The sequence below is a fragment of the Vicia villosa genome, linkage group LG2 (genome assembly GCF_029867415.1).
Source record: "Vicia villosa cultivar HV-30 ecotype Madison, WI linkage group LG2, Vvil1.0, whole genome shotgun sequence".
NCBI lineage: Eukaryota > Viridiplantae > Streptophyta > Magnoliopsida > Fabales > Fabaceae > Vicia > Vicia villosa.
Window position 1 is genome coordinate 183,685,567 of NC_081181.1, and position 144,179 is coordinate 183,829,745.

General features: G+C 33.9%; 7 protein-coding genes and 2 pseudogenes across 17 annotated transcripts; 4 read left to right on the forward strand and 5 right to left on the reverse strand.

The window, feature by feature from the left end:
- Positions 1 to 1,201: 1,201 nt before the first annotated feature.
- On the reverse strand, positions 1,202 to 1,946 carry LOC131650822 (mitochondrial metalloendopeptidase OMA1-like). Its single transcript, XM_058920534.1, has 2 exons — positions 1,359 to 1,946; positions 1,202 to 1,207 (listed from the first exon to the last, which is right to left on the reverse strand). Exons 1-2 carry the CDS (start codon positions 1,944 to 1,946, stop codon positions 1,202 to 1,204), a joined length of 594 nt encoding a protein of 197 aa, XP_058776517.1.
- Positions 1,947 to 14,035: 12,089 nt separating this feature from the next.
- Positions 14,036 to 18,812, forward strand: LOC131653215 (pentatricopeptide repeat-containing protein At1g62670, mitochondrial-like; annotated as a pseudogene).
- An 18,132-nt stretch (positions 18,813 to 36,944) lies between these two features.
- LOC131653213 (pentatricopeptide repeat-containing protein At1g62670, mitochondrial-like) lies at positions 36,945 to 43,121 on the forward strand. Of its 10 annotated transcripts, XR_009299041.1 has the most exons (8): positions 36,945 to 38,711; positions 39,173 to 39,326; positions 39,537 to 39,613; positions 39,749 to 39,916; positions 41,068 to 41,308; positions 41,439 to 41,518; positions 41,938 to 41,994; positions 42,078 to 43,118. XR_009299041.1 is itself a non-coding variant. In XM_058923300.1 (2 exons), exon 1 carries the CDS (start codon positions 37,056 to 37,058, stop codon positions 38,709 to 38,711), a length of 1,656 nt encoding a protein of 551 aa, XP_058779283.1. In that variant the 5' UTR covers positions 36,945 to 37,055; the 3' UTR covers positions 39,173 to 39,513. The 10 variants fall into 10 exon arrangements, 1 of the variants encoding a protein (XP_058779283.1); XR_009299040.1 differs by having other exon boundaries at positions 41,439 to 41,994; positions 42,078 to 43,121; XR_009299037.1 differs by having other exon boundaries at positions 41,068 to 41,752; positions 42,078 to 43,120.
- A 9,318-nt stretch (positions 43,122 to 52,439) lies between these two features.
- LOC131650823 (mitochondrial metalloendopeptidase OMA1-like) lies at positions 52,440 to 53,869 on the forward strand. The gene is made up of 4 exons (XM_058920535.1): positions 52,440 to 52,952; positions 53,024 to 53,172; positions 53,431 to 53,664; positions 53,818 to 53,869. The coding sequence occupies exons 1-4, from the start codon at positions 52,440 to 52,442 to the stop codon at positions 53,867 to 53,869; spliced, it is 948 nt and encodes a 315-aa protein (XP_058776518.1).
- A 4,526-nt stretch (positions 53,870 to 58,395) lies between these two features.
- On the reverse strand, positions 58,396 to 59,392 carry LOC131653216 (heparanase-like protein 3; annotated as a pseudogene).
- A 35-nt stretch (positions 59,393 to 59,427) lies between these two features.
- LOC131653211 (putative pentatricopeptide repeat-containing protein At1g12700, mitochondrial) lies at positions 59,428 to 71,694 on the reverse strand. Of its 2 annotated transcripts, XR_009299034.1 has the most exons (3): positions 69,824 to 71,694; positions 69,297 to 69,337; positions 59,429 to 59,566 (listed from the first exon to the last, which is right to left on the reverse strand). XR_009299034.1 is itself a non-coding variant. In XM_058923298.1 (2 exons), the coding sequence occupies exon 1, from the start codon at positions 71,564 to 71,566 to the stop codon at positions 69,836 to 69,838; it is 1,731 nt and encodes a 576-aa protein (XP_058779281.1). In that variant the 5' UTR covers positions 71,567 to 71,694; the 3' UTR covers positions 59,428 to 59,566; positions 69,824 to 69,835. The 2 variants fall into 2 exon arrangements, 1 of the variants encoding a protein (XP_058779281.1); XM_058923298.1 differs by lacking the exon at positions 69,297 to 69,337 and having other exon boundaries at positions 59,428 to 59,566.
- A 4,504-nt stretch (positions 71,695 to 76,198) lies between these two features.
- Positions 76,199 to 77,248, reverse strand: LOC131650824 (uncharacterized). Its single transcript, XM_058920536.1, has one exon. The coding sequence runs from the start codon at positions 77,246 to 77,248 to the stop codon at positions 76,199 to 76,201; it is 1,050 nt and encodes a 349-aa protein (XP_058776519.1).
- Positions 77,249 to 81,462: 4,214 nt separating this feature from the next.
- LOC131653212 (pentatricopeptide repeat-containing protein At1g62670, mitochondrial-like) lies at positions 81,463 to 106,181 on the reverse strand. Its single transcript, XM_058923299.1, has 2 exons — positions 84,145 to 106,181; positions 81,463 to 82,213 (listed from the first exon to the last, which is right to left on the reverse strand). Exon 1 carries the CDS (start codon positions 85,822 to 85,824, stop codon positions 84,145 to 84,147), a length of 1,680 nt encoding a protein of 559 aa, XP_058779282.1. The 5' UTR covers positions 85,825 to 106,181; the 3' UTR covers positions 81,463 to 82,213.
- Positions 106,182 to 130,390: 24,209 nt separating this feature from the next.
- Positions 130,391 to 134,593, forward strand: LOC131653217 (cysteine-rich receptor-like protein kinase 25). Its single transcript, XM_058923301.1, has 7 exons — positions 130,391 to 132,021; positions 132,543 to 132,668; positions 132,749 to 132,870; positions 133,055 to 133,265; positions 133,369 to 133,606; positions 133,711 to 133,873; positions 134,035 to 134,593. Exons 1-7 carry the CDS (start codon positions 130,500 to 130,502, stop codon positions 134,365 to 134,367), a joined length of 2,715 nt encoding a protein of 904 aa, XP_058779284.1. The 5' UTR covers positions 130,391 to 130,499; the 3' UTR covers positions 134,368 to 134,593.
- Positions 134,594 to 144,179: the final 9,586 nt, after the last annotated feature.

The following is a 144,179-nucleotide window of genomic DNA, read 5'->3' on the forward strand; positions in this document are numbered from 1 at the left end:
TTTTAGTATCCAGTGCTTTACTTTTTCTTTCATGCATTTTCCTTTAAGGTGCAGTAGTATTATATCATTCAAAATTAGTAGAAAGCAAGCAAATAAAACATTAAGTGTACTACTTAGAAGAAATTATAGCGTGTGTTTTACTCGCAATTTGAATAGGTTGTCTTGTTTAGCAAATAATGTTTTCTTTAACGAAATAGGTTAGGCCAGTTTTAATTAAATCACTACGAACTTTAGCAAGAGATGCAGTTGAGTATTTATGGTGGTACTAGGTTCTTTAACATGCTGAATTCAATAGAAACTGAAACAAACATAGAAGTTAATTGCAAATATAGATGAAATTAAACTAGAATTGAAAAACTAATATTTATGACAGGTTTCAACTACATGCATTTGTAGTTTGTGGACATGGTGAATGTGCAGTCCTATAGAGTGAAATCATTCAACCCCACACCTTGTTGTTACGTCATTATATAAAACAAGAGCTTCTTTCATTATCTTGGGCCGAGCCAATGCTTCGGCTCTTTTTCTATCTGGTGGATGCATAAAATCATTGTCACGTCGTTCTAACGTTCCTATCTTTTCGAATAATTTAGGTGCCACCCGAGGATCATAGCCAGCTGCTGCCATTAGTAGAAGCCCGGTGTAATCAGCTTCAAATTCAAACCTAAAAATTGTGAATAAATTGGAGTTGTGAACAAGCACATGCATATTTGATGAAGAAAACATTGACTTGTAGAAAGGGCTATTGAATCATTGCAGATTAGCAAATGCAACACAGCATTTTAATTCCACGCTCCAAGTGAAGTGCAATTCAAATGAACTAAAGAAGCCATGCCACTAAATCATGGTAAAAGAATGTTACAAAATTGGTATAGATGCATCAATAGAAAAGATAAGGTCACAAATCAATGAAATGAATATGAATGGATTACAAAAAGAAAGAAAACGAATTAATCATACCGTCGGTGGAAAGGTAGTCTTGAGAAAAGCAGCCACACTTGCTTACTATAATCAATGCTGATAAATTTCTCAAGCACCATACACACAATTAAAATCCACGCAGTCTTTGCGACTCTTTCAGCAGGGTGTCGAGCCACAATATGTGCAACCTATAATTAACATGAAAACCAACATAAGTTACTAAGTCTTTGTTATCATTAGTTAAAATTAGCAAGTTGCGAGGTATAAGATCTATGATCTCCTATACCTACATATTAAATTCTAGAACTAAATTGCATATATGGTCGCAAACACTATAAAAGATTCCCGCCTAAATATAAAGACTAACAACTGCAGCCGCAATTCAAAACCATCTTTATATAATAAAATGTATAAAACAAAAGAAAATAATGAAATACCTCGTGTGCAATAAGAGTTGCTATCTCAGCATCAGTTGAAAATTGGTGAATGACAGCCTTGGATAGAATCATCTTCCCACTAGGATAACATTGGCAAGTTAACTCAGAAGCATTGACAACCAAAATCTCCCAATTTAATCCATCCAAATGGGACATAGAAGGCGGTGACCTTCGAATTAGATGCAACCAAACAAGCTGCAAGAAGCTATAGTCAGAAGCAGACTTCATTTTGCTCCTCTCTGTCTGCAATGCATCAAGAATATTATTGAGAATCTTTGTAGCCAGAACAGTATGAGGATGTGAAGGAGGAAACAATGCTTTTCCTTGGAAACTTTGTTTGAATTCTTCAAACTGCGTCTCACCGATTTTTCTCTCTGAAGCCATGGATAGATAAAGAGAACGTGATCGTTTAGTGTAAGGAACAGTTTCGTAATTTCTGAATTTCCACTTTAAAAAATCCATGAAGCCTTTAGGCACTTTTTCAGATTCCACGCAGTAAAATCTTTTGGCCATAGTAACAAATGGATTATTAATGCCAACATTTCTTGAAGCTAATCTGTTAGAAACATGAAAAGTGAGATTTCTCATTGGGTTTTCTTGTTCCAAAAGAGAGAGTAATGTAACAAAATTTGAAGCTGCTCACTCAGAAATATTCAAAGCATGTGCAAAAAATGAGGAGGTACAACAACTTTCGAAGGATTAAGTGTTGTTTTTATTCTTAGAAAATGTCACACTTTCTAAGAGTACCTTTACAAACAAGTTGTCCAGTTTTAGTTTAATTTTTTTTATGTAAAAATTAAAAAAAAAAATTAAGATTGAATAAATATTTGTATGAAATAAACATTAAAAGTTACTATAATTTTATATTGACTAAAGATATTGTAAGTATACTAGTATAACTTTACCAACGAGGATCAATAAAGTATACTAGTCTCAATCGTATATTTGATAAATAATGAATGTCATTTTTCTTTAGTTTATCGGTTGTTTATATAGTATTCATGAAATCCTTAGCACTTAAGACTCGGTAAGAACTCTTAATTCTTAATGTGATTGTTCCTGATTAAATATCGCTTTATCAAAAAAAAATATCACTTTATATTGGCGAATGGAATCAAACTTTAATGTTAGATCTTGTGTCATATCCTCACCAATATAGCCATAAATGTGTTATTCATATAGTTTAAGTTTTCATGTTAGTTTTGGGTCGTTAGGGCCAGCCAGATCCATGAACTGACTCAAACCATACGTACTTTTATGGGCGAGCTATACTTCAGTCCTAGGATAAATAATCATTTTATGTCTATGGTATGTGAAGATTGACTTCCAATAAAGAGAAGTAGTATTCTCTATATCCCACTGAAGACTTTTGTAATACCGTGTAAAGGTTTTGAACAAAGTTAGGAGTGTCCAATCATTCATGTGTAGAAGAAATGCTCAAACAATAAACCGATAGGATTGAGTAATGGTCGTTGTGGAACAGAAGCTTGGAGCCAAATCTTTGAGTCTAGCAAGATATTTGGATCAAGATCAAGTGAAGATCTTGAAATATTGGTAGTTTTAGTATTTTGCTACAATAGAAGGGAAAATCAATTTTGACATGTGTTTGGCTAAAGAAATGTGTTGGCTTGTTGTGTTCAAATTTGTTGATACAAAAAATACTCTTGTATTAACTTTTCACAACAGGGGAAGGCCCTACGAATTTTTAATGGTGAACCAAAGAAGAGGAGATTAAGCGCTAGCGATGACGAATGAGTCTAACCATTATAAATCGTGCGTACACTTTCAATAACCTTACAACTTTTATTTTTGCTTAGATGTTGTATGCTTAGGCTTTCTTTCTTTTCTAGAAATTGCATACAGTTTCGAGCTACTGCTTTTGTAGTGATTTCTTGTGTAAAAGTAGGTATGTGTTAGACTAAGCCTTGAACAATCTCTTTGGTGATTAACTCTAAAAACGGTGGTTGTAGAATCTTTATCAACTAAATATGTTCGAAATACATTTCTCATGTACTGCCAAAATTAGATTAATTGCTACTTGATTGGTTTGTAATTTCATCATGAGTACATTCTTTTTTTATTATTGTATCGTTATTTATAATCGCTCTAATCACAAGAATTTTAATTTCTTTGCTGCTAAACATTTTATTACACTTTAATTTTGGAAAACATACATTTTTTAAAATTGATTTTTTGGGAACGGTCTATTCAACCACCTCTTCTAGACCATTAGGCTACCATATTATCCCCCAACAATTGGCCTCATATTTGGTCTTTTGACCAGGTCTTGCAAATTCAAAAGTTCAAAATATGGGTTACGATGATCCGAAGGGTGCGTAAAATAGAGCTTCTATTTTAAAAAGTGAAAACTATGCGTATAGAAAGGATAACATGTATGTACACTTGATGCCAATTGATAAAATTCTTTGAGTAGCAACAATTGATCCATATAGTTTATAACAGTTGGCCCTTATGTGTCCATATTTGTCACAGTGATAACATCTTCTATCAAAATTCTAATGATTCTTGTGTTGGGCGTGCACGTGTTGAGGACGATGCCAGAACATGTGGTCCCTATTGTTGATACGGCTGTAGTCAACTCCTATAATTGCATAATATTTTGAATTTTTCTCTTTTGTTTGGATTTCGTTTAGCTATTTAGCGCCAGTTTTTACACTTGACCTCTCCCCACCTTCCACAATTTTCTCTGATATGTCATAACCTTTCTTCACAGGTTTTTTCATATCCTCCAGCTTGGATGTTAACATAGAATTTTCTTCTACCAAACTAGTGACTGTAGTAGCAAGCTTTTAATTCTCTTGATGAAGTTTACTTATAATTTTCTTATGTTTCTCGATTTTCAAGCAAGCTTCTACCCAATTAGTGATCAATAGCCTATAAGTCTCATCTATCTCCTTATATAGCATAATAGTTATGGGCTTTTCTTTATGATATTTGATTTGATTTCATCCAAAAATAATGCAAACTATGTTGGATATTTGATTTATTCCTTGAATATCTCTAGTAAGATATGATTTGTTTCAATTTAAATTCAAATTTAAATCTCCATTTAAATATGAATTAATCTTCATCCATATGTCAAACAAATCACTTTATCATATTGTTAAATCAATAACAATAACAATAAAATCTTTCACAAATCTTCTGCGGAACACACTCCAAAACGCAATAATCTGGCTCCTATTGAGCAAGGTCCACATGTCGTACCACATGCTGAGACATTATATTCAACATGTGTCCCTTCTATAATTTTATACAGATTAATCAAGCTAGATCAATCTTGAACACTTTGAATACTTCTCCATGTTGTTGTTTTACAAAATGCAGCCAGTCCGAAGGATCATTTCACAAAGAACTTCAACAAGGCAATTAATACAAAAATGTCCAAAGGATGCAATTTAAGGTTTGACCAAAAGCCTCGTAGGGGTAAGAAACTAATAAAAAGCCACAAAGGACCAAAGAAACAAAGGATAGGAAAACCATTCATTGGCCATCCTTTAGGTTTTCCTCCCCCACTCTTACTTCATCCAAGTTGGGAGTTATCAACTCACCTCTTCCCATCACCACATCACCATCAGGACCATTTAATCATCAACTTCCTTGGGGGATCCTTCATGCTCTAGACGGGGTTTCTCCTCCTCATCCACCATCAGAACATATTGAACACTTTAAAGACCTAGATTCGTGATGTGTCCAAATATAGTGATTCTAAAGAATATCTTGTTCATATATGTCTTTATTCGACTCTAGATTGATGAGGTGTCAAAAGCTAGTGATTCTTAAGGGCTTGTATCTTTTAAGCCGATGCCAAAAGTTTTCAAGGCCTTCGATGATATTCTAAAGAATTTTAAGTTCTGATACATTTATATTTGACCCCAAATTGATGAGGCCCACAATGATGCTTATAGTTGTGTTCTTGTTGAGACCATTGAATGGACTATGTATGTAATAAGGGCATGTTAAGATGTGACCCTAGATGAAACTGAAAAACAGTGTGTGGCTCGAATATGGGGCTTTATCATTAGGTTTAAGAAATCAATCTTAGTGGACAAAAGACCAAAAAACCAAGACGAAGGACCGATGTATATACACTCGAAGCTTGGTCTCACTTCCAATCTTGATGAAGCAAATATTATGCTTAATTTTTTTGTAAGCTTGCACTTTGTTTTTGCTTCACCTCCTTTATTAACACTTACTTTGATGTGCAAAAGCAAATTACATAGAAAATGTATAATAAATATAAGGCTAAATACCCTTTTTGTCCCTTAAGTTTACCTCGTGGTCTATTATGCTCCTTTATCTTTAAAAAGTTCCAAAGTGGTCTTTAATTGTTCAAAAAGGTCTATGTTAGTCATTTCCGTCCAATTTTTTTAAACAGCGTTTTGCACTAGTGGCGTCTACGTGGCACCTGTTTGTACGTGTGGCATCTATTCATAATCAAAGGTCATCAAAATTCTCAAAAGAATTCCAAAAGTGTGCCTTGACCTAAGATTAAAACCAAGGACGTGTTGCACATCATCTTTACCATAGGGCCACCCAATTCCATGTGTATTTAAGTTTTCTGTAAATCAATTCAGTTTCATCTTCAATTTAGTAGCACAAACAAAATCATTATCACTCCTTCCAATAAAATCTTAGAAACATACCCAGAAGCTTATTTTCTGTAAATCAATTTAGTTTCATCTTTTAACCAAGTAAAACCATAGAAACATACCCAAAAGCTTATTTTGATAACCCATTTCCTGAATCAATAAAAGTTAAGATCTTTATGGTTTTTCATAAATGGGTCAATAGATACAAGAAAGAATTGAGGTTTCGTTACTACAGTAGCATCAGAGGAATGACAAAAATTTTGGAACAAGAAAGTTTGTTATGTCTATACAAAGGCCTGCTGAAAAAGACAGTAGATTTTGTTACTGTGTAGTTTCAAAGAGTTTGTAAATATTTCTCTATGTTATTGTCGTTTTTGCACTAAGTAATTACTATGTTGTTGCCCTTTTTGCACTGAGTAATTACTATGTTGTTGCCCTTTTTGCACTGAGTAATATGTTGTTGCCCTTTTCTTGAGTTTGTAAATATTCATCGCATAATTTAATTTCTAAACTCTAGGGTTTCTGAACAAAATTTAAAATTAAATAAGGTTAATGATGATTCTGGAAATTTGGTTTGGAGATTCGAGTTAAGGGCGAAAAAACGAGTTAAATCATATCTCTATTTTTTAATTTTTGGTTGAATTTTGAGGTTTTTAAAGGGGCCAGCGAAGAAGATGGCGAGAAGAGAGAGGGAAGGGCGGAAGGCTGAAGGAGTTACTCTCTCTCATATTTCACTATTTTTTTTATAAATTATATCATTTCTAAATTATATCAACAAGAGGTACATTGATTTGGTGGTAAGCTTGATGTCTAGCAATCAATATGTTCTTGATTCCAAACTTAGGTCAAAGCAAAATTTTGGAATTTTTTTTTTGTTGATATTTTTGATAATCTCTGATTATGAATAGATGCCACACGTACAAATAGGTGTCACGTCATATGCTACTAGTGCAAAAGTTAACGTCATTTCAAAAAATTGGACGGAAAGTAATAATGTAGACCTTTTTGAACAATTAAAGGAACACTTTAAAACTTTTTAAGGATAAGGGACCAGAATGAATCCTGAGATAAACTTAAGGGACAAAAAAGGGTATTTAGCGTAAATATAAATTAGGTAAATATTGATGTCCAAAAATATTCCAAATTTATTATGTTATTTAAAAAAAAATTGTTTGAATAACATATTTGTTTTGACAATTTTAATTGGATATTAAGGTAAACTCTTGCTTTTTAATTATTCACATATATGAACTCATTAAAATTTTAATTTTTTTATATGTTTATAATATTTAATTTTATATTTAACAAATATTAATTTTTTTTCTTTTCATATTATACATTATACATGTTTTCTCTTGCAAAAGTTATTCGACACACACCAGTACCCGTGCGGTTATCCCACTAGTTGGTTTAACAGCAGGACTAAAATTACGTGCATAATAATTTCGTAAGAATAAAAAAAAAATCTTTTATAATTAAGAATGAAAAACAAAATTTTATAATTTTATAGAGACCAAAAAAATATTTAACTCTTAAATTTTTTCAAAGAACAAATCCTTCCATTCAGCTCGATTTAATATTTATACAATTTTATTATTGAGATTGAATTATGAGACAAAATTATTTAATTTTATCCTAATTAATCATACTGCTCAACCAAAAACTCTTTACTTCGACTAGAGTCTTTTAACTCTTGCAAATTGATAATTGAGCAAATTTTTAAAATATTAAATTTAATTATTAAAATTAACATGTTATTAAAACCATTTATAATTGAAATGTGACATTTTTATTTGATAAACAATTGATATTGCTAGATTGTTCTTAATTGTGTTTTGCTCCAAAAGGAAACATTGTAGTATTTAAATATAAAATGGTTGCGATAAAAGTGCCGGTTTCACGAGTTGGTTGGTTGGTTGGTTGGCTGACATTAATCATGTCATTCCGACCTTACCCTTCTCGGATCGATTCCAGCAAGAGAGAGACAGAGAGAGTATTATACACAAAATGAGGTATTTCAAAATACCTCTCTCTTTTTTTTTAAATTATAAATAAATATCAATGAGGTATTTCAAAATGTTCTTAATGCTAAACCGTTAGATATAACATCAAAAAAATATTAATTTTTTTTTTATTTTTCCTTTAATAATTTTTGTTGTTAAATAAATATCAATGAGGTATTTCAAAATGTTCTTAATGCCAAACCATTAGATATAACATAAAAAAAATTAATATATTTTTTTTATTTTTCCTTTAACAATTTTTGTTGTTAGTATGTTTCATGAATATTACTCCGTCTTGTGAGACGGAGGAAATGATAAATTTAATTCAAGAATTGTTTGCTTTTTAAAAAATGACATTTTTACAAAACAAATAAAAAATGTTATACGTTGAAAAAACTCAATATTGTAAAAAACAAAGATTGTCATATGTTTTTTATATATTAATAAAAATGTTTATTATTTTTTTTGTATTTTATATGTATCAATGAAAAATATATCAATAAAAATGTTTATTTTTGTATTTTTATTTGTATCAATGATAAATATATTAATAGAAATGTTTGTTTTTGTATTTTTATATGTATCAATGATAAATTAATTTATAAAAACACTTTTAATATCCACATCAAGTGTATCAATAATCAAAGTTATATCTAAAAAGAGAAAATTAGAGGACCATGAAATTGGGGGAAACTGTTAACGTTAAGAGGGGGAAGGCTGACCTTTGAGGTGGGAGGAGAAAAGATTGAATTCATAAAGACAAATTTCCTAAAATCACCCCACTGTTCAAAGGTATGAACCACCCTATAGAAAGAAGAAAAAGAAAAGTAGCGGATTAGAGAAATGGTTAGATAGGTGTCCATGGATCTCGATGACCAGTAAACTTACAGTTAAAGGGTCGTCTTTGAAGGAACCACCACAAATGCTTGCTCTGATGGAGTATCAAGTTAAAACGAAGTTAAACAAAGTGATTCGTGGGAGACAACCCACACTTTTAAGTTTGGGGGTGTTTGCTAACTGATTATTAAAACATATTTTTATCTCATTTTATTGTGTGTTTTTATCGCTTATATTATATAGAACATGAATGCTTGAATCCTAGTGACTAAACAATTTAAAGACCATTTCAGTTCACAATTAGAAATATGCAGCAAAACAGATACTGCCGGGAACTTTTCTGACTGTAAATTCATTATACCCATCAGCCATGCCATATCAAGTTACTTCTTTTATCAATGTAATGGGAATATTAATAGTTATATATCTCAATTATTTATTTAAAAGCAGGAAAACATCATTCAACAACCTTCTAGAAAATTTGATAACGATTCTAATTCCTTTATGTACTAACCAATGTTCCCTTTATCGTGAAACTACTACAAATACATCATTCACAATGCCATGAATCCAACCAACCTGAATATGAGCCAACTCAAAATCCGGGCTTAGACATAAATGTTATCTGGTTACTAGAGGATTGTGTGTCAAATTCTTAAAAAAAGCTAAGAGGCAATTATATGTTGGATATATGAATTGAAAAAGTACAAACAAGATTGTATCCGTGAAATGGTTTATGGTGCTATCATACAATACATCCATAAATATGAAAGAAGTTTACTTTCGTATTACACAATTGCAAGAAACGGAGAGATATTCTCCCATGATGCTAAATATGTAAATCCAAAATCAAATTATTATCAGTTGTCAAGAATTTTATAGTATAGTTTGTCATAATGTGTATTGTATACAACTTCCTAAGTCTATAGCTTAAATTCCTGTGTCCTAATAGTAGTAGTTAGCAGTACCTTACGGCATTTTTGATGCATTTATTAGGATTTCAAATCGATTAAACAACCCAACTGCTACATCAACTCAATCCCTCAACCTTATCCCATTGTAATCATCAATGTTGTTCAAACCATCACATTAAATATTGAATATTAACAACCCATGTTAATGGAATTAAAATGAGACCTACTGTATGAATCATAAGGCAACTTTAATAAATGATATCAAAACCATAAACTCTAATCTGTTTTAACTTCTTTTTTAAAACAAGTTTATGCCAATGCATTAAAATTTGGGATTACTTGTTGACAATGGTCTAAGACTCTAAAGAAAAAGATTTAAAAAAGGATAACATATAAACATATATATATATATATATATATATATATATATATATATATATATATATATATATATATATATATATATATAAGTAGAAAATGTGTACAAGAGTCAATTAGAAAAAATAAGAAAAATGCAAAGCAACCATAAAGACAGAACCTGCATATAATTCTTGTTGTAGTCACCATGGCAGCAAAAACAGGAAATAAAATATCCATTGTTGGGTCCACAGATTCTCACAATCTTGAATATGCATCATGGAAAATCTGTCAGCACTATGAACAGGAAGTTCTAAATCAAAGTGATTAAATTAAGTGATTAATATATTAAAGTTGTAGGAGTGATCATCGACTTGATTTGCCTTACGGTATCCATGAACCTTAAAAGGACTATCACACTTTTCGATTTGATGTCATCTCGTTTCAACTTCTAAATAGGTTGTTGGCATGTGTGATTTCTTTTGCATCTCATTCTTACAGATGTATGTCTTTTATCAGAGCCATTATCAAACCCCCAATTACAACACCGAATCCAAGTTTGGTGCTCTGCGTGCAGATCCGTTAGAGCATATGTTCCCGCTTAACAAACTTCTATTTAGTTATAAATTATTCATGAACATCTACCGGAGCAACAACAGGTTTAACATCCACCTCGACATCAGCTAGTTTAACATCATCTTCGACTTCGCCTAGTTTAACATCATCTTCAACATAATTCGGTTTAACATCATCATACACACTAGATTTAAAAAAAGTATTAGGGTGCACCATATTTAAAACCAAGCATAACCTAAAAATAACATAATCCAAAGATACATCTCTAGACTTAACGCTCCTTTCAACAAGCAAAAATCAGATTAATTCAAGTAATGTAGAAGGAAAAACATGTTGTTTAACTGAAATTGTATCTTTTTTTTCTTCTCCTTTTGATGTTATAAAACACAAAAATGCTATTTGAAGTGCAAAAGTTGATTGAGAATGAATGGAGATTTTTAAGGATTTTGATAAAATAGTTGTCTTTAATCGTGAAGAAGAAGAATATGAAAGGGTGTTAATTTTATTTATTTCCCATATAATATTTTCATAGATGCATCTTTATTCCATTTCACTCAATTCTACTCCACTTCATTCCCCTCCCCTCCCCTCCCCTCCCCTCCGTCTATTTTACTTTAGGGCGTGTTTGGTTCGAGATAGAGCGAGAGAATGAAAGGGAATATTTATAATAAAATATGTTTGGTTCAACTTTTAGGAGGGGAAGGGAGCAAAATCCTTCCAAATGACACTTTTTGCGTACCCCGAATCGGGGGATTCGGATTGGGGGAGGGAAGTGAGTTTTAGTATTTAATAAATTAATATATTTACTAAAATATTTCTCAATTTTATTTTATTATTTTGAAATTATTATTTCTTTCATGTTTACGCTTTTCTTTTTTGTGATTTTTTCTCTAATGCTTCCATCAACTTATTATAATTTTTCTTTACCTTCAAATTATTTTTTAATTTTTTATTTAATAAAAATTATAATTACTGTAACTTTTTATATTTTATTATACTTTATTTTATATATTCAAAAAGTATTATCAACGTATAATTTATTTTGCGTCGAGAATTATAATATAAATCAAATGTACTTAATTTTTTTAATGTTATGTGCTAAGTTATAACTATTTAATCGGTCAATGATACAAATATTAATGAAATTTTCACCTTTGAATATCATATCATTTATATAAAATCACAAGGATAAAAATGTAAATTATTATTAAAATTTTTCTCCTCCCCTCGTGAACCAGACATGTTTTAAACCAAATCCCTCATCTCTCCTCTCCTCATTTGAACCAAACATATATATATATATATATATATATATATATATATATATATATATATATATATATATATATATATAATTAAACATACCCTTAACCAAACCAAAGATAACGTTAATTTTGTTTTATGATATTCCATCCTTCAAACACAACTTAAGGGTCTGTTTGGATTGATGGAAAGGGATGGAATAGGATGGAATGGAATGGAATGAAGTTATGCTCCCTTGTTTGGATTTATAAAATTTGAATGGAATGGAATGGAATCTGATGGAACTCATTCCATCCAATACCACTACTTTTGCCCATTTTTCATTCCCCCAAATTGGGGTGTATTGAATGGAATGGAATCAAATTTATAAGTCAATTACAATTTTGTCCTCTAAAAATTCACTTTTATTATCTATTCCTATTACTCATTTCAATTCACGTGAGATTTTTGTTTTCATTTACTGGAAACTCTTCTCCTTCCCCAACCTTCTTCTTGCTTCAACCCTAACAAGGTACGTCATTTTTCTTATCATTTTTTTCCTGTAATTATATGTGTGTTCTATTATATGAAATACATTGATTTATTTTCATGTTCATATATTTCTTTCAGTTTTGAAAAATTAGGTATAGTGTTTGAATGTTAAAATTTAGAAAATGGAAGAAATTAGGATTTACTTGCTTCTTTTTAAGAATAGAGTTCTATGTGATAAATTCCATTATTATTAAGAACAAAGTTTGTATTTTTCTACTGTATTGTTGCTTTTCCAATTTGCCATATAATTGCTTTTTTCAATTTTCCGTACAGAGAGAAATAAGGATTAGTAGTAATATAATTTTTTGATTTGCTATAAAGATTCTCAATTAATTTGGGTTTAAAATTGTGTATTTGATTTGTTATAGAAATTTTTAATTGAATTTTTTTAATTTGATATGATTTGTTTCATTTGTTATAAAAATTTCAATTTATTATGATTTGTTTCATTTGTTATAGAAATTTGATATGATTTTTTGATTCAATTTGCCGTACAGAGAGAAATAAGGATTAGTAGTAATATAATTTTTATGGCACAACCATTGAAGAAATAGACCACCTAGTTGAAACAAATGAAGTTATTTTAGAGGGATTTGATGATGATGATGAACATCATTCCAACAATTCTCCTAAAAGACCTTCAATTATTAATTCTCAAGATGTGTCATCGTCTCGGACTAAGAAGCGAGTAAAGAAGGTTATTGAAGAGGATACAAGCATGATTGAAATTTCCAAAACTTTCAAAAAAATGGTTGATGTGTTTGAAATGAATTCAATGGAGTTGGTCAAGCAAAGTAAGAATGCTAATGGTGGAGATATTTGGGCTGAATTGGTCGAGATTGGAGTTGAATCAAGTTCTTTGCCTCTTGTATACATGTACCTTGTTAAGAATGCTGATGCATTGAAGGCTTTTAATGGAATTCCAATCGATAAGCGCAAGGAAATGTTACATCTCATTGTTCCGGACTATCCTTTTTGCTAATGGTAACTTATTTATTATCACTTTCATGTATTTTTTTATCTTTAACAAATGAAATATTTGCGTAATTCATTTTTTTTCAGGTTTGAGGAATACTTCAAGAAGAGAGTCATTATCTATCATGGACTAATATTTGTCTATTTTACTTTTAGAAGACTTGCTATTATTATCTACCATAGACCTATATTTATCTTTTAATTTTAGCAAAATTTGAATTTTTTGAATTATTATGATTATTAAGTATGGTGTTTATCAAAACTTATGTATTTGGTCTTTGAAATTTCAATTTCAATTTATAATAATCATGTTCTATTTATGAATATTTAAATTTATTATAGTTTATTTTATTTTTTGTTAAGTTGATATTTTTCTATGATTATATATTGTTTTACTTGGATCTATCTATATTGTCTCAAAGGGTAAAATTGGAATAAAAATATTTAAATACTTTCCGCTCTGTCCTATTTCCAAACAGTGGAATGAGATATTAGTTCCGCTCCGTTGTAAAATATCCAAACAGTGGAATGAAATTTATGTTCTGTTCCATTCCATTCCACTCTGTTCCGCTCCGTTAGTTGTAAGCTATCCAAATATAGCATAAAACAAGTCGATAAAAAACAATTACCTAGAAACACAAGACAAGACATTCAAACCTAAATTCATATCCATTTCAGATCCATCAAGCATTTTATTCAAATCAATGTCGTTTTCCAATTTGAGATGTCTTGTTTTCTCTCTTTTTATTCCCAATTTTCGACGTCCAAACCCTAAGTTCATTACGAGGAGGTTGTACTCTCGATTACATGATGATGGAGAAGACGAAGACACTCTCGTTTCCTCATTCAATCGCTTGCTTCATCACAATCCTACTCCATCCATCTTCCATTTTGGTAAAATTTTAGGTTCCCTTGTCAAGGCCAACCATTACTCTACTGCCGCTTCGCTTCATCGACAAATGGAACTAATGGGACTCCCATCAAACTTAGTCACTTTGAACATCTTGCTAAATTGCTTTTGTCAATTGGGTCATAATTCTCTTTCATTTTCCGTGTTTGCCAACATTCTTAAGAAGGGTTTTCACCCGGGTGCCATAACTTTCAATACAATCATCAATGGTCTCTGTCTGAAAGGTCAAGTCCATCAAGCATTGCACTTTCATGACAAGCTCGTAGCCCTGGGATTTCAGCTGAACCAAGTTAGTTATGGGACACTTATCAACGGGTTATGTAAAGTTGGAGAAACACAAGCTGCCTTGCAATTATTGAGACAAGTTGATGGGAAATTGGTTCACTCTAATGTGGTAATGTATAACACTATTATTGATAGTATGTGCAAAGATAAACTTGTTAATTATGCTTTTCATTTATATTTTGAAATGCTTGCTAAGAGAATTTCTCCTGATGTTGTCACCTATACTGCTTTAATTAGTGGCTTTTGCATTGTTGGTAAATTGGAAGAGGCAATTGCTTTGTTTAATATGATGATATGGGAAAACATCAACCCGGATGTCTATACCTTTAGTATATTGGTTGATGCATTTTGTAAGGAAGGAAAAATAAAAGAGGCCAAAAATGTGTTTTCTTTGATGATGAAAAAAGATGTAATACCTAACATTGTTATTTATAACTCTTTGATGGATGGATATTGCCTAGTGAAAGAAGTGAATAAGGCCATGGATATATTCAACACTATGACTCTGAGAGGAGTGAGTGCGAATGTTCGGAGCTACAATATCATGATTAATGGGTTGTGTAAGATTCAAATGGTTGATGAAGCTATTAGTCTCTTCAAAGAAATGCGTTGTAGAAAAATTATTGCTAATACTATAACTTATAGTTCTCTTATTGATGGCTTATGCAAATCAGGGAGAATCTCATGTGCTCAGGAGCTTCTTCATGAGATGTGCTAAAGAGGTCTATATTGGGTGGTTTATGCAAAAACCATTATGTTGATAAGGCAATTGCATTATTAACAAAACTTAAGGAAATTGGTATTCAACCAGATATGTTCACATATACTATTCTTATTGAAGGATTGTGTAAAAGTGGAAGACTTAAGGATGCCCAAAAGGTTTTTGAAGATCTTTTAGTCAAAGGCCACAATCTAAATGTCTTTATATATACCGCTATGATTAAGGGCTTTTGTAAAAATGACTTGTTTGATGATGCTGTCAAAAATGAAAGACGGTGGTTGCATTCCGAATGCTAATACTTATGAAACAATTATTCTTTCTCTTTGAAAAAGATGAAAACGATAAAGCGGAGAAACTCCTTCGTGAAATGATTGGGAGAGGTCTACTTCAAGATGTCAACTAGGTAAAATGTATTTCTTTTCATACTCTTTTTTTTTTTTTGAATTTATGTTTCACATTATTTCATCATTTCATATATGCAGTTGCTTTACCTAATGAGAAAAAAGGATTTTGTCATTTTGTTTTTACACTTCTAGCCAATACCTTCAAAAAATAGAAAATATGAGTCGTGACCCATAGACCAATGGCAGCCCAAAACAATGAATCAGTTAGTCTTTTAGTAACCTATAGACCAATAGCAGCCCTAAAATATTGGAAGTCTAGTCTGGATAGAAAATACAAGTAGTGAGGTAATGAGTGGGTGAAATGGCAGCAATTAGGTATGGAGAATGATAACATAAATATATGGCAGAGTTAGAGAGAAGGAGCGGAAAAGTTTGAGTCATAGTTGGGTTTGTATATGTAGTCTATCTGTAAAAAAGCAGTCAACAACGTGTGCAATGTGTTTATAGTTTATGCACATTTTCAAAACTTTAAAGAAAAGTTGGGAATGGAGGATCTAAACATCTGTCTACTGTATAATTACAGGTCAACATCAAGAATGATCGTAATATCCCTCCAACCAAAATGGAGTTGTGACAACCCCTTTGATGAATCATGTCCAGTAGTAGCATGGGGCTGGCCCGCCGTTTTTGCAATGAGTGAGATATGCTGGCCTCTTTTTTGATGTATTCATTTTGTTGTGGGTAGACAAGATTGCCGAAGCCTAAAGTTAGATTATTTTAAAAGCTAATTTCTTTGTTGTATATTTCATTTTACCTTTGTTTTCGTATGTTCATTTTAAATCGAAGCAATGATTGAGGCCATGCCATTGCATTTTAATTGTTCTTGATAAAACATATATTTTGTGCCTCTTTTTTTAAAATATCTTTCTTAATTGATGGCCGTAGCTGCCCACTTAGACTCATAGACCGACAACTTCTGTGATTTGATTTGGGTTTTGGTGAGGTGTGCATTGTTTATCATGCCATGAAAAGTGATTATATGAGATTATTGAATCTTGCTTAGCCTTGCTTCTTATTAAGTAAAGTAATGCCGAGAATTCAAAAAACCTATGAGCATACAAAAGATGAATAGATTTAAACAATAGTGTGTACCTATTTGTTTGCAGGAATGGAAGTGCTTTGTATCCATGCTCCTTGATGAAAATCATCAATCTCAAACGACGGTGCGGCAAACTTGATATGTCTCCTGTGTGCATCGCTGAAAAAGGTTGTTGGAGAAAGGATTGTTCTTGCTACTGACAACAGAAAGCAGTACTACACAGCAGAGCCCAAAAAGTTTGCCTCACTTTGATTTTCTATATTTTTTTTTTTAATTTCTTTTTGGAAGAGAATGAGAAAATGTAGAAGTTATCAAAGTTGGTTTATCAGTTTTTTTCTATAATGCAAGGTTTTATCAGTTTTTATATTCTCTGTGATTTGGTTTCTGTTGGTTGTAGATAATTTTTTTGTGGTTCATTCAAAACAAAGATATGCTGCCCTATTTTGTTAGTAGCATATGAAGTAAATCACACTAAAAAATTAAATGCAACCAGATATTTCCTGATAATATAGGTTGTTGAACTAGAACAGAACAAGCTCCTCAAAAAAAAGAAAAAGATACAATGAACTATATATAAAAGAGTAGGACTGAGTTAGTTTCAAAATATAGAGAAAGATTCTACGATTTTTGACTCAGAAAAATCTATATCAGAAAACTATTTCACATTTCTGATTTTGCATGGATACAAGGTTGATATGGATAAAGTGGTATGCTAGCTAGTGGACTAAATAATATTTTTTAGAATTGTCAAAACATATTATAAGGTTTAGTAAGTGTATTGGCTCAAATTTGGGGTCTTTAGAGATGGATATCAAGATATAATAAATGTCACTATTCATTTCAAGATTCAAGAACCTTATTTAGGCATGAGAAGGGGTAATACACACTTAAGCTTTAGTATTCTTCTGTTATATCAGGAGAAACACACACAATAAAGGGAATTCAATGTTTTCCATATACTTGATTAGAGAATGTCAGCGTGTTCCATGTTAAAGAAAGATTATTTGTAGATTTTGAAACATTGAATTGCAAGTTGTCATACCCTAAATTTGCCCGTCCATGTTAATTTTTGGCCTTGTTAAAGCTTGTTAGATTATCACATTAAGTAAAAGGAAATCATAGAAGGACAAAAGAGGGGTGTATACCTATTAAACGATGTAGAAATTAATTTTAATTGGGTTGCTTATTCTAAAATAGGGGTGTGTTAGCTATTGGGCCCAATTATATTTCAAGACCCAAATCAATTGTTCTAGATTCTCAGTTATTTTGGTTGGGAATCTCAACGACATTCCGCAGAGAAGGACTAGACCACTTTCACCAATTTGAAGGTTTGATCGATAGCGGTAGAGAAGGACTAGACCACTTTCACCAATTTGAAGGTTTGATCGACAGCGGTAGACGTTTTTCTGAGAAAGTTAGGGTGATTTGGTTCGCTTGCATATGGTGCATATGGAGATCAAGAAATGAGAAGCTGTTCAAAAATAAGGAAATCAATATGCACAACATGGTCGAATTCGTGATTCGTTGGTCTTGGAATTGGCTGAAACTAAAATCAAGTAGCATCGACTACAATGTATCTTTGTGGTATTTGAATCCGAGAGCTGCTCTTGGAGGTGTGGATTATTTTTGAATCTCGGTCAGCAGGAGCGTTTTTCCGATTGCAGTTCAGCAGTTCGGAGATCCACTTTTTTTTCTCGGTTTATGCAGGATGTTTCTTCTGCCGAATAGTTTGTCTCCTGCAGTCAGAATCGAAAAATGCATCAGTGGGAGAACGGTATCAAATATTCTGGATGTTTATGGTGTCGCTTCTGGTGTGGAACACACTGCCATCATTTGTAGCTTTGGTGAATACCGTTGATGCAGGCTGTAATTGTTGTTAGGAGTTTTTTTTTTGCTGATGCAGGCTGTGTAATTGCATACTGTAATTGTTGTTGGGAGCATTATTGCTGATACAGGCTGTGTAATTGGTTCCTTACGTAATTGGTTACTACAGCATGAAAACTATGTATTTTTCTGGTTTGGCATTTCTTAGGCTGACCAGCTTCTATTTAATTTTAATTTTAATCTTGGTTTTTTCCAAAAAAAAAAAAACTATACTAACAAAAATTGTGTAGTGATACCAGTTTATTTCTAGCTATTATTATTGTTTATTTAGGGATGTTACTAAATATTGATAATGGTTATGAACGTCAATAAATTATCAAATTACTATTAACTTTCTATTAATTATTATCATTATTATTAGTTATTACTATCCTCCCATAATTAACTAAGGTAATTAATTAATGGTCCAAAATAATTACACTTTATATTATTATTACTATTAATAGTAATTAACAAATTATTTTATTTAATGAATATGTTATAGAAAAAGAGAATTTCTTTATCCACCTGTCTGTTGGGGTCACCCCCAGCAAAAACCTCAGTTTATCCCTTCAGAAATGCATTTCTTAAATATTTTTTTAAAATTTTTTTCCAAACTTCGGAAATGCATCTCCGAAAACACCAAAAGGGGGGTGTTTTCAGAGATGCACTTCCGAAAACCTCTTTTTTCAGATTTTAGTGTAATTCGAAAGTGCATTTCCGAATTATGCAAAAGTCTATTTTTTTTATGCTTTTTCTAATAGTCCCGTACGAAATATATACAAAACATATAATATATACAAAACGGAAAAGCCGAACAAAACAAACGACATATCAACGTAATATACTAATATAATAAATAAAATTCAAATAATATATACAGACCGAGTCATAGTGTGCGAAATATATAATCCGAATACAAAAAAAATAAACCCGGACCCCTACTGGGTATGCCTAACCCTCTCTCCCTGTGACCTCCTCTGTCGCCTGTATGCCGCCACACGACCCGCATCAGTGACAATCCTCTCCATCACGGCGACTGCCTCTGGACCGCCCTAATCAATGATACCTCGATCCAACGCGTCCCGCCCAAGCATCTCTATCCGCTGGCAGATCGGCAGGAGATCAATGGTGTGGTCATCCTCGGCCTGCTGGTTCTCCAGGATCTCCTCGTGTGCTGGCCTAGGAGCGCCGGGAGCGTCGGGTTTCATCAGAGGATGTGACACCCAATAGAACCATGTGACATACCCCTCCACACTGTGCCAGTCCTGGATGACCCGAATGCGACGATACTCCTCTGGGACCACATGACGCTCCCAATCCTCAAATATGCTAGTGGACTGCACTCGGGTCACTGTGTCGGGAGCAACCTCAAATGGTGACCTGGGTATCAACTGCACAAATCCAAACTGTCGCATGCACCGCTCAGGGAGATACTGCACCATGGTGTTGGTCCCGCATGCCAACCAGCCAGAATATAACGATAAGCTGTCAAAGGGGACAACATCAGTGTAGTCGCTGAATGGCCTCCAACAGACGCCATCGTGCATCGTGCGGTCGAGTTACCCACGGTATGGTACCACTGTATTGTTCCCCCTTTGGAGAACGTATCTGGCGGCCCTGGACATGGCGTCCTCGTACGCGGAATCAACGCGGAAACCGTGGATGCGGGGGAAGTAGGAGATGATCCAGCTCTGAAACACAAACACGATAATGTATTAAAAATAAAAACGAAACATAAATAAATGTGAAACAATTAAAATGAAACGTACCGTAAGTAGTGTGCAGGATCCGGTCAACTGTCTGGTCCTCCAGTTGGAGGCCTCATTCAGCTTCTGGTATAGGTATGCCAGAACAGCTGACCCCCAGTTCCACTGGTGAACGGTAGTTAAGTCCATGAAATAGCGGAGGTAGGTCACGTCGACGTACCTTGCACTCTTGTCCACAAAGAGTGCAGCGCCTACCACAAACATGTACCAGCACCGGAGAGCGCAGCCACGGTGATACTGTGTAAATAGGGCTTCATCCGCCTCCTCGGATTCGGCCGCCGCCACCAGGTGGTGCTCGAAATAAGCGCTCAGTGTGGAGAACCGGATATGAGGCCCATTTGTCGTCTGACACTCAAAGTCAACAACTTCGGGCTCCATACCCAAATAGAGCGCCATCCTCACTGGCTTCGATCCTCTGGATCCGGGAGTGGTCCAACAGCACCCCCCTGATCGGCAAGTGGAGAAGACACTGCACATCATGCAAGGTGATCGTCATCTCCCCAACCGGTAAGTGGAAAGAAGACGTCTCCCGGTGCCACCTCTCCACAAAGACACCCTGCATGCCGTGGCTGATGGTGATATACCCCGTCATGCACAACCCACTAAGCCCTGAAGCTCTCACCGCGTCGTTAAACCACTCAGCATTCGGTTTAAACAGACTGAAAACCTTCTGGGAGTGGTTCACCATTTTCAAAGTCTCTCTCTCCTATTACAACAAAAACAAATAAAAAAGTATGTTAATTAGACCGTTAAGAGAATAAACGGCTAAATTAAAAACGGTTAAATAATAAAATCGGGTAAATTATAAAAAATACCTCTCCCCACAGATACGCCGAGCGACGTGCTCGTGGTAGGTAATCAGCAAGGTAATGTCACTGGGCCCTCCCGGATACCCCTCCTCATGCGGTACCTCCTCCGCCTCGTGGTATGTCACTGCCTCCTCCTCCTCCTCCTCATCTCGCTGGCGGGAAGAAGATACTCGAGCCAGAAGACTCCTCGATCCAGATGCAGTTGTACCCTCGTCCATCTACACGGGAACTCGCACACGTCTCCGCCCCTGCCCACGTCCCTGCGTCGATGCCAGCTGCGCCGGCCGCTCGCGTCTAGCCGACACTGTCTGGGTCTCTCTACCCTGTCTGATGTGTGCTTGGTTGCCTGCCATGTTCCTGAAAACAATTGAAATCAATAAGAATGTGAGACAATAGAAAAACTAAAAAAAAAATATTTCTAGACCACTTCGAAAGTTCATTTCTGAAACTAGGAATGAAGGTGTTTTCGGAAATGAACTTCCGAAACACCCCCTGAGAAGAAGTTTTCTGCAACTTCCATCGCAGACCCCAAAAACAAACATTAAAACAACTTATAACGCTTCTAAACAACCTAAATACTACTAACAACCTACCCCTATATCATTTTTGCAATTTCTAACAACCCTAACATCCATTTGAATTATGGATCTAAGGATTATAAAACTTACAAATTGAAGTGATTGTAGGGCTTTTGAATGTAGTAGAGCAAGTAGATTGAGCCTTTGATGTAGCTTTGAAAGTGGTTTGCAAAAAATCTCTGTGGGGTTAAGTTTGAAGTTGATTTAGCGTAAATGAATTGGGGGAGGGGGCTGTTTTCTAAATCTGCAAAACGCACAGTATTTCAAAAATGCACCTCCAAAATGCTGTTTTCAGAAATGCATTTTCGAAATAAGATAAATTTGGAAAAAAAAAAGCGATTTCAGAGATGCATCTCCGAAAACACCTTTTTCTTGCATTTCGAAAATACATTTCCGAAATAGGGTGTATTTTGATAAATTCACCAGAGGTGACCAAAAAAGTAGGGAGGTGGGTAAAGAAATTTTCTAAAAAAAGGAGTTGACCGGATCAATTATTAAATTAAAAAAAGTTTTGATTATTTTACCAATTATTATTTACCATTATATTATTATATTCAATTATTTTTTAGTTTGACTTATGGTCAAAATTTAGGGTTTGTTCATCCCTTTCCCTGACTCGCACCCACCTCATACACAAACCCTAATTTGCTTTTCAAAGCCAAACCCACAAGATCAAACTGAACCGAAAATAGAAAAGGAAATAATCTTATTAATATGAATAAATTACAAATCTGAATCATAAACAACAAAGTCAAATCCAATTCTAAAAATTAAAACTGAATCAATACAATTTACAGTACATAATCATTTTTTTAAAATTAATTTTCTAAATCAGAAAACTCCACATATTGAATCAAATCTAAAATCAATTCACTTATAAACAACAATCAAACCTATTTCCTAATTGATTCAACTCCTCAAAACTATATAAACCTAGTTCTGAAACTAACATAAGGACCAAAAAATAGAGATAGAAGGAGTAGAAAAGAAGGATTTTGTTGTGAAATAATCCAAAGCCGCTTCTCCGATTCGTCTCCAAGAATTAGGAGTTTCAAATCTGAAACCCTAATCTTCTATTCATTCCGCCGCTCACCTTCAACCATAGACAAGAAAAGGATTAGGAATCGGAGCAAATCGGAATACAAACGCGAAATACACGTCCAAAGAGGTAAAATCGAGAACACTGAGCTTTAATTTCTTGATGATGCATGTTGTTGTTGGGGTTTAAAATTGAAGATTTCAAGGTTAAGGGTTTGGTTTATGCATCGTAGTGATTGTTTGAGTGTGTGAAATTTTTCTGGGTTGAGCTTTGTTTTGATGTTAAGGGTGAGGTTCCTGGGTTTTGAGAAGGAGGAAGAAAACGTAATGAGAGACAAAGAAGGATCTGAGAAAATTGAAAATAAATAGTAATAATCAGGTGTGTATTTTATCATATGCCATAATTAATATTTTTAATCTAAGTTAATTCTATATGTAGATTTCTGTTAGTCCACCATAACTTCGAGCATGCATACACACTGGATCCCAGCGGATCATTCACACTCTCAAATCTATTTTTTACTATCTTACTCATAAACATACACCCCTGCAACATTCTGGACCCCAAATATTCTTTTGGGCCAGATCCTTTTACTATTAGACACTCCTAATTTACTATACTAAACTAAAACACACCCCGTGTATAACCTTGAATGAATTATAAAAATATTTAATTTCTATTTAATAAACTTAGTTTGCTTGAGTAATTAATTCATGTCCCTTATAATTTTGAATTAATAAAAATGTTAAATTTATCTAGAGAATTTATTTAAACCATTTGTGTACATATTATCTACTAATTTTCAATTTGTTCTTATAAAATAAAAAATGTATAATTAAATATAATAATATTTATGATAAATTTAACTAAGACTAATAATGTTTATAAAACTAAGTAATAAGCTTTATCCTTAAAATAAACCTTATGATAGTTAAAATACATTTAGAAATAGTTTTACGTTTATAAATCTCTAATTTCCTTTTAAGTCTATCTATTAACCTTATTTTCTTAGAAACATGTATAATTTTTGAAACATGTATAATTATAATAAAATTAAATTCTTTTTTTTCCTAGTGTAATAACTCAAACCTGATATTATTATTATTTTGTTAAATAAGATAGTGAATTTATTTTAAAAATCAATCACGAACTATGTCTACGATTACACTAATTCAAACCCAGACAAATTCAAAGGAGATTTCTAAAATACTTCGCAATCCCTGAAAATACAATTAACTAACCAGATACTGAACTACGGTTACTCTAACTTCCTCATTGCACTAGAGGGTACGTAGGCATAACGTTTTGAAACCCTAGCGAGTATAACCATAAAAAATACCAACATATTTCTTTTTTAATAATAATATAATTATTTTTGATATGAATAAATGAACGTTTACCGTATCTTAAGTTTAAATCCGTAAAAAAAACCTAAATCTAAAAGGGGTCCCCTTGAATACAAGGGAGACGAAGGGTGCCTAACATCTCCCTCCGTTTAACCGACTCATGAATCTTAAAACTCTAACAATAAGGTAATCCGTTTAATCCCTTCCTTTAGGATAAAATAAATGGTGACGACTCTTTTCCTTAAAATTTTAAGCCGGTTGCTACACAAGTGAAGTGAATCTCTCTAGTAAAAGTTTTGGTGTTGTGGTTGTGATCATGTTACATACTATAATATTGAATTAAAGTGCTGACAAATACGACCACAATTGCATTTGTGATGCTTTGTGGAGACCTATATATTGCGGTTGGGTTGCGAATGATACTGTGGAACATAATTTAGAACTGTGGTTTAAAATAGAGGTGTAGTTTTAAATTCGTTTTAACATGATCTCCTTGCTATGGGCTAGAAGTTCCAAGACGAAAATGAGTGGAATTAAGATAATTTGATGCTTGGACATTTATAATTTGGACACACAACATCAATTTTAAAAGAAATGAAAAACTATTTAATATTGAAATAAGGTAGAGTGAAAAAACCCAATATTTCTGCTACTTTTAACTTATATGCTAACTGGTTGGGAAGTTTCAGTGCTCGTGAATCTAAAATGTATCACGGGATACTTATACTCTTGATGGATGATTTGTTATGAAAAATGTATTGAAATTAGTTTGGATTCAACAATTGGAACATGTAATGTATGTAGTGCCCTGCTTCTCCACACAACGTGTCATTCTGAGATAAATGATTATTTACATTCATGAACATATAGTTGACATGATTGCATACACAACTGTGACGGGATTGGGGGCGAATTGCACGTTCGGCTTGTAGCCAAGACCTCTGTGTGCAACGAACCAGCGACCAAAACCTCCACCTGTGATGAACCCACGAATGCAATAAAGATACTGTTCTGGACTAGGCCGAGCAGGCCCAACACTTGCTTAGAACCGAGTAGGCCCAAATCCCCTTTGGGCTGGCCGAGCAGGCCCAATTTGATTGGGTCCATTCCCCAAATTACCGTTAGAAATCGGTTACGAGCAAAGACCACGTGGATAACGCTTCAGCGAAGGATTCGGTCAATCACCTCCGAACCCTACGCCGCGCTCACCCAGAACACGAGTTATCTGCTGACTCAGCCCTAACAGAGGGTGTTCTGGAAGTTTCCTAGCACGTGGGCCTCCAATTGGATTTGGCCCAATTAGGGAATCTTAGCCCAACGCTGGGGGCTATAAATACCCTCTTTCACTAGAGGGTCCGGTATTCACTCTTCACTTCCTGAACCTTTACTTGCCCTTTCTCTAATCGCTACTTACTTTGGCATCGGAGAACCTTGCAGGTACCCCCTATTCTGCTTTACCTACCAGATCCAGCCGCCGTGACGATCCATTCTGATCAGGTCAGATCAGTGGCGCCGTCTGTGGGAATCAGCTTCCCCATCTTCATCAAAACAAAATCAAAGCTCAATTCATCCCGAGATCATCATGGCCGGCAACAACCAAGATAACCAATAAAACAGTGACCAATTCACCATCGAGCGGATGATTCAAGAAACTGCTGCCGGTACCCAATCCCGTCATCATCGTGACGGGAAGGCCTAACCGGCAAAGAACGGGCGCCCCAACCCCGTCGGTCACTCCAAGCCTAACGACGAAAGATCCCCCTCTAGAGATGGTCGGACAACCACATCGTCGATGCAGAGTTCCAAACCACAAGAAGACCTAGTGGCCGACGCGGATTCCACCCATCTGGAAATCCCCATCCCAGAAAACGTGGATCCGACCACGACAGCTTTGCTCAGCACAATCAAGCGTACCAATCTTCTTCTAAAGGAACAGAACAAGAGGATCTCGACCCTGGAGTGAAGACAACGCTCAAGGTCCCCTTCGACGAGACGTCACAGATATCGATCCCCCTCCAGCTGCCGCTATCCACCCAAAAGAAGACGCCGCTATCGGTCCTACAGTCGCTCTCCTCGGAGGGAAACTCCATCCTCAAGACGCCGCCGTAGGTTGGTTGACTGTGAAAGGCCCCAGGGCCGAACTCGAGACCGTAGTTCGACGCTAAAGAAGAAAACTCCCATTCCAAGAAAGAAGGACACCTCTCCTCACAAAGTGCGCGACGAGTCGCTCAAGAAAAAGACAACGGGGAAACCCTCCAAACCAAGACGTTCTCGTCATCACCACTACACTCCTCGCCTCCAGAGAGCGACGAGGAGAGACAGAATCCATTCTCGAAGGAAATTGTGAGGGCCCGGATCCCCAAGGGAATGGAGAAACCACCCGTGATGGATCTCTAAGACGATACCACCGACCCCGAAGTTCACATCCTCAACGTCGAAACCACGCTCGACTATCACTCTGTCAGCGGCACTATCAAATGTCGAATCTTCCCCAAAACACTGAGAGGAGAAGTGATGACCTGGTACAAGAGCCTACCGAGGAACTCATTCCACTCCTGGGCCTAATTTAGAGAAAAATTCTCCCATCACTTCACCGCTTCACGTCGACACCCGAAGACCGAAGCCTCTCTGGAAGCTATAGTGCAGGGACCAAATGAACCACTCCGAGATTATTTGGACCGATTCAACCATGAGGAAGTCCAGGTGCCCACCATCGAAGAGATGAAATTGTACTTGCTTGACAAAGGACTCCGCCCCAGCAACGAATTTCACAAGGCCGTCAGCATCGAGAAACCCCAGACCCTGGAGGAACTCCTCGTCAAGGCACATGCCTACATCACATATGAAGAAAGAGCCAACCCTCTTCGGAAAGAAAAGATCTCGAGGCGCGACGACACTCCTCCTCGCCAAGGAGGGGAGAAAAGAAAATAAGAGAGGCTCCGAGAAAGCAAGGAGAATTGAGGACCGTCTGGTCGCTTCACCAACTACACTCCTCTAGTCGCTTCCCACAAGCGAATTTGGGCTGAGTGCAAAAGCACCGAATTCAAAGAATCCGGAGTTCGTTTCCCTAAACCAGGAGCCCCCGACCAGGTGCGGATAAATCCAAATGGTGCAAGTACCATAAGAGTCACAGACATCTCACAGAAGATTGTGTCCACTTAAAAGATGTGATAGAAACACTGATCAAGGAGGAACGCTTATCGAAGTACACGAAGAAAGGCGATGCCCCCTACAAAGATAGCAAAAGGCCAGACAGATTTGACGAGGACAAATCTCCCGACCATGGACCATTCCAGGTCGCTCTCTATGTCACCAGACCCGAAGATTTCATCCCCGCTCCAGGATTGGCCCCAACACACAGCCGTTGGGAGAATTTCCCAACCGCCATTGTCATCTCCAATGGAGCAACCCCCGACCATCTATCGGTCGGATCACTGAAAAGGAAGTTCGACCAACTCATCGACAACAACACTGACATCGGCCCTACCCTCAGGAAAAGAAATTAAACACCCGCAAAGATTAAGGATGGAACAAAGATAACTTCACTATAAGTGAAACACATGCTTAGGGAGTTGTCAACAACTTCCAAATACTAGACTACAAAAGAAGTTGTCGACAAACTTGTTGGTTTTCTAAATGCAAAAATCAAAGTATAAAAGGAATGCAAAAAATGACAGTATTTTGTTATAGCGAGAAAAGCTAATATTGATGCAATCTCATGATTTATCAAGATTGAAAATTACTCAACGATCACATATTTTGCTCTTTCACTCATTGTTTAAGGACTCCTTTAATAGTTAATTATAGATAATGTAGAATTTTGTAAATTCTATGTCTATACTCAGATTATATATACTACTTGTATAAATACCAGTCAACAACACATTATGTAACTAACTTTTCTATAATTAGAAAATACAAAGAGCTTAGATCTCAAACTTTCCGTCATTTTCTCTCTGTTTCTAACACTCTCATCATGAGTTTCTCTTTTTCTATTAGGTAGTACTGAAAATCCTTACCATATATATAGAAACATATAGGCTGTAACTAATTGTAAACAAAATTTCACAAATAAGCATATAACAATAGAGATAGCTCATGTTTGCCATATGGCTGTAACTAATTGTAAACAAACTTAACTAAAACTAAAAATTAGTAAACACTAAAAATTTAAAGCCAGTAAACACTAAAAATTTAACTAAAACTAAAAATTAGTAAACACTAAAAATTTAACTAAAAATTTAAAATTAGTACACATTAAAAATTTAACTAAAACTTATACATCATTGGTTGGTTTGCTCCTCTTTCAATATTGGAATTGCTTTCAATATTGAAATGGCTCTAAAACTTATGCATCATTGGTTTAAGTTTAGTTATTTTTATTTAAAATTAGTAAACACTAAAAATTTAATCACCACTTAAGTAATGGCTTTAAATACAAGACCATTCATTCACATGTATATTTCCTCCTCTTTCAAATTAGGAATCCTCAAATAGTTCTCACTACTTAGTTCATTTGAGTAAAACTGAAGCATATTAAAAACAATCAAAAATACATGTCTGAACATATATAAACACATAAATGAGAAAAAACAATAATTGAAAGTTACCAAGATTTCTAGATAACATAAATTTTCCATTATAAAACCAAAGCAGGATCTAGAAAAACATACAACAGGCCAAAGCCTCAAAGTAGCCATGAATAAACAAATAAATGACTTTCCTATACTTGATTTTTATTTTCAAAAATCCATTTTCTACTTTTTTTTCCCCTTCTTTAGTTCTCAAATCAATTTTGTTTTCATTAAAAAAAAACCTAAAAACTAATCATACTCAACGAATATGAACCTATTTAGCAACACTGGAAACTCCATCATGTAGAAGATAAAACCTTACTTCTTCCATTTTCCAAAAACATCCATCGATATATAAATAAATTTCAACATGAAACTGACTCAAAAAATCAAGGACCACATGACATCAATCATAACTAAAATAAGAAATAAAAATTGAGATACTCATTTTAGATATTGGCCATTATATAAAAATTGAAACACTTGTTGACAGATTTGTTTTAAAAAATTGCAAGCACAAAAAGTATAAGCATAATATGGACTGCAACAAAATTATCAATAATATATATTTAAAGGGGGAGAGCATCATACCTTTTTTGTCCTAATGAAGTTTGTAAAGAAGGAGGTCTGCAACAAAATTACAGTTGTGTTGGTGATATCTCTCCTGCCATCAACAATAACAACAATTAAGCCATTAGAAAACACTTCAAAAAAAAGAAGATGAAGTAATGATCCAAACTCATACATAAAATAAAATGCAATGCAACAAACCAACAATCAAAATGATATTACTAACACACACATGACACTGTGTTTTACTTTGTTTTTGTTTTGTTCAATATAGACACATGACAGAGTCTCACTTTTATGTCTTCTCTGTCTTTTGTGAATATCTAATGGCCCACCATCTATTTTTCAATTTTATTCTCCTGATGTGGATATTATGGTCCCACCAGATTCTCTCTTTTCAATTTTATTCTCCTAATATCAGTATCAAACCAACCAATTACAAATCTTTCATGAGACTTCATACAACCAATGTCAAATCTTTCAGGAGCCTTCAGACCAACCAATTTCAAATCATGTGATAGTTATTATTTTCATAAATCTTCATGATAAAATGTCTTATTCTATGATTCTAAAACCTTGATAATTTTATTAAGAATAGAGAAGCTGAAATTTGGAATCACCGAAACCTAAATTTAACACTTCAAACAAAGAAACAACATAAAGCACAAACAAAGAAGCAGTAAATAAAACGTTAAAATCATAAAAGAAAAAAAAAGTTGAAGAGCATTCATTGACAGAGAAATAAGAAGAGATTGAGGGGATATGGAATCCAACCGGTGGGGCATGAGCTCGCGGCGGTGATTGGAAGTTTACGGTGGGAGATCTGGTTCACGGTGGTGGTGGCTTTGATATGAGAAGGAACGGTTAGAGGAACAGTGAAGAGTGAGTGACACAAACCCTATTATTCTTCTCAATATATTACTCAGTGGGTGATTATGTCTTTGTAAATATCAAAAAATAATTTTCCAAATAAAAACTTAATTATAGATATTATATATATATACATTATATATTCATAATAAACCAAATAAGAAATAGCCAGCGTAGTGGTAAGCAGTTTTTTTGGGAATGAATGGTCTTCGGTTCGAAACCTCGTACCAACTAAAATTTTAATTCACTAAAATGTTTAAAACTGGAATCGAACTCGCGCCTTCTTAGTAGTAAATAAAATCTCATAGGTCAGGTATGCAACGTCTGACTTAATAAATAAACTTCTTAAGTCAGTTATCAAATATAAGCGACTTAAGAAATCGAATACAAATTATACATTTTTATTTAATCTTTGTTAAGTCGGTTTAAAATATAACCGACCTAAATAAGTTATACTTATTTACGGAATTGCCACCGCGTCACTTCTTAGGTCGGGTGGATTGTGAACTGACTTAAAATCTGCTGCTAAAAAAGTATTTCTGTACTAGTGAAAGTCGGTAATTGCGGGTTTTCTTTCCACGAACTGAGGGTTTTAGTAATACTGTTCTAAGAACTTGTTATCTAGCTCTTCCCAAGTTTGAATAGTTCCATTTGGAATACATTTCAACTAATCCTTTGCATGATCTATCAAGGAAAAACCAAAGAAATGTAATTTTACCGGATAGTCAGAGACGTCACCGGTTGGTTTACACATCAAGCAAGTCTCATGGATTTTAACGAGATGCTCCCAATGATCTCTAATTGCTCGACTGTCAAATGGGTTCTCCTTCAAAAACGTAAGAACATAATTCTTAATGTCAAAGATTACTGAATTAGCCTGTTGAAATCCAAAACATATATGTGCGTATTTAAGTAATTAAGTGGGGGGTTTTAGTTAGGAAATAGATTCTAAAACACGAACGAGAAAACTAAATGAATTAACTTTAAGGCAGAAAAGTGATTAGGTCTTTTATATAAAATCCCCTTAATATTTACTTGTTGATGAACTATGTATTTATTGAGTTTCAATTACATTATTATCTCACTTTGAATTAACAAGAGCACTGCACCCAATTCTTTGGTGTAAAAACTTACTAATTTATACGATAAAATTCACTAATTCCTTAGGCCAATTCAAAATTAAATTTGGTGTTCTATGTGTGTTAATTAAAAAACAACTATTTCTAATTACCTATCACTAGTTAATTACAAAGTCGAATAAATTGCCCTAGATCAAATAAGTAGACTAACGGTCAGAACCCCTACATATATAAATCGATTCGTACGCCCGTAAGTGACAAAAAATTAAACTAAAGAAAAATTTAAATAAAGATAACAACAATAAAAGTCTCAATAAGGTTCATCTCAAAAGATCTAATCTAGAGAAACTTAGCTACTCACTGATAAATTAAAAAAAAATACCATGAGTGGATAAATATTCATTATCAAAATCTATGGAAGAATGACTCTTCAATGATCCCAATGCTCTCCAAATTCCCCGCTTGAGTATTCCTAGCCGCCACTTTATCTCCAATTTCTAGAAGTCCTCAAAAAGTAGCCAAAATTACCTATAAATAGAAATATGCATGTCAGCTAAAACACGTCCCATCTCGCCACGATACAGTAGTATCCTGCCACAATGCAAGCCTCATCGCAGAATGATGAGATGCATCGCTGGCGCAAGAATTCCAGAAGAAAATGCATGTTTTTATTCTCTTTTTCTTCACCATTTACACTAAGTATTTATTTCTTCATTGTTATGCATTTTGGCTTAATTCTTTACATTTTGACATGACTTTTGCTCATTATTCTTCAGAATTCATCTGAATTTTCTCATAAAAATCCCGTAATGACGAATGTCATCAGTTGAACTTTATTTTCTTTACAATTAAACAAACACATGGAAGACCATATGTCTTCCTTTGAACTATTTGATCCTATTTTATTTGCTCGCTTGACTTTAAGATAAATAAAATTTGACCTCATTCAAGATATGTTGCCAACCAACTGTTAATAGAGGATATTGTCTCTGAATCAGTGTTCTAATACAGTAATGCTCTGACCAAAAGATGTTTGTATCTCATTATGTTGATTTCATATCATTTGGTTCACGAAATTCTAACCTCTACAAAAATCACCTTTACTCTTTCCCAACCAATTCTTTAATATAGCATGTGCAAATTCAAATATGTTAGTTGTTGTATTGCCAAAATGTCTAACTTGATTAGTTCAAGTACAAACAATCTTCTCTTTCACCTAATTTAGAATTGTGCTCTCAACATATTTTAGGAAATTTGAATATCTCATACACATCCCCATAAACTGTAAGACATATTCTTCATATAACTCTTCCGTGGAGGAATTTATAACACTGTTTGAGACATCCATTATTCATTCCACTACCACGCCATCTTTGACCATTTTCCCATCTTCACATTTGATTTGTTTGGCTCATTTTATTAAGAATTTTGTTCTGACTTTAATTGGCTTTCCGCTAGTGGACGGTATAGATTGATCCCCTAGATTAGTCTACTAAATTTCCAAAAAAAAATTGACTGGAGAGGATCTTCTACCATAATGACGGAATGTTCATAAACAAAAACTATGTTTACTGTTCAATTGTAGATATGTTTAAATAGCTTTAAATTTTGTTCCACATGCTGATGTTGCATACACTATTAATTAGATTGAAACCCCAAGAACTATGCAAGGTCAAAGGGAACTTGAGAAACATGGAAACTTAATTGTTATCCACTTCCATGTGGTAACTTTGGCTTCTTAATTTACTTACCACAACTGAACATTTTTTTTCTACATCTTGCATCCAATTTCTAGGGAGTCTGATTGTTCATTTTACATAAAACCATAAGCTCTTTCGAATCAGCCAACTTTTCATCCCAAAAACTGAAGAAAAAGAATAGTGTGATTTGTATTTCATTATGCAAAACAGATGACAAGTCTACTGACATTTAAAGAATAGAATAAATTAGTATTATCCTTTTCTTCTAACTAACACATTGTGAAGGCTCCTGAAAGAAGTTCATTTCTAGATCCACTTCTTCAATTAATTGGGCATCAATGACAAGAAAATACTATATATAAACAAATACTAAAGTATTAGATTTTGACCTAACTCATCCTTACAAAATCGGTTTGTAAGGTGAGGAGTGTCCCTCTATATATTCTCTTTCAATGCTCTATCTCCAACCAGTGTGGGACTTTAGGATCTTCCTAATACACCCCTCACGTCCATCACTCTTTTTGGGCTTGGTGCGCGAATATTAACATTGAGCAGCCCATGGTCCGATCGATAGACTCTGATACCATATTAGAGTTTGACCTAATTCATCCTTACAAAACCGGTTGTTAAGGTGAGGAGTGTCCCTCTATATATTCTCTTTCAATGCTCTATCTCCAACCAATGTGGGACTTTAGGATCTTCTTAATATAAAGAAAAGATCATTGATATCTACATTCCAAATAACCTAATATGTAACACTGAAACATTTTAACTAGTACTTTTTTTTACAAAAGATCTCTAGAAATCATTTCATGTCATCATTCTCCTCATTTTCAAAGAGAGCAAGAATAATTGTTTCAAAAGTTACAGCAACCGAAATGCAACCGTTATCTCCAATTTTTGACAGCAGCATCTCTGCTTCATCAAACAAACCCTCTAAACAAAGACCATTAATCATAATATTATACCCCGTTTGTCCTAAAATAAATATCACATTTGGAAAAGAAAATTTATCCCAAAAAATTTGTCACTTTACATTACCTATGCAATTTTATATTTATTCTTCCAATTGTACCCTCTAATAAATACTCTTAATTTATTGTTTTCTCACTTAATATCAATGTTATTGTGAATATACCAATAGTTAATCAGTCAGGATAATTTGATAAAATCATCATTCTCTTTTTCATTTATTAATGTTTCTTAATCTATGTGAAGTGAGTCATTGCGACAAATAATTTGGAACAAATGGAGTATGTCCTGACGGTTACATTGTATCCTTTAATCAAAATCATGAAAAATCTTTTCTGCATTATTTAGCCTTCCTTCATAGCACAATCCATCGATAAGTATATTTTATGAGCTCATATATGGTTGAATGCCTTGATTTTAATATTGTTGACCAATGCAACTGCCTTGAAAACATGATGGTTTTTACATTAAGCATGTAATAAGCACTACTACAAAATATATCTTTTGGGGTTTTATATTTATCAAAAGACATTTCGTTACATTTTTTATAAGCAACTGTAGCTAAATATACATGGAATAACAGAATTCAAATTCCGGTACAAACAATTTTCTATTTTTTTGTTACTTTTAGATAGATGTTTTTGTAATATATATATATATATATATATATATATATATATATATATATATATATATATATATATATATATATATATATATATATATATATATATATATATATATATATATATATATATATATATATATATATATATATATATATATATATCAAAGTAAAACATAATTTAAGTTAACCACACCCATAGTTTATTAGCCCATAAGTTAGGCTCAAATATTTGTTCAATTTAAGTGTTTCCTATAACCATGATCATAGCTCAGATTGATCATCAATGCCACAAAACATGTTGTTTGATCCATGCCCAACTTTTTTTTTTGTAACGATACGATGGATTCACTAATTTTCAGTGCTAACAATATCTGCAAACATCAAACATCAGTAAAATTAGCGAATAAAAAATACCACAAGTTTTTCTAGCTTTATTGAATAGAATAAAAACAATTTCTTATAGCACAACTTGAACATCTCTATATTCTTATTTCTCCATCAATTTAGTAAAAGAAAATTCCCATAGCATACTTTGAAAAGTTTATATAAAGAGAACAAATACTTTGAAGCGCAACCAACTAAATCATATAGCAATAATATATCTTGGTCACACTTCTTGAAACTCAGGACCTCCCTTTAAACAAAAAATCACAGCCAAAATAAGAACATCAAGAACACGGTTGGATAAATGGAAGAACACAAAATCAAACATATTTGTAGCAGTTAGTTCGCCTCTGTGCCAGCTGATAGAACAGTTTACAAAAGAAGATCCGCATTGTAATCAGTGTTGTCCATGGCGGGGAGCCAAAACCCCACCATAGCAGACGCTTTGTGGTGTCGTTATAGCGAATTATGGCATAAAAAACCGCAATATCGACTGATATTTACCATTGTGGTGAGCCCAAGACCCTCATGTCACGTATATCCTCCATAGCTCCGCAATTGCAGATATCTGATAACATTGATTGTAATAGTAGCTTGCATGACAAGCTACAATGTGTAAAATCATTTATGCCATGTCAGCAGTTTGTTACTGCCAACTCATCAGTAAATGCATGATAACTCTTAAGTGTGTGTAGGTTATGCTCAACTTTTTATAAATGGCTAACCTCTTTGTAATTGATTAAGAGAAAATCAGATTATTCAATATACATACACTGAGAAATGACTATTAGCTTTCTCTCAAATCTAATACTACTCAATTACATAACAAAATTTTTCATGCCTTTTCTCTCTAACACAACCACATATTTATTCTATCATTCTCTATTCTATACCTAACTGATCTTACCTGATCAAATGGATCTTCAAGGCCTGTAATGAACTGGGGGGTGTACCTGCAAGGTACTCCGATGCTAAAGTGAGAAGAAAGAGCAACCATAGTGAAAGTACAAGGTAAAAAAGAGAGTGAATGATGATACTTGAGCCTCTAGTGAAAAAGGGTATTTATAGACCCCAGCGCTGAACCAAGATCTCGCTTTGGGATTGGATGCCCAGGCCCAATTCGGAGACTGTCAGGATCCTACGTGTATAGTGGAGATCAACACGTGTTCTCCATCCTGGGTTAACCACTTCGCAATTAAAGGAGGAGACGCGGTCTTTTAGGGAGCGCGTAGACTCCGTTTAATCCAAAGAATTGGAAGTGAAGAAACCCTACGAGGAGGAGGGTCCTCGATTGAAGGGGTGGACGGAGGTGCTCGCAGAGAGCGCCTGCCCGATGTCGTTGGTGGCAACGCTCGAGGTCCCATGGGCCACGAGCCGGGGAGGGATGCCCTATGGGCTAGAAGCCGGTTAGTAGTGGGCCACGCACTTGCGTACAAATGGGGGTATTTAGTCCGGCTGGCACGCGCCTGAGGCCACGTGCCGAGGAATGCTACCTTGTGGGCTAGGTGAGATTTTGGGCCTTAGTCTAATTAGACCAGACGTTGGCTCAGTCCAGAACACTAACTATTGTTATCTCACCCTTCCCCATTCATTAACTCACTAAATTTTTTTCTTTATAGAATGTACTTTCCCATATTTTAGGGTTGTCATTGGTCTATGGATTACCATAAGACTAACTAATTAATCCCATTGGTCTCAATTACTACTGATATAAACTTTTTATCAACTAAAATTTTACGATATTTTATTTGATGATATTTTATTTGACTGTTCTATTATTATTTTTAAAAAATATATTAAAAAGTTCATATTAAAAGTGTATGGACGAAACTTTAAAAAAATATTAAAAAATATTTTCAATTATCTATTATAAATTAAAAAAATAATAATTTTGAATTTATTTATTGGAAAATTTATCAATATAATTTTAATATTCAAGGATGCACACTAGCTTTGAGAAAAGTATCAAGATGCACCATATCTAAAACCAAGCATAACCTACAAACAAATTTAATATTCAATCTCAACCTTGACAATATCAATTACGTAGGAACACAACACAGCACAAGGCTTATCCATATCATATCAATGTCGTTTTCCAATTTGAGAAGTGTTGTTTTCTCTCTTTTCATTCCCAATTTTCGACATCCAAACCCTAAATTCATTCCGAGGAAGATGTACTCTCGATTACGTGATGATGAAGAAGACAAAGACAATCTGGTTTCCTCATTCAATCGCTTGCTCCATCAGAATCGTACGGCATCCATCTTCCAATTTGGTAAAATTTTAGGTTCCCTTGTTAAGGCCAACCATTACTCTACTGCCGTCTCACTTCATCGACAAATGGAACTAATGGGAGTCCCATCTAACTTAGTCACATTGACCATCTTGATCAATTGCTATTCTCACTTGGGTCTCAATTCTCTTTCCTTTTCTGTATTTGCCAACATTCTCAAGAAGGGTTATCACCCAAATGCCATAACTTTCAATACAATCATCAAGGGTCTCTGTCTCAAAGGTCAAATCCATCAAGCATTGCACTTTCATGACAAGCTCCTAGCCCTAGGATTTCAGCTGAACCGAGTTAGTTATGGGATATTAATCAATGGGTTATGTAAAGTGGGAGAAACACGAGCTGCCTTGCAATTATTGAGACATGTTGATGGGAAATTGGTTCAGCCTGATGTGGTCATGTACAGCACAATTATTGATGGTATGTGCAAATATAAACTTGTTGACGATGCTTTTGATTTATATTTTGAAATGATTGTTAAGAGAATTTCTCCTGATGTTGTCACTTACACTGCTTTAATTAGTGGCTTTTGCATTGTTGGTAAAATAAAAGAGGCAATTGATTTGTTTAATAAGATGATATTGGAAAACATCAACCCGGATGTCTATACCTTTAGTATTTTGGTTGATGCATTTTGTAAAGAAGGAAAAGTGAAAGAAGCTAAAAATGTGTTTGCTGTGATGATGAAAAAAGACATAAAACCTAACATTGTTACTTATAACTCTTTGATGGATGGATACTGCCTAGTGAAAGAAGTGAATAGGGCCAAGGATATATTCAACACTATGCCCCAGAGGGGAGTGAGTGCTAACGTTAGGAGCTACAGTATCATGATTAATGGATTGTGTAAGATTCAAATGGTTGATGAAGCCATGAATCTATTTGAACAAATGCATTGTAGAAACATTATTCCGGATGTGGTAACTTACAACTCCCTTATTGATGGTTTGAGCAAACAAGGGAGAATCTCATATGCTCTAAAACTTGTCGATGAGATGCATGATAGAGGTCAACCTCCTGACATAATTACTTACAATTCTATATTGGGTGGTTTATGCAAAAACCATTATGTTGAAGAGGCAATTGCATTAATAACAAAACTTAAGGAAATTGGTATTCAACCAGATATGTTCACATATACTATTCTTATTGAAGGATTGTGTAAAAGTGGAAGACTTAAGGATGCACAAAAGGTTTTCGAAGATCTTTTGGTCAAAGGCTACAATCTAGATGTTTGTACATATACTATTATGATCAAGGGCTTTTGTAAAAATGACTTGTTCGATGAGGCATTGGCCATGCTGTCAAAAATGAAAGACGGTGGTTGCATTCCGAATGCTAAAACTTATGAAACCATTATTCTTTCTCTCTTTGAAAAAGATGAAAACGATAAAGCGGAGAAACTTCTTCGTGAAATGATTGGGAGAGGTCTACTAAAAGACATAAACTAGGTAAAATATATTTCTTTTCATACACTTGTTTTTTTGAATTTATGTTTCACATTATTTCATCATTTCATATATGTAGTTGCTTCACCTAATGAGAAAAAAGGATTTTGTTATTTTGTTGTTACACCTCTAGCCAATACCTTCAAAAAATAGAAAATATGAGTCGTGACCCATAGACCAATAGCAGCCCTTAAATATTGAAAGTCTAGTCTGAGTGTCTAGTGAGGTAATGAGTGGGTGAGATGGCAGCAGTTAGGTATGGAGAATGATAACATAAATATATGGCAGAGTTAGAGAGAAGGAGCGAAAAAGTTTGATACAAAGTTGGGTCTATATATGCAGTCTATCTGTAAAAAAACAGCCAACATAGTGTGCAATGTGTTTATAGTTTATGCACATTTTCAAAACTTTAAAGAAAAGTTGGGAATGGAGGATCTAATCATCTGTTTACTGTTTAATTACAGGTCAAGATCAAGAATGATCGCAATATCCCTCCAACCAAAATGGAGTTGTGACAACCCCTTTGATGAATCACGTCCAGGAGTAGCATGGGGCTGGCCCATTGTTTTTGCACTGAGTGAGATATGCTGGTCTCATGTTTGAAGTCTTCATTTTATTGTGAGTAGACAAGTTTGCTGAAGCCTAAAGTTAGATTATTTTAAAAACTGATCTCTTTGTTATATATTTCATTTTACCTTTGTTTTCGTAGGTTCATTTTAAATTGATGAATGATTGAGGCCATGCCATTGCATTTTAATTATTCTTGATAAAACATATATTTTGTGCCTCTTTTTTTGTTGAAATATCTTTCTTAATTGATGGCCGCAGCTGCCCACTTAGACTCATAGACCAACAACTACTGTGATTTGATTTGGTTTTGGTGAGGTGTGCGTATGCCATGAAAAGTGAGTATAAGATACTATTGAATCTTGCTTAGCCTTGCTTCATATTCAAATAAAGTAATTCCAAGAATTCAAAAATGTATGTGCATAAAAAAAATGAATAGATTTAAACAAAAGTGTGTACCTATTTGCTTGCAGGAATGGAAGTGCATTGTATCCTTGCTCCTCGATGAAAATCATCAATCTCAAACAATGATGTAACAAACTTGACGTGTCTCCTGTGTGCATCGGTGAAAAAGGTTGTTCGAGGAAGGGTTGTCCTTGCTACTGATAACTGAAATCAGACTACACAGCAGAGCTCAAAAAGTTTGTCTTACTTTGATTTTCTATTTTTTCTTAATTAGTTTCTTTTTGGAAGAGAATGAGAAGGCATAGAGGTTATCGAAGTCGGTTTATCAGTTTTTATAAGCTCCTTGTGATTTAGTTTCTGTTAGTTGTATATAATTTTACTGCGATTCATTCAAAATAAAGATACGTTATCCTTGTTAATTTGTTAGTAGCATATGAAAGTAAATCACATTCACAAATTAAAGGCAGCCATATATTTCCTGATAATATTTGTTATTCTCTCTAGTTGCGATCATGTTACATACTGTGATATTGAATTAAAATACTGACAATTACAACCACAATTGCATTTGTGATGCCTCTGCGGAGACCTATATAAGACCTTTATATTGCGGTTGGGTTGCAAATGATGTTGTAGACCATTATTTAGAACTGTGTTTTAAAATTGAGGTGTAGTTTTAAGTTCATTTTAACATGCAGAGTTTGGTCATAGGAAAATGGGTTGATTCAGTTGGTTCACTAGAATGAATAGGCACATAGCAAGTCACTTTCTTTTCTTTAGAATACTTGTACTCCTGCATAATAATAATAATTTTAATCTTACAAAAACTTAACTCTTTTAGGATGATAAATTTAAGATTGAATTGTACACAACAGGTACAAGCTTGGCACCTAAACAAATTTCTATACAATTGCTGATTTTGAACTTTTGAATGAGTACTTTTCTTAAATTTTGGTTTAAATTTGTTTATAGAAAATGTATTTACTTGGATAGAAATCAATCTAAAATTGTGATTAGGCGATGAAAGATTGAATTGTGATTAACCAATGCCCAATTTTTCTGTAACTTTTAACGTATATGCCAACTGTTTGGGAAGTTTCAGTACTTGTGAATCTAAAAATTTGTGATTGTTATCAAGATCCTTTCTTAGGTTGATAAGAAGCCAGATACGAACAAATCATGCTAGTTGAGAGTGTATCATAGGATGCATATGCTCTTGTTGGATGATTTGTTATGGAAAATGTATTGAATATTAGTTTGTAGTCAACGATTCTGGAACATGCACTCTAGTGACCTTCTCCAAATACAACTGTACCATTCTGAGATGAATGATTATTTACATTCATGCTCATATAGTTGTCATGATTGCATGCATAAACTGTGACAGGATTGGGAAAACTGCAAGTTCACGTGCGGACAAGACCTTAGTGTGCGACGAACCAGTAGCCAAAACCTCTACCTGCAACAAACCCGCAAGTGCAACGAACCAGTAGCCAAAACCTCTACCTGCAACAAATCCGCGAGTGCAACGAACCATCTTCCAAAACTTCCACCTGCAATGAACCCGCGAGTGCAACGAACCAGCTGCCAAAACTTCCACCTGCAATGAACCCACAAGTGACACGAAGGTACTGTGCTCTGAAATCCTTGTGTTAAGTCTGATGTTTGATTTTGTTTTCAACTATTTATCCAACCGAGTTCCTGATGTTTTTATTTTGAGTCTGATGACTGATTTTGTGTTCCGCGTTTAATGGGAAGTCCTAAATGTAAAGAAGTGCAGCCAAGACATATTATTGCTATATGATTTGAGTTGGAGAAAGACAGATGTTCAGATAGAGGTTTCAATTACAGTTTTTCTTCTTACTTCTAATCTAGTTGGTTGCTGCTTCAAAATATTTGTTTATTTTATACAAACTTTTCAAAGTATGCTATGGGAATTTTCTTTTTCTACTAAATTGATGAAAATATAAGAATTAAGAGATATTCACATGATCAAAGAAGAGAGCTTGAGCAACATGTTTTGTGGCAGTGATGATCAATCTGAGCTACGGCCATGGTTGGAGCAGAAACACGTAATTGAACTAATACTTGGCTAGTTGAAATTGATTATTGAGCACTAGAAAAAGTCTTGAAATAGTTTGGTTGCTAAAACTGCAGTTTAGAACTCGGAGCTTAAACGCTTGTAGTAAGCATAATTATAGTTTTGGCATAACTATGCAGTAGCCTAATACTTAAATGTTTATGATGAATGGTTCAGGTTGACAATACTTACACACTGTTTTTTAACAATGGGCAATGGCAGCATATCCTATTGGTGAATATGATTCATGATTCACCTTTTTTATCAATACATATTTTTGTGGCTTATTTTTAAACATCTTTCTTAATTGACTGCAGAATTAGACTCATCATAGGCCAGCAACAACTATGATTTGATTTGGGTTTTGGAGATGCATGCAATGTCATCATGCCATTCAAGTAGAGTAATTCCTAGAATTCAATAAATGTATAGCACACACGGTGTGTAGATTTACAAAATACTGGAGTGTATTGAGTTCTGTAAGTTGCCTGTGATTTTTTAGTATTAGTTAGGTAGACTAGTATGCTATCTTTTTTGTTTCTTTTATTTTTTTGTTTAAGAATTGACAAGGTTCTAAAACTAGTATAAATGATAAAAAAAAATCAATCTAAATTTGTGATTGGGAGATAAATCATTGAATAACTAAGTGAAATGAATTAATATTAAAGGTTTATATGCCCTAATAAAGGTTCTTTTCCAATTTATAAGAAAAATTGTGCAAATTATGAAATAATGGGAAAGAGTGATGTAACCAAGATTAAGAAAAAAGACTAAGTCACTGAGAATCAATTTGATTTTATGTTTGAAAAATCGACCATAAAAGCGATCTATCTATTATAATGTGTGATGTAGTATTAGATGGACCAACTAGACTTTCACATAACATTTATTGATTTGGAGAAGGTGTGTGATAGTATGTCTAGAGAGATTGAGGGGGTTCAATAGTGACTTGGTGTGAAATCAAGACGAGAAAACTGTCAGAGTAAAGTTAAAAGGGATTAGATGTTTATTTGGAATCCCCTAATTATACATATTGATAAATTGTGTGTTAAATGAATTATAATTAAGCTATAATCTCACCGAGATTTAAAAAGACCACTGTACCCAATTCTTTTTGTGTAGAGCTCACTAATTTACATAATAATTTCCTAATTTCTTAGGCCAATTCAGAGCCAAAAGCCACAACTTATTATTAACTATTCCTAGTTAATTACTAAGTTGAATAACAGGCCTAATTCACTTACGTTCAATAATCTCTACTTAGCTAAGATCAATTTGCACGTTCGTCAATACACAAAAAGCATTAAACACAAGAATAATTAAATAATAATTATAACATAAAAGCATTCAAATAATCCCAAAACACTCGTATAATCCAACAAAGTACAATTATGTTCATCTTAAAAGGACTTAATAAAAAATAACTTAGCTACTCATAATTATCTTAATTATTTAATTTTTCTCTCTTTCTATTTTGGAGTTTGCATGGAGCACATGTTGCTTATCACAAGTCCTATTTTCTGTAGTTCTTAACTCAAGCCTCCTTTTGTTACAAGTTACAACATATACTTATAATACATGAAACATGATTCATTCCTTCAACTTAATTTGATTCTCTTCCTTGGATGCTAGCTGAAACAAATTATTTGGTCCCTTTGAGTGTTGCACCATTCATTTGGTACCATAACCATACCATGGAATAGCTAAAGTTTGAACACACAAACATTCATCAAAAGTGACCAAGCTTGATGGACTCACAGAGTTTATACAGAAACATATATATATATATATATATATATATATATATATATATATATATATATATATATATATATATATAAATTTGTAATAGAATTCCATTTCAATATAATAATGTTTATACAAAAATAAAATGTAAATAGACAACAAGATGTGTCGCTATGTTTTTTTAGATTGCAAAATTAATCTTTTTAAAAATTACACTTATAAACCTAAGAGATACAACATTGTTATTCATAAGCCTTTGAACTCTTTGTAAAAGATCAACTGTTTCTAGTGCTAGGAAATTAAAAGTGTCAGAAGTAAATGGTATATCCAGACACACCTTATGACAAACAGTGCAAACCACATCAATAGGAAATCAAGGGATCATAAGACGGTATCTTAGGATAATATGCTACTCCACTGGTGACATATGTTGACATACTCCATTAATAGAAATAACAAGGAGAAAATCCAGAGCATGTGCGGCTTGCAAACAACCAAAAAATATTTTTATCTCGTGGTGTCAAGCTTACATCCATATTCTTAACAATTTTACTAAAAAGTGCACTCACCAAAATATATTGTGCTTTAGGAGGGACAGTGCCCTTGATAGTAAAAGTGCTAAAGTCAAAATCTGAAATCACAACCCTAAGACCATCCAAAAATCCGTCGAAATCTGAGTCCATACTATATACCCCACTCCCTCTTAATATATGTATGATCTTGTAACAACCAAGATTGAGCCCTAAAAGCCATAAAAGTGTATGAGGCAATCTCTATTGCCGAGTACAAACCCAATTCCCAAACTCTAATAGGTAAAGATACAACCCTCCATTGAAGGTCCTAGAAGAAAGGACATCGACAACCATGATGTCTTCAACCGCCTTTCAGAACTCTTTATGAAACCAAATAGTTGCTTCCTCCATATATTAGGTTGACATGTTCTTACGCCAAAAAATGATTTGACAATACCCATGCAGGATCGAAGTAGAAGAAATTCATTTTGAGAATCCTTAGTTGTGGTAGAAGATGCAATAACTCAATAGCTCTGGAAGCTCTCTTTATGGACAACTCTTTAAAACAGCCGTCATCTCGACTAACAGCCCATTCAAGAAAATCCATCCCCAACATCGACCTTCCAATGTCTAACCGGAATAAATCATCACAAAGTTTACTACCATCACATGAAGGCCAAAAAATCTTAGTCTTACCAATATTAAATTTGAGACCTAATCTCAAATCCGTCTCCTCAATGATGTCTATAGAATATACCACTTTTTTACGTATTTCTGTATATACTTTATTTTTTCTCTCATAATTTTTTTTTAAAATATAGTGAATAGCTAATATATCTAAATATATACAGATTAAATATATTTCTTATTAATAAATTTAATTTTTTTTAGGAGAAAATGCAGTTTTGACCCTCTATTTATATTATTTTAACTTTTAAACCCCCTTTTAGAAAATTCAGTCTTTTAGTCCCCACGCTTACTAACTTTTGGCAATTTTTTAGTCCCCCACCAAAATTGCATATGTTTGCATGTTTTAATGATGACATGGAGCAGTCAACACGCTGCCAACTTCATTACCATCTATATCATCCATATCATTATCACTTGCAACTTCATTCTCAGCCATATCATTATCATTTGCAACTTCAACATCAATATCAACCTCATCCTCAACATAATTTTGACCACCATCCTCATCATAATCATGTACTATGTCTGACTCATCTATCACTTCTACTGTGTGCTCAACATAAACATCCACCATGTCAAATCCTTTTAAATCCTCAACTAACTTAAGAACATCACCATCACAGTTAAAGGGTCTCAGACCACGACTAAAGCTATACTTGGGGTTCCAATACCACATGCATTTGATATTCCTATATCCCTATTTTATTATCAATTTTTCAAACTGCATATATAACATGAAATCTGTATCCCGCAACCAATCCATTTCAGACACTATTCCATCCACATACCATTTAACAGACTACTCTACTAACTTTCCCATATGATGAATTCTCAGCTTAATGCATTGACTCTGAGATGGTCTCAATGACAATGTTTACAATAAGTGTATTGTCTAAAACAACCAGATAACAAGATAAAATTGCACGAGGAGAAAAGAAATGGGAATCATTACATACCTCAAACAAAATCTGACATCTTCTTTATTCTTCGATGAAAGCGGAATGGGTGGAATGTCGCTAGTGTTGTTACTGGTCCTTGCGTTTGAACTTTGCGTCATTTTAGTTTTTCTGGGTTCTTCGAATCACTATTGTTTAGGGTTGAGTCGTTAGGTTGAGAGACTTATGGGTTTGAGAGATAAGAGAGGAATTAGGATGTGAGAAATAAGAGATGATTAAATCACGTATTCAGAAATTATATTTTTGAAATAATGAATTTTTCAGAAAATATATTTTAATTAAAAATAAGAGCATGAAATATGTATATTACGATTTGAGATCCTCTCCATTTTTCAAAAGAAATGGAGAATACAGTTACTAAAGTATTGGTGTATAAATATATATTCTTGAAATGTGTGACATATAATTTATGTAATTTAACTTGTATCTAATGAAAACATTAGTAATGGTATTCTCCATTTCTTTTGAGAAATGAAGAGGATCTTAATCCCCATATTACGTGGTACAAAGGTCATTGTTCCATGTCATCATTCAAACATGCCACATATGCATTTTTGGTGGGGATTAAAAAATTGCCAAAAGTTAGTAAGTGTGGGGAATAAAAGAATGAATTTTGTAAAAGGAGGTTTAAAAGTTCAAAATAACATAAATAGGGGGTCAAACCTGCATTTAAAACTTTTTTTTTTATAATTAGACCGAGACTACTTCCATTTCAATGCAACAAAAAAAAATTGTGGACCGCATGTAAATAAATACTTATTCTCTTCGTCTGATAATAAGTGTCTTATCTGAGCTTTGCACGATTCTTAAAAAAGTGATTAGATGTGTTGATTTTAATGTTAAAATTAATATCATTTACTAAAGTATCCTTATTTATTATAGGTAGCGAAATTGTTGAATAACGTAAAAGTTAATATATAAGGGTATAGTAGTGAAAAAAAATAATAATATTACATTGATATTCTAAAGAGACATTTATTTTGAGACATAAAAAAATTAAAAAGAGACACTTATAATAAGAGAGAGGGAGTTTTTTTTTTCTCATCATTGATTAACAGAATTTTTCATAAGAGAAATGAAAATCCGTGAGAGAAAAAAGAAAACAAATTTGTTACGTTTTTTAAAGTGCCTCCTCATTTTTTGCATGTGCTTTGAATTTTCCTGAGATGCATTATGTTACATTACTCTTTCACTCTTCTCACCAAGCATCTTCAGAATCTAATGAGAAATCTCACACTTGATGTGCTCTCTTCATTTTCTAACAAACTATTTCACCATCCATTTGTTACGGGTGCAGTTACCGTGCATAGATAAAAATATATGCATCATGCATAGATTATTATGGACCATTGGATTATTTGATCAAATTCTAGACATTAATTGTTATTACTCACTACTTAATACTCACCACTCAATACTCAATACTGGATTAAAAACATGATCCAATGACTTATGTAGGCTTATGCATGGTGCATAAGGATTTGCCAACAGATTTTACTGCGTGGGTTCTGAAAAAGTGCCTAAAGGCTTCATCGATCATTACAAGTGGACATTCGAAACTGTTCCTTACACAAAATGATCATGTTATCTTTATCTATCCATCTTGGTTACTGTGTTTATAAGAAAATCTTTTAATGTTGGTTTTCGTGTTAGTTATAGGTTGTTCATATTGTGCCTCGACACACTGCTGAAAAATTTGCAAAGAGCGTGTGAATTTATATTGTGTGTATGGCGCTTAAGAAGTTTATCAGTATTGGTTTTAATAAGCAAGTTCGGCCACTTGTGTCACGATTACCTTTCAACCGATGGTTTGATTAATTCATTATCTCTCTTTTGTAATTCAGTCATTGCTAGTGGTGATGGAATTTGGAAGAGTGAGTTTGTTAGAGATGTCGAGGGGGATGATAGTGATTTTGTAATAGATATTCGGGCATCAGAAGACTGAGTTAGTTAGACAGATCTTATATAAATAGGAGTATACGGTTGGTACTGCATCTGCCGATCTGCTCTGATCCAACTAGACCTTTATGCAAGTTAATGTTATCTTCATCAAATATATGCATGTGTTTGTTCTCAACCCAATTTATTCATAATTTGCAGGTTTGAAATCGAAGCTGATTACGGGCCAGTTTGTTTGAGCTTTAAAAAAATAGATTTTTTCTTTGTATTTTTTAAAATAGATTTTTTAAAACTGTTTTTCAAAATATTACAAAAAAATTTTATATTCGATTTTTCTAAAATTAAACACTTTTTGACATCCTATAACATAAACATACATAATTGAAGACCAAAATTTAGTCAAAATCACAATTTTTTCAAAAAATTGTATTTCAAAAATGATTTTTATGAAAATCTATTTGAAATAGCTTCAAAATTAAGTGATTTTTTGAAATTTTGATATCCAAATTTTTTTCCCATAAATAGATGAAATACCTAAAATCACATTTTAAGAATAACTATTCAAACAAAATTTTTATTTGAAGCTTTTATAAAAACTTTCTTTGTAAAAATTTTTTCACAAAATTTAGTAACACTATAAAAATCATTTAAAATAAAAGCCAAAACAAACAAACCCGTATACATCGGGCTTCTACTCATGGCAGCAGCTGGCTATGATCCTCAGGTGGCACATAAAGTATGTAAAAAGGTAGGAACATTAGATGGACGTGACAATGATTCTATGCTTACACGTTTTCTCGATAACCATCCATCAGGAAGAGAAAGAGCTGAAGCATTGGCTCATCCCAAGTTAATGAAAGAAGCACTTTTTTTATATAATGATGTAAGAGCAAGGTGTGGGTTTGAATGATTTCTTTTTATAGGACTAATAATTTCATCTATATTTGCAACTAACTTCTATGTTTGATTCACTTTCAATGCAATTCAGCATGTGAAAGAAACCAGTGCACTAGCACCACCATTAATTCTAAACAGTTCCTCTTGCAAAAGCTCATAGTGATTTAAATTAAAACTGACCTGACCTAATTCGTTAAAGAAAACAATATTTGGTAAACAAGACAACCTATTCAAATTGTGAGTAAAACACGCGCTATTTCTTCCGAGTATTACACTTAATGTTTTATTTCCAACAAATATAAATTTTAGGTAAAGGTAATATTTTGCTGTCTAGGGTCTAATCTCATATGCTTGTGTATACATTCCGAGTACTATTATTGCAGTAAAATTCAACCGCAATTACAGTTGTGATGTTTTACAAAGATCTTTAAAACTCTTATACTGTGACAACAATATAGTTTCATGAGGTAATATGTAGATGTATAGGAGACCTAGAGCATATTCCTTCCCACTTGCTAATTTTAACCAATGATAATAGATACTTATCAGTTTATATTGGTTTTCTTGTTATTTACTCTGCACATATTGTAGCAAAACAGAATTTTGAGAAAAATTATTTCTAATCCATTGATTTCATATGTTTCTTCAATTGTAGTAGATTCATTTCATTGTTAGAGTTTTTTAGGCAAGTGCCTTGGCAACAAAAAAATTTGAAGATGTACATGAGATAGAATGTCAGTACCTTAAAATTTCACAAGGCAGGGCGTCTTAAAATTGGCCAGCTATGTCTCTAAAGTCTTTTACCTGCGCAGCTGATGATGGTGGTGTTGACAAAAAAAGGAGCAACTTCACAGGGTTCTCTGAAGCTGAAAATCGGTTGTTGATTCCACTCCTAATGGTGGTGGCTGGAGGCATATGTGATGTAACACAGTGGATACCAAGAGTGCTCAATTGAAAAAGCCTAGAATAATGACTAGTGTTGTCATTAATATTTACAGAGGACTCTTTTCAGATGACTCTAAGGGGAGGGACGTTATGACAAGTAGACGGCTGTCATGTGTTGTAATAAGCTGACGGTCGTCAGCGTGATGACGGGAAGACCGTCACGGTCTCCAGAGGGTGACAATTTGCATGATGGGCTGGGTGACAGTCGTCACCCAAGTGACGAGCCCGTCGTCACAACCACCAGGGACCGGTTTTGCGCAACTGGTATAGTTTTTTGTGTTGTGTTTGCGTGTGGTTGATGTTCGTATTCTGTTTGGATTTTTTTGGTGAAAATAATTGATTAGGGTGAATTACTCTTTTTATGAAATAGTAATACTAATTGAATCAACTCTATGAATATGAGCCGTGATGTTGTGATTATAATTATCTGATGTGCATGTAATTATAATCATCGATGTTGAGGTGTGTAGTTTAGAAGTGGGAATTATTGTTAATGCATTTTGACATGTTGTTATGGTTAGAAGTGGAACCATGTGTTGTTGTTGCATTATTATTATATGTCATATATCATATAAGTCGGTGTTGTGAAAGAGGCGTGTTAGGAGTTCAGAAGTGGGGACCAGTACATGTCTGGTTCTAGAAGTGGGGACTCGGGGTACAGAAGTTGGGACCCGGTTCAAATGCAGAACAATTGTTATGGGGACGAGATCAATAACAAACCTTTGATGTCCAATTGGTACCGCATGAATAGTGTCGAGTTGTGAGTCACATTGTATACATAAAGACATTGTGACTTGATTGATTGATTGTTGTGTTGTTGCGTAAATGGATGTGGGTTGTTGATGTCTTCTTTAATTCTACCCTTGCATTCTTTCACACCGTTAATATATTAAAGTGTATTCTCACCCATTTCTCGTTTTTTTTTTTGTGTTGTTCAGTACTATGTTGTACATATACTCAAGGGGAGTAAGTGCTGCTGTGAGTTCCACTTACAAGAAAGCATCTCTCTATCCATCATTATACGCGCCTTGTAGATAAAATTGTTGGTAGGATTAATCATTGGAGCACAAAGTTATTAAGCTATATGGGTAGGGTACTACTCGTCAAGAGTGTGTCTTATACTATAGCTATATATTGGATGCAAAGTCTCACTCAGCCCAAATTTACCATTCTTAAAATTGAGGTGGTGTGTAGAACTTTCCTTTGGACATGTGGGATTGAATTGAGCAGGAAGAGTCTGATCGCCTAGAATAATTTGTGCAGCCTTAGAAAGTATGGAGGTTTACTTATCTTAGACATTCACACTTAGAATCATACCACAATGTTGAAACTCTTTTGGAATTTAAGCACTAAGGCTGATAATATGTGGGTCAAGTTGGTACACATATATTATATGAAACATGCGAATCTGATGGATTTACATGTCAAGGCAAGTCACTAATGAATCATGAAAGCTATTCTTCAATAACGTGCTAATGTGGATAGGCTGAAAACTGACTGGGAAATCATGGTGGCAAGAAATTCACCATGAAGGTCATGTACTTAAAGTTGCATACTGCTGATTTAGTACATGTAAGCTAGAAGAAGTTGTTTAGTGGTAATCTTGCTAGGCCGCATGCGCTGATGGTGTTATGGATAACCTGTCATGGTAGGCTATCCAACGAGGACAGGCTTTTCCGTTTTGGTATGATGACCACTGTCGTTTCTGTGCTAAGCTGATACTATTAACCATTCAGTTTTTGGATGTATTGTGTTGAAAAATATTTGGTGTAAAATCTTTGATTGGATGCAAGAACCAAGGGAATTATATGAGGAATTGAATTGGATTGTTTCGAAGTGTAAAGGCAAAGGGTGAAGAGATAACATCCTAAACTTGACATTTGCAGATACTACTTATGGCATATGGAAGTTTAGAAATTATGCGTGCTTCGGTAATAGTATAAATAATACAAAAATAATAGATAACATTTTAGATATGATAGTTTACTGAGGTATAGCAAAAAGCTTAGACCACGCATAGCTCTTTTATTGTTGTAGTGTGGTTGGGCTTGATAGTCTTGTTGACTTAGTGGGATGATTCGAGCGATCATCTTGTACCTCATTAGTTTTTGAATTAATACAAAGTTTATTTGATTAAATTTTTTTTATGTCCTTAAATAAACCATTTATATCATTATAATATTTAAAGCATTTTACTATTATTTCTCATCAACTACAAATAGAATTTAAAAGTCTATTACTACCTCTAGTCCCATTTATAAGAAAAGTTTTATTTTTTAAATACATTGAATAAATAATGTATATAGACAATATATTGTCTAGATATATTATTTATTCAATGTATCTAAAAAGTGAATTTTTTATTATAAATGGGACTAGAGGGAGTATTATTATTATTATTATTATTATTAAGATTTAATGGAAATACATGGATAGTGTAAATCACTTTTACACTATGAGTGAAATTATAACCATTAAATTTTGTTCAAAATTCTTTATTTTTTACTTAAAATTATTATTTTTAATATTTTTTTAACCTTTAATATTTAAAAAAGAAGGGGACAACTTCTTTACCCATCACAAAAAGTTGGGTAGTGTACTTCCAACCAATCATATGATTCCATCTCATTTAACACATTTAATTATTTATTAAAATACTATAAATGTTTGTTGTTTTCAAAGCATTTTATAAAGGAGGTAACCTTACCCAACTTTTTGAGTTGGGTAAATAAGAATTCACCAAAAAAGAAATAAAAAAATTTCAACACCCACGCATAGAGCGGGTCACATTCTAGTTGGTTAGTATCTGAGTGCCAATGGTATAAGAGAAAAAACAAAAGAAAGTTGGTTATGCCTCCTCTTTTTTTGCATATGCTTTGAATTTTTATAAGATGCATTCTGTTACGTTACTCTCTCACACATCTCACCAAGGCAGCTTCAATTTTTGATAGAAGAAAACCTAATGAGAAATCCCACTTTTCATGTGCTCTCTTCATTTTCTAACCGATTAGCTTCAAGAAAACCATTTGTTACTATGGCCAAAAGATTTTACGGCGTGGAATCTGAAAAAGTGCCTGAAGGCTTCATCGATTTTGTAAAGTGGAAATTCCAAAAATACGAAACTGTTCCTTACACTAAACGATCACGTTATATTTTTGTATCTAACGCTTATGATAGAAAACGCGGTGAGACACAGTTTGAAGAATTCAAACAAAGTTTCCAAGGAAAAGCATCGTTGCCTCCTTCACATCCAGATACTGTTAGGGCTACAAAGATTCTCAATAACATTCTTGATGCATTGCAGACAGAGAGGAACAAAATGAGGTCTGCTTCTGATTATAGCTTTTTGCAGCTTCTTTGGTTGCGTCTTATTCGAAGGTCACCACCTTCTATGTCCCATTTGGATGGATTAAATTGGGAGATTTTGGTTGTCAATGCTTCTGAGTTAACTTGCGAATGTTACGGTGGGGGCAAGATGGCTATATCCCAGGTTATGATTAACCATTTTTCAACTGATGCAGAGATAGCAACTCTTATTGCACATGAGGTATTCCATGATTTTCCTTTGTTTTTTACTTTTTATTATATCAAGATGATTTAATATGTAGATAATTATAGGTTGCACACATTGTGGCTCGACACCTTGCTGAAAAAGTTGCAAAGAGTGCGTGGATTTTAATTGTGTGTATGTTGCTTGAGAAATTTATCAACATTGACTATAATAAGCAAGTGTGGCCGCTTTTCTCAGTACTACCTTTTCACCGACGGTATAATTAATTCATTTTCTTTCTTTTTGTAATCCATTCATATTCATTTCATTCATTTGTGACCTTATCTTTTCTATTGATGCATCTATATTCTGTTATGGCTTCTTTAGTTCATTTTTGAATTGCACTACACTTGGAGCGTTGTGGAATTAAAATACTGTGCTATATCTGCTAATCTGCTATAATCCAGTAGCCTTTTCTACAAGTCAATGTTATCTTCATCAAATATATATGTCTGTGGTTGTCCACAATTTTCAGGTTTGAATTCGAAGCTGATTACATCGGGCTTCTACTAATAGCAGCAGCTGGCTATGATCCTTGGGTGGCACCTAAAGTATACAAAAAGATTGGAATGTTAGAAAGACATGACAACGACTCTATGCTTACACGCTTTTTCGTTACCCATCCATCAGGAAGAAAAAGAGCCAAAGCATTGGCTCGGCCCAAGATAATGAATGAAGCTCTTGTTTTATATAATGATGTAAGAGCAAGGTGTGGGGTTGATTGATTTCATTCTATAGGACTGCACATTCACCGTGTCCACAAACTACAAATGCATGTAGTTGAAACCTGTCATAAATATTGTTTTTTCAATTCTAGTTTATTTTCATCTATATTTGCAATTAACTTGTATGTTTGTTTCAGTTTCTATGGAATTCAGCATGTTAAAGAAACCAGTGCACTAGTACCACCATAAAATACTCAACAGCACCTCTTCGAAAAGTTCATAGTGATTTAACTAAAAGTAAAACTAGCTGACCTACTTCGTTAAAGAAAACATTATTTGATAATATTTTTCTATATTTTTTCTATATCTCTTAGACTATTTTAAAGTAGAGCATTGCTACAGACAATCACTCATACACTCATCTACATAACTACAACACTTGTTTTTTAAATCTTTTTGTTCGGTTTAACAGGTCTAAGGAATGTATTAACGTTGTATTTTTAATATTGTTTCTGTGAACCAACAGAGTGCATGAGAGTACAAGACAGTTTCTGTGGTATATGAGTAATTATCACTTTCCATCTAAATATATCTTCTCTCAAATTATTAATGTTCAAGATTTGTGGTTTATTTATATTCTTAGATACTGTTTTCGGTGTTTTTGTTGATCTGCTTTGGTTTCTGATTCTGTTTTGATATTCCCTTTAGAATTTGAAACTCCTTTAGAACTATCACGTACAAGTTCTTAACCTATAGGAGTTGTCTGTTGGTGAAGATTTGGGATTTAATGGTGTGTTTATCTCAAGGTTTCATGTACAAATCTCGCCGGTGCTAACAATAATTGTATTGGCTCAGTTTGTTCAGAATTTTGTTCTGACTTCAATTGGCCTTCAGCTAGTGGACGGGATAGATTGATCCCCTAGTCTGTTAGATGGCCGAATACTGAATTTCCAAAAAAAAATGATGTACAGGTTCTTTAATTTCAAGGGGGTCAACACAATAACATGGCGCAAAATGTTTGTATTATTCTTAGTAGGTTTCTTTCAAAAAGAAGGTTAAAGGCCAAGATGCTTTCTTAAATGTTGGGCATACTCTTACTGCATAGTGAGCATACTCTTACTGCGTAGTGATTATCGATGCAGAAGATCCAAATATATATATATATATATATATATATATATATATATATATATATATATATATATATATATATATATATAGGCATTTATACCAAATTTGCCATATGTTGATGCAAAATGAATTTGCTGATACGAACCAAGAGTCCTCAGGCTGAGAGGACTAAGGAATATCATATGCCCAAAATTTCGGGATCCATGTTCATTTTTTATTCTGAGTCTGCATTTTCAATCTATCTCAACAGAATTCACAGATTGGAGCCAATGGAATATGCGAAATCTATCAGCCCAGCAGCAACTTTAGCTCAAATTGTTGCAGAAAACAGAAAAGTTCTTAGTCACGAATATTTGTATTAGTGAAGTAGTAAGAATTGCTAAAGTAAGCAGTAAAGCATAGTGACCATGATTTTAAATTGCGGTAGCGGTTGCGACTGTTGCCATTGTGGGTGTTGCTATGCACATTGTGGTTGTTGCAACTTAAATCCTAATTGGGAGATGCTTAAAATGGAAAGTTGACAAACTGTTAAAATTAAGATTTTTCATTAAATTAGAGGATGATTGGAGTTGGGAGTTATAAAATTTCAATTTTTGGTAAGAACAGAAATGACAGTAATTATTTGATGGGTTTTTAATACGGACCGCATTTTAAAACCATGATACCGTCATGGAGAATGATGGAAGTGATTTCACTAAACTTTGTGAGTTGTTCTTCTCTCAAACTATTGAGCAGTACGGAACAGGAAGGTGATGACTCCACCATTTGTAAAATCTTGTAAAACAGTATGAATGATGAATTTGACTTCCATGTGCTAAATTTGACTTCTTCATTTACTTACCACGACTAAACCTTTTTTTTTTTTTTGCTACATCTTGCATCCAATTTCTAGAGAGTTAGATTGTTCATATTACAGAAAACCATAAACTCTTTTCTTTCAATTCAGCCAGCTTTTCATCCCAAAAACTGATTGAAAAGAATAGAGTGATTTGTATTTCATTATGTAAAACAGATGAGAAAGTTCGAATTCCAGTACAAACAATTTTCTAAGCAACCGTAGTTAAATGTACATGGAGTGACAAAGTTCGAATTCCAGTACAAACAATTTTCTATTTTTTAGTTACAAGAGTGTTTTTCTTATATATATAAATTTCAAAGTAAAACAGAATTTAAGTTACTTGTTGTGTACCACACCCTTAGTTTATTAGCCCATAAGTTAGGCTCAAATATTTGTTCAATTTAAGTGTTTCTGCTACAACCATGACCATAGCTCAGATTGATCATCAATGCCACAAAACATGTTGCTCAAATTCTCTTCTTTGATCATGTGATCAGTCTAGTTTTTGATACTGAATATCTGTTACTGTTTGATCCATGCCCCACTTTTGTGTTTGTAACGATACGATGGTATACAAACATATACTAAAAGATTGACCATTTTACCTAAAGTGCCCTTCCCTCAAAATAAATTAACACTACACTTGGAACATTTTAGTATTTAACAAAATAATCCTAACACTTTTTATTGTCCAATGAAAATGAATGATTTTGCAACGTGTCACTCTTCAAATTCTCCTTCCCTCATTCCACCGCCCTCTCCTATCCCTCTGCACTCTCTCACTTTCAACACAGATTCTCTTCTCTTTCTCTCTCCTTTGCGGCTAGGGTTTTCAGATTCATTCATTTCCTTGGTTCTAATAATTCAAATCGTTTTGTGACTAATTCATTAAAATTTGTTCGCGTTACAGGCAAAAGCTGGGGCTGGTTCTACAGTGAAACTAATCTTTTTCCCTTTTCTCACGCGACTTCCACTCCGTAACGAGGCTTCAAGTCTTCTTTTTCGGCAAAGTCTTCCCTCAGAAGTGAAAGTCAAGATCCAATTTGTTTCCATGGCCACAGATTTGAAAGTCAAGATCTTGCATATCCTTTTTCATTATTCTTTACTTCTATTTTAATTTATCCTATCTAATCCTTTGTTGCATTTTACCTATTTGTGCTATTGCTTAAAAGAGTTTCATGTTTTCAAACGTTTATGCTTAAAAGAGTTTCATGTTTTCAAATGTTTAGTCTTATTTTTCTGTCGATATATCAAGATCTGTTGCTTTGATGTCAGCTGAAGCTGTGTTTATTTTGATTCCTTCCCAACAAAACTGTTCCATTTGGGTAAAATTTTGGGTGAGGGTTTTGCCATTTACATGGGTGTTAAATGAAAGTGACAAAAAAATTGAAACTTTTGTACTATATTAAAAAAAATTGAAACTTACGGACTACAATTTTGGACTATATTCTTACAGGTTTTGTTCCTAATTGAAACTTGAAAGATTTTTTACCCTTATATAAAATTTACAATTAGCTTCTATTTTCTTAGTGCCTATAGTTTTTAGTTATATAGATTTGATTTCTCTTCAAGCAAAGGATATGTATGTTAAAAGTTGATAACTAGCTGGATGTGCACTTAGGCATTTTTTTTCTGGTGGATTGGTTGTTTGTTTAAATATCCAATGCAAAATACAACATCCTACTTTACACTTTACAGTTAAACTTTAAGCAGTACCTTCCACTTATCAAAGTTTCTTCTTTGTAGATAAATTAGTGACATAAGCCTTACTGTGGAAATATTTCATTTTTATCATGAGATACTGACATTTATTAAGCTTATATTTTGCTAAAGAGAGCTGCCATTTATTTATTTGCTGAGTTACAATGTATTAAAAATTTGTTATTGATTCAACGGCAGGGACTTGTCTAAAAGAGATTACAAGTTAGAAAATCAGTAACTCAACGTGTTTGTACCTGGATTGGAATCCTTCATCCACATTGATCACAATAGGGCTTTTTGATGGTTGTGTCTCTATTGTTTCTCTTCTCAAAGATAAGTGTATTTCCTTACAATATTTGTGTTTTTCATACAGTAAAGTTATGCTTACAATTTGAGAAGCGCTTGAATATGTTATGATCAAAACAATTTGGTTTTTAGTTTATATAATTTTGGTTTAAGTGTTATTCATATGTGTCCTTCAATGGTATGGGTTGATTGAATAGATTTAGTTTAAGAGTTTAGTCTAAGTGTTTCTCATCATTTCAAAATATACGACTTTGTATATGCAGAAAACAGGGTCGATCTATAGTGTTAAGTTACTAGCTTTTTGAAATAGTAGGTGAGGGTGCTACTCTTAATCTGTTGATTAATATTTAAAGATTCTAAATTACTAAATATATTTTTTAGTTATTTATACAATATTATAATTAAATTACCCGTGCGGGAGCACGGGTCTCTTACTAGTTCATTATTATGGTTGATGGATTCAGTTGGTTCACTAATTTTCAATGCCAACGATATCTGCAAACACCATATATGAGTAAAATTAGCAAATAAAAAATACCACAAGTGACAAGTTTTTCTAGCTTTATTGAATAGAATAAAAACAATTTCATACAGCACGACTTGAACATCTCTTTATTTTTATTCCTCCATCAATTTGGTAAAAGAAAATTCCCATCGTATACTTTGAAAAGTTTATATTAAGAAAACAAATATTTTGAAGCGCAACCAACTAAATCATATAGCAATAATATATCTTGGCCGCACTCCTTTAAACTTAGGACCTCCCTTTAAACAAAAAATCACAGCCAAAATAACAACATCAAGATCTCGGTGGGATAAATGGAAGAACACAAAATCTGCATATAGGCATGTAGATATCACTATAAGTACAAAGAAATGATAGCATAGCAGCATATAGCCATATAGCATATAGGTATATTACACTTAGAATGTTTCCATTTAGTAACATTGTTTGGCTATGTAAATTTCCATCCTTTGTTGTTAAATGATACTCTCTTCTTTGTGCTATTTCCCTTATAAGAAGAGGAAGGTTTCTTAGCATAATTTAAGGTCACTCCTGCATTTACAGTGGTGCTGTTGTCCAAGTTGAGAAACAGTATTGTGATTCCTTTCTATAAGTTAGTATGATTAAATCAGATTTCACAAAATAATCATGCTTTTTAAAAGAAAAAGGCAAATGTTAGTTACTATATAATCATGTGAATCCAAAACAACTTCACTCACAGATTCCTTTGCACAATATGCATATGTTTTGATCTTCTTTGTTCCATAGAAGGTAGTTTTTGACAGAACACATGATCCCATGAGTTGGTGCCAAAGAAGAGCACTGTATTTGGCATGAAAGTAGTTGTATTCGATAAACTGTAGTTTCCTCCAATCAAAGTCTGTCTGCAGTATGTTATGGTGCCATAAGTAGCTGACATTCCAAGCTGATCCAAATACCTGCATTCGATATGATTATATCGATAAAACGCTTTTTAGGAATTCCTACTGATATATTCATAAATCACGGAGAGTTACACTTTACACTACCAGAAGCTATTTACAAAGGGATCATACACAAGATGGCAGCCACTATTGTAAGACCCTCCTGCTTCACCAACCCACTTTAGTTGAGGTTCGTGAATTTTGAAGAACATTTTTAAGGACTCACTACTTCTAATTTAGAACCTCACATTAAACTCAGAACACAAAATCACAGCCAGAATAACAAACTCAAAATAACATCAAAAACTCGGTTGGATAAATGGAAAAACACAAAATCAAACATGAACTCAGAACACAGTACCGTCATTGCACTTGTGGTTTCATCGGAGGTGGATGTTTAGGCCACTGGTTCATTGCACTTGCAGATTCATCATAGGTGGAGGTTCTGGGCGCTGGTTCATCACATACTGATGTCTTGGCCGTGCGTCGAACTTGCAGTTTACCCCCAATCCCATCGCAGTTTGTGCATGCAATCATGACAGCTATATGAGCATGAATGTAAGTAATCATTCATCTTAGAAAGACACGGCTGTATATGGAGAAGCAGGGCACTATATTACATGTTCCAGAATCGTTGAATCCAAACTAACATTCAATACATTTTACATAACAAATCATCCAACATGAGCATATGCATCCCGTGATACATTTTTCAACTAGCACCATATGTCCTGTGAAAGGATTTTGATAACTGTCCCAAATTTTTAGACTCACAAGTAATGAAACTCCCCAAACAATTGGAATAAAAGTTAAAAGTTGTAGAAAAATTGAGTATTTTTCATTCTACCTTATTTCAATATTGAATAAATCTTCACTTCTTTTTGAATTGATGCTCTGTATCCCCAATTATAAATGTCCATGCATCAAACTATCTTAATTCGATTCATTTTTATCTTGGAATTTCCAGCCCATAGCAAGGAGATACAGTATATAATGTTAAAATGAACTCAAAACTGCACTCCTAAATTCAAAGTAGGGGGAACAAACCATTAATTTTGATTCACTGCACTTACTATTAAATCTTTCATCACCTAATCACAATTTCAGATTGATTTTTATCCAAGTTTATACATGTTCTATATACAAATGTAAACCAAATTTTTTTAAGATAAGTACTCATTCAAGTTCTAAACTATAAAGCCTTGTTCCTAGTGACCAAAGAATTTGAAGACCATTCCTGTTTTCAATACTTCTCTTTATGGCCTATTTGAGTAGAGAATGTAGCCACACGAATAATTGAAGTTATTGTCAGCTAACTTCATTCAGGAGTCATTCAGGAGCTAGTATAATATCTAACATGATGGCAACTGCAGCCCCAAAACCTTTACTAGAACCTTTAACTTTGATTCACTTCACTTATAATTCAATGTTATATAACCTAATCACAATTTTAGGCTGGTTTTTCCTTACACAGTCCTACAAACCATCTTTCTTTACTGTACGTGTTTCTCCTGATATAACAGAAAAAGAAAAAAATTACTAGAGCTTAAGGGTGTATTATCCCTTATCATGCCTCAATAAGGTTCTTGAATATTGATATGATTACAGTGACATTTATTATCTTGGTATGCATCTCCAAAGACCCAAATTTTGAGCCAAAATATTTACTAAACCTTATAATATGTTTTGACCATTCTAAAAAATATAATTTAGTCCACTATCATACCATCCTTGTGTCGAGGCAAAATCAGAAATGTGAAATAGTTTCTTAAAATAGATTTTTCTCACTAAAAATTCTTAGAATCTTTCTGTTGAGGGACCTGTTAAAGTTCTACATCCTATATTCAGGGTTATTAGGAAATATTCAGGATAGTAACATTAGCCTTGCATTTATTACAACAAAACAAATAACATATCTTTATTTTGAATCAATCACAGTAAAATCATCTGCAATTAACTGAAACAAAATCACAATGAACTGATAAACCAATTTCAATAACTTCTACACATTCACATTTTCTTTCAAAAATAAACTAACTAAGAAAAAATTGAAAACCAAAGTTGATTTTGGTGAATTGAAAATCAAAGACAAACTTTTTGGGCTTTGTTGTATTATTGCTTTCTGTTATCAACTAGTAAAGGACCCGTGCGCCCGCACGGGTCACGTAAAGTCGGTATAAATATTAAATAAATATAATATGGTTATGGTTAAAAAATTATATTAAAATATATATTAATTAAGCGAAATAATTTCTTCAAAATGATGATTATCATATCAATATTAATTTAATTTATCAATTTGTAGTTGTTTTCAATGATGATATTTATGTTGGATAAAAATTAAAATAATATTAGAGATAATTAATTATTATTGTTGATCACAATTTTAAGTCTGAAAAAATATAGTTCTTGATAAAACTACAAAAATAAATAAATATTGAGATAATATAGTTATTATGTACTATCATTATCAACAATTTTTATGGGCTCTCACCCCTAGTATGTCTACCCGCCTTTTTTTTTCGCAGACGCACATTATCAACGATTTTTATGGGCTCTCACCCCTAGTATGTCTACCCGCCTTTTTATGAGCATGATTCAAATTGCAAATTTAAATTATCAAAATAAAAAATTGCAAAAAAAATTATAACATCTATATAAGTCAAGAAACAAAAAATAATGAAATGACAGATTATAATTCAATGCAACACATTATGAGATTTAACTTTAAATATATATTTAATTTGATTTACCAAATAAAAATTTGTACAAAAGATGTATATTATTAATATTAATGTTACTTATCACATATATGTCGTTAATTTCTCATATTTGTGTTAGCTACTCATACCGAATCAAAAATACTAATGTAATGGAATAAAAACAGCTAAAATATTTAATTCAAATTGCATATCCAATAACAAAAATAAATAAGTTATTAAATAAAAAATAACTTATAATTTTATTTATAATCTTGACAGAAAAAGATTTATATACCAACTTTTTCTTTATATTTGATATATTTAATGAAATGAATATAAATTAGAATTAATGTCAAATATTTTTTTTATAGATATTAAAGAAATGAATATAAATTAGAATTAATGTCAACTATTTTCAATGGGAAAGATACAATAATGCGTATTGAAAGGTGTTATATGCGTTTAATTTTTAATTTTTAATTCTATACAAAATCTTTTTTGTATGTTTATTTACAATTATTTTATACTGATTCCTCTATATGAATTTGAATTATGTAAAGGTACTATATATTTGTTGATGTTGTATGGAAGGTAAAGAGTTATATGAATTTCACTTTTTTATGATTAATTAACCGTAATGATTACTTTTAGATATTGGAATTGATTTGAAAACTTGTAGCATGCAAAAGAAATAATGATTGTTTTTAGATATTGTCAAATATTAAAGACATAAGGCATGCTAATATGAGTTGATGATGTTAATATGAGTTAATGATGAAAAACCACAATTGAAGGCATGAAAATCGGATTAAAATATTTGTTTAAACTTGGACATGAAATTAATTTTGGTAGACATCGATTTTCTTATTATGATAGTAGTTATTATAATAGTAGTTATTATAATAGTAGATCAATTATTTCTTAAAAAATATTAATAATTGCAAATGTTAAAAAAGAAGACTAATTATTATCACCTAAAACTACATATTCCCAATGACATTTTCTTCAAACTTCTAATTAAAAAAGACTATTAATTATTACCACCTACAACTAAAATCTACCTCTATTGGTATATCATATCAGTATATCAGATCAATCTTTTTTTTTTTGTCTAACAGGTTCAGTTTAATCAATGATAAAGGATTGCGATAAAATAAAATAAAACTATTTAATATTTTATTAAATAAATTAGGATTGGAAAACAAAAAAAGTTAATCGTGTGATTTTTTTTAGCCAAACGTAGGGGTTGGTGTGAATCATAAATCTACTATAAATCGAAACAAAAATTTGATGAATGAATAGAGTGGGAATTCAAAAGGTTAATTTTCTGTTTCCAATATGTTAATTTCTTTAACCGAGAAAAATTGTTTGAAGTATAATAGGGTTTGGGAAAAGACTTTAGGTCAAATATAATTAAATAGGATTAATATTTAAAGTAATAAATAACATTGTGCGGAAGAAATTAGAAAGGACTGTGGTTCAAAAGCGGTGTTTGTGACTCTCTTTTTTCACGTGCGACCTTTCTGTTAAAAAATAATGCATTTAAGACTTGTTAGCTACAATTAACATTGAGAATCAAAATAATTAAATTGAAAAAAGAAATGAAGCATGCTTGAATTATTTGAAACATACATAATAAAAATGGTAATAATTTATACTACATATTTTATTCGTTATCATTTGGAACTGTAATTAATGATGGTTAAGAAAAATTAAAGATGAATTCTTATTAGCACTAAAATTGTGTTTTTCATGAAAAACAAAGAAAGTATATTTAATGCATTTTATAATTATTTGTGTGTAGTTAATTTTTTATTTAGATTGAAATAAATAAATTAAAAAATCATATTTAATTTATGAATTAAATCAAATCCTAATCCTTTTTTAACTCTCCATTGAACTTCAGTGAATCATATATTTAATTTATTGGTATTTAAGATGGTCCTCAGAACCATGAAGACATATTATTCTCTGGTGTAATTTTTATAGGAGAGAATCCTAGTCAAACTCTCCCGTGAAATCTTATCCTTCCTTTTGAAATTTTACGTGAGAAAATTGCAATCCCAATTTTAAACTCTCCCGTGAAATTCATGTACCAATTTTTTTCCAATTAAATATATTAAAAGTTTTTTTTAAAGAATTAAATATGAGGATGTACACTACTTATATATAATATTTTTATAAATAGTAAATAAATATATAATAGTTGATATCTTGGCCTTTTGTTTTAAATATAAAAAAGAAATAAATTTGTGTCTTTCATAAAAAAAATTGTTTATTCATCAATCATAATTTTCTCATGTTTTTTAATAAAAACAAATATATGTGTCAACTTTTAGAATAAATATTAACATCTTATCATAAATAAATGCTAACATTTTTTCATGTCAATTTTATTTTTATTTGTATCATGTAATAATAATATATATCATTTTTTATCAGGTATATGATATTTTTATTTAAAAAATTTATAAAAAAAATCATACTTAATTGATTGAAACAATTTTTTATAGAAGAAAATTATTGTTGCCTATAAAATTATAATGTAATGGAATAAAAACAACAAAAATATTTAATTCAAATTGCACATCAAATAGCAAAAATAGAATATTTATCAAATAAAAAATAAGTTATAATTTTCTTCATAATCTTGTATTATTAGAAGATAAATTTTTTTTTAGACCAACACTTTCCATTTTTAAAGGTTGAAATATATATTGAGACTAATTTAGAATAAAATAGATACTAAATAGGCGAATATTTATTGTATTGGTAACGATTGTGTTTTGGAACCTATTAATTAGGAATTATTATTATATATTAAATATAAATTTAAATTTTAGATGATCCACTCACTATAGAATCTCCAGTTTAAATTTCTTCCCTTTGATTTTGTTTTTTTAAAAATATATTTCATTAATAATAATAATAATATTAATTGAATTCTTCCCTTTGATTTTGATTTTTTTAAAATATATTTCATTAATAATAATAATAATATTAATTGAATGATGGACATACGATATTCACATTCTCATACATGAACATACAATTAAAAATAGTTAATAAATCTACTATAAAATATACAAAGAATAACAATTTTGTGTTTCATAGAAAAATGGTCAATACCAACTATTTTTTTGTATTTGATATATTTAATGGAATGAATATAAATTAGAATTAATTTAATCAATTTTTTATGGATATTAAAGGAATGAATATAAATTAGAATTAATCTCAACTATTTTCAAGGTGGAAGATACAATAATGCGTATTGAAAGATTTTATATGCATTTAATTTTTAATTTTTAATTCTATACAAAATCTTTTTTGTATGTTTATTTAAAACTATTTTATACTGATTCCTCCCTTTAAATTTGAATTATGTCAAGGTACTGTATATTTGCAAATGTTAAAAAAGACAACTAATTATTACTCACCTAAAACTACATATTCTCAATGACATTTTCTTTAAACTCTCTAAATAAAAATGATGTTTAATTATTACTACCTACAACTAAAACCTACTTCTATTGGGTCCTTTAGTTTTTCACCATGAATATTTATACAACAATCTATATATGTTAACTTATCTAACGGATTCAGCTTAACTAATATATTAGGATAAATTTAAAATTCAATGTATTTTGACTCTTATCTCACTTTATTAAAATCATACGTGTATAATATAAACCGTAAAATATAATATTAAAATATTTTGGTAAAATACAATTTTAATAATATTAATTATATTTTAATAGTGTTTGTAATGGAAGTTAATATATTATTTTTTTTAAAAGAATATCTCAAATAAATTAAATTGATAGATGGTTAAAAAAAATTACTACATCCAATTAAAAGAATAATTATTTTACAGGGACTCATTTCCCATTATCCCATATCCACCCATTATATATTTTTATTATAATTTCCCATTATCCCATATCCACCCATTATATATTTTTATTATAATAATGAGTCTTTAATATTAAGGTTAGAAAAATATTACTACATTCCTTTCATAAAATCTACGTTTAGAAATTGTAATTACGATTAAGGGTAATGAAAAAATTCCTTAAAACAATAGAATAATTATACTCAATTATGTAATAAAAAAAACATCAAAATGGTAGGGTATAGTATCAATTATTTACTTATTTATAAGTCTCATAATCTATATATAAACAACATATTGCAATACAATTAAACATATTTAAACCTCATTATTTATTTTAAATTATATATTCCATCTCATTTATATCAGGTTAGTTAAAATATTAAATATAATTTAATTGATTTAATAATTATTTTATTAGAGTAATTGGAATTTTTATTTAAAGATGTTGGTGTTTAACTTGTAGTAATGAAATATTAATAATCATATTCATAATCACATCATAGAAATCAAAAATAGCCTTCAACTTGCAAAAGATTTAAAAAGTCATCTGCATTAATTCGTATAGGCTCCACCACTATTAACAGACCATCCACTATTAACAGACCATTGAAAATCGGCAGGCTATGCATAGAATCATATATATGTATTAATTCCTATAGGCTGGAATAATGATGGATAACTTGTAATAAGAACATTCACGATCACGATCACGCTTTCCTTGCAAAGCAGATTGGCATGCACTGTAGGAATCACAATGATTCAATACTTTTATCAGAAATGACATAAAACATCTGTAACATAAAACTAACAGTTGTGCCATTTTATTTTTTTTGCCATTTATGAGCATATTAGTGTGACAGTATTATTCAAAATTATATATTACTGGATCCGTGACTGTATTATTCAAAATTATATATTACTGGATCCAAACTCAGTTCACAAAGACTTGAGTAAATTCAACACAACAACAAAATCAAACAAATAAATAAAGAAAAGTAAATATGTGAGAAAAAAAAGATAACAAAATTCTCACGGTAACAACATCAATCACCAACTTACCAAACAAAATATTTAAGGTATCCAGATATCTATCGGTGAAATCAACAATTTTAAATTTAATGGGAATTAAGTATACTTCCAAAATCAAACACCTTAATTTCTAAAATTATCAACATTTGAGTACAACGCTGATTTTTCTGTCAACATTTAACAAAAATCAAATTCCTCCAGATTTCTCAGCATAAAGACTTCATTTTCCTTATATTTAAGTCTAAACAAAACAGTAAAAAAAAATCATTTTTCTCTCATTAATTCATTTTTCTGAATTAAAAAATATAGATAGGTAGAAGTGGAAACAATAGTAGCAAATACAAAATGAATGCTTTCAAAGATAAATACAAAGAGATGGACAGTTTGTGCCTTTAACAGAGAAAATGAAGCATATGCAGTTTTGGAAGAATGAAGCTTACTTGAATTTTTGATATAAAAGCAACAGTAAGAATGAATCATATGAGATAGTAAAAATATTGCAGAGAGAAAAGTAATAAAAAATGCAACTCAAAATACCAAAATTCAACATCTAAACATTTCACGTTTCCAAAATTCAAAATGTGAACATTTCAGCTAATAAAACGAAGAGAGAAAACAACAATTCAACTCCACAAATTCCGTTGAATAATCCTTCCGTCGTTTAATAATTTATGTCTATAAAATTCAATTTTCATCACACTCAATAAAAAATTAAACCAAACTATATCAAATGATTAAGTAAAAATAAACAAAAGTTCATAAACTATAATAAAAATAATTACCTCAAACCCATAACGTTGGCAGAAGAAGAACGCTGTCAGATTCATCACTGTTAAGCATCTTTATAGCCATCGCAATGGAACCAAAACCTAAAACAACATCATTATCACCATCGTTAAATTAAAACCTAAATCAAAATCAGAAACTAAAACAACAAATTAGGTGATACAGAGGGTAACTGATTCACTATAACAGACACGCGTTGTATCCAAGATCTGCTGGTTATATAGAAATACATTAAAATCCAAAATATTTATATTTTAATATGAAGAAAAATCCAAAAGTCATAAAAGTAGATAAAAAGCTAAAAAGGTTTAGACCAAATCAAATAATTAATTCTCTCAATATTAATGCTAATAAATTTGAAAGAGACTATATGTAAAATTTATGAAGATTTTTTGACCAACCAATAGGATATGAACATTTGGTATTACCATTAATTAAAATTTTAAAAAATAAATGAAAGAAAAATTTAAAAAAATAAATGAAAGAAACCAAACCAACACGTGAATTTTTTTTCCATCATTTCAATCACCTCTCAAATCGTTTAACCATGGAAAAGAAAAACTCATGCCCTTTTTATGACCAAACTCCATGAAAACAAACTAACAGTTTCCATCCAAACACAATTGAAACATACCAAAAACAAATTCCCTCAAACTCAAACCCTAATCTGAATCTCATCCCAGAATTTATGGACAACAAACCATACGCACAAATCGATTCAAGAAAACAAACCCTAAAATCCTAAAATCGCTCGGAATAAACATCAAGAAACAACGATTAAAAGGAAAAAACGTTTTACAACATCAACATCATTCAAAATGGAGCAAAAAAAGGTTACCTACGAAGATGATAATTTCTTTGGTAACAAAATCGAAGCTTGACGGATACTATATTTTGATTCCTTATTTACTTTTGTTCATTGATTCTCTCTTCTACTGCTGGAAAACTCTTCTTATAGTTATGTTGTGTTGTTGCTTATTGAGGATTTTTATGTGATTGGTGAGTTTTGGAAAAGGATATCAAATACCATGATTGATGAAAAACAAAAAAGTTTAAGATGAAGGAAGAAGCATACCGTATTGAGATAATTTTTTCAAACAAAAAAAAAAGAAGAGTGGAAGATGAAGTGAAGATGAAAGATTTGTCCTTTAATGATGAAGGAAAAAGCAAGGAGGACGAAAGAAGTGCAAGGGTTTCAATTTTTCTACGTTTAAAAAGTTGATGGGAAAAAATGGGTTTCGAAGAGGGAGTGAAGCGAATCTAAAGGTGAAAGCTGTTTATTTTAGGGTTTGACGGCCAAGGAGAGAGGATGGAGATAAAATGGAAGAGAGAAGGAAAATATTGTTATTGTCGTGTGAATCTCAATAGTTTATTTGATATTGTTTGGAATATATAGAGGGAGAATAATGATACCCAAAAATTTAGTTTATTTGATATTCCAATGAAATAATTAATTTGGCTGCTGCAATATTCCAATAAAAAAATTAAATTAATTAGATGAGTGGCATAGAACGTAGTGCATATTTTCCATATTCCAATAAAAAAGATTTGCATTAAATTAGTTGTTGGAATGTAATGATTATTAGTTGTGCAGGTTTTTACATATTCCAATACTGAACTTTTGCATTAAATAAACTGTTGGAATGTAATCATGATTAAATGTAAAATTACGCTCAGGGGTATGCAAAACCATGTTTAATTGTTTGTCATTAGGGTATTTAAGGGAAATTGGTGGTAATTCATTTTTATATATTAAAATAGATAACAGGAACAATCCTCTCTCAAAGAAATTTTGTCACTGATGCAATCTTGTCTACCCATAATAAAACAAATACTTCAAAAATAAGGCCAGCATACCTCACTCATTGCAGAAATGGTGGTCCAGCCCCATGCTACTCCTGGGAATGAATCATTAGTAGGTTCGTCAGAGGTTGATTTTGGTTGGAGGGATTGCGATCAGACCATCTTAGCTTGTAACTTTAACGGATTATACTATTAAGGTAACTTACTTTAATTTTTAACTACTGTATATCATACAACATTTCCCTTTGCATACGATGTTGACTGTTAATTTTACAGATAGGTTAAATAAGCAAACATTCCAGGACTCCATACCTTACTCACTCATTACCTCACTACTCAATAGTTTAGGGCTGCCATTGGCCTAGGGGTTACTACAAGACTTAATTATCTAGGTCTCAATTAGTAATTAAGTGATATTTCTATTATTCAACGTATTGGCTAGAGGTGTATAAACAAAATAACAAACGTATTTTTCTCATTAAGTGAAGCAACTACATATATCAAATGATGAAATAATGCTGAAACATAAATTCGGAAAAAAAGAAAAGAAAAAAAAGAGTATGAAAAGAAATATATTTTACCCATATTCTGTCTTATAGTAGACCTCTCTCAATCATTTCAAGAAGAAGTTTCTCTGCTTTATCGTTTTCATCTTTTTCAAAGAGAGAAAGAATAATTGTCTCATAAGTTTTAGCATCCGGAATGCAACCACCGTCTTTCATTTTTGACAGCATGGCCAATGCCTCATCAAACAAGTCATTTTTACAAAAGCCCTTGATCATAGCGGTATATATAAAGACATTTAGATTGTGGCCTTTGACTAAAAGATCTTCAAAGACCTTTCGGGCATCCTTAAGTCTTCCACTTTTACACAATCCTTCAATAAGAATAGTATATGTGAACTTATCTGGTTGAATACCAATTTCTTTAAGTTTTGTTAATAATGCAATTGCCTTATCAACATAATGGTTTTTGCATAAACCACCCAATATAGAATTGTAGGTAATTATATCAGGTAGTTGACCTCTTTCGCACATCTCATGGAGAAGCTCCTGAGCATATGATATTCTCCCTAATTTGCACAAGCCATCAATAAGAGAACTATAAGTTATAGTATCAACAATAATGTCTCTACAATGCATATCTTGGAAGAGACCTATAGCTTCATCAACCTTTCGAATCTTACACAATCCATTAATTATGATATTATAGCTCCGAACATCTACACTTACTCCTCTCTGGGTCATAGTGTTGAATATATCCATGGCCTTATTCACTTCTTTCACTAGGCAATATCCATCCATTAAAGAGTTATAAGTAACAATGTTAGGTTTTATGCCTTTTTTCATCATCATGGCAAACACATTTTTGGCTTCTTTCACTTTTCCTTCCTTACAAAATGCATCGACCAATATATTAAAGATATATACATCCGACTTGATGTTTTCCAATATCATGTTATTAAACAAAGCCATTGCCTCTTTCAATTTACCAACAATGCAAAAGCCATAAATTAAAGCACTATAAGTGACAACATCAGGAGAAATTCTCTTAGCAAGCATTTCAAAATATAAATCAAAGGCTTCATTGACAAGTTTATCTTTGCACATACTATCAATAATAGTGTTGTACATTACCACGTTAAGTTGAACCAATTTCCCGTCAACTTGTCTAAGTAGTTGCAGGGCTGCTCGTGTTTCTCCAACTTTACATAACCCATTTAATAATGTCCCATAACTAACGTGATTCAATTGAAATCCAAGCGCTACAACCTTATCATGAAAGTGCAATGCTTGATGGACTTGACCTTTGAGACAGAGACCCTTGATGATTGTAGTCAAAGTAATGGCATTTGGGTGATAGCCCTTCTTAAGAATGTTGGCAAATACAGAAAAAGAAAGAGAATTATGACCCAATTGACAAAAGCAATTGATCAAGATGCTCAAGGTGACTAAGTTTGAAGCAATTCCTGTTAGTTCCATTTGTCGATGAAGTGAGACGGCAGTTGAATAATGGTTGGCCTTGACAAGGGAACCTAAAATCTGACCGAAATGGATGATGGGTGGGGTAGGATTCTGATGGAGCAAGCGATTGAATGAAGAAACAATAATATCTTCGTCTTCTTCTTCATGTAATCGAGAGTACAACCTTCTTGTTGAGTTTGAAAATGGAAAGTGATGAATTAATTTAGGGTTTGAGTGATGAGAATTAGGATTGAATTTAGGGTTTGAGTGATGAAAATTAGGAATGAATTTAGGGTTCGAGTGTTGAAAATTGGGAATGAAAAGAGAGAAAAGAAGACACCTGAAATTGGAAAACGACATTGCAACAATGAAAAGGATATAAGACTGAAATCACGAGATTGTTTTTAAAAACGAATCTTGCACTTCGTGATTCACTTCAGTGTTCTGTTCCTACGGTTTTTTTTTTTTGGTAAGCTTTGTTTGAATGATGGAACATGGGATATATAATATTATAAGATCCCTATTTAAAATTGAACATGACTTTAAACTACTCCCCTGTCATAAAATAACCCATAAACTAAGGCTTTTTTTAGATTGATGAAATTGGATGGAGCGGAGCGAAATGAGATAGGATAAAATGATATTTTATTATTGGAATAATTTAAAAATTGAGCGAAATAAAGTGACATGGACTTCATTTTATTTCATTCCATCACTTACCACCATATTTTTTTCCCTCAAATTTGGGCGGAATGAACAATTTGCCTTGTCCCGTCATACAATTTCCAAACAATTGAATAATATTTTCATTACACTCTACTCCATTACGCTCCATCTCACTCTGTTCCGCTCCGTTCATTTCATAATATTCAATCAGAGCCTAAGAAAATATAATAAATAAAAGAGAAATTATAACTGACACTTTCACATAAATTAAGAAAATATGATAAATAAAAGAGAAAAGATGACAATTTTACCATGTTATGAAATAAGAAGATAAAAGAGAAGAGAGATGAGAGCAATTCCGTATTATTTCATCGGTGTATATTTTACAATAAGGTTGGTCCTATTTATAGGACAACATACAGACAATGTAATAAATACACAATATTATAAATAAGGAATAAGTTGATTGGGAGACAATCATCCAATTATTCATAACACTCCCCCTTGGATGTTTGTTTTGGATATGTCTCGTTAAAACCTTACTAGAAAAATCCATTGGGAAAAAATCTAGTAAAGGAAAAAGAGTACATATCCTTTTAAATAAATTTATTTCTCCCCCTCAACTGAGCGATCATTCTTCGATGATGAAGACCAATCTTTTGCACTAGTTAATTAAAAGTTCTATTTGGGAGTGACTTTATGAAAAGGTCTGCAAGGTTATCATATGAACGAATTTGTTGGATGTTTATATCACCATTCTTTTGAAGATCATAAGTGAAAAAGAACTTTGGAGAGATGTGTTTTGTTCGGTCTCCTTTAATGTAACCATCTTTCATTTGAGTGATGCATGCAGTATTATCTTCATATATGGTCGTTGTATTTATGTTTTCAGAAGACAAACCACAAGTATTTTATATGTGTTGGATTAAGGATCTTAACCAAACGAACTCTCGACTTGCCTTATGTAGTGCTAAAAGTTATGCATGATTAGATGAAGTTGTTGATATTGTTTGTTTATCCGATCTCCATGAAATAGTTGTACCACCACATGTAAACAAATAACATGTTTGTGATCCACCGTTGTGAGGATCTGATAAGTAACATGCATCTGCATAACCTGTTAATTCGAGTTTTGATACTTTGGTATAAAACAGACCCATGTCTATTGTACCTCTAAGATAATGAAGTATATGTTTGATTCCATTTCAATGTCTTCGTGTGGGTGAAGAACTGTATCTTGCTAATAATTAACCGCATATGATATATCAGGACGTGTATAATTAACAACGTACATTAGTGCTCCAATCACACTGAGATATGGTACTTCACGACCAAGCAATTCTTCATCCTTTTCTCGAGGCCTGAAAGGATCTTTCTCTACATCTAATGATCTAACAACCATTGGAGTAGACAGTGTGTGGCATTTGTCCATATAGAAGCGTTTTAACACTTTTATATATAGCATTCTTGATGTACAAATATTCCTTTGTCCAAATGCTCAATGTGTAAACCTAGACATAATTTTGTCTTTCCTAGGTCCTTCATCTCAAACTCTTTCTTTAAACAATTCATAGCTTTTGGAAGCTATTCAGGAGTTTCAATAATATTTATGTCATCAACATAGACAGCTATTATTGTAAATTCTTTTCCTGATCTTTTTATAAAAATACAAGGACAAATTGAGTTATTTGTATATTCCTTTCTAAGTAAGTATTCACTAAAACGGTTATACCACATGCGTCCAGATTGTTTCAGCCCATAGAGAGATTTGTTCATTTTTATGGAGTAGCTTTCTCGAGATTCAGAATTATGTGCTTTTGGTATATTGAACCTTTCAGGGAGTTTCATGTAAATTTCACTATCAAGTGAACCATACAGATAAGCTGTTACAACATCCATCATGTGCAAATTAAGCCCTTCATGTGCTACAAGGCTTATTAAATATCAAAAAATGCTTGCATCCATTACAGGTGAATATGTCTCATCAAAGTCAATTCCATATCTTTGCAAAAATCCTTGAGCAACAAGTCGAGCTTTGTATCTGACAATTTCATTATTTTCATTTCGCTTTCGCACAAAAACCCATTTGTATCCAACAGGATTCACACCTTGAGGTGTTCGCACTACAGGTCCAAAAACTTGTCTTTTGTAGAGTGAGTTCAATTCTGTTTCAATTGCATCTTTCCATTTTGGTCAATCCTCACTTTGTCTACAATTTTTAATAGACGGTTCATGATCCTCTTTGTCATTTATCACATTTAGTGCTATATTGTACGAAAAAATATCATCAATGTCGACTTCATGTCGGTTCCATTGTATTCCATTTTAGACATAATTTATCGAGATCTGTTTATTTTCATCAATTTCAGGTACCTGATCAATCTCTTCTGGAGATGAAATGTTTATTATGTCTGAAGACTCTTTTAGATTTTCTATATCCTCACTTGGGCCATCTTTATTCTTAACTCCCTTTCTTGTTCGAGGATTTTTATCTTTGGAATCGATTGGTCTGCCACGCTTCAGGCATGGTTGAGACTCATTGGATTGTCTAACAGGGATATCTAGTTTTATTGGAGCATTTGCAGCTGGTATATATGATTTAGTCACACCTTTTGGACCAGTGAATGCATTTGGTATTTGATTTGCTAAGATTTGCAAGTGAATTATCTTTTGAACTTCTAGTTCACATTGTTTTCTTCAAGGATCAAGATGAGATAATGATAATTCATTCCAACTGTTCTCTTTTTCCAACTTCTTATTCTCTCCCCCTAATGTTGGAAAATTTGATTCATCAAAATGACAATCAGCAAAACGAGCAGTGAATAAATCTCCTGTTGTTGGTTCAAGGTACTTTATAATAGACAGAGATTCGTATCCAACATATATTCCCACCCTCTTTTGAGGACCCATCTTCGTGCGTTGTGGTAGAGAGATTGGGACATACACCGCACATCCGAAAATTCTTAGATGAGATATATTAGGTTCTTTACCAAAAACTAATTCTAAAGGGGAAGATGTGTGGTAACTCGTTGGCCTGATGCGAATCAAAGTTGCAGCATGAAAAATTGCATGTCCCCAAGCATAAACTGGGAGTTTACATCTCATAATAAGTGGTATTGCAATTAATTTTATATGTTTAATAAATGATTCTGCAAGTCCATTTTGTGTATGAACATGTGCTACCGGGTGTTCAATATCAATTTCAATAGACATACAATACTCATTAAATGCTTGAGATGAAAATTCTGCAGCATTATCAAGACGTATTTTCTTGACAGGATAATCGGGAAAATGAGCTCTTATTCGAATTAGTTGAGCTAGCAATCTCGCAAATGCCTGGTTGCGAGTTGAAAACAAACAAACATGTGACCATCTAGTTTATGCATCCACTAAAACCATAAAATATCTAAATGGTCCACATGATGGGTGTATTGGCCAACAAATATCACCATGTATACGCTCTAAAAAATTGATAGATTCATTTTCAATTTTTGTTGGTGATGGCCGAATTATCAACTTCCCTTGCGAGCAAGAGTTAAATGAGAACTTATTTGATTGAATAATTTCCCGACTCATTAATTGATTACCGATTGAATTTTCAATTATTTTTCGCATCATTATGTAGCCGGGATGGCCCAACCGGTCATGCCAAATTACAAATTTATTGTTATTTGTAAACTTATGGTTTACAATGGCACGTGCTTCAATTGTACTAATATAAGTGTAGTACAAGCCTGATGAAAAAGTCAGTAGCTTTTCCTTTACACATTTTCTTTCCAAATTTTGTTGTGTAATCAAGAGATATTCAATACCTCCATCATCTTTTGTTTCAATATGGTAGTCATTTAGGCGAATATCTTTAAAACTTAATAAATTTCTATTAGATTTAGAGGAATACAGTGCATTCTCAATGTGTAATATTGTTCCTCCACTTAACAATACACTGGCTCTTCCGGAGCCTTCAATTATTTTTGAGGTGTCACATATAGTGCTAACATCAGTTTTTCGTTATACTAAGTAAGAGAAATATTTTTTTAACTTTGAAAATTGTGTGAGTAGTTGCATTATCAACGAGACAAATATCTTCATTAGTGGCGCAAGTGTCGACATTCATTCTAAAAAAATAATAATGAGTTATGAGTGCACTTTAAACATACAATTTATTTAAACAATAAATTATGTAAATGAATAGAAAACAAACACACTTTATTATTATAGGAAATTAAATTTCAAAAACAGGATGCAAAATTGAATTTTAAAAAAAAAAAACATTGAGAATTTAAAGCATTCATAATAACTAAAATAAATAGAAAAACTCTATAATTTCTATTTCTTGACAGTTCCATCTCCAATAAGGTGGTCAATTTTTTCATTTGGATCAGCAAAGAAATCACCAATATCTAAATGAGTAACATCTATATTGCCATAATCGGGATAACCATCTTCATTAGAAAAATTTGTCTCAATCCTTGTTTTTGTACTTTTTAGTGATTTTTGATAAAGATCAACAAGGTGTTTTGGTGTACGACAAGTGCGACCCCAATGACCTTTCCCACCACAACGATAGCAATAATTCTCTTTACTTTTGCTACTTTGACCACCTTTTTCATTCTTTTCAGTATCTTTCCACTTCTGGTGAAAGGGTACATTCTTATGATTGCCATTGCGGTTATGATCAAAATTAAGACCACGAGCATTATTATGGGCACGGCCACGACCGCGGCCACGCGCACGACCACGACCATGATTTTTCACATAGTGATCGTGTCTTGCTACATTCACTTTTGGGAATGGAGTTGTGCCTGCAGGGCGAGCCTCGTGATTTTTCATCAAGAGTTCATTATTTTGTTCAGCCACAAGAAGACAAGATATCAAATCAGAGTATTTATTAAACCCTTTTTCTCGATAATGCTGTTGTAGGAGCACATTGGATGCATGAAAAGTGGAGAATGTTTTTTCTAACATATCTTCATCAGTTACTTTTTTTCCACATAATGTCAGCTTAGAGGTTATTCTAAACATGACAGAATTATAATCACTTACACTTTTAAAATCTTGCAAGCGTAAATGCATCCAATCATAACGAGCTTTTGGTAGAATAACCAATTTTTGATGAGCATATCTCTCTTTTAAATTTTTCCACAAAACATATGGATCAATTACAGTAAGATATTCATTTTTAAGGTCCTCATGAAGATGACGACGAAGGAATATCATGGCTTTTGTCTTTTGTTGATCAGATGATATATTTCCTTCTTTAATAGCATTACCGTGACCTTCTACATTTAGATGGATTTCAGCGTCTAGAGCCCAAGGCAAATAATTCTTTTCCGAAATGTCAAGAGCCCCAAAGTCAAGTTTTGCAAGATTTGACATACTTAATTCTTCTAAGTCTTGGAGCATCGTGCTGATAACATGTTATGAAATAAGAAGATAAAAGAGAAGAGAGATGAGAGCAATTCTGTATTATTTCATCGGTGTACATTTTACAATAAGGTTGGTCCTATTTATATGACAACATACAGACAATGTAATAAATACACAATATTATAAATAAGGAATAAGTTGCTTGTGAGACAATCATCCAATTATTCATAACAACCAAACTATTATTATTAATTATTGGTGTATTCTAATTACCATTAATTCAATGTAAGAGAAATGTAAATTATGAGTATTAATTATAGGACAAATTGAAAGATAAAAATAAAATTTGCATTGAAAGATAAAAGCAACACTTAATTTGAAACAAATAATTTTTATAAATATGATGTTTATTTTGGAACAGAGAATAATAAACATTCATGGCTTAAAACAAAGTATAATTTAAAATAATATTTGTTGATATATTTAGTTTTGAAAGTCAATAGTTCCTTTTTCAATCAAATAGATAGAAATAAAAACTTTTTTTATGAAGTCACAAATATCAATTGCATGGTGGTTTTTAAAAATGAATCTCTCGTGCTTATTTTCTAGTTACTTTTTTTTTCAAATGCAATAGCGAAGTGAGGAAGGGTGGTCTTCTCTCTTCACTTTTATTTTATCTGGCTAAAGATGTCTTTAGTAGAACTTTTTCCTTGCTTGTAGAAGAAGAAAAGTCATCTCTAATGACTGGTGTTAGACAAATCAAAGTCTTATCTCACATTTTATATGCAGATGATATTTTTATCTTCTGCAAAGGAAAACTCTCTAATAATTCAGTTCATAGCTTTGTTTTCTCAAGATATTCTACTGATTCTTGTCAAGTTTTTAGTCAAAACAAATCTATCATTTACTAAGGTGGGTCTAATGTTAGACTTGATATTTTTGTGAATTCCACTAGTTTTTCAAAAGGTTTATTCCCTTTTAACTACTTAAGCGTGCCCATTTTTAAAGGTAGAGTGAAAGCTTCTCATTTGCAACTTATTGCTAATAAAATCCTATCTAAGCTCTCATCTTGGAAATGTTCTCTTTTATCAATAGCTGAAAAAAGTTTGCCTAATTAAATCAATTATTCAAACTATGTTTATTCATTTTATAACTGTTTATGCTTGGTATGTTGCTACTCTCAGAACTATGAAAAAACTATTAGTAACTTCATTCAAAGTGGTGACATTAATAAGAGAAAATGTGTGATTGTGTCATGGAAGATCCTTTGCAAGCCTATTCCTTATGGGGGCCTTGGTCTCAGATCTCTCATTTGCTTAAATGAAATCAACAATTTGAAGTTTTGTTGGGATTTATATACTAGCACTGAACCCTGGGCAAGAGTATTAATGGAAAGTAAAGAGAACCTTTAGTTTCAATAGATACCATATTTTCTTCTTCCCTCTAGTCCAGTATCAAACCTGAGTTGAATCTGATATCTTTTAAATCAGTTTGGCTCCCTGGGAATGGTTATTCCATTTCTTTTTGGAATGATAGATGATGTGGCGACCCTATTTTATCTCTTATTGACTCTGGCCTGCTTGCCTCGCAAGAATTTGATATCAAGCTAGTTGATTCCATTGTTAATAATGAGTGTCCCTTTCCTCCTTATTAACATGTTCTTTTTTAAGGTCTTCCTCAAACTGGCTACCATTAGACCTCCTTCTAAGAATCTAGACGATTAAATTATCTAGAAGAATTCTATCTCATATACCAAAGTTTTTTAAAATGCTTACCTTTTCAAGGCTCCTGCCTATTTAGCTTTAAACTAGCTAATGTTATTTGGTATATTAATATCCCTCCATCCAATTCTCTATTTATAAAGAGATTAATGCATAACAAGGTTCCTAGTGATGACATGCGTCAAATTAGAGGTAACTCCTTGGCCTATATGTTCTCTCTTTATTAGTCTAACTCTGAAACCATATTTCATCTTTTCTTTGATTTCCCTTTTGCTATAAAGTTGTGGTGTTGGCTCAGGTCGATCCTTCAAACTCCTCTCCCTTTCTCCTCCTTTGAAGATTTATGGCTATTTGTTAAAATGAACATATCTAAGCATGAAGCTTTTATCTTTAACTCAACTTTCATCTATCTCATTAATCCCATATGGTTAGCTAGGAATTTGGTTAGGTTGAAAAAAGAAGATTGTCAATGTAATTCGTCACTGCTCAGATCATATCTTAAATCAGCAACATATGCAAAATATCAAGACTCTTTACTTCTAACTCCATATCTGAGTTTGTTGTTGGAACTTTATTTGACATTCATTTTCATCCCTCTAAGGCCCCTTGAATTAAGGAGGTGATTTGTACTCCTCCAAATTCAAATTGGATCAAGGGGAACTATGATGGAGTTTTCTTCATTATTCGTAGAAGGCTGCATGTGGAAGGTTTTTCAGAGACCATAAATGTGAGTTCATTGTTAGGTTCTATGAGCCTTTATCATGGTCTTTTTCTTTCAATGTCGAATGTTCTACTGTCCTTAAAGCCATTAAAATTGCCTCTCAATTCAACTGGAAAAATCGCTGGCTTTAATCGAATTCTCTTTAGGTGGTTAAAACTTTTATAAGTTTATATTGGCTGCATTATGCAAAACAACATGGAGTTTGTTCAAGCTAGTTCTGGAGAAGAAAGGACACATGTGAAAGCCGATGTTCCAACATGTGCGCTACAACATCTGGTCCCTTGCAACAGCCATATATTATTGCATTTATGGTTATGAGTAATTATATCCAACATTCATTCTACAAAGAAAATCTACGGATTCAAGCTGAAGAGTTGATTTGAATGTACTGGTGCAACATATTGGAAATGATGCTTCAAAATGTGTACATTGCAACATCTAGCCTTGACAGCAGGTCATATGGATGTTGCTTGGTGCGCAATTCTAATTAGGATTTTATCAGATTTGTCACAGTTACTTTAGCAATGGTTTGGTTGATTTGTTTGATAGTTGGAGACGTTCAAATAAAATTTAAAAGGGATTTAATTTTGAATTTGAATTAGAAACAAATCATATCTTATTGTTGGAGATATTTGAGGAGAATATCATGTCCAACATATTCTACTATTTTTTAGAGGCAATCAAATCGGATATCCATAGGAGAAAATCCCAGAAGACATTGATATATAAGGAGGTTCAAGTCTCACTCTTAAGACATGGATTTGGTACGCAAGGATTGCTATCATTATGATAGGATTGAGTCTTTGTAACTTGTATTTCACCTTAATGTCATAATAAGGGTTAGGGTAGAATCTTTGTGTACACCATGCTATGTTTCAGTAACTTGGCATAGTCGTTATTTATCTTAGTTGAGTTGTAAATTCAACAATCAATAGAGTTGTTATTGAAGTTGATCTCTAGGGTTTATTGATTGAGAGAAAGTGAGAGAGATTCTTATATTTGGGGGGAGTCCTTAATAGAAATTCATTGGGTAGTGTTAGGAAGAGCCATTGAACAACATGAGCTTATTGTTCCTATAAGACTAAGTGTACTAAGCTACTAATAGCGAGATTTATTTCTTGGGTAGAGTGCCATCCAGACGTAGGTGTGGTTTCACCAAACAGGGTTACCAATATCTGGTATTAGTTACCGCTTTTACATTGACTCTGCATTATTATTCATTTGTGTGTTAGACTTAGTTTAATTTGTTGGACCACTTGTTCCAAATATGTCCCCTCTTGAACAAAATTTCAATTGAATTAGAGTAAGCAACCTGTTCTATTTTGGTGAGCTCCAGTGAGAATATTTTCTGTTCAAATGGACAAAACTAAAGATGGAGATTTAGTCAGCAGACCACCTGTTTTGGATGGTGATTGCTTTTTTTAAAATCCATAGGCTACAATGCTTGGAAGTCTGTGGTTAAAGGTTGGAAGCATCATGTGATCACTTCTCAAGATGATTCTACAATCTTAAAGTTTGAAGCTGATTGGTCCAAAGCTCAAAATGAAGAAGCTCTTGAAAATGAAAATGCCATATTTAATGGTATTGACAAGAAAATGTTTAGACTAATCAATGGTATTGATAAGAAAATGTTTAGACTAATCAACACTTGTTATTCAATGTTATATCACCTAATCACAATTTTAGATTGATTTTTTTAATCATTTATACTAGCTTTAGAACCTTATTAATTGTTGAACAAAAACAGAAGAAAAAAAAGATATTGCAGACTAGCCTACCTAGTGAATACTATAAAATAACATGCAACTTAGAGAACTCAATGCACTCCGATATTTTGTAAATCTACATATAATACATTTAGTGATTTCTAAGAAGTACTCCAATTGAATGTCATGATGACATTGCATACCTCTCCAAAACCCAAAGCATATCACAGTTGTTGCTGGCCTATGATTAGTCTAAATGTGCAATCATTAATCATATTCATTAATAGGATATGCTGCCGCTGCCATTGCCATTGCCATTGCCAATTGTTTAAAAAAGTGTGAAAGTGTTGTCATTCTGAACCATTCATCGCAAATTTATGCTATAGTATGAATTAGTATTTAATAATGAGCATAAAAAACACCACATATATGTATAGGCTGCTGCCTAATTGTGTCGAAAATAGAATAATGCTTACTACAACTAATCAAGTTTTGAGTTCTAAACATAATTTTTAGCGACCAAACAAGCGCAAGACCTTTCTAGTGCCCAAGCTCAATAATCAATACTTCTCTCCGAAATCTCAGAGTAAAACAGAAATAAAATTACTTGTTTTGTACATCTGATAGTTTATTAGCCCTTGACTTATGCTCAACTAGCCAAGTATTTGTTAACTTGAAGTGTTTTTGCTCCGACCATGGCCATAGCTTAGATTGATCATCAATGCCACAAAATATGTTGCTGAAACTCTCTTCTTTGACACTAAATATCTGTTGCTGTTTGATCCCTATGTTTCATTATTAAGGTTGCTTGATTTAATGCCAATATCTGCAAACATTAGACACCAGTAAAATTAGCAAATAAAATATACCACAACTAACAAGTTTTTCGAGATTTAGCACACACAACTTGAACATCTCTTCATTCTTTTTTCTTCATCAATTTAGTAAAACGAAAATTCCCATAGCATACTTTGAAAAGCTTATATAAAAGAAAACAAATATTTTGAAGAAGCGACAACTAGATTAGAAGTATGAAAAATTGTAATACAAAATCATATAGCAATAATATGTCTTGGCCGCACTACTTTAAATTTAGGACTTCCCATTAAACTCAGAACACAAGATATTGGTTATTAACTTTAATTATATCTTAATCACATGTGAGTGCATGCAAATTTGTGCATATTAAAAGTTCTGCTGTTGTGTAATACTTGCTATTAAATATAAAATTGGAATTTCTGAAAGTTCGAAGGTAAAATAATACACGACATCTGATCTGATAGTGTGGATTCAGACTTGCAATTTCAATTTCAAGAGTGTGGACTGGATTCAAATCTGCAATTATCTATTTCTCGGCTTATAATGTGTGAATTCCACCTCCAGTCACTTTAAAAGTTGTATAATAAAGAGACTTAAAAAGTTGAAAAGAATAATACAGCATTTCCATTATATAAAGAGTAGTAAATCATGTCAAGACCACATTTCCATTATATCAAGTTAAGAGTGACACAACATTTGATGAAGAAATGCTTAAAACAAGTGCAAAAGTCCTTCAATATTTAAGAAATGCTTAAAACAAGAAAAGAACAAGCACATGTTTTGCTAGATCAAGAAATCAACAACAAACTAGAAACACTTTTTATCGCATCTCTTTGATTTATATTTCTTATGAAGTAGAAAAACACTACTATCGTACCTTTAATCTTGGGGACAGAATCTAGGATACAATTTATGACAACATATTGAAATATTAATTTCATTGAAGAACTACAACTACAATATGTATGTATCCCTTATCATATAAGAACATCCGCAAACCAGGCAAATTCACCTTAGGCAAGATAACCATATCTATATGAGAATATATGTATCATAAGTTAGTTGAAACATATTTGTAGCAGTTAGTTCGCCTCTGTGCCAGCTGATAGAACAGTTTGCAAAAGAAGATGCGGATTGTAATCAGTGTTGTCCATGGCGGGGAGCCAAAATCCCGCCATAGCAGACGCTTTGTGGTGTCGTTATAGCAAATTATGGCATAAAAAATTGCAATATCGACTAATATTTACCATTGTGGAGAGCCCAAGACCCTCACGTCACGTATATCCTCCATAGCCCGCAATTGCAGATATTTGATAACATTGATTGTAATAGTAGCTTGCATGACAAGCTACAATGTGTAAAATCAGTTATGCCATGTCAGCAGTTTGTTACTGCCAACTCATCAGTTAGTGCATGATAACTCTTAAGTGTGTGTAGGTTATGCTCAACTTTTTATAACTGGCCACCCTCTTTGTAATTGATTAAGAAAAAATCAGATAATTCAATATACAAACACTGAGAAATGACTATTAGCTTTCTCTCAAATCTAATACTACTCAACTACATAACACACTTTTCCATGCCTTTTCTCTCTAACACAACCACATATTTATTATATCATTCTGTACACCTAACTACTTAATTTTTCATTATAGAATGTACTTTCCATATTTTAGGGTTGCCATTGGTTTATGAGTTACCACAAGACTAAATAATGAATCCTCTTGGTCTCAGTTAGTACTGAAATGAACATGTTATTATATAAAGCATCTCTTATCATATAAAGCATCTCAGTATTTGAAAGTATTGGCTAGAGGTGTAAATGACAATAACAAAGTTCTTTTTTGCATTAGGTGAAGCAACTAAATATATGAATTGATGAAATAATGCTGAAACAAAAATTCTAAAAAATATTGTATAAATAGAAAAATATGTTACCTAGTTCCCATGTTCCAGTAGACCTCTTGCAATCATTTCACGAAGAAGTTTCTCTGCCTTTTCATTTTCACCTTTATCAAACAGCGAACGGATGATTATATCATAAGTTACAGCATTAGGAACGCAGACACCGTCTTTCATTTTTGACAGCAACGCCAACGCCTCATCAAACAAACCCTTGTCACACAACCCTTGGATCATAACGGTATAAGTATAGACATCTAGATTATAGCCTTTAATTAAAAGATTTTGAAAAACCTCTTGTGCATTCTTAAGCCTTCCACTTTGGCACAGTCCCTTAATAAGAAGACTATATGTATACAAATTTGGTTGAATACCCTGGTCTTTAAATTTTCTTAACAATGCAATTGCCTCTTCAACATGATGATTTTTGCATAAAGCATCCAATAATGAATTGTAAGTAATTATATCAGGAGGTTGACCTCTATCATGCATCTCATCGACAAACGTTAAAGCATATGAGATTTTCCCTGATTTGTTCAAACCATCAACAAGGGAATTGTAAGTTACCACATTAGGAATAATGTTTCTACAATGCATCTGTTCAAATAGATTCATGGCTTCATCCACCATTCGAATCTTACACAATCCATTAATTATGATATTATAGCTCCGAACATCTACACTTACTCCTCTCTGGGTCATAGTGTTGAATATATCCATGGCCTTATTCACTTCTTTCACTAGGCAATATCCATCCATTAAAGAGTTATAAGTAACAATGTTAGGTTTTATGTCTTTTTTCATCATCATAGCAAACACATTTTTGGCTTCTTTCACTTTTCCTTCCTTACAAAATGCATCAACCAATACATTAAATGTATATACATCCGACTTGATGTTTTCCAATATCATGTTATTAAAGAAAGCAATTGCCTCTTTCAATTTACCGACAATGCAAAAGCCATTAATTAAAGCAGTGTAAGTGACAACATTAGGAGAAAGTCTTCTAGCAATCATTTCAAAATATAAATCAAAAGCATCGTTAACAAGTTTATCTTTGCACAGACTATCAATAATTGTACTATACATTACCACGTTAAGTTGAACCAATTTCCCGTCAACTTGTCTAAGTAATTGCAGGGCTGCTCGTGTTTCTCCAACTTTACATAACCCATTGATTAATGTCCCATAACTAACGTGGTTCAATTGAAATCCAAGCGCTACCACCTTATCATGAAAGTGCAACGCTTGATGGACTTGACCTTTGAGACAGAGACCCTTGATGATTGTAGTCAAAGTAATGGCATTTGGGTGAAAACCCTTCTTAAGAATGGTGGCAAATACAGAAAAAGAAAGAGAGTAATGACCCAATTGACAAAAGCAATTGATCAAGATGCTCAAAGTGACTAAGTTTGATGGGAGTCCCATTAGTTCCATTTGTCGATGAAGCGAAGCGGCAGTGGAGTAATGGCTAGCCTTGACAAGGGAACCTAAAATTTTATTAAATTGGATGATGGGCGGAGTAGGATTTTGATGGAGCAAACGATTGAATGAGGAAACGAGAGTGTCTTTGTCTTCTCCGTCATCATGTGATCGAGAGTACAACCTTCTTGTTGAGTTTGTAAATGGAAAATTAGGAATGAATTTAGGGTTTGAGTGATGAAAATTGGGAATGAAAAGAGAGAAAAGAAGACACCTGAAATTAGAAAACGACATTGCAAAAATGAAAAGGATATCAGACTGAAATCATGAGATGCTTTTTAAAAACGAATCCTTCACTTCGCGATTCACTTTAGTTTTGTGTTCTTACGTATTGTTTTAAAAATAACCATTGCTTAGAACATTAAGGTATGGTTCCACAATATTTTATAATTTAAAATAATTTAATTTAATTGATAAAATTGAAATTAAAAAATATTAACAAAACAAAATTGTATTACATGATTACGTGTTTTCACTGTAATTAAAAGGAATATAAAAAAATGATTATATTCTTTTTTTTCTTTTTTTTTTTATAAACAATTTGTACCAACCGTCCGTTTTCTCTCGTTTGTGTGTTTCATAAGCTTTATTGATAATTTTCGCATTTTATGCTTTGGCAGTGTTTATCTAATTGTTTTCAAGTCAAGTCAGGGACTCAAAGGACTTGGTGCGGAAAAACTGAAAAAATCTAAAATTTTGGAGGAAGTTAACTCAAGCTAAGGAGGCCTGCTACGGCCGTGTCTGACACGGACCATTGCAGGATGATGGATGATTCAAGTTTGCATAAAGCTAAGATACCCGTAGAGCAACACGGTCACCCGTGTCTGTTGACATAGGCCGTGTTACAGGGTCTAGGGCTTGGAGTAAAAAAATGGAAAACTCAGAAGAGCAACACGGCCACCCGTGTCACCTGACACAAGCCATGTCAGCTCAAAACGTTGATTCTCCTATTCTCTTGTTTTTGGTCTAAGTGTCGAGCTGCGAGGGTGTTTTGGGCATTTCCATCCAGTGTCAGTGGATTTTTCATTATTTAAGAGAACTTTTACGATGAATTGAGGAATTTTTGGAAAGAGAAGAATTACATGATTCAAGATTGGAGAAAACAAGGTTTTTGGAGAGCGGAAGATTTTCATGAGCAGAAGCAATTGACGATCCAAGTTTATCCCGATCCTCGTAATGTATAATTTTTATCTTTTATTTTCTTTGAATGTTATGAGTAGCTAAAATCCCCAATGCTAGGGAGTTCCTGATTTGACTATGTAAACAAATTTGATTTTATATTTGCAATAACAATGTATTTTTCATTATCATTTTGTTCTCTTGATATTCTTAACGCTTTCTCTTTCGGACAAATTGAGATTGATATATGATTATTAATTAGGTTGGATCACCGTTGGTAATGCTTTGTTGAGAGCATCATGTAGTAGATACCACCTAGGACTAGGGATATCTATAGGAACCAGATTTTTCTTGATTTAATAATTCTTAATTTTATCGATAAGTTTCTTCGATTTTAAGGCTTAGGAGGAATGATTAAAGGTTTTCTCACTATTGAAATAGGAGTAAACATTCATACGACCCGATAATTGATTATGTAAAATAAGTTGTTGCAATATTGAATTATAGTTTTATGTGTCACTATTATTACAATTTAACCAAACAAACCCAAACCTTAGTTTTTGTTTAACTAAACAATAATTCGGACTCAATATTTATACGCAGTCCTTAAGATCGACATTCAGGGAATTTCCTCTTTATTACACCATAGACAAAATAGTACACTTGCTATTTTCCCAATCAGGCCATCTGTTTTGGATGACACAAATCATGACTATTGGAAAGTCCTGGTGGTTGCTTTCTTAAAATCCATAGGTTGCAATGCCTGGAAGTTTGTGGTTAAAGGTTGGAAACATCGTGTGATCACTTCTCAAGATGGTTCTACAATCTTAAAGTTTGAAGTTGATTGGTCCAAAGCTGAAAATAAAGAAGCTCTTGACAACGACAAAGTCTTGAATGTCATATTCAATGGTATTGACAATAATATGTTTAGACTAATTAACACTTGCTATTCAATGTTATATCAGCTAATCACAATTTTGGATTGATTTTTATAATTTATACTAGCTTTAGAACCTTATTAATCGTTGAACAAAAACAGAAGAAAAAAAGATATAGCAGACTAGCCTACCTAGGTAATACTCTCTATGTCCCACAATGAGTGACTCAACGCACACTTTCACGCAGATTAAGAAAAGTGAATAAAAGTAAGAGAGAGAAATATTTTTACTACCCTTATTATGTATTGAGAATGATGAAATTTTTATTTATTAGAGGGTAAAGTTGAAAAAATTGTATTGAAAATTGAAATTGAATATTCATTTTGAGATATCATTTTATTTCAAATGAATCACTTATTGTGGAACGAGGAGAGTACTATAAAATCACATGCAACTTAAAGAACTCAATGCACTCTAGTATTTTGTAAATCTACATATAATACATTTTTTGATTTCTAGAAAATACTCTACTTGAATGTCATGATGACATTGCATACCTCTCCAAAACCCAAAGCAAATCACAGTTGTTACTGGCCTATGATTAGTCTAATTGTGCAATCATTAATCATATTCATTACTCCCTCCATCCCACAATGAGTGAGTCAGTCCACTATTTCACGCAAATTAAGAAAAGTAGTTAAAAGTTAAAGAGAGAATAATATTTTTACTTTAATACTCTTATTATGTATTGGAAATGATGAAACTTTTATTAATTAGAGGGTAAAATTGAAAAAAGTATATTGGAAATTGAAATGGATCATTCATTTTGGGACACCAATTTATTCCAAATGGATCACTCTTTATGGGACGGAGGGAGTAATAGGATAGGCTGCCATTGCCATTGCCAATTATTTAAAAAAGTGTGAAAGTGTTGTCATTCTGAACCATTCATCGCATATTTATGCTATAGTAAGAATTATTTAATAATAAGCATAAAAAACACCACAAATATGTATAGGTTGCTGCCTAATTGTGTCGAAAATAGAATTATGTTTACTACAACTATTCAAGTTCTAAACATAATTTTCAGTAGGGGTGATCAAAACCAAACCAACCCAATAGAAAACCGCAAACCATACGAAACCAAATCGAAACCATAAAAAACCGCATTTAGTTCGGATTAGTTTGGGTCATCTTTTAACAAAACCGCACGGTTCGGTTTGGTTTGCGGTTTGTATTTTGTAAACCGAACAAAAGCGAATCAAACCGCATTATGTTACAACCTAACTTTTACTTAACTCACATTCAACCCAAACTTAAATTTATAATACCTTAACCTTATGATTACGAACAATTTTCTCATCCTTACACACATGATTTTAGTCCCGATCTTCTCAAATCTCTAATAGCATTATCGCGCTGTCGCTACCCGCGAAAATTGACAGAGTCGCCACTAACATATTTATCCTGAAAAGGAAGGGAATGCCAGCAAACCACAAAACAAAACAACGGTCTCACGACCAGAGAAAAAGGGTAAGGGAGTCGGTTACGCGAGGGGAAGGTGTTAGCACCCGACGCGCCCATCGTACTCGATGGTATCCACGCCTGTGTCTAAACCTATGGGTGTGTAAGCAAAATGCGCTAATCTGGACTAAAATGAATGCAGAATGTAGGGAAAAGAAAGAGTTATGCTCGCACGGGCCCTACCCCGCTGCCTACGTATCTGTTTTGCAGAATCAGAGCTACCGTAGCTCGGCTAACTAATTTCTGTTTGTTTTGTGTTTTTTAGGTGAACGAGTTACATTCACACTCCGCTGCTCGACCTTTGGAGACTTATGCTTGGGAATGGAGCGGAAATAACAAGTTCTTAAGAAAAGAAAATCAAAGAGTGGTTTGTGTTTTAAAGAATGCATGAGGAAGACCTAAGTTAAGGGGGAAAGCTTGCTACCTAATGTTATCATACAAAGGGTGCAAATCTAAGCTAAACTATCAACCTACGGGGGGAAAACGAAAGCAAACAAGTATAGCACACAAACGAGCATCCACTCGTGAAGCAAACAAACCAACGGTACTGACCGAGTGGTAGAAAAGCGGTCCCGCCATAGCCAAGGGGAGCAGCTCAACCCAAGTCAACCAAGCATTAGACCTCGCGAAAATGATCGGGCCATAGACAAGAGGGCGGACCCCTCTCAGCAACCAAGCCGTCACGGATCGTAAAGGAAAACGGTGCGTGCGTACACCGAGCATCAACGTCGAGCGACGCGAGCTATAAGAAAGGCGGGGGTCCGGCTACATGAACCCTTTTCCTGACATACTCGATAACAAGATCTTGTGCAGGTTCAGAAGCGAGCAACGCGTAGCGTGCGCATAATGAACAGACTCGATGAGACTAGGCGGGGGTTGATTGCTAACCCTTTCCGCATGCCTTCCATGAGGACTTAACGGAGTGCCATATAGGACTTATTACACCGTGACTCCCTGCCGCAAAGCACAAATGTAAACACACAAACAAAAACAGAGCCTCTTTCGAGGGCTTGGCCAGATGCATGTCTAAGTCCTACTTCTCATGTTAAAGGATGATGCGAGAAAGCGATAAAATGCGAGAGAAATAAAATGAAACGGAATCAATACCAAACGGATGATGATCCGTAAACTATAGCGACGAGAGCAAGAAAACTAGATATCCCGCAAGCAAGCTAGCAAAAGCAACGGCAAACATGTCAGCACTCCGATTAAACTCCGCATAAGCAATCAAGAGTCGACGCGATGAAAGTAAATCACGCGCCAACGTGTGCATCGGGCACAACAAATACCATACACCTGCAAGGGAAACAGAAATCCGGACAAGCAAGCATAATGATAAAGGATGCGTGTAGAAACGCGAATCAGAGAGAGGATAAATGTCGTGTCCCGTAAATAAAGCGGAACACGAGAGCGGGTATCGACCAGAGCCTCCATGTTGCCTTGCATACTAGCACACACGTTAGAGATAACAAAACACCGCAATCGGAATTGCGTTATTGAATTATAAGCTAAACCGGAAATGGATGACAGAATAGAAAGTGAAAACATAACAAAAGCAAACAAGAAGAAACATGGGATAGTATTCAAAAGCCAATCAAATATGTACACCAAAACTACGGAAGCAAAAGCAAGTATTTACATGCACAACAGTACACCGAAACGGCAAAACCGGGTAAAAATAGTGAAAACTAAACTCGTCAGAACTAATCCAAAATTTTATTACAAAGTTAAAACGTGCTAAAGAAGTCAAATATGCAATCAGAATTTACAAAATCGGCTCGGAAGCACGACTTTCGGAACAGGGGCAGTAGCGAAAACGGTAAAAAAAGTCGGTCAAAATCGAAAATAAACTGTGCAAACAGCTCCAAAAACATTATTCCACTCAAGAAACATTATTCATGTGCTAAAAAACTCTAAGCGATTCAAAAGATTTGGTATTTTCAATTAAACCCGACGCGTTACGTCTATTTGTGAAATTTGGAGATTTTCTTGACGAGCACACACAATATTCAGCACATAAATTCACTTGCTAACAACAAACATGCAACAAAAGTCCATTTACTAATTGAGTTCAAACAAACAAGTAGTTTCCAACATTTTGAATCAAATAGCAAAAACAAGACTTAGCCATATTTCCTTGGATTTTCATGTTAAACTCACAACAACAAACAAGATATGCATAACCATTTGTCTTCACATTTTGAAATAGCAAGTATCAGCAACCGTGTCACAACTCAAGCATCACACAATATCTCACAACCACAAGCATGCATCACCAACAAGTAATAAAAGTTTCTTCAAGCATTTTTCTACCAACACAAGTTATGACCATTTTTTCCTTCAAGAGCAACAATTGACAAGTAATTTTCAGCACTCATTTGACACAATTAAAATCTATATTTCACTTCCAAACAATCAAGTAATGAACACAATGGTGAATCATGATCTTAACCACCAACATCCAACACAATTAAAATCTATATTTCACTTCCAAACAATCAAGTCTTACTACTAATAAGCTCCAATTCAGCAACTGCTACATTTATTCATTAGGCTTTCATCCATGGTGACAATCATATTCAAACAGTAAGGACAAACAAAAATGCAGCACACCACCAATACTATCATCACCACACATTCTTGACAAACTTTCAGCATCATCATTTATTCAAGTTAGCAACAAGACATCATTACCAATTATTACTTAAACACACAACAAACAATACCACAAAGTTTATGACAAAATCTCTTTTTTTTAAAACTAAATTTTATGCATTAGAGGAAGTGATGTGTAATGTAATATGAACATGGAAATTGACTGCACTATATCACACTAAAACAGTCCCAAAAAGTTTCAAAAAAACAATGTCTAAATTTAATGCAACAACTCAAATTAATTGGCACACAAAGACATATATTTGCAAGTGAAATTTAAGCATAAAAGTATGGTTTCTAAGTGGTAAAGCAACAAACATAACCAATACTAATTCTCTTATTTTGTGAAGTATTTTCAAATAGCATTAAGCATATTCAAGTATCATCCCCATTTGAACTTCCAGCCGCTTGTTCTATCATCAATCAAACTCAAATTCATACTCAAACATTCAAAAATTAAACACACATGTGATTCCCCACTTTTAATAGTTAGAACTCAACATCTCTCCTGAACAAGCAACATTCTTAAGGAAGTTTCCAGCATTTTGTAGCTCATGTCATCAATTAAAAATCATGCATAGTCTTTGAAACACAGCACCCAATCATCCACTTTATCAATACTTCATGAACTACATTCGACTAAGCAAATTGTACCCTATGACCAATCAATTTCTCGGCAATATTCACTTAAACCTCATCGCAACCACACCAAAATACCAACATATTAATTGGATCATCTTATCAAACATGTAGTGTGCATAATTTCTACAACCACTATCTCATGAATATAACAGCAGCAAATCGATCCAACTATACAATTATTATCAATAACTTCCATCAACAAACCACAACTTTCACCAATTAATTTCCATCAACAAACATAATTATACTACAACAATTTGTCAACTCTTTAAACAATATATCCTCATCCGCTCTCATTCAAGAACATCATCATTAAATTGGCTCAAACAACAACAAGCAGTAACATGAAGCAATTAAGAGTTAAAGGCGATTACCGAAAATGAAGAGGAACGAAGATCGATTGCGAAGACAGTTACGTCAAGGCCGCACAAATCATGAAGTGGAGAGGAAGAGATCACTCCGAGCACGATCAAAAATGGAAGCGAACGGCGGTCGGAAACCGTGAACGGCGCGGCGATGGCGGAGGCTCACCGGTGGCAGTCACGGCTGGCCAGTGGCTTGGTGGTGGAATACCGGCGAGGATCTGAGCGGAAACGGAATCGTAGCGGTGTTGATCGGAGGGGACAATGAAAATTGCTTCTAATTCTTACTTTGTTCTTAAGTTTGATCCATTTTTTGATTGATGAATTGTTTGAATTTTATGAGTATTTGTGGTTTTGATTCAAAGAATTTGAGAGAGAATTGAGAGAAAAAGTTTATGAGATTTTGGGTGAATTTGAAGTTATGAAAGAAAAGGAGGGAAAATGACTTATATAGTGTGAATGATGAAATGTCAAAAATGTCCTCGACGTATCTCTTTTTTGCTCGTTTTCGAGGAAACGTGAATCGGTGCGAAATTTGGAAACAAAACGAACGTCACTGTGAAGATGATCAAATTTGTGACCCGTAGCCGCGAGAATCGTCTCAATCCGACAAAGGGTGAGGAAATTATGCGCGTTTGAATGACGAGAAAAATCGGTTCATCTGGTGCGACTGTGCAGAATTTTGCGAGTACCGTTCAGAGAACGTGATAAAGCTCAAACTTCGGCTCGAAATCTGACTTAGCACGTGTGACGAAGAATCGAAGATAACGAAATTTCCGAGTGAATGCCGCCGGAATGGACTTCATACGATAAAAATAGAAGGAGTTATGAATTTTCGAACTCGGCGCGACATACCCGAAAACACACTTTTTACTGAAAGATTGCGACGTTCCTTAACATGCTGGGCATTTTTGGTGCATAATCGGCCGATGGTCCGAACATATGAAATCTTGGTAATGATGGCACGGATCCCCAGTTAAATTTTCAAGCGAATCCGACTGGCGGATTAGGAGATATGAATTTTTTACTGTCCGAAAACCTGCGGTTCAGCACCATTTTTCACTGTGAAATCTCCAGAAATTTATAAATCTGACCACCTTCCTCGAAGAATTGGCTTTCGAACCAAACACGAAAGTTGTAGATATCGTCGAAACAGTCGGGGACCCGCGGGAACTCGGCTCATATCATCTTCCAGATAAGACTTATGAATTTTCTCGTATTTACACCGTTTAAACCATTTTTCACACCTTATCTTCATAAACCCATGAAAACTCTTTATTATTTTTCTTCAATTTTTGAATGACGAAATAAACGTCTTTGATAACTTATAGCACCAATAAAGAGGGCAAATTTTGGGGTGCAACAGCTGCCCCTATTCAAACTTCTTGAACCTGACGAGTGAGAAACGAAAGTTTCGAACCGTTAAGGTGGAAGGAGATTGAATACCAGAATGAACTCGAAAATTTGCGCTCTTGATCAATAGAAGATTCCATCTTGTAATAAGAAGGAATGTACCACCCCGTAGGCAGGGAGAAAAAACTTCAATTGATCTGGGCATCGAGAATAAGTAAGTCGTCATCTGATCTGACAATTTCAGGGAGAGGGAGACAAACTTCTTCTGATTTAAACATCAGGATGAGCGCCTGTAATGATTAGGCGAGTTGCTCTCTGGGAGACATTTGAATGTGGATAACTTTCCTGCAGAAAGAAACAAATATGATATGCTTTATGCATGATGCATGTATGACTTTTTATAGAATAACGTTCCGGAGAAGGAAGACGCTACACGCTTTTGAGAATGCTATGCAAATGATGCATGATTCAGACGCTGCTTAGGGAAACAGCGGAGGAGCACTGAATTGCTGAAGAAGTCCTGGAGAGAGCATAGAACTCTGCGGGGAGGACAAGATACGTGCCCGAAGTCACAAACCGTGAGCTGGCAAAGATGGATCAGAAATCTGCTGGAGACGACCAAATCTGGACGCGAGCTCTGATTGGGAAATCAAATCCTGCTTGGGGAGTAGAACATCCCAATTAACTGCTTAGGGAACACCCTGGAAACTTCTCTGGAGAAGCAAATTCTCGACATTCTGGGGATGAGGAGATAAGAGTAAGTCGTGGAGATAACTCTGGGGAGGAGTGAACAACCTGCTGGTGTAGGACGCATTCCGCTGGGGAAGTTCTAGATGAGAACAGATCCTGCTGTGGATGCATGTGAATCTTTACTGAGGGAAGAAAACTCAGTGGGGAAGATGAATACCTCTGCACAATGATCTGCTAAGGATATGAGAGATCCGCTGGGGATAAGGAACTTAGCGTAAGAACCTTTTGTTAAGACAACTCCACTAGGGAATAAGATGACTCTCTCGGGGAAAACAAGTCAATCTGTTGGGGGGAGAAAACCTCTACTGGGGAGAACGAGGAATTCGGGCAAGAGACCTCATTAAGAGCCTGCTGGGGAATCAGATACCATTCTATCATGATTCAACTGGGGAGAAGACATTCCACCGGGAACAAGACTTCTGTAGCATGGAGAATGCATCAAGATGTGCTTTACTGAGGAAATGAGAATCTTGGAACAAAGAAAGTCTCATCTGAATGTAATCCACTGGGGAATGAGAATCTCTCGTTAGGAAACACTCGTCTGGGGAGTGAGAATCTCTCATGGCTAGGTCCGCCAACATGTTGATGCAAAGCGCTTGCAAGGACGTACCTGCGAGACAAACAAATGAAAATGCCCCAGGATATAGCATGACATCTTTCACAGGGTCTCCTCACATGGCAGAGAACGGTAATGCTCACCCACAATGGGTAAATGCAAGAGCAAATAGATTGTCAGCCATCTTGGCTTTGAAACTTTCCATACAGGCACTGGATTCAATGAGCTGATAGGCAAGCAATGATTAGAACACCAAACAAGTATCGGCCGGAGCATCAAACAAGAATTAGCCCTTCAAGGGAACACCACCAACAAGTGGGATTAATGGGTCAAGCAAGTGTTGACTTCAAAGGGACCAAACAGACATTGGCTTTCATAGTTCTGCATATTCGTGTTGATTGTAAAGATGCTAATAAAGTAATGGGCCTACAGACACATTGGAGTGTATATGACAACTATCTGCAACTGTTGGAAATCCATGACACGAAGGTCAGAAAGGAGATAGACTCACGACACGAGGGTCGGCAAAAAGATATACTCACGACTCGAGGGTCGGAAATGAGATAAACTCACGACACGAGGGTCGGAAAGGAGGTAAACTCACGACGCGAGGGTCGGAAAGGAGATAAACTCACGACGCGAGGGTCGGAAAGGAGATAAACTCACGACGCGAGGGTCGGAAAGGAGATAAACTCACGACTCGAGGGTCGGAAAGGAGGTAAACTCACGACGCGAGGGTCGGAAAGGAGGTAAACTCACGACGCGAGGGTCGGAAAGGAGGTAAACTCACGACGCGAGGGTCGGAAAGGAGGTAAACTCACGACGCGAGGGTCGGAAAGGAGATAAACTCACGACGCGAGGGTCGGAAAGGAGATAAACTCACGACGCGAGGGTCGGAAAGGAGGTAAACTCACGACACGAGGGTCGGAAAGGAGATAAACTCACGACGCGAGGGTCGGAAAGGAGATAAACTCACGACTCGAGGGTCGGAAAGCAAAGGACTCACAACACGAGGGTTGGAAACTCACGACTCGAGGGTCGGAAAGCAAAGGACTCACAACACGAGGGTTGGAAACTCATCAAACTCACGACTCGAGGGTCGGAAAGCAAAGGAATCACACTCACGATACGAGGGTCGGAAAGCAAGGGAATTACAACACGAGGGTTGGAAACTCACGACTCGAGGGTCGGAAAGCAAAGGAATCACAACACGAGGGTTGGAAACTCACGACTCGAGGGTCGGAAAGCAAAGGACTTCGATGTCCACATAACAGGACTCTGGTTGAGGTATACCAATAACCAACGCTTGTAACCTCTGGAAGAGATTTGAAAATCACACTGAAATGCAAAGATGCCACTGAAGATTGGACTTTCAGCTTCAGACCATTGAGGATGACGACCCTGATGGTTCTCAAGTTCATAAGTTGTTTAGCTCACACCTGAACTTTAAACTGAACACCTCCTGATGAGGATAAAATGCCAATGCATAGTGTCTTGCCCCAGCCTGTAAGGACTTTGAAGAAATTTGTCTTGTAAGGACCTTTTGAGATTTGTTCACATCAAACTGACTTGCCCCAGTATCGTGAACTTTGAAACCGTGCCCTGATTGATCAGTGTTGTAGCTAGCTTCAAATGTGCTTGGGTGAGTGCCCCTGATTGCTTAGCACTTTGAGAGATTCTTCTAATCTTGACCTGATTGCCTCAGATTGATTGAAAACTTACTTGATAGAGTATTCAAATGCTTCTATGCCCATGAGGGTGATCAGACTTTGAAATATTGCTGCCTCTACTCAACGGAGTTCGGAAGACAACTTGTCCTTCGGGAGGATAAACGTTTCATCTGAAGTTCATGATGGAAACTTTCTTGATGTTAAGCACTTGTTCATATGCAAAGAATGTTTATTATGAGAAATATAATTCTAATGCAAAGAGTATGTTTGTCTCGAAGTTTAAAGAAACTTTTTTGAAAGGATGTCGTAACATCGAGTTTTTTTGAAAGAAAGATGGTGTGATACCAACTCAAGCGCTTAGCGGATCTCCTAGGAGTCAGCTTACCGTATTCTCGTGTATAGTTTGCTTTCGAATTAACCCTGCTTCAATTAGGACTTTTAAGGGTTGTAACGTGGCCAAGTTCACGGTTTTTTTTGAAAAAAGGATTTTTAGGCTCAAAGTTATTTGGTTCCCACCCCCTTCATGATGTTCTCCAGTCCTAAGTTCAGTTAACTTGACACGAGCATTCATCTTTCAAGAAGAACTTGAGATATTTAAGGAGTCAAAGAGGTATTTGGACACGACAATCACTTTACCTTTCGTTTTTGGTGTCCGATCACACGACTTTGTTCTTGATTAACAATTTCATTATCATTTCCTCTTTTTTCCTTTTTTTCTTTCTCTTTTTTTTCTTTCTCTTTTTTCCTTTTTTTCTTTCTTTCTTTCTTTCCCTTTTTTTTCTTTCCTTTTTTTTTGACAAGTCGTGTGATCCCGCACTACCTCTGATTTGTTTGAAGTGATTGTGACTGCCTGAATTCTTGGTAGATGAAGAATTACCATTGTGGTATCCTCATCGTTTAACCTTACGATATGAGGGATAACCACCGCGACTCTGATGTTGGTCTCAACCTCCGGAGGTGAGGAATAATTTTGATGTCTCAACCTCCTGAGGTGAGGGATAACCGTTGTGGTTTTGACGTTTCGTCCTCCTGATGCGAGGGATAACCATTGTTGTATCCTTAAGTGCACACTCCTGATGAATTTTGAATGCTCAACCAGGTTAACTGAACACTACCCGGCCCCTGGGTTAAAAATAAGGGTTTTTTTAATAGAAAAGAAACTCCTACTTCGAAGGCTCAGAGGGGTTAACGAAGGTTTCACTCCCTTATATCTCCAGTGTTTGGGAATTTGAAACAATGCCTGTACATCATCAACAGGGTTCTACTCAAAAGCATACCATTTGAGGTTTTTAGTATTATGTTCATCATTCTCCCTTCAGAGTTATCATGCTTTATTAACAAGAGTTGAGTATCACAAAAAGCATAGAAAAACATATAAGAGCAAAAAGCGAATGGATTTTTTCAAGACAAACATATCCAATGCATTATGATTATAGTTCGAAAACAAACAAGTTTTACATACAAACAGTATTGCCAAAGCAAGAAAGATTAAACATGAACATGCATGATGAATTTAGGAATTGCCAACATTGAGGAGATCCTCTCCGTATGGACTTATTGCTTCAGAAGATCCGCTGAGTCAAAGGAGAACTTCAATTCTAGCCTTCAGGTGCGAATGTGATAGCCTTTGAGTCAATCAGGTCTTGAACCTTGTCTTTGAATGACTTACAATCTCCAATCATATAACTAAATGCCCTCATAGTGGAAAACACACCAAGCGTTAGCATATGTTCCTGTAGAACACTTTAGATTTACTTCCTGGAAGAAGATTTCAGCAAAGCTATACCATAGTTGTAAGTGCTCAGCTTTAGGGATTTGAGTCGTGCCAGTGGTGCACAAACTCAAGATACAAGGCGTCTTGCTTATCCCTCGATCGGGAGCCCCAAATATAGCGACTGGAGTTCGTGAATGCTTTAGGGATTTGAGCTGCCAGTGATGCGAACTCAAGAACACGGAGTCTTGCTTATCCCTCGGTCGGGAGCCCTAAATATAGCTGCTGGAACAAAAATCACCATCATTAATGGAGAAAACTTGTATTACTATCAGCGAACAACAATAACCTCTGGTGCTTGGCTATCAAAGTCATTACTTGGAACACACAACATTTGTTGAGAAGGAAGCCTCTAGTAGTACCAATTGCAAGTGATTCTCATGAGTTACTTCCTCGAGGAAGAACAAACCTTCTACTTGCAGCAGATGAAATGGGATTAACCGGTAGGAACCATTATGAATGAACCAAACATCTCTGTATCGATCAAGTCCTGGAATCTTTGTACCTCAACACCTTGTAAGACTTGACATTATGATTAGGTGCCCCAGAATGGAAAACAATGAGTCTTATCATCGAAATCAGGAGAGCAGTTTGTGGTGAGGAAGATCCAAAGCAACAAATCTTAACCGACTGAAATTCCATCAAGCAGGAAAGCAACTGAACACCAGGCATGGGGATTAAATCAACTTACTTCTTACTCTTTCCGTCTCTGTTGACAATCAAAGGCTACTGAACAATAAACTCCGGGAAGAGGTAACTCAGGATGTGAAGCAGAACCTTGAGAATAAGAGGTGTCTATGTGAGCCACTGTTGATTACTGTCTGGCGGAAGATTCTTGCGAAGTCACACGGAATTTGTAAGTGCTTTAGGGATTCGAGCAATGCAAATGATACAATGCTCAAGATAGACAAGGTCTTGCTTATCCCTCGTGCGGGAGCCCCAAGCAATTTCAAAGACTTGTAGATCTCGACATCACGACTAGGTGCCCCAAGATAGAATTCACACCTAGTGCCATCGTCATCAAGCAAAGAATATGTAGACATCCACACAATACGGAGCTTAACCAGTTGCAAATAAAGCAAGCATGGAAGCAAATGAGCATAAGATAAGTCTTCGAAAAGAACCACAACTGAACTTTCCTCTTGATCGTCCCACAAAGTTCCATGACCGATCTTTGAACATACAATAAGAACCAATCAAGTCTCTGAGTCTGGTGAGAGTACCAAGTCTGAATAAGAGACCCTTGATCTTGAACACCTGTTATGCATGGAATGTATGAGATGCATGATATGAATGCAATGCCATGTTCATTCAATTTCCAAGGAATCCTCATGTTTTGATTTTTGGCAAGCAAGAGATGGAAAAGCTCGACATGAGACTTAAAGATATGATTCCTTGGAAATGGAAGGAACATGTATGCTAGTTATTTTTTGTACATCATTTTTTGGAAAGTAAATATGCAATGATGCAAAGTGGTGGGAACCACAATACTGGATATATCTGGGATGCCGAGAAATCACACGGCACAGGTTCAAAGGTTCGGCACTAATTCGGAACTCCCCATAGATCACGAGCCATAATCAATAGAAACAGAACCATAGTCATCATAACAGGAACAAAACCACTCGAACAAGAACCACAGTAGCCCTCGAACAAGAACCATGGTAACCCTCGAACAAGAACAGCGGTAACCCTCGATCAAGAACCAAAGTCACCATCAATGTACCTGTTAAGCAATGATTGATTCCCGCCCCACTCACGGGTAAATCTAGGCCAGGGTAGGTCAAAAAGCCAACAGAGGATCGAATGTAGGCGCTATCATACGATATTGCCTCATTCCACCAAGCTCTGCCCGTGGATACGTGATCAGATCAATCAGGCATACGCCTTCTGTCCGTCACGGCCACTCTATTCCTAGTTCCTATGGTATCACTCATAGCCTGGGTATTGGGCCTTTTACCTCTTGAAACACCCACCCACAGATAGAAATCCAGACAGTCCAGAATATGACGCAGAAAAGTAAAAGCGCACATAGAATGCAATGCAAACAGATAAATATGCAAAGCAGTAAAAACACCCAAAGATAAACACACAAGCGCTAGGATCGACTCGCTAGGTCCGGACCAGCAACAGGTCAAGACGTCCCCAGCAGAGTCGCCAGCTGTCGCTACCCGCGAAAATTGACAGAGTCGCCACTAACATATTTATCCTGAAAAGGAAGGGAATGCCAGCAAACCACAAAACAAAACAACGGTCTCACGACCAGAGAAAAAGGGTAAGGGAGTCGGTTACGCGAGGGGAAGGTGTTAGCACCCGACGCGCCCATCGTACTCGATGGTATCCACGCCTGTGTCTAAACCTATGGGTGTGTAAGCAAAATGCGCTAATCTGGACTAAAATGAATGCAGAATGTAGGGAAAAGAAAGAGTTATGCTCGCACGGGCCCTACCCCGCTGCCTACGTATCTGTTTTGCAGAATCAGAGCTACCGTAGCTCGGCTAACTAATTTTTGTTTGTTTTGTGTTTTTTAGGTGAACGAGTTACATTCACACTCCGCTGCTCGACCTTTGGAGACTTATGCTTGGGAATGGAGCGGAAATAACAAGTTCTTAAGAAAAGAAAATCAAAGAGTGGTTTGTGTTTTAAAGAATGCATGAGGAAGACCTAAGTTAAGGGGGAAAGCTTGCTACCTAATGTTATCATACAAAGGGTGCAAATCTAAGCTAAACTATCAACCTACGGGGGGAAAACGAAAGCAAACAAGTATAGCACACAAACGAGCATCCACTCGTGAAGCAAACAAACCAACGGTACTGACCGAGTGGTAGAAAAGCGGTCCCGCCATAGCCAAGGGGAGCAGCTCAACCCAAGTCAACCAAGCATTAGACCTCGCGAAAATGATCGGGCCATAGACAAGAGGGCGGACCCCTCTCAGCAACCAAGCCGTCACGGATCGTAAAGGAAAACGGTGCGTGCGTACACCGAGCATCAACGTCGAGCGACGCGAGCTATAAGAAAGGCGGGGGTCCGGCTACATGAACCCTTTTCCTGACATACTCGATAACAAGATCTTGTGCAGGTTCAGAAGCGAGCAACGCGTAGCGTGCGCATAATGAACAGACTCGATGAGACTAGGCGGGGGTTGATTGCTAACCCTTTCCGCATGCCTTCCATGAGGACTTAACGGAGTGCCATATAGGACTTATTACACCGTGACTCCCTGCCGCAAAGCACAAATGTAAACACACAAACAAAAACAGAGCCTCTTTCGAGGGCTTGGCCAGATGCATGTCTAAGTCCTACTTCTCATGTTAAAGGATGATGCGAGAAAGCGATAAAATGCGAGAGAAATAAAATGAAACGGAATCAATACCAAACGGATGATGATCCGTAAACTATAGCGACGAGAGCAAGAAAACTAGATATCCCGCAAGCAAGCTAGCAAAAGCAACGGCAAACATGTCAGCACTCCGATTAAACTCCGCATAAGCAATCAAGAGTCGACGCGATGAAAGTAAATCACGCGCCAACGTGTGCATCGGGCACAACAAATACCATACACCTGCAAGGGAAACAGAAATCCGGACAAGCAAGCATAATGATAAAGGATGCGTGTAGAAACGCGAATCAGAGAGAGGATAAATGTCGTGTCCCGTAAATAAAGCGGAACACGAGAGCGGGTATCGACCAGAGCCTCCATGTTGCCTTGCATACTAGCACACACGTTAGAGATAACAAAACACCGCAATCGGAATTGCGTTATTGAATTATAAGCTAAACCGGAAATGGATGACAGAATAGAAAGTGAAAACATAACAAAAGCAAACAAGAAGAAACATGGGATAGTATTCAAAAGCCAATCAAATATGTACACCAAAACTACGGAAGCAAAAGCAAGTATTTACATGCACAACAGTACACCGAAACGGCAAAACCGGGTAAAAATAGTGAAAACTAAACTCGTCAGAACTAATCCAAAATTTTATTACAAAGTTAAAACGTGCTAAAGAAGTCAAATATGCAATCAGAATTTACAAAATCGGCTCGGAAGCACGACTTTCGGAACAGGGGCAGTAGCGAAAACGGTAAAAAAAGTCGGTCAAAATCGAAAATAAACTGTGCAAACAGCTCCAAAAACATTATTCCACTCAAGAAACATTATTCATGTGCTAAAAAACTCTAAGCGATTCAAAAGATTTGGTATTTTCAATTAAACCCGACGCGTTACGTCTATTTGTGAAATTTGGAGATTTTCTTGACGAGCACACACAATATTCAGCACATAAATTCACTTGCTAACAACAAACATGCAACAAAAGTCCATTTACTAATTGAGTTCAAACAAACAAGTAGTTTCCAACATTTTGAATCAAATAGCAAAAACAAGACTTAGCCATATTTCCTTGGATTTTCATGTTAAACTCACAACAACAAACAAGATATGCATAACCATTTGTCTTCACATTTTGAAATAGCAAGTATCAGCAACCGTGTCACAACTCAAGCATCACACAATATCTCACAACCACAAGCATGCATCACCAACAAGTAATAAAAGTTTCTTCAAGCATTTTTCTACCAACACAAGTTATGACCATTTTTTCCTTCAAGAGCAACAATTGACAAGTAATTTTCAGCACTCATTTGACACAATTAAAATCTATATTTCACTTCCAAACAATCAAGTAATGAACACAATGGTGAATCATGATCTTAACCACCAACATCCAACACAATTAAAATCTATATTTCACTTCCAAACAATCAAGTCTTACTACTAATAAGCTCCAATTCAGCAACTGCTACATTTATTCATTAGGCTTTCATCCATGGTGACAATCATATTCAAACAGTAAGGACAAACAAAAATGCAGCACACCACCAATACTATCATCACCACACATTCTTGACAAACTTTCAGCATCATCATTTATTCAAGTTAGCAACAAGACATCATTACCAATTATTACTTAAACACACAACAAACAATACCACAAAGTTTATGACAAAATCTCTTTTTTTTAAAACTAAATTTTATGCATTAGAGGAAGTGATGTGTAATGTAATATGAACATGGAAATTGACTGCACTATATCACACTAAAACAGTCCCAAAAAGTTTCAAAAAAACAATGTCTAAATTCAATGCAACAACTCAAATTAATTGGCACACAAAGACATATATTTGCAAGTGAAATTTAAGCATAAAAGTATGGTTTCTAAGTGGTAAAGCAACAAACATAACCAATACTAATTCTCTTATTTTGTGAAGTATTTTCAAATAGCATTAAGCATATTCAAGTATCATCCCCATTTGAACTTCCAGCCGCTTGTTCTATCATCAATCAAACTCAAATTCATACTCAAACATTCAAAAATTAAACACACATGTGATTCCCCACTTTTAATAGTTAGAACTCAACATCTCTCCTGAACAAGCAACATTCTTAAGGAAGTTTCCAGCATTTTGTAGCTCATGTCATCAATTAAAAATCATGCATAGTCTTTGAAACACAGCACCCAATCATCCACTTTATCAATACTTCATGAACTACATTCGACTAAGCAAATTGTACCCTATGACCAATCAATTTCTCGGCAATATTCACTTAAACCTCATCGCAACCACACCAAAATACCAACATATTAATTGGATCATCTTATCAAACATGTAGTGTGCATAATTTCTACAACCACTATCTCATGAATATAACAGCAGCAAATCGATCCAACTATACAATTATTATCAATAACTTCCATCAACAAACCACAACTTTCACCAATTAATTTCCATCAACAAACATAATTATACTACAACAATTTGTCAACTCTTTAAACAATATATCCTCATCCGCTCTCATTCAAGAACATCATCATTAAATTGGCTCAAACAACAACAAGCAGTAACATGAAGCAATTAAGAGTTAAAGGCGATTACCGAAAATGAAGAGGAACGAAGATCGATTGCGAAGACAGTTACGTCAAGGCCGCACAAATCATGAAGTGGAGAGGAAGAGATCACTCCGAGCACGATCAAAAATGGAAGCGAACGACGGTCGGAAACCGTGAACGGCGCGGCGATGGCGGAGGCTCACCGGTGGCAGTCACGGCTGGCCAGTGGCTTGGTGGTGGAATACCGGCGAGGATCTGAGCGGAAACGGAATCGTAGCGGTGTTGATCGGAGGGGACAATGAAAATTGCTTCTAATTCTTACTTTGTTCTTAAGTTTGATCCATTTTTTGATTGATGAATTGTTTGAATTTTATGAGTATTTGTGGTTTTGATTCAAAGAATTTGAGAGAGAATTGAGAGAAAAAGTTTATGAGATTTTGGGTGAATTTGAAGTTATGAAAGAAAAGGAGGGAAAATGACTTATATAGTGTGAATGATGAAATGTCAAAAATGTCCTCGACGTATCTCTTTTTTGCTCGTTTTCGAGGAAACGTGAATCGGTGCGAAATTTGGAAACAAAACGAACGTCACTGTGAAGATGATCAAATTTGTGACCCGTAGCCGCGAGAATCGTCTCAATCCGACAAAGGGTGAGGAAATTATGCGCGTTTGAATGACGAGAAAAATCGGTTCATCTGGTGCGACTGTGCAGAATTTTGCGAGTACCGTTCAGAGAACGTGATAAAGCTCAAACTTCGGCTCGAAATCTGACTTAGCACGTGTGACGAAGAATCGAAGATAACGAAATTTCCGAGTGAATGCCGCCGGAATGGACTTCATACGATAAAAATAGAAGGAGTTATGAATTTTCGAACTCGGCGCGACATACCCGAAAACACACTTTTTACTGAAAGATTGCGACGTTCCTTAACATGCTGGGCATTTTTGGTGCATAATCGGCCGATGGTCCGAACATATGAAATCTTGGTAATGATGGCACGGATCCCCAGTTAAATTTTCAAGCGAATCCGACTGGCGGATTAGGAGATATGAATTTTTTACTGTCCGAAAACCTGCGGTTCAGCACCATTTTTCACTGTGAAATCTCCAGAAATTTATAAATCTGACCACCTTCCTCGAAGAATTGGCTTTCGAACCAAACACGAAAGTTGTAGATATCGTCGAAACAGTCGGGGACCCGCGGGAACTCGGCTCATATCATCTTCCAGATAAGACTTATGAATTTTCTCGTATTTACACCGTTTAAACCATTTTTCACACCTTATCTTCATAAACCCATGAAAACTCTTTATTATTTTTCTTCAATTTTTGAATGACGAAATAAACGTCTTTGATAACTTATAGCACCAATAAAGAGGGCAAATTTTGGGGTGCAACACGCGCCTTCTTTGCCACATTCATCTTCTCTCTTTTTCTATAATCTCTACTCTCTTATATTCTTTCTTTTTCACTTTCTCATTTCTATGCAAATGTTCTCTATTTCAGTTTCGTTTTTATCGCACATCTTCTTCTCTAATCATTCAACTCTTTTGTTTTTTCTTTTTCACCTTCACTAATCTCTCGTCTCTTCTATTTTTTTGTTTCATTCTAATAATTTTTATATTGTTTTATACTATTATTTTATGTTTATTATTTCACTTTTGTCTAATTTAATTTTTACAAATTAAATAGAAATTTATTGTCAAAATATGACGAGTTTTGTTGTTATTTGATAGTGTATGAATGTCTAAATACAAAGTTATGTTGTCATCTATATGTATATGTATGGTTCAATAAAATATTTATAAAAAACCGAACCAACCGAACCGAACCAAACCGCATTAGTTTGGTTTGGTTTGGTTCAGATTTTTTTTAAAAGCCAACTGAACCAAACCAAACCGCACGATTTTTTCTCTTGCGGTTCGGATGATTTTTTTCGTCAAAACCGTCCAAACCGCACCGCGAACACTCCTAATTTTCAGCGACCAAACAATTGCAGGACCTTTCTAGTGCTCAAGCTCAATAATCAATACTTCTCTCCAATATCAGCACACACTAATTTTGTACGTCTGATATAAAATTACTTATTTGCCCTTGACTTATGCTCAACTAACCAAGTATTTATTAACTTGAAGTGTTTCTGCTCCAACCATGGCCATAGCTCAGATTGATCATCAATGCCACAAAATATGTTGTTGAAGCTCTCTTCTTTGACACTGAATATCTGTTGCTGTTTGATCCCTATGTTTCATTATTAAGGTTGATTGATTCAATTGGTTCTATACTTTTCAATGCCAATATCTGCAAACATTAGACATCAGTAAAATTAGCAAATAAAATATACCACAAGTAACAAGTTTTTCTAGATTTATTGTATAGAATAAAAACAATTTCATATAGCACACACAACTTGAACATCTCTTCATTCTTATTTCTTCATCAATTTAGTAAAAAAAAAAATCCCATACATACTTTGAAAAGTTTATATAAAGAAAACAAATATTTTGAAGAAGCAGCAACTAGCAACTTGATCAGAAGAATGAAAAATTGTAATACAAAGTCATATAGCCGTAATATGTCTTGGCCGCACTCCTTTAAATTTAGGACATCCCATTAAACTCAGAACACAAAATCACAACCAGAATAACAAACTCAAAATAACATCATCAAGATCTCGGTTGGATAAATGGAAGAACACAAAATCAAACATCAAACTTAAAACAAGGATTTGGGAACATAGTACCTTCGTTGCACTCGTGGAATCATTGCAAGTGGAGGTTTTGGCCGTGCGTCAAGAACAGTTAAAATGCAATGGCATGGTCTCAATCATTGCTTCAATTTAAAATGAACTTATGAATACAAAGGTAAAATGAAATATGTAACAGAGAATGATCCATATAATCTCAAAGGAAGTGCTCCTCAGAGGAGAGGTGGATGTTTAGGCCACTGGTTCATTGCACTTGCAGATTCATCACAGGTGGAGGTTCTGGGCGCTGGTTCATCACATACTGATGTCTTGGCTGTGCATCGAACTTGCAGTTTGCCCCCAATCCCATCGCAGTTTGTGCACGCAATCATGACAGCTATATGAGCATGAATGTAAGCAATCACTCATCTCAGAATGACACGGCTGTATATGGAGAAGCAGGGCACTACATTACATGTTCCAGAATCGTTGAATCCAAACTAACATTCGATACATTTTACATAACAAATCATCCAACATGAGCATATGCATCCCGTGATACATTTCTCAACTAGCAGCATATGTCCGTATCTGGCCTCTTATCATCCTATGAAATTTGATAACTGTCCCAAATTTTTAGACTCACAAGTAATGAAACTTCCCAAACAGTTGGAATAAAAGTTAAAAGTTGTAGAAAAATTGGGTATTTTTCATTCTACCTTATTTCAATGTTAAATAAATCTTCGCTTCTTTTTGAATTGATGCTCTGTGTCCCCAATTATAAATGTCCATGCCTCAAAGTATCTTAATTCGATTCATTTACATCTTGGAATTTCCAGCCCATAGCAAGGAGATACAGTATATCATGTTAAAATGAACTTAAAACTGCACTCCTAATTTCAAAGTAGGGGGAACAAACCATTAATTTTGATTCACTTCACTTACTATTAAATCTTTCATCACCTTGTAAACCAATTTTTTTTAAGATAAGTACTCATTCAAAATTGCAAAATCAGCAATTATATAGAAAATAGAATCATTGGTTCTAGAAAAGCATTCAAGTTCTAAACTATAAATCCTTGTTTGTTCCTAGTGACCAAAGAATATGAAGACCATTCCTGTTTTCAATACTTCTCTTTATGGCCTATTTGAGTAGAGAATGTAGCCACAAGAATAATTGAAATTATTGTCAGCTTACTTCATTCAGGAGCTAGTATTAAACCTTATAATATGTTTTGACCATTCTAAAACATATAATTTAGACCTCTATCATACCATCCTTGTGTCGAGGCAAAATCAGAAATGTGAAATAGATTCTTAAAATAGATTTTCTCACTAAAAATTCATAGAATCATTCAGTTGAGGAACCTGTTAAAGTTCTAAAGTTCTACATCCTACATTCAGAGTTGTCTGGAAAACCAATAGAATATCTTTGTTTTGAATGAATCACAGTAACTGATAATCCAATTTCAATAACTTCTTCACATTCTCATTTTCTTTCAAAAATAAACTAACTAAGAAAAAATTAAAAACCAAAGTTGATTTTGGTGAATTGAAAATCAAAGACCAACTTTTTGGGCTTTGCTGTATTATTGCTTTCTGTTATCAATAACAGGAACAATCCTCTCTCAAAGAAATTTTGTCACTTATGCAATCTTGTCTACCCATAATAAAACAAATAAGGCCATCATACCTCACTCATTTCAGAAATGGTGGGCCAGCCCCATGCTACTCCTGGGAATGATTCATTAGTAGGTTTGTCAGAGGTTGATTTTGGTTGGAGGGATTGCGATCAGACCATCTTAACCTGTAACTTTAATATATCAAATAATGAAATAATGTCGAAACATAAATTCGAAAAGAAAGAGTATGATAAGAAATATATTTTACCATATTTCGTCTTATAGTAGACCTCTCTTAATCATTTCACAAATTTATGTTTGTATAAAAAAATCAATTTTAAAATAAATTTCATTAAAAAAACTTTAATTAAAAATAAATATTTTCAAAATAAAAAATAGAAAAAAATTAAACTTTTTATTTTCAGAAAAAAAATAATTTTGAAAAAAATAATTTTTTATTTTAAAAAAAATTATATCTTTTTTTTGGATTCTCTCCCTATTCCTCATTATGGATTTGATATAATGACATTAAATTAAGAAGTTTATATTATCTTATAATGAAGTAATCATTACTCCCTCCGTTTTTTATTATAAGTCGTTTTAGAAAAATATTTTGTATTTTAATATAAGTCGTTTTACAATTCCAATGAATAATTAATGCTATTTATCCTATTATATCCTTAAATATTTATTATTCTCTCATTTCAATTATATAAATTTATCTTCCACATGTCATTAATGAAGGATAATTTTGTAAAAAACTTCATAATTTCTCATTTTCATACAACAATTATTATTTTTCTTAATCTGTGTGAAAAGTCTAAAACGACTTATAATAAAAAACGAAGGGAGTAATGAATTTTAACTCAACAACTTTCTCACTTTTATCGCTGTTATTTCTTTCCTTAGAGTGTGTTTGTTTGATGGATTAAATTTATAATTATGAGAATGTTATTCCTTGGAATGTTATTGCTGGGAAAATAGTTCCCATCAATTTGTTTGGTAAGTTATTAAGATTCCTAGGAATATTTTAAATTTTATTTTATTTATAGTTTTAGAATTTTAAAAATAAATACAAAAATGTTAAAAGTAATATATAAGTGGGTAGTTATTGGTGGTTATTTTTTATTTTTATGGGAATATAAGATTCCCACCCATTAACATGAGAATAAATCTTTCAAATTCCAAGAGTAAATTTTATTCCAAAAAATAAAAAATACCTAGGAATAATTTCCTAAACTTTCAAACAAACATGAAAAGTGAAAACATGCTATTTTTCCCTTCTTTTCTTTAGGGTCTGTTTGGTTGGGGGGTTTTGGAGGGGAGGGGAGAGAATATTTTAAGTTAAGTATGTTTGGTTCAATTTTTTATGAGGGGAGGGGAGGGGATTGGAGGTAATCAGATTCCCTCCTGAAGCAACTTTTCGTTCCCCCAAATCGGAGGGATTTGGAGGGGAGGGGAGGGGAGGGAGAGTAGTTATGATAAAATCTATTCTTCCTATATTGACAAAATTACCCTCACTTTTTAATTAAAATCTTAAATTGTTTTTAATATATATTGTACGTTAATTTTTATCGTCTTATTATAATTTTTCCATTTTTTACGGTAACTCCATTATTTTATATTAATATAGTGACTCAACTTTCTTCATTTTTTCATGTGTTTTATTATATTCATTTTGATTTATTATTTTGTAAGAACTTAATTGTTTTATAAGTTATTGTGTTGTATTATATATTTATATATAATATAATTGTAGTATATGAGCTATATATATATTATCTAAAATTTAATTTTATAAATATTTTATAGAATTAGATGGATCATCAAGATGATAAAATAATTCATTTGATCATGGATCATTTGATTATTGTATGGAATTTATCAATATTTTATTTACGCTTTAATATATTTTAAAGTATTTGAAATAGTAAATATTTTGTGTTTGCTTATCTATATTGTTTATGAATTGACAAAAAAATTAAAATTATCACATTGTTTTTATTTGATTAGCATGAGTGTTATACTATTTTAAGGGTTAAAAAGGTAAATTAGTTTTAAAACTCCTCCCCTCCCCTCCTGAACCAAACATATTTTTAATTAAAATCCCTCCCTTCTCCTCCCCTCCCCTCGTTTGAACCAAACATCTATTTGATTAAAAAAATTCTCTCACCTCCCATCCCCTTCCCTCCCCTCCATTAAAATCTCTCCCTCCCCTCTTCCTTATTTGAACCAAACGACCCTTAATGTTTATCTTAATTAATCTCTCTTTTTGTGAGTATGTTTAGATCAATCTAATATGTAGTTAAATGCACGATTTTATTGTGTTTGTTGGTGAATTTTATCTATTAAAATGAACATGAAGGTAAATTATCTATTAAAATATTTTTTAGATGGTTGTTGAAATTTTCTTCCTTCTCAATATAAGATCTATTAAATGCATATTTTCAAAAGTAATTTTTTCGACTCTTTCCAATTTTTTAACTCAACCCCAGTATAGTCCATCCACTTGTCTAGCCAAACGAATTCTCTACAACATTTCATTTTCTGGATTTTATACATTGTTCTGATTTGAAAATAAAAGTGTACAATTGTTCGGCATACATTTTTTAGAGTAAAATCAAGTTAACTGCAAACTGAGGCAGGTACAATACATTTTAAATTACCAAGTCTTTGCTCCATTGTATCTTTCAAACAATACAAGCTTCAAAATAATTACCATTCGACAAATTTCGCTTTTATAGGATTAATATCACTATAATCAATAAAATTATCATTTGAATGACATATGTTTTGTATGATATATACATCATTATGTTTTGTCTTATTAAAAAATATATATATACTTTTCACCATTGATGATATTCATCTGAAAATAATTTATGGATTGTTAATTAGTACTATTTTTTATTAGAAGTTGTTTAAGTCATTTTACAATTCCAATGAAGAATTAATGTTATTTTTTCTATTATATCCTTAAATATTTATTATTCTCTCTTCTTTCAATTATATAAATTTATCTTTCACATGTCATTAATGAATGATAACTTTGTAAAAACCTTCATAATTTCTCATTTTCATACAACAATTATTATTTTTCTTAATCTGTGTGAAAAGTCTAAAACGACTTATAATAAAAAACGGAGGGAGTAGCAATTAGTCATAATTGTTAACTCGCTTTAAAATTGCTTCTTATTCTCCTATGACTTAAGAAGTTGCTTTAAATAATGTGTTTGAAAAAAGAGAAACTCATTATGAAACAAAAATTTATGCAACACTTTTCAATGTTGTTTCGGAAAATGTTGAGAGTGGGTCCTTTGATTTATGGCTGGGTTGATTTTTAAGAGCACTCGCTATCTTGGATGTGAATGTTATTTTTATCTTTTTTTTAATACTTGATGTCTATGCTAATAATAGAGGGCTTGGTACATATTGAACAAGTCCATGATTAGGCGAGACAAGCAAAATAGTTAATTGATAAGATCGCGAGAACAAAGCTATGTTTTCTTTTTGGTGTTTCTTAAAAACGATTTTTAAAGTATTATATATATGAAGATTTGAAAAAATTATTTAAATTTAATATATTTTATGAATTTTATCATTTTACTAAAAAAAATTTAATATGAAGATTTGAAAAAATTATTTAAATTTAAGATTATTATTAATAACTTTTCATAAAAATAAATTTTGATATACATCTTTTTGAAAAATGTATGATTTAAACATTTAATAATGTATATTTATTTTCTTGAATATCAAAATAGTTCATAATTTTTTTTAACATTTTAAAAAATATTTGTGTAAAACTATTTCTAAAATAAATAAAAAACTGCTTTTTAAAAATAAAACAAAATGGTTTAACTTGGCTTTGTGAAAAATTGTTTGCTTGGAATCAAGAAGCTAGGTTACATTGATACAAGAAGTATCAAGAAAACTGAACAAACTAAAGAAAAAAACAGACAAAAACAAATAATAAAAAAACCTAAAAATAAAAGTGAATGAATCCCTACAAACCACAAACAGAAAAGAAAAAAAAGAGAGGAGATGCACCCACACAACGAAGCTCCACCCAAGCGAGCTAGAGTTAAACCGTCATACCCACCATCAACAGATCAAGAGAACTGCAATAATACCATAAATAATTGAACACCTTTGAAAAAAGTAATACCTGTTGACCCGCTATTGGTTAAGACACGTGATATAATTCTAAAGTCAGTTAGAGAGATAGAGAGAGGTTGCAAATCAACAACTTCAAAACCAACACCAGTCCAAAAATTTACTCTTATCCACCACCTCTTTCATGTTTGATGATGAACTAGAGAAGAACTTATCATCACGCATTAACCAAATAGTTTATACAACTACATGCTAGATCATGAAAGACATTTCCCTAGACTTAGCCTTCAGCCATAAAAGAGATGGAAAATTAGAAAAGAGTCATAAGATTTATAGAAAGAGAAAACTGCATGCCTAACCACCTAAAGATCCTATATCAAACAATATATGCTAAATATATAACACTTGATAAAAGATGGAACGATGTTTCAAGCTAAACCCACTGAAAATACAATTGATAGCCTCTAGATCGACAATGTCCTTCCGCTTTAACACGTTTTATCTCAAAGGAAACTTATCTTGTAAAATCTGCCAAGAAAATGCCATCCCTTTAGATGGAGCCCATCTATCCTAAATAAGGGGAAGAGATGGAAGCTTACTAACTAAAGGGGGCTCATAGGCCTTCATGCAAGCGACAAGGACTAGGTATGCAGACACCGCAGAAATATATCATCACTAGAATGCCTCCAAACCCACGTATCACTCTCTGTAACTCGCGGGGAGCTAAGAAAAAAAGCGAAAACTAGTGGTTCCTCCCAGATGAATAAATATTTCCTCTGCCTAAGGTCCCACATTATCCTACCATATTCCCACCTCCATATCTCGCTCATTGACCCGGCTTGAATTTACGAAATATTAAAAAGTCTTTGAAATCTAATTGTGAGATATTGGATCGAACTCTAGTATTGTCGAAGGGTAGCTTCTTGGTTCGACAGTTCGACAGGGTTAAGCATGAAGTCGAAGGATTGTTCACATGCTGGTGTCGAAGTGTGCATGCTGTAGTCGAAGATGGGTCTAGCATGCAGATGTCGAAGATGCTAGAGTTGTTAGCATGTTAAATTAGGTTTTAGTGTTTAAACCCTAATTTGTTAAGTTAGCTTGTTTATTAAGTTGGCTTGTGTAATGGGTCTTGCTGAAAAAGCCCATTAGTTAGTATGTTAGGTTTTATTATAAATAGCATACTAGTCTCTCATCATTGCTAAGCTGCAAATCCTAATTTAGGGTGAGAGAGGTTATTTGTTATTCTTGTAAACTTGTAATCTTGTTTTAAGAGAAAGTGAAAGAATAGCAGTTATAACCAATTCTTCCTTGTCCTTTATTCTTCCTTGTTTTATACTTTGTTCTTGGCATTGAATTCACAACAAATTGGTGCGGTGAGCGTGGAGAAGATGCCTTCAACAAAGTATGAGATTGAAAAGTTCACCGGAGTGAATGATTTCGGTCTGTGGCGCTTGAAGATGAAAGCCCTACTGGTTCAGCAAGGTTGTTTGGAAGCGTTGAAGGGAGAGGCAGCCATGAATGCTGCATTAACGGCAGCGGAGAAGACAACTATGATCGAGAAAGCACACAGCGCAATTCTGTTGAGCCTTGGTGATAAGGTTCTCCGGCAGGTATCAAAGGAGACGACGGCATCAGGGTTATGGGTGAAACTTGAAAGTTTGTATATGACCAAATCGCTGGTAAATCGACTCTACCTGAAGCAAGCTTTGTATTCATTCAAGATGATTGAAGACAAAGTATTGGCTGAGCAGTTGGATATGTTCAACAAGCTAATTCTTGATCTTGAAAATATTGATGTGAAGATCGATGATGAAGATCAAGCGCTGTTACTATTGTGTTCTTTGCCTCGATCACATGCTCACTTCAAAGAAACTCTCTTGTATGGAAGGGAGTCCCTGACGTTTGAAGAAGTTCAATCAGCCTTGTACTCTAAGGACTTGAATGAACGAAAGGAGCATAAACCTTCGACTGTTGGCGAAGGTTTGGCCGTTAAAGGAAAACTCTAACGAAAGGATGGTAAGTTCGACAAGAAGAAAGGCAAAAGCCAGTCGAAGACTTACAGTGGCGAAGCATCTGGCATTCGATGCTACCATTGTAAGAAGGAGGGTCACACAAGAAAGGTGTGCCCTGAACGCTTGAAATATCATGGAGGTAAGGATAATGGCAACGCTGCCATTGTTCAAGATGATTTCGAATCATCTGATGTTCTTGTGGTTTCAAGCAGTGACTCTAAGAAGGAGTGGATTATGGATTCAGGTTGCACTTGGCACATGACTCCAAACAAAGACTTGTTCGAGGAATTATGTGATCAAGATGGTGGATCAGTATTGCTGGGAAACAACAAGGCTTGCAAGATTGCAGGTGTTGGATCTGTGAGATTCAAGCTCCATGATGAGTCAATAAGGTTGTTGACTGAAGTCAGGTATGTTCCTGATTTGAAGAGAAATCTGCTTTCTCTTGGTGAATTCGACAAGAAAGGATATGTTTTCCAAGGAGAGAAAAGTATCCTAAGAGTCATGAAGGGTTCGAAGGAAGTCTTGAGAGGCGTGAAGAAACAAGGCTTGTATACCCTTGAGGCTGAAGTTGTAAGTGGTTCGACAAATGTTGCATCCACGAAACCGTTGTCGAAAACAGAAATCTGGCACATGAGATTGGGCCATGTCAGTGAAAGGGGTCTGGTCGAATTAGGGAAACAAAATCTGCTTGGTGGAGACAAAGTCGAAAAGCTGAAGTTTTGTGAACCCTGTGTACTTGGAAAATCTTGCAGAGTGAAGTTCAACAAAGGCAAACAAAGAACACATGGATCCCTTGATTACATCCATGCTGATCTTTGGGGGCCTGCAAGGTGTCCATCACATTCAGGAGCAAGGTATTTTCTATCCATAGTAGATGATTATTCCAGAAAATTATGGGTATTCATCCAGAAGACTAAGGATGAAACTTTTGAGAATTTCAAAAGTTGGAAGACTCTGGTTGAAAATCAGACTGGCAGAAAGGTCAAGAGGTTGAGAACCGACAATGGCCTTGAATTTTGCAATGAGGCATTCGACAGTTTTTGTGCTGCCTCTGGTATTGCAAGGCATAGAACTACTACAGGTACTCCACAGCAAAATGGTTTGGCTGAAAGGTTTAATCGAACTATTTTGGAGAGAGTCAGATGCATGTTGACTAGTGCAGGGTTAACAAAGGTGTTCTGGGCTGAGGCTGTTTCGACAGCAACATATCTGATAAACAGATGTCCTTCGACAGCGTTAGATATGAAGACACCTGAAGAAGTTTGGTCGGGACATCCACCAGATCTCGACAAACTGAGAGTATTTGGCTGCGTAGCCTATGCTCACATTAGGCAAGACAAGGTCGAACCTAGAGCTCTGAAATGCATGTTCATGGGATACCCTGAAGGAGTCAAAGCTTATAGGCTATGGTGCCTAGAGCCAGGTCACAGGAGGTGTATCACCAGTCGAGATGTAGTTTTCAATGAAGCTGAAATGGCTTTTAAGAAAACTAATGATGTTGGTCGAAGTACAGAAATATCTGACGAAGAGCTGGAACAGGTAGAGATTCCTGTTGAGGTGGAGCATGTTGATGCTGAATTGCATATCCCAGATGAAGTCGAAGAAGAAGCAGAAGATGCTGAAGTTGAGGAAACTAACGATGACTACCTATTGTCGAGAGATAGGTCGAGAAGAGTCATCAAGCCACCTCAGAGACTTGGATATGCAGATCTTATAACTTATGCCTTAATCTCTGCAAGTGAGGTTCTAGACGAAGAACCTAGAGACTATAAGGAAGTTATGAGGAGTCGAAATAAGACTGAATGGCTGAAGGCCATGGATGATGAGATAAAATCTCTTCATGATAATCATACCTGGGAACTGATCAAGAAACCTGCTGGGGCAAGGTTAGTCAGCTGTAAATGGATTTTCAAAGTTAAGGAAGGAATTGAAGGAGTGACGTCGAAAAGATACAAGGCAAGGTTAGTTGCAAGGGGTTTCACTCAGAAAGAAGGTGTCGACTTCAATGATGTGTTTTCTCCTGTTGTGAAGCATAGGTCCATTCGAATGTTGCTTGCCATGGTGGCACAGTTCGATCTTGAACTGGAACAGATGGATGTGAAGACTGCGTTCTTGTATGGTGATCTAGATGAAACGATCCTGATGAGGCAACCTGAAGGGTATGTCGAAAAGGGAAAGGAAGATTATGTGTGCAAGCTAAAAAGATCTTTATATGGGCTGAAACAATCTCCTCGACAGTGGAATAGGAGATTCGACAAGTTCATGACACACATAAGTTTCATTAGAAGTCAGTTCGACCACTGTGTTTACTTCAGATTTCGACCTGGTAATTCATTTGTTATTTTGTTGCTTTATGTGGATGATATTCTCATAGCAAGCAACAGTGTCGAAGATGTGATGAGGGTGAAGGCTGAACTCAATAAGGAGTTCGATATGAAGGATCTGGGAGCTGCTTCCAGGATTCTTGGAATTGACATTCGAAGAGATAGAAAGAAGTCGAAGTTATGCCTATCTCAAGAGGCATATCTACGGAAGATTCTTGAAAAGTTTGGTATGTCGAATTCGAAGCCAGTTGTGACTCCAACAAACCCTCAATTCAAGCTGAGTATTGATCAGTGTCCCAGTACTGATGTCGAAAGAGCCTATATGAATAGCATCCCATATGCTAATATAGTCGGTTCTTTGATGTATGCTATGGTCTGTACTAGACCCGACATAGCATACGCAGTAAGTCTTGTAAGCAGGTACATGGCGAATCCTGGAAAGGCTCACTGGCAAGCATTGAAGTGGATTTTAAGGTACATAAATGGGTCTCTGAATAGAGTCCTAATTTATGGTGGAGCCTTGGGTGAAGATAGTAAAGCAATAATAGAAGGATATGTCGACTCTGATTATGCAGGTTGTATGGATTCCAGAAAATCTATTTCTGGATATGTTTTCACTATGTTTGGCACAGCAATTAGTTGGAAAGCAACACTTCAGAAGGTTGTTGCTCTATCAACCACTGAAGCGGAGTATATTGCCCTAACTGAAGCTGTGAAAGAAGCATTGTGGCTTGAAGGTTTTACGAATGAGCTGAAACTTCAAGGTCGAGGTATCACTGTTAAATGTGATAGTCAAAGTGCAATACACCTGTCGAAGAATTCAGCCTATCATGAGCGAACTAAGCACATTGATGTGAGGCTGCATTTCGTCAGAGGAGTAATCGAGCGTGGAGAAGTCCAAGTGCTGAAGGTTTCGACTGAAGACAATGCTGCTGATATGATCACCAAGACATTGCCGAGTTGCAAGTTTTTCCACTGTATGCAGTTGATAAAGCTGCATGAAGAAAGCTAGTTTGTTCCTTGACGTTGTAGAGTTAGGTCCAAGGTGGAGATTTGTGAGATATTGGATCGAACTCTAGTATTGTCGAAGGGTAGCTTCTTGGTTCGACAGTTCGACAGGGTTAAGCATGAAGTCGAAGGATTGTTCACATGCTGGTGTCGAAGTGTGCATGCTGTAGTCGAAGATGGGTCTAGCATGCAGATGTCGAAGATGCTAGAGTTGTTAGCATGTTAAATTAGGTTTTAGTGTTTAAACCCTAATTTGTTAAGTTAGCTTGTTTATTAAGTTGGCTTGTGTAATGGGCCTTGCTGAAAAAGCCCATTAGTTAGTATGTTAGGTTTTATTATAAATAGCATACTAGTCTCTCATCATTGCTAAGCTGCAAATCCTAATTTAGGGTGAGAGAGGTTATTTGTTATTCTTGTAAACTTGTAATCTTGTTTTAAGAGAAAGTGAAAGAATAGCAGTTATAACCAATTCTTCCTTGTCCTTTATTCTTCCTTGTTTTATACTTTGTTCTTGGCATTGAATTCACAACACTAATCTTAAGGGGAATACTTCGTTTCCATGGATCTTTTGAAAAAGATGTCTGAAGACATGTCACCACCTTCTTAACAAACCCTTCCCCAAACCAATTAGAAGGATCTTCCTTTTTGGATCTGAGGAGGGACATTCTTTTCAACTAAGAAGAAACAAAACAAAGCCATGAAGTCCTTCCTCCATATAGGAAATGGACCATAAAAGCACCATATCGGGCTAAGAGAATATCAACCCACAGACCTTTAGCACCCGACATAAGTCTCCATCTCCATTTTACTAAGAGAGGTATATGGACTAGCCGAAGATCCCCAACACGTTAGCCCATTTATCTCTTAAAGTTACAAAAAACATGACATTTAACTTAATAGATCTTGGCTTCTCATTTCATTCCCCAAATGAACCGTCCTTAAATCTTTACCAACTTTTTTCACACTTTCATTGACATCTTTAAGAAAGGAAAAAAAGAAAACAGGGATAACATTAAGAAACCTTCTCTGAATCATGACCATATTTTTCCACACTTTCAATATCATATTTTTTTTATACTATGTTAAAATTTGTACCAATAAATATCTAACTTATACTAATATTCAAATATAATTCGAGATTTCAAAATGTCAATTTCGTACAAGCAAAGACTATAATGACATTAAATTGGTAATATTGAATTTGCATTATTAATTAAGTATTTTTGTAAGGATATATTTGATAAATGGACCAGAGGGACAAAATGAAGTTTAATTTTGCAATTTTGGGGATTATTTGGTTTTGTGTTTGCATCCGAAAAGAGTTTAATTAAGTGAATGGTTATATGTGCCTATTATATTACTTAAAGAGTATTTAGAGTCTTTCCCTTGATCATGTTGGAACATTTGTCAATATAGAGGGATGAATTTGAAATTTTTACTTAAGTCAAGTACCACATTGTGTGTTAGTTGAAAAAACTCCTGAGTCCCACATTGCTTAGATTAGAAATTTTGGCTATTTTACTTCGTTATATTAGAAAATCACTTATTTCATTTCAAAATGTTGGTGATTTTAGTATCATCAATGCATTTTGGTAGTAATGTGATTTACTATAGGCCAATGCAATTATGCATTAAGTTTGAAACGAGTTAGGGTAGTGCGGAGTGCACGCTCGTCGAGCCAAACACGTAATTGAATATGAATAAATGAAACGGGCATAACGTTTCGTTTGAATAGTTGCACCCGTTCCCAACGGACATAACGATTCGTTTGAATAGTTGCACCCGTTCCAACAGACATAACTGTTTTCCGAAAAGGTGTGTCTGTTCGTTTCTATTATTGGTCTCCTATATAAGGAGTCTTTTGGTCTCGATTTGGAATACGAAATTACAGACTTCCTCTCTACATTCTGATCTGTTCTCCATTGTCAGAAACAGATTGTTCTTCAAGAATTATCCCCGCAAAGATTTCGTGAACCCAGACAAGATTAGGGTCGAAATACTTTGTTCGGAAAGTGAACGAACACGATTCTTGAAGATATCCAGGATTATCATACTATTTTTCTAACAAACGAACAAAGTATTCTTTCTGATAATCATGGCTGGAGGAGGAAGCACCGTCAAGGAGATGACTAAAAGTTTCGGAAAATTGGACAAGTTTCATGGACAATAATCGACATCACAAATCCGGCGTTGTGTTTCAGAAGATTCATGTACAATACGTATTACCCAGCAAAGTTTTTTTTTTCACGTCGGCAAAGATCTTTCTCGGCAAGTTTGTATTTGCTTTGGAAGGAGAATTTTGAAATGTTAGGTATGTATTTTGATATATTTTACGCCGGTAGTGCTAATATATTAAGTTTTGAAACTGCAAATGAAAATTCTCAAATCTCCCCTGAGAAAGAATAGGATAGACGTGTTTGAATTTTGTTTGGAAAATTATTTAGAATTTATTTGTTAAATTAACTAATAAATATTGCAAAAGGATAGTGAAAAGTTGCTACTTGTTGCATTCAAACAAATGACGTGTTGCCAAAGGGCACATGTATTCAAACTGGTACCAACAAATCATTGCATATTCTTTTAGATGATTATGAACAGTTGCTACCTTAAGAGAGATAATGTCAATTTTTATGATTGTTTGTGAAAGTTACATTTTTTTTAATTAAAATTTGTTAATTAATAAAGTGGTGAAATTCACTAGTGTTTATGATTTCAAAATCATGCGATTGAATCATAATTATGATTCAGATGATATATGAATAATATGTTTGTGTTTAATGAAACTTATTATATAACATATAAAGAGCAATTCGAAAATAAACCATGACTTATATAGACTTATGCATTTGGAGTCTAATATAATTATTAAATTCGGAGATGTGAAATTTTGAGAACCTTATCGTGGAGGATAAGGAATTTAAGTTTTCGACAAATGAAGAAACTCGTGAGGAAAGTTCTCCATGAATTGTTGAAATACAAACAGAAAGTTCATCAATGATTGTTGAAAAACAAATCGAACTTAGAATTGGCAGAAAGTCTAAAAGGCTAAGGATTTAGTATCGAACAAAATCGATTGTCGGCATATTTCTTGTATTCAATAGAAGAAAAATGTGAGAATTTTGTTCGTAAGGTTCCTATTATTCTTCGAGTGGAAGATGATCATAAAGAGTTCTAATGAAGATGTAATTTGAAGGGACTTCTCTTGGAATGATGTTATCCAAGATGAAATGGAATCAACAATGTCAAATCATACTTGGTTGGATGCAAGTGAGTGTTTAGAAGGAAGTATCGTAAAGATGATACACTAAACACCTACAAGTCTAGATTAATAGCCAAGTGTTTAGACAAAAGGAATGTGTTAATTATTTAAACACATATGCACTAATAGCAAGGACGGCAATAATTAAAGTATTGTTTGCATTAATTAGTTTTTGCATGAACTTATAGTTCATCAAAAGGATGTCAAAATGACATTCCTAAAATGGAGATTTCGATGAGGAGATTTACATGGAGAAATTAGAAGGTTATATACTTTCTACTGATGAACAAAAAGGTGTACAAGCTTGTTAAAACCTTGTATGGATTAAAACAAGCACCGAAACAATGACATTAAAATTTTGACTTTGTCATTGTAAGATTCTCCGATTAAGGAGGAAACTTATAGATTAAGGAGGAGACACACAAACTAAAGGTGACACACAAGTTAGAGGGAGAATTTTCAATCTTATCAAAACAAGAATTCAAAGAGTTTGTCATCATCAAAAAGGGGGAGATTGTGAAGAATATATATTATTTTTAGTTTTGATGAAGACAAATATTATCAACTAAGAAAAGGATCAAAAGTGTCATGCACATCAATGATGTAGTTAATCAAGAAGGTTGAACATAGAAGTTCAAGAGAATATTTGAGAGAAGTGAACATAACTAAGGTACTCATTGCAATTCATACTATTTATTTTAAATTGTTCATAATTTTATCTCTCACTTCATCTAAAAACCTTCTTGCATCATCATGCATGATTATCTAAAAAGCTTCTTCATCTAATTCTTGTGATAAGTGTTTGTACACAAAGTTTTGTAAGAATATTGTGATATTCCTTTGTCTCTATGATTGATTACATGTTGATCATTAGCAACGAGATGAATGAAATCTTAGAAACAAAGAGGTTTCTAGCTTCCACATTCAAGATGAAATTTTGAAATAGTGGACACTCTTTTCGATCAAAGTAAAGAGAAAGAGTGGGGGTTGAGAAAACCACATTTAAGATGAAAGATCTTGGACTAGTTGACACTCTTTTGGAGATCAAAGTAGTGCAAAAATAATGGGGGTTATGAACTTAGTCAAAGACACTTTGAGAAAATTCTTGATAAGTTCAAATTATCACGTTTCAAGAAAGTGAATATTCAATTTGATCTTAGTGTCAAAATAATGATGGAAGAGTTGTGGTCATATTAGAACATCCAAGTGAAATTGGTCTTCTAGTATAATGTACTATATCTGACATAACATTTACAATTAGTAAATGAATTGATTTACTAGCAATCCAAATAGTGAGTATTGGAAGGTCATCACAAGGATTTTCGGTCACAATGATTTTTTTATTTATTTATTATTTCTTAAAAACCAAATCTTGACCTCCATTATGGTAGGTTTCCTGCCATATTAGAAGGATATACCAATATGGATTGGATATCGAGTGTTGGAGATCATATATTTACAACTAAGTGGATATTTACACTAGTTGGGGGTGAGATTTCTTGGAAGAGCAAGAAACAAAGATGCCTCACTCTCTTGACCATGGAACCATAGTATGTGAATCTCGCTTCCACTGGTCAAGAAGTTAAATGGTGGAAGGACCTTCTGTTGGAAGTTTCATTGGCTAAAGACAATGTTTCAAAGATGTTAACATAATGTGATAGTCAAGCCAATTTAGCAAGAGAATTTAGATAAGTGTAAAATGAAAAGTCTAGGCAGTGAGGCCTTAGACATTCTTTCGTGAGAAAATTGATTAAAGATGTAATCATTTTATTCACATGTATATGATTGATCTATAATATTGAAGATTCATCCTCTACAAGTGGATGGATGCTATTGCTTGGGGGAGGTGCCATCTCATGGGCTTCTAAGAAGCAAACATGTATAACTAGTTCCACAATGGAATCTGAGTTTGTAGCATTAGCTGCTGCTGGTAAAGAAGCAGAATGGCTAAGGAACTTGGTATATGAGATCCCGATATGGCCTAAACCGATATCACCAATTTCTATCCGTTGTGATAGTAGTGCCACACTGGCTAAAGCATATAGTCAAATATACAATGGAAAGTCTAGACATTTGGGTATTAGACATGGTATGATTAGGGAATTAATCATGAACGGGGTGATATCTATTGAGTTTGTTCGGTTGCAACAAAACTTAGCTGACCACTTGACGAAGGGGTTAGTTAGAGACTTAGTGAAAAAGTCGTCGGTAATTGGGATGGGATTAAAGTCCATTTAAATCTATTAGTTATGGTATACCCAATTCCCTTCTAATACAACGTTAGAAGTAGAATTCAATGAGGAAAGATCATAGTTAAAGATTGGAGCAATTGTGTTTATCTTCCCAAGGTATGTGCTCAGACCTGCAAGTGATGGCTAGGTTGAAGTATATCTTCTTAATGGTTCTTTTGAAAAATTGCAAATGCAGGTGCAAGATTAAAAGGATCACCTATGTGAGCATGAAGTTTTGCCGCTTCAAGAAGCTTGGACTTGGCTTCATATATGCTTATTAATGGATAAGGACACATGGCTTGTAAAGTGTCAAGTATGAATAGTAGAGTATTGTAAGAAACATATGTGTACTATATCTTTAGATATTCAAATGGATTGACGGGTTCAATCATTATGACACCCCGATTTTCGAATATTTGGAATGTGTATTTGTACTAAGATGAAAATTCAATCGTAAGACATTTTCTTCTATGCATTTGTTTGATCGTTATACCTGTAAAGTAAATCAAGGATTATACTAAAATGGGGGGAGTTTGTTGGTGATTTTAGTATCATCAATGCATTTTGGTAGTAATGTGATTTACTATAGGCCAATGCAATTATGCGTTAAGTTTGAAACGAGTTAGGGTAGTGCGGAGTGCACGCTCGTCGAGCCAAACACGTAATTGAATATGAATAATAGAAACGGGCATAACGTTTCGTTTGAATAGTTTCACCCGTTCCCAACGGACATAACGATTCGTTTGAATAGTTGCACCCGTTCCAACAGACATAACTGTTTTCCGAAAAGGTGTGTCTGTTCGTTTCTATTATTGGTCTCCTATATAAGGAGTCTTTTGGTCTCGATTTGGAATACGAAATTACAGACTTCCTCTCTACATTCTGATCTGTTCTCCATTGTCAGAAACAGATTGTTCTTCAAGAATTATCCCCGCAAAGATTTCGTGAACCCAGACAAGATTAGGGTCGAAATACTTTGTTCGGAAAGTGAACGAACACGATTCTTGAAGATATCCAGGATTATCATACTATTTTTCTAACACAAAACACACCAAAAACTTGTTTTGAGTTTTTCCTTCCTCACTTTCATAACTCTGCGACTTTCGAATTATCGTACTGCCAACCTCCCCCTCTTTTTTTTCTACCCATTGAATTTTTTGAGTACTTTCCTGAATTTTCTATAGAGAATTAATATCTTAATTTCTACTCGTATGAGTTGAAAAATTATCAAGTATAAATTTTGGGATTCTCTTTAGAGAATTATTCGAATTTCTCTTTGTTTGAAAAATTATTTTGAGTGATCAAATGACCACTATTGAATTCTCTTCGAAGAATTATTGAAATATATCTTGGTTTGAGAAATTATTATTACTGATCATTATACTAGATACTATGGTGGTATTTTTACCATATTCGAATGGTCTTTGTACCATTAGAGGGTGTATTTTTAGACCGGTTATCTGTCGTGCAATTAGTAATCGTACAATATAAAACTGGGTTGTTTTATCCTGGAGGCAGCGTGGTAGTTCGACAGCTTTGTTTAATTTTAGCATTACCGCGAAACGTCTTAAAGAGCGACCTAGTCCGCGAGTTGGCCCAATAATTTCTTTTGTGGCTGATTTTTCAAAACCATGAAACAACAATTTTAAAACATTAGAAAAACTACCATGGGTACTTCCACAGTTTTCTCAGACAACCGTTCAAGTTTGAGGGTGTGCATTTCAAATGTTGGCAACAAAAATGAGATTTTTCTTAACCATAAAGAAGGTTGTCATTGTTTTAACCAATAACATTCCTACTTTTCCTTTTGGATTAGTCGAACAAACTAATAAAAAGAAATTCATGGACTCAGATGGAACTGTTAATTTCGATGAATATGAATTTATAGCATAGAGTAAAGCGAAGGATTTACACCTAAGGGAAGAAATCTCCTTATAGAAAGAGAATGACTATAACATTCTGAATGGACTAGCAAATGATCTGTATGACTATTACAGCAACTATGATACTTCAAAGAAGGTTTAGGAGGCTCTGAAAAACAAGTATCACATTGAAAAAGTTGGAGAATAAAAGAATGATTTTAGCAGCTACGTGAAGTATCAGATGATAGATGAAAGATCCGTGGAGACCCAAAGTCACTGACTTCAAAAGATTGCTCATGAGATCATCACTAAAGGTATGTATTTAGATGAATAATTTCATATTGCTTTTATTATTGACAATTACCCCATAGTTAGAAAATTTTCAAAATTTTGCTTTGCCATTAAACAAGAGTTTTTTATTGAGAGTCTGATTATTCGCCTTTTAATTTAAGAAGAATCTCAAAGACACGATTAAAAAGAAAAATTATTGGTTATTTTAAACAACAAAGAGAAATTTAGTGTGGGTCTAAAGCCATATGGAAAATCATTAAAGAATGAGAACCACAATATTGTGAACCGAATTAAGAATGAGAACCCTACTATGGTCCCAATTACTCCAACTAGGCAACAACTCCCACCTCAAAGAAATGAGGTTGGTTTTCCTTTGTTTCAAATGTGGAAAACTAAATCATATGGCTAAGAGATGTAGAAGCATGCTTGAACCTGGTGCTTCCCCTAATGCACATGTTAACCTGACAACTGAAAAATTTATTGCTATGATCATTGAAATCAACATGGTTGATTGATTTGATGGTTGGTGGATAGACACTAGCATCTCTGGTCGTGCCTATGACCGTGTTATGTTTAAAAAATACATGAATACTAAAGATAAGAAAGTGTTGTTTGGAGATGGTCACACCACTAATGTTGCTGAAATTTGAGACATAAAGTAAAATTACACCTTCAGAAAGACTTTAATCTTTAAGGGACATCATGCATGTTCCTGAGATTAGGAAGAAACTTGTTTATGGTTTTCTTTTAAATAAGCCAAGATTTAGTCAGTCTATTGGATAGATTTGTACACCAACACAAAGAATGATATTTTTGTGACTGAAATTGACATGTTTAAAAAACTTTGTGAAGAACTTGATTTAGTAGGATTTTGTAGTTATATGGAAAATGTATGATTCTAGTGTATTTATTGAATATTATAAACAACATAAATTAGTACATGAAATGAATGCACCATACTCTCTTGAAATGAATGGTAAAGCATAAAGAAAGAGTAAAACTCTTACTGAACTTATTATAGCAATTATGTTGAATTTTGGCGTTGCGCCTCAGTGGTGGGGGGAAATTTATTGACAGTTTGCTATGTCCTAAATCAAATTCCCAAGTCAAAGAGTAAGATATCTCCTTATGAGATATTAAAGAAAAGACAATTGAACTTATCTTATTTAAGAACTAAAGGTTATCTGGCTTATGTCAGAATTTTGGATCTGATGAAAGTTAAACTCGCTAGTAGAGACTATGAATATGTATTCATTGGGTATGGAGCAAACAATAAGGCATATAGTTTTTATGACCTAAATGCTAAAGTGATCATAAAATCGAATGTTGTTGAATCATATGAAGACAAATTTCCTTTCAAATCGAGAAATAGCGGGGGCATTGAATCAAATCACATTCATGTGATAAAAAGCACCGAAAGCCACGACAAAGTAGAAACAGAACTTCCACGAAGTAAACGAGTAAGAGTTACTAAAGACTACGGGCCCGATTATATGGCTTTTAATGTAGAAGAAGATCCAATAAATCTTCAAGAAGCCTTGTCATCTCTCGATGTAGATTATGGCAAGAAGCTATTAATGATGAGATAGATTCTCTAGAATCTAATAGGACCTAGAACTTAGTAGACTTGCCTTCTAGTTCAAACCAATCAATTGAAAATAGGTTTTGAAAAAGAAACTAAAACTTGATGGAACTATTGATAAGTACAAGGCTCGCCTTGTATCCAAAAGTTTTAGGCAAAGAGAATATATATATATATATATATATATATATATATATATATATATATACTTTTTCTCCAGTCACTTGAGTTACATTCATTAGGGTACTAATTTCAATAGTCGCTATTAATAACTTAATAGTACATCAAATGCATGTTAAAATATTTTTTTTAAACGGTGGTTTAGAAGAAGAAATCTATATGGACCAACTGGAAGGGATTGTCACCCATGGACAAGAAAACAAGGTTTGTAAGTTAGACAAGTTTCCGTATGGACTAATAAAAGATCCTAAGCAATGACGTGAAAATTTTGATAACTTAATGATATCGAATAGGTACAAAGTGAATGAAAGTAACGAATGCATTTATTACAAATTTGAGAATCGCATCGCACTATCATATGTCTTTATGTAGACGATCTACTCATATTTGGATCAAACATTCAGACCATTAATGATGTGAAATTATTGTTGTGCAATAACTTTGATATGAAAGACCTTGGATATGCAAGTGTGATCCTTGGTATCAAGATCACGCGATCCGAATAAGGAATTTTTTTGATCAATCATAGTATGTGGAGAAGATCTTAGAGAAATATAAATACTTTGAGAGTAAACTTGTGTGAACACCATATGGTCCAAGTGTAAAACTGTTTAAGAACACTGGTGAAAGAGTTAGGCAACCATAATATACGAGCATCATATTGGTTCTCTTAGGTTTGCCACTGATTGTACTAGACCCGACATTGCATATGTCGTAGGATTGTTGTGCAGGTTTACGAGTAGACCGAGTAATGAGCACTGACCAACAATAGAGCGAGTCATGAGGTACCTTAAAAGAACCATGGATCTCGGCCTACATTATTAGAAATTTCCTACTGTACTAGAAGGGTAAAATAATACAAATTGGAACACCTTATCAAATGATTCAAAAGCTATTAGTGGCTATATATTTAGTATAGCTAGAGGAGCCGTATCTTGGAAATCTAAGAAACATATTATCCTAGCTTAGTCCACAATGGAGTCTAAGATGATAGCACTAGCCACAACTAGTGAAGAAGCAACTTGGTTAAGATGCTTGCTAGTTGAGATCCCTTTATGGGAAAAACCTATGCCAACTATATTGATCCATTACGATAGTAGCGCGACTATTGCAAAAACTGAGAACCATTATTATAATAGTAAAAGACGTCAAATAAGAAGAAAGCACAACACTGTTTGAGACTATATCTTTAAAGGAGTTGTAAGAGTGGATCATGTACGCACTGATGAATATTTAGCAGATCCTCTGACGTAAGGATTAACTAGAGAGAAATCCTATAACACATCATACAAGATGAGACTAATGTCTATATGAATATGAGTTGCTCATGATGGTAACTAGACCTTAATGACTAGAGAACCCTGGGAATATATTCAATGGGTAATAAAAAGTTGTGGGTAATATGAGGTGATCATGCTAATGTGAATAAGAGAAGCATGAATCTTGAAGCAATAATGGGATGAGGTAATCGAAACTCTTAATGAGATTTATACTCTGTGTGAGGGAATACATAGGCTACAAGAGTACTCTTGATAGACTCATCTATGTGATTGTGGAACATAGGCCGATTCATATGGAATTTTGGGGCAGAATTCCTAGAGTCTTCAATAAACTGAGATACACGTGTAGGGCCATTAAGGCACGAGCTATTAGAATACACCTTAATTAAAACACAATTTTAATTTTAAAAAACTAATATAACATGGCAAGTGTAAGAATTTTGATTGGTTTTATGTGTAAAGTTAGTTTACATTGTCAGTGCACAACCTTTACACTTAAGAATTAAGAAGAAAAAGATATTACTCAGTACTTAAAAATAAATAACTTAGCCTGACTGTTTTCGGTATAGAGGAGTTATTTAATTAGTATGCATGTGAATATATTAGAAAACAATTTCTTCTTTCTATTATTATACATTATATTAGTATTTTAGGTAAATTCACATTGAATTCTACTATTTGATTGGACCGGAGTTTTGGTATCCAATTACACTCAAGGATACCGCAGTGTTCAACAATATTTTAAAGGTGAATTCTTATCTACCAAACACAAAAAGTTGGGTAGAGTTAGTGTAAAATGCTTTGGAAAAACAAAAAAGTATACTATTTAATAATTAATTAAATATGATAAAATTAAATGTTGCAGTGTGATTGATGAAGGTGAATTCAAATTGTCCCCATGAAATTGTCCCCTTGATGAAAGGTACATTACCCAATTTTTTGTGATGGATAGAGAAGTTGTCCCCTATTTTAAATTAATTTTAACAAAACCTAGAGTAAGAACTTTCCATTTTTCATCTTGCTAAGAAGTTTCTACGACACATCCACATGAGGTGTTATACGATTTTTTTCTACGTCATATTTTATTTTAATTATTTTAATTTATATTAAAATTGTATATTAATTTTAATAAAATCTAGTGTAAGAAAGAACTTTTCCATTTTTCATCTGCTAAGAAGTTTCCATGACACATCCCAAATGAGATGATATAAGACTTTGTTTTACAATAACAAACTACGTTCTGTTTTCCGTCTTGCCGTTAACAAACTTCAGAAGATAATTCATGGATTACTCTAAAATTCTCCGTTTCTATTTCTTTGTTACATTCATGTGTTTTGCAACAATAAAGGCACAAGGTAGTCCTACTTTCTTGTATAATGTTTGTTCCGGAAACAAAACCACAGCCAATAGCACCTTCCATGTCAATCTTATGACCCTCCTCTCTTCTTTGTCATCAAAATCCATTAGCAACATGGAATTCTATAGCACCACAGCCACTGCCATAAACGCCTCTGACTCTGTTTATGGATTGTTCATGTGCAGGGGGGATGTATCCTCCCAGCTTTGTCACGAATGCGTGGGTAATGCAACCCAAACACTATTCTCTGATACAGACTGCTCTTTGTCAAATCGAGCGGTGATTTGGTACGACGAGTGCATGGTTCGATACTCCAACAATTCTTTCTTTTCCATGGTTGCTACAAGCCCTGGTGTTTTCTTGATGAACACGGCCAACGTCTCAAACCCAAAAAGTTTCATGCCTTTATTGTCTTCAACTATGAATGAAACTGCAGAAAAAGCAGCAAGTCTCCTTTCTAGTTACAGTAACAAGATGTTTGCCACAAATGAATCAGAAGTTTCGAAATTTCAGACTCTTTACTGTCTAGTTCAGTGCACGCCGGATTTGTCGCCCAATGATTGCAGAACCTGTCTCAGTAGTGCTATTGAGTATCTTCCACAGTGTTGTGATGGAAAGCAGGGTGGGAGAGTTCTGTTTCCTAGTTGCAATATTAGGTACGAACTTTATCCTTTTTATAGCTCAGTTAATGCTTCCTCACCAAATGCTCGTGTTCCAGAAACAAATGATTCCAAAGAAGATGCAGGTTTTACACAAGATCCATTTTATCTTGACTATAATTGCCCAGGTGGCAAGAGTACAATCACTCAAAAAAACTTCAAATTACTTCTCTCTTATTTGTCTTCCAACGCCACAAGCAATAAATTTTCCTTAGTTAAAGTGGAAGACAAGGTGTACGGCCTATTTATGTGTCGAGGTGACCTCCCCCCTGGCCTCTGTGAAAGGTGCGTGAAAAACGCAACTGATCGAATATACTCAAGTTGTCACTCATCTCCAGAGGGTATAATTTGGTACAGTCACTGCTTGCTTCGCTACTCTAATAGGAATTTCTTCTCTGACATGAAAACTAGTCCTATGTATCGCCATATTAATACCACCACATATTCCTTCTCGGACCAAAATTTGTTCACTAGTAAATTATCAAATCAGTTATCTCAACAAGCGAATGATACAGGAGACACTGTGGAGAGATATTTGACGAGGTCATCAAAATTGAATGATGTACAAACCTTGTATACACTTGAACAATGTACTCGGGATTTGTCTGGTAGCCAATGCTCTTCATGTCTAAGTGATATAATCAGTTCATCAATTCCGTGGTCATTTTTGGGCAGTGTTGGAGGAAGAATTATATATCCTAGCTGCAATCTCAGGTTTGAATTGTTCCAATTTTACGACGATGTTGGTGAAGCTCAGTCGCCTGAGAGTCCTCCATTAGGAAATAAAGGTGAAACTCTTGCTTAACAGAAAAAAGACATTACTTTAGGTAGGGTAGGGAATAGTGGTGTGCATAGTTAGTTATTTTCAAATACTAAATATTAACCATTTTAAAATAATTTAAATGGTTTGGATTTATAATCATAACCATATTTAAATCAAAATTGATTATAAAATCGATTATAAATTTTGTTATGATTATATAATCGGTTTTCTAAAAAAATTCAGTTTTAAAAATTCAGTTTTTCAAAAAAATAATTTATTTTGAGAATTAAAATATTTATATTTAGATAATAATCGAATCTAAAATAATTTAACTGATTAATAACTATTTAATTATATCTAAATATTTAAAAATAATTTGAATTTAATTATGGATTTAAACATCAGAATCTGATATTATAGAGACCCCTGATAGAGAAGGTACACTTATTAGATTTATAAACGGAAAAAAGAATGCATTGCCGTGTAAATGTCAAATGCTGTGTAACCATGTCATTTCTCTTATAAATATTACCTGTTTTTTTGCAGAGAAATGGAGAATTGTCGCCATCGTTGTTGCTATCATTATTTCGGTGATACTCTTTTCTATTGGCTACTATTATTTTCTGAGGAGAAAGGGAAGAAAGAGTCGTAGAACAATTCTCCGAGAAAATTGTGAGTATTATTTAACAGAAAAAGGTCATTTCAAGTTTGATAGCTTAGTCTAAACAATCAATCCAATAATGTTTATCCAGTTGGGGAAGAAAGTGCCAGTTTGGAACCAATGCGATTCGACTGGGTGACAATTCAGGCAGCAACTAACAACTTTTCTAAAGATAATTACATTGGCAAAGGTGGATTTGGAGAAGTTTACAAGGTGAGAAAATGAAAAATAAAAATCCTTAGTTTCTAATATAAGTGATAAAATAAATATTGCATTTGAAAAATAGTATACATTTTACTTAATTGAAAAGAAAATTTCTAACTGAATGTCACATATAAATGAAGTAAATATTAAAAATATTGATTAAAAATATTATTATTTTTGAATATTATTTTAGGGTATCCTTCAGGATGGACGAGCAGTCGCTATAAAGAGACTTTCAATAAATTCGAAACAAGGTGTTGAGGAGTTTAAGAACGAAGTTTTATTGATAGCTAAACTTCAACATAGAAATCTAGTAATATTTATTGGATTTTGTCTTGAGGAACACGAGAAAATACTTATTTATGAATTTGTGCCCAACAAGAGTCTTGATTACTTTTTATTCGGTTAGACACTTGCTCTTTCATTTGTTTTTAGTTAGATTCATGAATTACATATATAACTTTTTCTATCTATGAATTTAAATTTGTTTCATAAACAATTTCTTAGATTCTCAATGCAAAAAGTTGTTAACTTGGGCTGAACGCTTCAACATCATTGGAGGAATTGTTCGAGGAATTCTTTATATGCATGAACATTCCAGACTCAAAGTTATCCATCGTGATCTCAAACCTAGTAATATTCTTTTAGATGAAAATATGATTCCTAAAATTTCTGATTTTGGTTTAGCTCGAATTGTTGAAATAAGTCAAGATGAAGGGACTACAAATAGAATTGTTGGGACATAGTAAGTTTTGAATGTTTATATTCCTTTTCTATCTATTTTCCCAATTCTTTCTAATTAAGGTAAACTTTAGATAAAATAACACTGAACTTACTTATTTTAAACAGTGGTTATATGTCTCCGGAATATGGAATGCTCGGACAATTTTCTGAAAAATCAGACATTTATAGTTTTGGAGTCATGCTTTTAGAGATTATTGCAGGAAGAAAGAATATGAGTTCATATACACCCCACCATGGTGCTGAAGGGGTTAATGGGCTCTTGAATTATGTGAGTCTAATGATCTAACTATATATACTTTTAAATGGAGCAATATTTTAGCAATGCTTTACATATATTGTGATTGAATTTCAAATACATTCTATGTGCTTAAATTCATCACATGTAACCAAGGTAATAATTTAGAAATTTAAATTGACATATCATCTCAGGTTTGGAGACAATGGAAGGATCAAACACCGTTGAGTATATTGGATCCAAATATTAAAGACGATTATTCAAAAATTGAAGTAACCAAATGCATTCAAATTGGTCTATTATGTGTTCAACATAACCCTGATGCGAGACCTTCAATGGTGACAATTGTTTCTTATCTTAGCAGTTATTCGATTGAATTACCAACTCCACAAGAACCTATATTTTTCTCAAGTGGTAGAACTAATTCAAAATCAGATGCCCAAGAATCAAATTCAGCTCAATCTGCAAACAGTTCGTCTCTATTCTCTATGAATGAAATGTCTATCACTAATTTTATTCCTAGATAGTTAATTTAATTTGATTTTAGCTGTATTATTGCTGTCAACAAATTATGTCTTCCCGCATCAATATGACATTGAAAAGGATTGAGAAAACATTGTAAAATTTTTGTTGAGTTTATAATTTGTATCGCGTTGGAGATTATTAACTATTTGTTGAGTATATATGTATCTTGTTGGAGATTATATAGCTATTTGTTGATTATAGGCACCATTGGCCAATCTGTTTTAGCAAAGATCGATTGTATCCATTGTCTTTTATTTTCGTTTATCTTTAATTTTCTATATTGGTTGTTGTTTTGATAATTAGTATTAGATGGGGTGATTAACACTGGTGCGAAATTTGAAGTTACAAGGTTCGGCAGAACGGGTAATTATAAATTTTGGATTATGTTAAATTCAACAAAATTTATTGAAGATGTTGTGTGAGAAGAAACCAAATGACATGGATGATACCTGATGACTTTCTTAGCAAGTGTACTAATACAGTCGAAGTAATAAAATAAATTTGTATCAACTGAGATTGCAAATTCGAACAAGGTGACAATCATGCGATTTAAAATAATCAAAGGAGGGTTTTCAATATTAGTTGGCACGGAAAATAAGTACGAGAGTAACTTGGATTAAAGTTTCGATAACGAAGAGCGATTCGATCTTTATTCGAAACCCTTAATTTTTCCTGATAATGAATGTGTATGACTTGAATAATAATTACTCTATAATTATATGATGAATTAACAACACCATTGCACCCAATTATGTGGTGTACAACTCACTAGTTAAAAATAACTCTCCCTAATTTCTTAGGCGAATTTGAAGTAACATTAGGCGTTCTACGTTAGTTAATTCTCTATTCACAACTTATAACTATTTATCCCTAGTTAATTACTAAGTAGAACAATTACTCTAATTCAGATCAGTAAACTTACGGCCAATAATTCCTACTAATCTAATATCACTTTGCACGTTCGTCAACACACAAAGAGCAATAAGAACAAGAACAATTGAATAATAATTATAAAATAAAATCATTCTAATAATCTCAAACATTCATATGATCCAACAGAGTATAATCAGGTGCATCTCTAAAGACTTAATCAAATTAGCTTAGCTACTCATGGTCGAACAAAGAATAACCATGAGTTGATGAGAAGAATTCATGAAAATCAACGGAAAATAATGTTCCCGATGAATCCAAAGCTCTCCAAAATCGTCACAAAGTACTCATTGCTGTCACTTTCTAACATAGAATTCAAAACCCTCCTTTTCTCCTATAAATAGCTACAAATGCGTGGCAGAAAAAGTGAGCCATCGTGGCCGTTATACAACCATTGTGGTCCCGATTTTTCCAGTAGCTATATCTTGTTTTAGCTTTCATTTGCAAAGAGTCCAGTCTAAATCCTAGTTACGAAACTCCACATAAGATCAAATTATTGGACAAACATCATTGTGTTGAAAATGCTCTTTTCTCCACTTTTTAATCTTTTTGCTTTGTTTCTTCACTTACACATTTTCTTCCTCTTTCTTTATAAAACTTAAACATACTGAATTGAAAATCATCAAAAAAATATATGCAATTTCTCATAACAAAGTTATATGATGACAAATTCTCATCACAATCCAAACTTACCATATTGCTTGTCCTCAAGTAACTCGCTTGTAACGTAAAAATTTTAACAAAAATTAAATGCTTACCCTTACTGATGAACATCACCATTCTATTGCTACTGATGATCACCTCCGTTCCCTACTTCAACTCAGATGAATCTAAAATGTATTCCAACATCATATGTACTCAACCTGTCTCTCATCTCAACTTTTGCACTCAAATTGAATAGGCTAATCACATAATCAGAGTACATAAGAATTTTACCATAAGTTTGCAAAGTTTATAACAAAATCAATCAAATTCATATTTAAACACACAATTTTGAGGCCTTTATGTGTAGTAATGAGGTTTATGTCAAAGTAGGATTTTTTTTGGAAAAATAGGCTTAAACCTTTGGAATTAGCTATGCCGTTTTTCTTATGTTCGTTGTGTTCCTTTCATAACCATCTTTACCTGATCAACTAGTACTAGAGAATGCAATTTATTAGTCTTTTCATCCATTATTCTTTTTTTTTTTGAAAAAGTAATTTTAACTTCTTGATTTTTTAATCTTTTTTATATGACCATTTTTCTTATGTGTCTCCAATACCCTAACCCCAAACTTAAACCAAATTTATTCTTTCTATTCTCTTATTTTAACCATTTTCTTTTCTATTCAGGATCTTCTTTCAAAGTTGTATTAGGGTATCTAATTGGTTTGAAATCAAACATGGTCTTGTGTGTGCAATTAATTGAATCTCTCCCCTTTAGATCACACGTGTTCCAAACATGTGTTCCCCTATTTTTATCAACGCTCATCTATGTTTCTCTTTTCTCAAACTAAATAAAGGACTGCAAATTCAATCAAGTGGTCTCGGTTGTTTTCTCAAGAGAGCAAGCTTTAACTGTGTAGGAGTCTTTTTCCCTTCATGGATTTTAGATTGTTGAGATTTTGTTGCCAATAAGACACTCGATTCAGGATTACTCAAGCTCTCATTTTTTTATATGACATGCACATATTCCCTGACTTCTTTATCTTGTCCTTCCTCAATCGTGTTAATAGAATTCACCATAATCAAGTATCTATCCATTAAAAGAACATGCATGCAAACTACCAATAATATCTTTCACTTTAAATTTTTTAACACTTGCAAAAGGTTAAAATAGTTAAAACATAATCTCTCAATTAATTCACCTTACTTAAACCAAATGTTACCAAGTGTCAAATTTTTATTTGATACTTTTTCAACTTTCACTTTTTTCACCACTTCTCACTCATTCATTCATCATTTCTCTTTCCTACACTTTTTTACTTTCATTTTAATTTTTCCTCTCCCCATTTACTTTTTTTACTTTTATAAGCATAAATAAATAAAATCTTTTTTAAATGAATGAAGCGGAACACATAAAAATTTACTCAATCGAAAATATAATTATTTTATGATTATTAAAAAATTTATTTTCAAATGTCAAAATTTCTATTTTTTTTTCACGGGCTACTATCAGCAAAATATCTATTTTATTTTAATTAACAATTATATTTATTTGAGACACAAAAGTCTTATTTTAAAATGTCAAAAATTCTATTTGTCTCATGGGTCACTATTAGCAAAATACCTATTTTGTTTTAACTGACAATTTTTTATTATTTCAGACACAAAATTTTTATTTTTAAATGTCAACATTTGTATTTTTCTCACAGACCACTATTAGCAAAATACCTATTTTATTTTAATCAACAAATGTCTTTACTTGAGACATTAAATTATTATTTTTAAATGTCAAAATTTCTATTTTTATCACGGGCTACTATCAGTAAAATAACTATTTTATTTTAGGGTTCAATATGTTTTTGGTCCTTATAAAATATCAAATTTTGTTTTTGGTTCTTATAAACAAAAATGACATGTTTTGGTCCTACAAAATTTTATTATGCACATAGTTTTAGTCCATACAGTTAAACCAATGTGTATTTTTGAATGATTATTTTGCAGACATGTTCAGAAAGTTTAAAAAGTTGGAAAAAAAGGAACTCAAAATTTAATTTATAAGTCAAATTTTTCATTACATTTTTCATTATCTTTTGAAATTTAAAAAAATCATATTTAATTCTTCTCATTTTAAAAATTCTAAAGTTTGTTAAATAAATATTTTAAACATATATGAAAAAAAATTAAATAATAATTAAACAATTTTTAAATTTTTAGAAAATAGTAGGAACTAAAACTGCATGCATAAAATTTTGTAGCGACTAAAATATATTGTTTTTTAAATATGAACTAAAAATAAAATTTGAGATATTTATAAGGATCACAAACATATTTAACCCTTTATTTTAATTAAAAATTATCTTTATTTGAGACACAAAATTGTTATTTTCAAATGTCAAATTTTTTTTTAATATCTATTTTATTTTAATTAACAAATGTTATTTTTTGAGACACTAAATTCTTATTTCAAATGTTGAAATTAAATTTATATTATTATTATTTATTTTAAAATTAAATAACTCATTTTAAATTTACATGTATATTTAAATAAAATTTATATCATATCAAATAAATTTACCCGTGCAAACGCACGAGAATCTTGTTAGTATATTCACCGTAATATATCTTCAGCTACATAAACATATTAACATTGAAGGTTTTCTTTTTTTATGTTTCTTGACTTCAAACACATTGAACACAACTTGTTATATGATAATCTCAAAATCAATTCTCCCATCTCAACATCAATTAAAAGCTCTACTTGTTGCTAAGATCTACCTAACAATAATGGTGGTTTTTAATTTCCTTGCATATCCAATATCACAAATGAGCAGGAAACAATATATGATTTACTCAGAACATCTTCTAGAACTCCATATGAGTACGTGTTAGATCGATAAGCTAATGTAAAAGTCATTTGATTTGGCTTTGATTCTCCTCAATTCAACTTTCTCATTATAGACACTGGTGTCAGATTTATATATGCTCCTAAATCACACAATGCATGATCAATCGTTAGTGAACCAATAAAGTACGAGTATGAATGATTATGATATAGAGTTATGATGAAAACACGTTCCCCGTAGAAAGTCACTGTTACAGAATAAGGTGGAGAGACATGCCTTAACTGCTCTTGAAAACTCATTGGCGCACGCTAAAGTTTTGTTGACCATTGGATCACGGGGAGACAGATCTCCCAAATCGTCCCAAGAATTTTAATGGTTTTTCCTGGCCGAACACTTCATCAATACGGGTTTCGAAATCGGGAGCTTATGTACATACCAAAAATACTTAATCAGATTTAGGAACTCGAAAACTGAGATTAGTAGCTATAACAAGGAAACCGGCTTGTAGCACTCACCTAAGTAGGCCAGATCATCACCCCTACTCGAAGCACTGACCAAGTCGGAAGGAGCAGCGAATCAACACCTCGGTCACCGGGTATCCCTAGTCGGCTGCGACGGTTACAGATACGAAAAGATGCCAGGACCTTTATGCAGAACGTTATGCTCCATAAAGATGGCGACTGAAGTTACGATTGCTGCCATTCACTACAACACGGAAGGCCTACGAAAGCGCTTATTTTGGGTTTTAAAAGCGCTGTGAAAGCCAGCGCTGGCGTAGGTAACAAAAGCGCTTCTGAAAGCGCTCTGGTAGACCCCCCCCTATAAGAGCGTTTTTCTGGAAAAAGCGCTCTGGTAGACCCCCCCTATAAGAGCGCTTTTCTGGAAAAAGCGCTCTGGTAGCTCACCCTATAAGAGCGCTTTTTGCAGAAAAGCGCTCTGGTATCCCCCCCTATGAGAGCGCTTTTTCTGGAAAAAGCGCTCTGAAAGCCCCCCCTATAAGAGTGCTTTTCCAAAAGCACTTTCGTAGGTTGCGTTTTTTTTTATTTTTTATGTTTTTTTTTTAATCTTTGGCAGCGCTTTTACTAAAAAGCGCTTTCGTAGGTGGACCTTTAAGAGCACTTTTTAAAAGCGCCGTCGTTGCTAAATGAGGTATTTTAATGTGCAACCTGTAATTTAAGCCTCCCAGTCGACCTGTAATATTTTCGACCTGTAATATGTTTTCAACCTGTAATATTTTCGACCTGTAATATATTTTCGACGATATATTTTCAACCATAGGCAAGACAATATATATATATATATATATATACTAATATAATACCATTAGAATATCCAAAATTATATATATACATCATTACAAACTAAATTAGTAACATCAACAATATTATACTTCAAATCGACACAAATCCTACATGAAAAGTTGTTGAATATAAAATTGACACAAATCCTCTTTGATTTCTTCCAACTTAAGTCTCGGGTACGAAGCAGCACGGAATTCGTCAAAGTACTACAAAACAAAAACATAATATGAATGATTTAGGTTATAAATTCATACCGTGAGCGGAATCTCTAATTGATTCGCCTGAAGGATTTCTTTCATAAACCTCAAAACATAGTATCCACAATCTGAACTGTTTCGCTGTTGCGGACACTACATAGAAAAACAAATAAGATTTTATAGTTGTCTTGTTTTATCAAGTAGCATAAATATTATAAGCAAAATTGTGAAAAATAATGTACCTGCACTTTGATCCAAGTAATGTTGTTTGATTTAGTCCGGGATACCTGTGCGTCTCATTGACTTCGGAACACTTGTATTGATCTAACAAATATATAAAAGCATATGTTTAGATCAATCTCACAAATAATTAAATATATATATATATATATATATATATATACACGAATATTTAGAACGACCCCACTTACAAATCAATGATTTCCTTCATAGCCGGATAATTGGTCCAGTCACCATTTACCGAATTCAGATAATACACCACTTCTCTTATAGGGCTGATAGAAAGCAATAACCAGTGTGCTCTATAAATTAAAACAATAGGTTATATGAAAATTTTGCTATACACAAAAGAAACAGAGATTAGATGAACCAAGAATGAGAAACTAACCCTATTGGTCGGGTATTATACGCCCAAAGATGCAGACTTTCTGTATTGCCGGTGGACATGAATCTATCGACTAAGCGTTGTCTAGCTGATTCCGGTTCCGAAGCAATTTCCATTCCGCTGCAATGGGCGGAAGACACGAAACGGAATCTGTTTGACAATGTAGTCCCGCGCAACACTCTGTCATACAACAACCTTAAATAAAAACATAATAAATATTAGATTATTTTCATTGAAATGTGTAAATAAATTGTGGGACTAATTAAATAATATATCGGATGAGTGAATATTACCGGATGTATGAGTGCATATTACCGACGCCTAGTTGTTCATGCGTAAAAATCTCTTCCAAGTCATCAATTGCAATATTTCACATGAATTCAATACCGAAGACACCTTCATCCATATTGATTTCACGTAAAGCACCATCCTTCAAATCGGACATATCAACAATTGTTCCGAGCGTCGTCCGGTATCGAGGCACAAAAGCACCGCCTTTTTTGCCGTTGGCTTCGGAGGACCAGTGGGTGGTACGCTACGAACTGGCTGCGTCACTTGTTGTGACCCCCGAGCAGATGCCTAAAAATCATATAAGTTAGGTAAAATATAAAATCATGCAGTTTTAGATTCTGATTATATATTAACACTTTAAATGTACCTCTTTTAGTGATGCAACAGACTCCTCCTCCTGTAAAATCCCTTTACCCTTAATTGCGGGTTTTGTAGGAGCAGTCTAAAATTAAAATGTAAAAAATAATTAATAAACGGTGCAGAATTGACATTCGAAAATTAAATGATTCATAATCGTTTTCAATATACCTCATCACTAATGGTAATGAGCTCCGAGGGCCATGCAACAAATGATCCTATTGCATCTCGCAGCAATGTCGTCTCTGAGACCATGCCAGGTACCGGTAGCATCGCATCATGATCAAATACAACATCCACCGATACTTTCAGGTGTCCATCCGGGAGCGGTCTATGGTGAAGTAAATCTCCCAAAGTGTTGTGCACTTTTCCCTTACCAACTAGGCGATAATTCGGTGACGATAAGTATAGTTGGCAAGATGAAATGCCCTAAGCCAATAGTAAATATAAAGTCATTATCATTAATAAAATAGAACAATTTGTAAGGAAAAAAATTTATAATTACCTCGGGAAATTTCCTTTGACAGTTGATACTAGCCTTATCACTAGTTTCTTTCACCGATGAAGTGTTGCACTTTTCTCTCATATACATATCTTTATCTCTTTGCAATTCAGAGACTTGTGCTTGCAATTCCTGCAATTTTTGCAACACTTCTTCATTGGTAGGATTTGATCTTCTCCTAGGATGCTTGTAAAAAGAGGTTGGAGTCACACCATGACCTTTACCCCTCACCCGACCGGGATACTCAGGAGCATCTAGTGCTCTACTAAGTATGCTCCTATCATCTTGGTCCTCACCGGTGGATACCGATTGCGACAAGGTCTCCTGTAATTCATTTACAATTCAATAATTATTAGTGGAGATAAAAAATCATTTATATATTAAAAAACATTTGATTTAATTAAAAACACAGTGTTATACTTACACATTCAGCATAAACTCTTTGAACATCGGGATCGACAGCTTGATTCTTGCCCACACGAGCTTCCTTCCACAACACATGTACTGGAAGTGAGGTTTCCTCACTTTTCGTCTCCTCTAACTATGCATTGACACAAATGATAAAATCGTCAAATAAAATACATTTAGACAGTTAATTAAAACGCATTTCTATTTACTTACAATTTTTCCTCTAAGCGTGCATGTCCCAAACACCCTTTTTTGTATGGGTACGCGGCTTTTGATGCTCTCGCACTATTTGTGGCACTCCTTTTCCGAAAAGATTCATCTCTTTGCTCTACAAACTTAGCCCAATCATTATCATTAATGAACATCTCATACTTTTTTGGACGTCCCAGGGCCTCTTCAAGAAAGTTTCCTTCTTTATCCTTAAGATAGTTGTTTGTTAGATAAGCTTTCCACCCTCTATATCTTTTTCCGGCCAAACTAAGAATGAAGCGTTTACGCTCATCTGGTATGGTAAAAGACCTCTGCAAACAAACATACGCATAGAGTGTGTTAGTATAAGTAATTTAATCAAATTATCGTCAAGATAATAACAACAACCATATATGATACCTTAAGCTCGTTCCAAATCATGTCTTTTTTCTCGTCCAACTCTTTGCTTTTCAGATTCCATTTAGCCACGGAGATTGGAATATGCAAACGAACAAGTGTACCAATGTAGCTTGTCAACTTTGCAGAATTAGGACCAATTGGTTGGTTATCAGAATTCCATTCCAAATTATATATCAATCATTAGTCTCTATGTCGAATGATTCCCTTCATAAGGGACACACCTCGTGCAACTTCTTTTTATGATGTATCCGGAGCATCTATATCTAGTGAGTTTTCTTGTGGCATATCTTGTGGGTTTTCTTGTGGGTTCTCTTGTGGGTTTTCTTGATTACTAGCCATTGAACCTGTATCAAACAAACTAAAGCACATTAGTAACTACACAAATCCGGAAGCATGTCAACATGTCAAACTCACACACAAAGTAGCAAGCAAATGAATGTTAAATTGAGCTCGACACCTTGAGACCCCGACACAACACAATATTAGCATGTTTGGCATCAAAAACTTCGACACGAGTGTAAGTAAGCACCATAGAACTCAATATCCAGCAAATATATCCATATCAAAATTCCAACACAGCAGCATATAAGTTTATATGCTAGAATTTTGTGTCAAAAATCACAAATACAAGGTTCAGATATACAACTTAACTTGTCCCTAAATTGATCATTTTAGCTTTAAGAATCAAAGATTGATTTTGCAGAAAGAGATAAAATTGTAAAGATGGAAAATAACAAATACAAAGATCAAAGAAAAGGGCAGGCACCGTGAAAGAAGACGGCGGCGCGGTGCTGCGGTTCGAAACGGCGAGGGGAAGGCGGGAAGAAGACGGTGGCACGGTGCTTCTGCTTCAATATCTCCTTCGTCTTCTCTCGGCTTCTTCTTTGCGTGAGGTTTCTGGGCAGAGAAAGAGGAATTCGTGGATTCGTTGATTTTCTGAGTTTTCTGGGTTTCCTGGGCAGAGAAAGAGGGTGGATAATCAGTTTCTGAATGAGGTTGAATTCGTGGATTCGTTGATTTTATGAGTTTTCTGGGTTTCCTGGGCAGAGAAAGAGGAATTAGGGATTATTAGGAAACGCGCGTTAGTATAATTTTGTTTTTAAAAAT

Bases quoted from the DNA above. Each gene is read 5' to 3' on its own strand.
- LOC131650822 (XM_058920534.1), bottom strand. From the start codon at position 1,946: ATGAGAAATCTCACTTTTCATGTTTCTAACAGATTAGCTTCAAGAAAT.
- LOC131653213 (XM_058923300.1), top strand. From the start codon at position 37,056: ATGTCGTTTTCCAATTTGAGAAGTGTTGTTTTCTCTCTTTTCATTCCC.
- LOC131650823 (XM_058920535.1), top strand. From the start codon at position 52,440: ATGGCCAAAAGATTTTACGGCGTGGAATCTGAAAAAGTGCCTGAAGGC. The intron at 53,173-53,430 runs GTATAATTAATT...CACAATTTTCAG, and splicing joins GTACTACCTTTTCACCGACG to GTTTGAATTCGAAGCTGATT. The intron at 53,665-53,817 runs GTGTGGGGTTGA...TGTTTGTTTCAG, and splicing joins TATAATGATGTAAGAGCAAG to TTTCTATGGAATTCAGCATG.
- LOC131653211 (XM_058923298.1), bottom strand. From the start codon at position 71,566: ATGTCGTTTTCCAATTTCAGGTGTCTTCTTTTCTCTCTTTTCATTCCC.
- LOC131650824 (XM_058920536.1), bottom strand. From the start codon at position 77,248: ATGTCAAATCTTGCAAAACTTGACTTTGGGGCTCTTGACATTTCGGAA.
- LOC131653212 (XM_058923299.1), bottom strand. From the start codon at position 85,824: ATGTCGTTTTCTAATTTCAGGTGTCTTCTTTTCTCTCTTTTCATTCCC.
- LOC131653217 (XM_058923301.1), top strand. From the start codon at position 130,500: ATGGATTACTCTAAAATTCTCCGTTTCTATTTCTTTGTTACATTCATG. The intron at 132,871-133,054 runs GTGAGAAAATGA...ATATTATTTTAG, and splicing joins GATTTGGAGAAGTTTACAAG to GGTATCCTTCAGGATGGACG. The intron at 133,874-134,034 runs GTGAGTCTAATG...ATATCATCTCAG, and splicing joins TTAATGGGCTCTTGAATTAT to GTTTGGAGACAATGGAAGGA.